Genomic DNA, 144,179 nt, shown 5'->3' with positions numbered 1-144,179 from the left:
TCAGAAACACTTCCCCGAGGCAGTTGCCAACCAATACCAGTGATGTTGGACTAAAACACGAAGATGAAACCTTGAATCCATGACCCAGACTGAGCTGTCAGCTTGATTTCTCCAGCTTCAAACAATCGGGATTGGTTGAGAGAAAATGATCTGTTAGTAAAACTTCTATTATAGTTGTTTTAAGAACATGTTATTATTGTAAAATAAGTTTCTTACTAAAAAATTATTTTTAAAAAGGAAGTGAATAAATAAAAACAAGCAAAATGCTTTTATTTTTCCAATGGGAGACCACTGACCCCTCCCATGTCCCTCCCATTAGTATGAACTGTGAAAGGGATGAAACCCATCTTCCCTGTCTATACTTCCCCAAGGTGTGGGCCAGTGCCTAGGTCTACTAGATGTCCAATAATTGTCTGAATGAAACGGCATTTCTCACCCATACTCTGGCTGTCTCTGACTGCAGATTTTGTGTTTGCTCTGCAGCAACTTTGAAGCACAATTCAGCATATTTTTACATTCTTAAGAAGACACTGCATTAGATTTTACTGAGAGGTTTTTAGGGAAAATTATTTACCTTACAGAAAAGTCAGCATTTCACCCTCCATTCCCCATCAAACAGACCCCATCCTGACGATTCAGGGACCCTCCAGGAGTCACATCATTAGTATAAACTCAGTTATGGAGGAAAGGACTTCTTATAAATAACAAAGATTCCTATCACCTCTATCACTAAGGAAATTCCAATAAATGTATAAGCTCTGTGCCAGAACCAAGGACAAATACTAAATTATTATTATTATTAGTAGTAGTAGTAGTTCTGTTATTGTTATATCACAGCCTTTCTCTGCCATCTCCCCCTCCAGCCACATTGCATCAGAGACTCTGATCAAGCTCTTTCTTTTATCAGAGATGCGAAGGTGTGTTCCTTCACACCACCCTGGTCTCTGCTCAAAGGTTAACTTCATAGGAGGCCATTCTGACCACCCATGCTCTCTAGCCCCTTCACTTCACTCTATTTGTCTTTGTAGCAATATCACTGCCTGACATTCTTTTAAAAATTATTTTCTAATTTTTATTTTTTGCTAATTCTCACCGAGGATATTTTTCTGTTCATTAAAAAAAAATTATTTTTATTGTTGAAAGTATTAAAATGCCCTATTGACCCCCTCCACTCTGCACCATACCCCCAGGCCTTCACTGTACTATTTTCTGTGCCCATGGTTTATGCCTATATGTATATAAGTTCTTTGGTTATTCTTTTTAAAAATATATGTATATTTTTATTGATTTCAGAGAAGAAGGGAAAGTGTGGGACAGAAACATCAATGATGAGAGAGAATCATCGATTGGCTGCCTCCAACAAACCCCACACTGGTGATCAATCCTGCAACCTGAGCATGTGCCCTGGACCGGAAACGAACCATCAAACCCGGGATCCTTCAGTCCTCAGGCCAATGCTCTATTCACTGAGGACTGTAGTTATTCTTTAGAGTAGGGGTGTCGAACTCAATCAGAGAAGGGGCCAAAATCTAAAATCCAGCCTAAATCGCGGGCCGAATGGTTTACTGAACAGTCATAAACTGACAATGTCATAAACTGACAGCGGAGTGCAGTGATGACAGCACAGTGCGGGCCACATTGCAAGGCCTGGCGGGCTGGATTTGGCCCGCGGGCCTTGTGTTTGACACATGTGCTTTAGAGAGATAGAAAAAGAGGAAGGGAGGAGAAGGGTGAGAGGGAGAGAAGAAGGAAATGAGAGAGACAGAAAAGGGGAGAGAGAAAAAGAGAGAGAGACATCCATGTGAGAGAGAATCATCGTTTGCCTCTGGCACATGCCCTGACCATTGTACTGCCTGACATTCTTATAGACACTTTTTCACTTTTTATTTCTCATCTCCATCCTCACAAAGAATATAAATTCCACAAAGGCAGGTTTTCACCACTGTGTACCCATAGCATCTAGATCAGCTCCTGAACATGGTAGGAGTTCAAGAAGCATTAGTTGAATGGAAGAGTAAATATTTTCCTAGCTCTGACAGACGATGCCCTTTGGGTCAAGTGACCTGCTTGATGCTACTAGGATTGAGGCAGAGTGCAACTTTCCAACTTTGCATTACACAGTTGTGGGGATAAGGGTGAGGAGCTCTTTCTCATTCCTTTCCTTTCTCCTTTGCCAGGGAAGGCAATATTGTAAAGATCTCTTTTTGCTTCATTCAAAAATGGGTCTTCCTTACTCCAGGTTAGCCAGTTGCTCAGAGCTCAGTTTGAAATTTCAACTACAGCATTCTCTTCCCTCAAGAGGAGTTCTCTCTGTGTGATCACTTGTACCTTAAATCAGGACCTAAAAAGAAGAGACACTTAATGCATGCTTGATGATATATAAATGGAGAAATACGTGGATGACACATGAATAGAAGACACTGTAAAACACATCACAGGCGGATCAATCCATTTACAGTATTTGCCGGAGCAGGTGACTCAGGATCCACTTTCTATCTTCATATTCTCCATCACTCAAGTTTTGTTATGAACACTTTCAAATATTCTGTCCTCTTTCTTCATAGAAAAATGGGTGACTTTTACTTGCCCAAGCTTGGAACCCAGCCCTTTAGGAGACAATTGAGAGATAACAGGTGGAAGTTCATTTTCTTAATCTCTTTCTGAAGTCTGGCCTCTCAAGGACACCCAGGTGGTGGAGTCATTGCCCAATTTGTCAACAGTTGCCAGCAAGGACGAACGTGCAGGCAGTCACAGTCTGAATGGTTGAGCTCCCTGACAAATTTCCTTCCTTGGGGCATAACAGACTTATTCACCCAGGTCACCTGCAAAAAAAAAGGAGGGTGACAAGATCCCCTTGCAATTTTGTTGCAATATTTAGTATTTAAATCATATAAACATATTTTTGACTAATTTTGTCAACTAAAAAAGTAACAGAAAAAATTCATCTATGTATATATATAGATAATCCTCCATCCCTTTCTGTCCCCCTCAGATATAATTGCTGCTATCATTTTCTTATATAAACTTCCAGAGACATATTATGCATATACAAACATATTTATGTAGACGTGTCCATCTTTTCTTATGCAAATGAGACCATCTTGCACACACATTGTTGCCTTTCTCCCTTGGACCTGATTTCACATCAGCACACAACCTGATCGCATTCCTTTTCACAATGCACTCCTTGGGCGGATGGCTATGCTATACCTTGTCGCTTCCCTTTCAGGTTGCTTCCAGATTTCACTACAACTGCAATCATTCATTATTTTGATGTAATGGCTAATCTTGGGCAAATGCTGTTTCTCACACATCTGAGTCTATTATAAGCTAAATATCTAGAAGTAGATTTTTGAGATTAAAGGGTTTGTTCACTGACCAATTTGTATTAGATATTGCCAAATTGCGGTAGCATTGATAATATCAATAAGAGAGTGTGAGAATGTCTGTTTCGAAACACCTTCTTTTGTATTCACTCTTAAGCAATGACAGTCTCATTTGGAGTCTGTTTTAGAGATGCCCAAGGCCCAGTTTTTGAGAGTGGGGGAATGATCACAGTGTAAAAATCAGAGCCACTATGTCCTAGTCCTGCCTGTCTAATGCCCTAAAAGACCGTGAACCAGTTTCTTCCCCTCTGTGGGACTCAAATTTCTCATCTGATGACAAATCCTTTGAACTAGAGAAGTACTGACTCCATGATTCAAAATCTGTGAATCCCATCTCTTATGTCAGTGGTCATTCACCACAGTGTATAAAAGCAACTCAATCACCAAGCTCTGATGAAGTCCCATTCAGAGCCAAGCTCCATGTATTAGGTAGGTGCCTGTGAGCTACAGAGGATAAAACCTGTGCCTTGACCTCTTTTTTAAAAAAATCCTCACCTGGGGACATGCTTTTTACTTATTTTAGAGAAAGTAAAAGAGAGAGAAACATTTATATGAAAGTGAAACATTAATTGATTACCTCCCACACTCACCCTGACCAGGAACCAAACCCACAATCTTTCAGTATACAGGACAATGCTCCAACCAACTGAACCACACAGGGCAAGCTTTGCCCTTAAAAAAAAATTATATATATATATATATATATATATATATATATATATATATATATATTATAGAGAGAGAGTTAGAAACATCGATGAGAGAGAGAGAGACATCTATCAGCTGCCTCCTGCACACTGGGGATGTGCCTGCAAACAAAGTACATGCCCTTGACTGGAATCGAACCTGAGACCCTTCAGACCGCAGGCCGACGCTCTATCCACTGAGCCAAACCAATTTTGGCAAGCTTTGATCTTTTTGAGATGAATAGTTAGCAAGCCTGAAAAAAGTAGTGAACCACAAATTACAGGATATATTCAATGTTGCATTGGGAGGCATGGTCCATAGGGGTTAAAATTGTTCAGAGGAGGGAGGCCTGACACTATGTACTTGGTGTCATCATAGGAGTCACAGAAAGGTGCCATTTACCCAAGATTTTAAGGGAAAGTAGAAATTTACCAGGCAGTGGTGCTAGAAGGGAAGCTGGGAGCATAATAGAACGGGGCTCTGGGACACAGGGAAACCCCCATGGCAAATGTGGCTGGGCCTTATCTCTTTTTTATTTTATTTCATTTTATATTTTTATTGATTTTTTACAGAGAGGAAGGGAGAGAGATAGAGAGCTAGAAATGTCGATGAGAGAGAAACATCGACCAGCTGCCTCTTGCATACCCCCTACCAGTGATGTGCCTGCAACGAAGGTACATGCCCTTGGCCGGAATCGAACCCGGGACCTTTCCATCCGTAGGCCGATGCTCTACACTGAGCCAAACCGGTTTCGGCTGGGCCTTATCTCTTTTTGCACGATTGCTGAGAAACAAAAGTGAACCCCTAATCCACACCACCAACATTCATTTTTAGTCTCAGATAATGGCCACTCTATCCTTTCAGTTTAACCTTCAACTCACCTTTGACTTCTCTTGTTCATGACCCATATCCAGGTCATCACCAAATCCTACTGACTCTACAAAAGAGATCCAAAATCCAAGTCCTTCTTCCTACTCTCACTGCAGGCTCTTTGTCACCATCATCTGTCAGCTGCATTACCAGGCATGCCTCTTACCTGGTCTTCTGCTTCCCTTGCATATTGATTTCAGCATGGGGGTAGAGCGATCCTGATAAAATGGAAGTCCCATCAGATCACTTCTCCAATGGACTCCTATTCCACCCAGTATGAAAGTCAGTCCTTATAATAACCTATTTGATCCTATAGAAGATGACCCTCCATTCCCCTCCTTCAGATCTCATATATTGTCATTCTCCCCCCTTCACTTACACCTTCTCTTCTCTCCAGTCTACCAGCTTCCTAGCTGCTCCAAGTACATTGCAGCCTCAGAACCGTTGCACTGGCCATTTCCTCTTCCCAGAAAACTCTTTCCTAAGAGCTGCAAGCTCATACTGATACTGTTGTAAGCAAAGGGAAGGCCAAATACCGGAGGCATGTCATTTGGGCAGCTTTGCCAGGAAGCTTCAGCTTTACACTCCCCAAGGAGCCTCACAGATCCCTGAGAATGGACCAGGGGGCAACGATAAATGCATGATCAATAAAGTTGGGGAGACTGGCAAACTTGTTTGCTTCAGTCAGTTCATCGGCCAGAATGGGCATGGCCACTGCGAGTGGATGATGATTTGATCTATTTAATCCCCTAAACAAAGTAGTGAGCTCTTTTGATTTTTGGGCTCTTGGTTGACTCCTGGCTTGCAGGAATCTCACACTCCTGCTTCCTGCATTCACCCACATGGCCCCCTGCCACAACGGACTAATGGACCGTAACTAGTCTGATGCTGAACTGGACCCAGCTGCAACACGGATGGAAACTCCGGACACTGGTCTTGATTTTAGCTCTTTTGAAAACCCAATTACACTATTTCCAAAACTGGATTAAAGAAAATGGGGGATAAAAACTCAGGGATGTAATTTCAGGCAAATAAAATCACTTGTTACCCCACATGACTCCCAGAAAATTCTTTTTCTTGAGATATCATAAGGTCTCCACCCCCAGTACTCAGTGGGGTAGGGATAGCTTACTTCCACCAATAACAATACCCTTCCTGCCGAAACTGGTTTGGCTCAGTGGATAGAGCGTCAGCCTGTGGACTGAAAGGTCCCAGGTTTGATTCTGGTCAAGGGCATATACTTGGGTTGCAGGCACATCCCCAGTAGGGGGTGTGCAGGAGGCAGCTGATCAATGATTCTCTCATTGATGTTTCTAACTCGCTATCGCTCTCCTTTCCTCTCTGTAAAAAATCAATAAAATATATTTAAAGCACACACACACACACACACACACACACACACACACAAAACCCCCACAATATCCTTCCTATCTTCTTAATGACCTAACCTAAAAATCCTATTATTGTTGCACTCTCTAAAATCTCAATCCCCTGTATCATGCTGTACTTTTTCCTTATAGTACTTATTTTACTATATAATTAAATTGTTATTTTCTTACATTTATTGTTCATTGCCTATATCCCCCCTTCCCACCCACTAGAATGTCAGCTTCATGAGATACAAAGGATAAACCCTGAGCCTTGACATTTTTTTTTTAATCTTCAGCCAATTTGTAGATAAACTCAACACATGTTTTTTGAATGAATGAAAAAACCATGGGATTTTCTGATGAGCTGCTATGAAAAGAAAATAGGCTCGATAGTTATCATCACAATAGGTATGTCCCCTCATCTTGTTTTGCCCTCTGTCAAGGAAACTAGAATGCTCTATTTGACTCTCAGCTGATGTCCACCAATCTGTTAAGGAGTATGAGAAGCAGAAAAGCAGAGTGGTTACACCAAGAGCTTTGCTCCTTGCCGCTGTCACTTACCGTTTGTGTATATCACTCTCCTGAGACCCAACTTACCTCTTTTGAAAATTACTGGAAAAAAACTACAAACTTCCCAGGAGAGAAGATTAAATGTGATAACAATGTGAAAAGCATTTTAGCAGGATGCTTCCCATTCTATAAGAGCTCAAGACACCCTAATTAATTATGGATATTATTTAACAGAAACATTGGGTCTTCCCCTAGAATCATATTAAGGGGGCCCTCAAGGTCAGATGGAACTCCTGGCTCCAAGGAAGCCAATGATAGAATTGGTGGGGTGGCCTGGCATTCACCCTGAAGGCCCTTGCTCAGACACGCTCCTCCACCATTTCCACACCAAACCAGCAATTGCCCCCAGGTTTTCATTTCCTCCCTTGCAGTTGTCTCCTTATGACAATCTTTGCCAGCAAAGGAGAAAAAGCCAGTTTGGATCTTAGGGAACAAAAAATAAATAAATAAATAAATAAAAAATCTGGGCTCAAGGCCAACCTTGTAATAATACATGCCCTCTTGTCTAGTGACTCCCTTACCCCCTTAGGAATTAAGGTACCTCCTTTTAAAGGGAGGGGCTTCAAAAGGAAGGAGATGGGTGAGATGAAGGCAGAAGTGGGAGTTAAGAGTTAGTGAAGGCTGATGATGGGTGAGGGTAGAGTTGGTGGTGGGAAGATCATCCTCTTGCATCCCACAGTGGGCTGGGCTCCCTGGAGCAGTTGAGAACCAGATACCTGGTGAGGACAGCAGCTGTGCTGATTGGCTAGAGCAAATGGGACAACATCAAGCTGGGGGTGGAAAGGGGCCCGGGGGTGGGAAGGGCAGGAAGGACTGGTCTTCCTTTCCTCTGGTGGTTTAGGCAAGTGTGTAAACCACCAAGCTCAGGCTGATACCAAGTGGGTGACCCAGACAGGTGAGGGAAAGGGAATTTAGTTTCCAGACTGAGGAATGATAAAGGTTTCCTGACCCTGTACCCTCTATCCCATTTTCACAACAGCTTTAAGAAGTAGGGGCTGTTTGTATTCCCATTTTATAGATGAGAAATGGAGGAACAGAGAGGTTAAGAACTGCCCACCCACCATAAGCAAGTAGTGGCAACGTCAAACTACCAACCCACAGCACATTGCCTCTAAAGGGACAGAACCACTAAGATTCCTGCAAGAATAGGGCTTCTTGCAGCCTGAACTAAGCAGAGAAGAGAGTGAGGCACACAGAGGCGGACTTGCCTCCCACTATCCCACGCTTTCCCTCCCTCTTCCTTCTAAGCTGCCTTCAGTCTTCACCCTGTGCTTGTGTATGCAAATTAACCACAATCTTTGCCAGATTAATTTGCATACTCGCTCTGATTGGCTGATGGGTGTATCGGAGTGATTGTCAATTTGGATGTTTCTCTTATATTAATGTAGATATTTTTAGAGGACTATAAGTTTTCATCAATAAAGCATTTTGAAATTGAAATATAATTGACATATAACATTAACTTCAGGTATACAACATGATTTCACACTTGTATGTATTGTGAAATGATTACAATAAGTCTAGTTAACATCCCTCACCACAGACAATTACAATTGTTCTCTAATGATGAGAACTTTTTAAGATCTACTCTCTTAAGCATCTTCTCATGCCCAGGAGTGAGAACAGAGGCTGCCCAATAACATGCTCATTTCCACTTCTTTGGCCAAAGAAAATCCAGTGGCCACATCCTAGTTCAAAGTTTGTTAATTCTACTTGTATCCCAAGGGGAGGAGTTGTCCACATTCATGCCACCTGCGAGGACTGGAAGCCTCCACAGGTAGGTGGTTCCTCTCTATCTCAGTGCCTCTAGTGTCTTGCACCATGCTTAGCACTGTTCCTCTGTGTTCCTTATTATATCCCTTAATAAATTGGCAAATGTAAGTAAGTTTTCCGTGAATTCTGTGAGATGTGCTAGCAAATGAATAAACCCCAAGAAAAAGGTCATGGGAACCTCTGATTTGTAGCATGGGCACCTGGTGTGTTAGAAGTAGAGAAAGTTACAAATCCCCAAGGCGGGCAAGTTCACTAGAGCTGCCATGATCCCTTGCGGAGGCTGGCCTGGCTCAGGTGGGAGGACTGGCAAGCATGTCTCTGCTCTAAATGACAGGGCAGGGCCAGTAGGAAGGGGGGAGGGTGTTTATTGCATAGAGGCATCTCTGCAGACTTGCCATATCTTTCCATCACTGCTATCCTAAGTCCAGACTGTACCTGGACTATTCCAGTATTGTTTCCATGGCTCCCCAGCTCCCCATCTTTTCAGGTTCTCCCATTGTAAATGCACTTGCATTCAATTGCCATAGCCATTAATCCTCTAAATATATCAGCTTATGTCCCCAAATATATTAGCACCACTTTGGTGGTATCTTGCGTTGACTTACCATACTTAAACTCTTCTGTTCTTCCCTCCTTGGAAACTTTGGAAACCTTAAAAGGGCTCCCACTGCCTAGAATCATATCTACATTCTTCATCCTGAGATTCCAAGTCACATGGGGTTCTAAGGGTGAAAAGAATTCAGGTGTGTGGAAAGCTTTTGCAGGACATTCACAAGGACAAAGTTATTAGTCACCTGTGGTAGTCATTACTCTTTCCAGTATTCTCCCACTCACATATGCACAGCCAGAGGGCATTTTTCTGCCCCCTTAAGCTTGGGTGCAGAGACTGGATTTGCATTTGCCAAGGAAATGGGAATGAGTGTTTCACTGGGTGGAGCCTTTAAAAATCTCTACCTGGTTTGTCATGCTCCTTCTTTTTTTTGTGAGTAAAGTGACAATGATACTTTGTCAGCCCATCCTTGAAGGAAAACCCCCTGGACTGATTTGAGAGAGGTGCATGCTAGAAGTGGCTGTCCCCATCACCACTTCCTACGACCAAGGAAGGAAGGAGACTGAGAGGCCAAATCACTTGCTCTTCAAGGATAGAACCAAGGTCTCCCCAGTTGCAGTGGGAGACCTTGTCACCAGTGTAGACCCAATTGACTCCTCTAGGAAGACATAGGCAGAGTGAAAAACACAGAATTTTTATTGTCAGACCTGGTTCAAATGCCAGCTATGCCATATACCAATGACTCCCAACTTCCCCATCAATAAAATGGCAACAACAACAGCCTATCTCATTTGCATTTGGGAAGGATGGAGAGCCTTGGGAGGCCGGCAAAAGGGACTCAACATAGGTCAGCTCACCTTGTCTCTTTTCCACAGATTGGCTCTCCTTTTAGCCCTTGGATTGACCACACCTGTCCTCACAACTAATTATAAATCCCTCTCTATCTCCTCCTCTTACCACTCTCAAAACCCAACTTTTACAACCAGCCTCCTCCTGCAGGCATTCCTGCTCACATTCTTTCCCCCAACCTTGGAATTCCATCAGCCCCTGACATTTAATTAGCCACCCATTTTTAACTGTTTCTCCAGCCCAGTGAAAATATATTCCATAGATATATTCGACACAGAGGGCATTGACCAGCCTCATGCCTCTTGCATGCTTCCCTGAGCTTGGCCCAGCCCTTGTTCTGACTGTCTCTTATTGGGTGAGTGGTTCTGGACACATCACTGGACCTAATTCAGCAAGTGGGGAATAAATGAGGGAGCTCAGAAGCTGTCCCATTCCTGAACACTGGGTGAATGAATTCAACTGCAATAGGAAGTTACCCACGAGAATGGTTGGGTCCCTGAGCAGCCCTGGCATTGCATCCAGTACCTGGCATTTTCTCTAGTTGTCAGGAACCTAGGACATGGGGTGTTTGCAGGGGAAGAACACCAACTTTGGAGGGATTCAGTAGCTCAATTGGCAACAGTAGGTTGAGAATTATTTATAAATAATAACCGAATATGTATGTGTAAAGGACTATACTAGGAATTCAGAGATAATCGCAGAGCTCACAGACTAGCTGACATGAGAGACATTCAGCGATCATTCTGTCAACCCTTCTCTTCTGGCACATTGTTGCATCATTATTTTCTGTGCATGTATGAGAAGTACCATCATTCTGCAGGTACATGTGACTCAGCTCCTTGCATGGATTGTCACCAGGTAATTCTATTGGGTCGGCAGCTAAGTAATTGCGGATTTTTTAAAGAAAATCAAAGACAATTTTTTCATGGAATTAAATAACTTTATTCTGTAATGTATTGCCCATTTTGATCAATGACCTTTTGCCATCTTTCAGGCAGCATCATAATCCCACGTTCAAAAAACTTCTGGTTTTTATTAGCAAAAAACTGAATCAGGTACAATTTGACATCATCATCATTATTGAAATTTTTACCATTCAAGGAGTTTTGTAAAGATCGAAACAAAAAGTAATCAGATGGTGCAAGGTCAGGACTATATGGTGGATGTGGCAAAACATCCCAACCAAGCTCCATTAATTTTTGGCGAGTGACCAAAGATGTGTGTGGCCTTGCATTGTCATGATGGAATACAACACCTTTTCGATTTGTCAATTCGGGCCGCTTTTCTTCAACTGCATTGTTTAATTTCGTTAGTTGTTCAATGTAGACATCAGAATTGATCGTTCAGTTGGGTGGTAAGAGTTCAAAGTAGACAATTCCTTTGTAATCCCACCAAACTGATAACAAAACCTTCTTTTGATGAATATCAGCTTTTGATGTTGTTTGAGTTGGTTCACCTGGCCTGCTCCACGATCTTTTCCGCTTGATATTGTTGTAAACAACCCATTTTTCATCGCCAGTTATCAGTCGTTTTAAAAATGGATCATTTTCATTATGTTTCTTTAGCAAATCGCAGCTGCTAATGCGTTGCGTTAACTGTGATTCTTTAATTTCGTGAGGAACCCATGTATCGAGTTTTAAAACATAGCCAAGTTGTTTTAAGTGATTTTCAATGCATGTATGTGATACATGAAGCTTCTCTGCAATCTCACGTGTTGTACTGTGACAGTCCGAATTGATTATTGCTTTGATTAGGGTGTCATCAACTTCAACTGGACAACCAGAGCGTTTTTCATCTTTGAGTGAAAAATCACCAGAACGAAATTTGGCAAACCAATTTTGACACTGCCGTTCTTTTAAAGCTTCGTCACCATAAACAGCACATAACTTTTTATGAGCTTGCGATGCGTTTTCCCTTTGCGGAAATAAAAAAGCAAAATATGACTAAAATGTTCCTTTTGATTTTCCATTTTTCAACGAACTCCAAACGAAAACTACAAAACAGATCAAAAAACTTTTTTTTACTGATTAACAGCTGAATAGCCAACTATCAAATAACAAAATGTGTTTTACATTTTACTACGTCTGCAAACCTAAAAATTCAACTGAAGCCATATATGTGTGAAACCCGCAATTACTTAGCTGCCGACCCAATATATGCATTATCTCAATTACTTTGGAACACGTTCTGAAGAAAGGGCATTATGCTTATTCACCAATGGCTTTGGTTTAAACCCCGATCCTGCCTCAGTTTCCTTCTCTGAAACACAGACGTCCCTACTTTGTAGAATTGCAGCATCAGTCAACTGAAGAGATGTATGCTCCCAAGAACAAGCCCAGTCCCTGGCAGGCTCTGAATATGAAGGCCTTTGGGGTGTTTTTCATAGAAGATGTCAGGTTTGCTTAAGGGGCTTTTTCTCTTTCAAATTGAGAAAATCTGTACAGAGGCTCTGGGAACAGGTAGTTACATTGCTACTCAGCCCTTGGCAAGGGGATCATTTGCTTCCTAGTTTGGTTAGCCTTATGCCTCAGGCAGCATTCAGAAGGGTGCATAGCCTCAAGCTGCCTCCCAACTTGTCTTCATTTGAAGCCTCTTAAAAAGTCAATATTGTCTTGAGAATCAAGGAGCCATTCTCATCAACTCTCCTGCTAGATTGAGGTTTATGAGACACCACTCTGGCTTTTCTCATGTAATTCCAAGAAGACATGAAATCACCCTGACACTCAGTGGAGGACATATCATGGGTCACCTTCTTACTTTATTGAAAATGCCAACTCCAAATTCGCATCCTATGGGAACCCCTTTCACGCCCTGCGTGATTTAGGGTTCCAGTTCAGGATTTGGGTTCTAGAGAAGGCTGCACACAAATGAAAAGACTTTAGAAAAGATTTAATTTAGGAAATGGGAGCCAGGAGGTAGTCCAATTCTAGTGGGAGAACTATTCCTCACTCTGGCTTTTCCATCCCTTTTCTTAAGATTAAAATTATAGGATATACCCATACCCCCTAGGCAGGAAACTAGAATAAAAGCCAATCAGTGAATTTAGGACTAACAGGTGGGGGCTGCTTGAATTACCAATATCTAGTAATCATCTCTGACCCAGTGTTTCCCAAACTTCTCTCATGATGAGAATCACCTGGTGGAATTGTTCAACTACAGATTCCTGAATCCCAACTAAGAAGTGCTAAACTAGAATTTTTGGGAACATATAGGTAAAATTGTATACTTAACTAGTGCTCTAAGACAATTTTACCTATATGTTCCCAAAAATTCTAGTTTAGCACTTCTTAGTTGGGATTCAGGAATCTGTATTTGACAAATCCACCAGGTGATTCTCATCATGAGAGAAGTTTGGGAAATGCTGCTAGAGCAATTAAGGTTGACCAGCCCTCTGAATTCCCTGTCCACAGCTCTTTATTATTAAAACAATGATCAGTTTCTGGAAACATCCCAATGGAATAGATCCCTGGATGGTCTTTTAAAAATTAGTTACTTCTTTCATTGATAAAGAAATGTTAGGTGGGGCAAGGGCTTGGGGCGGGGGGGAGGAGAGGGGCACAAGTGGGGGGATGGAGGACATCTGTAATACTGTTAACAATAAAAAATAAATTAAGAAAAAAGCGATGTTAATTTGAGAACATATGAAATTACCGTTTTATGGATCAAAAATGATACCATGTTGACAATTTTATATGGTTCACCCTACCACAAAGCATAGAGAACAAATATTAAAAGCACAAAGGGTACATAGGTCTCTCTCCTATTTCAGTCTCCTGTTTTCTCTCCCCAAAGGCAATTGCTACTGCCAATGATTTGAAAAACAATTTTATACAATTTGAGACATATTTTATGCATATATTAATGTATAAACATATGGAAGCATGCTATGCACACTTTTTTCTAAAATATATATTATTGATTTTGTACAGAGAGGAAGAGAGAGGGATAGAGAGTTAGAAACATCGATGAGAGAGAATCATCAATCAGCTGCCTCTTGCACATCCCCTACTGGGGATATGCCCGCAACCAAGGTATATGCCCTTGACCGGAATCGAACCCGGGACCTTTCAGTCCCCAAGCCGACGCTCTATCCATTGAGCCAAACCGGTTTCGGCTAAGCACACTTTTTAAAAACACATTTCTTTAACTGCATTTCTTAGAATCATTCCAACTAACCCCTTCATGTATTCAACCAGTCCTTATGTATATGCCTATTGTTTCCAGTGTTTTGAGGATACATAATGAGTATCCCCAGCACACATCTTTGTTATGTGCGAGTAGATGTACATAAATCTCTACAAAGGGAATGAATAGGCTGAAGGGCTTGAGATTGTAAATTCTGAGAAATATTGACGAGTTCCCCTCAAAATGGGTAGCACTAATTTACATTATCTTCAACAACGCATTCTTCTCGCTTTGTAGTTGACACTTTATATGTGTTAATCTCATGCCTTAACTCATGACTTGCAGACATTTGGGGGCTCTAAATAGCTCATATCAATGAACAAAGCTGAACAAAATGGTGATGCTCAGAATGCTTCCAGTGGCTGCTGGACCTCAGATCATGCCCCATCTCTCCTCCATTGCCATAGCGTGTGTTGGGTGGTGGTAAAAGTGCTGATGCAGACTCATTTCCCAGACTTCCTAGGTCTGTGGTCGGCAAACTCATTAGTCAACAGTACAACAATTGAAATTTCTTTCGAGAGCCAAATTTTTAAACTTAAACTTCTCTTAATGCCACTTCTTCAAAATAGACTCGCCCAGGCCATGGTATTTTGTGGAAGAGCCACACTCAAGGGGCCAAAGAGCAGCATGAGGCTCGTGAGCCGCAGTTTGCCAACCACTGCCCTAGGTCATTGGCTTCAGGTTAGGATTAGCCTGCAGAACAGTGGGAGAGAGGAAGCCAGGACATTCGGTGTCTGGTGGCATTTCTAGCCTCTATGACCCAGAACGTTCCTCCCTCCAATGTCCTGGCTCCAGCTGGGTGCCTGGCCCTGGGCTCAGTCACACACCTGTTTCCTTTGTCTTTTGAGCCCAGGGCTTCGAGTAGGAAGCCCCTGGCTTGGGGCTGCCTTCCTGGGCCCTTTTAGCTCTTCCAATATTATTGTAACTGGTTCCCTATCTACAATCACCACTATTGAACTTTGTGCATTTAATTCCCACCCCCACCCCCACCACCTGAACTGGTCTGGTACCCCTGAGGTTGATAAAAATGAGGAGACAGGGCCACATTCTTATACTGTTGGCAGGAATATAAGTTTTGTAACTTCTTTTGGCAGGCAGTTTGGCAATATGTGTCAAGAGCTTTAAAAACGTGCATGCTCTTGCCCTTTCTCTTAGAGGTGCAAGTTGAAATATTTATAAGTGAAATGATGTGTGTCTGAGATTTGTTTCAAAACAATCCAGGGGAGAGGATAATTGGGACCTTACTAGGTGAAGTGAGGTTGGCCACGAGTGGGTAGTTGTTTAAACTGAGTAAAGGATATTTAGACATTTACTACACTCATCTCTTTACTTAGGAATGTTTTTGAGTTTTAAAATAATAAAAAGCTTCTTTCAGAAGTACAGTGTTGGGCCTTGAAGTCTGCTCTCTAGGAATTTTCTCTAAAGAAAAAAATCCTAATGTTAGAAAAGATTTATCTTTAAGGAAGTTTCTTAACAGCATTGTTTATAAAAACACTTAACAACCATCTAATTTTCCAACAGTGGGATGATCCTACTTTAATTTATGTTGCTCTCTTTTCCACATCTGTGAGTCCCAGCTGTTGATTCATTTTTGGCCACACTGCTTAATAATAAAGATAAATAACCAGGCATTGACCTATAGGCTAAAATCCCTAAAGAGCTTCATCAACTGGGTTTTGGGCTTGATCCCAAGTAGGGGGTGTACAGAAGGCAGCCAATCAATGATTCTCTCTCAGCATTGATATTTCTGTCTCTCCTTCTCTCTCACCTCCTCTCTGAAATCAATAAAAATATATTTTTTAAAAAGAATATAAAAGGGATTGATGCACCCTGTTTACTTAATGGCTGGGCGCCTGCCTGAAGACCACAAATGCCTCTCTTCTCTCATCAAGGGAAGAAGATTGCGAGTTGTGTAGGCAGATGGGCTTGGAGACCTACAGACCCAGGTTTCCCAGGTACAGGCTGTGCCTCTTATAGGCTCTGTGACCCTGGCAAGTTGTTCAGCTTCTCTGAGCTTCAGTTTTCTTACCTAGAAAATGAGGATGATAATATCTATGAGAGAGAATTGTCGAGGGATTAAATAAGAAAATAGGCAAAGCCTCTGGCATGTAATAGGTGATCAATAATGGCTGTTCCTTCTTGCTTTTTGTATTAGGGGGGGGGGAAACCCTCACACTTTTAAAGTTTACATAATTTTTTGGCCTCTCTCCAAAGTCAGTCTTGCACTCTGGACTTCAGACTGTCATTTGTGTTGAAAAACTACTATGTGAGCCCTAGGTGTAGCTCTAGGTGCTCAAGATGTATTGACCAATATGTATCTTACAACAACCTTTAAAGATGGTTTCTTTATCCCCATTGTTAAGTGAGCTCATTGGAGCTCAAAATATTTAAGTAATTGCCCCAGGGATCTTGGTTGAGAAGCAGCAGAGAGAAACCTCTAACCCAGATCCTGCCGACTCCACTGTTGGAAACAAGGCTCATCCCAGTTCTGCCATCGGCCAGAGCCATGAGAGACTTAGAAGAACCATTAGCTTTATAGGCTGGAAGGGACCTAAGAAGGCTTTTCATTTGGTCTTGTCTGGTCTGTTTTCCAATGTTTATATCATCCAGACCAGAGCAGTGTTATTGTTTAATGACCCCTGGAAATGTTTTCCTATTTTGAAACTATGTAGAATTTATATGTGTGAGTGGCAGGGGGCCAAAGGGCTGACAATCTGTGTAGACTTTAAGGGAAATGCTCCTGTTGTGTGGCCAGGAGGACCACAAAGAGGACCTGTGATGTTGGGTCCATACTCTTGGGAATGGGGATAAGGTTTATAGGTCAGTTGTGTCCTAGAGAGAGTCTGTAATGTTTGATATGTCTGTGCTTAATAAATTATGTGTTGAGTGAGTAAATAAATAAATACATGTATACTCCATGGGGAAAGGTTAGTATAGTGCCTGGATATAGAAAGTGAGAGATAAGTGCCAAATTGATGATGATGTTGATGATGATAATCAAACGGACTCTGAGGCTGTCAACTCTGGATTGGCCACTGACAATGCTCAGTGTAGGTCCTGGTAAAATGACATTCTTCCACTCCACTAGCCATTCCTCCTTGCCACCAATCCTAAAGAAGCTCTAAAGAACAGTGCTTTTACAAACTCCAACTCCTCACTTTTTGTTCTTTGTGGAATTATGACAAGGCATTGGGGACAGTGTATTCTCTCTTTCCAGCTACTGCAGTAAAAAACTTTAAGATTCTTCACATTAACATGTAAATGATTAACAGCAGTATCATCCCTGAGCTCCACTAATTCCAGCCATGTGGTCTCTCTCACCCTCTAGGATTTTCTCCTATCTTTGCTTTTATACATGCTGTTATCATCCTACAGTGCCTCCATTCTGCCTTGTTTCCTACCTAAAGATACTCTCTCTAAATTCAAGCTCCAGTATCATCCCCTCTGTGAAGCTCAAGCTGAGTTCTTCCAGCAGTTTCTTCCTCTTCTCTCTGATTTTTTCCTTTTCATTCTTTCCATTTGAATCTTTATCAAAGGGCAATGTTCTTATGCAGACCTCTCTCTCTCAGGTTAGAAATGAGCTACTCAAGATTGGGGGTCCTGCATACGGTGGTTGGCAATGGGCAGCTCTGACTTTGCCAGTAGAGGGTGTTTATCTAGCATGTGGACTTGGCTTGGAGACTCCTTAGGTTCAAATCCTACCTACTATCTGTGAGATCCTGACAGGTGTCTCACCTCATGCCCAAGGTGTCCCACTTGAAATCAGTACAGTGAGCATCAAATACCACAGAGCAAGGCATGAACGTGTAAAGATAGGAGTTTGGAGTGGGTCACCTTATGGGATGACTTGGGATGGATGGGGAACAGGAAATTGTCCCTTAGATATTTTTTTTTCACTGACACATGGAGGCCTGCTTATGAGTTTATTGGAACTAGACGCAGACACACAAACAATGGTTGAACATTTTTGAAAAATGCACAGAGCTTTATTAATTTTGTTAATTAAGCAGAACTGCATTGCGCTAAAATCAACCCCTCTGGCTCATTCAGCTCAAAGAGTGGTTGTTACTGCTCAGATGCACACAGTTTTGTGGGCTATGAAACACTGCAGTCAACAACCTCTGAAAATCACACCTAAGGAAATGAATATAAAGCAAATTCCAACACTCAAAAACAAAAAGTTACAAATTCTGTTTAAAAAATTCCCTGTGTGCTTATAGAAATGTTCGTTTCACAAAGAACTTGGAGAGCTTTACAGTATCCTAGAGGCTTGGCCACGGACCTAATGGAGATCTGTTCTCCTTTGACCTCCTTAGCATGATTCACTCTGCACCATGGTGAAGAAGAATTTGCAGAAAGAGCTCCAGGACTCCCCACAGTATTCCAGGGCTGCCTTATTCTGGTTCACCGCATCTGGGTCCTCCAGACACTCGGGATTGATGGGGGACTCTGCTGGGCCAGCGAGCGTATTCTCTTTGATCTTGTTAGGCTTCACGAGGGAGGCCTCATTGGTCATGTTCTGCTCCCTGGGAGAGGGCTCCATTGTCTCCTGGCTGGGTTTCTTTCCAATTAGAGTAGAGGTCACCAACTTGAGATTGGATTCTGGGAACTTCTTTCTGCACACCCTGGTCTTCAGGATGCTCTTGGAGTCCCCACAGATGGCTTTCTGAGTGCGCAGACTCCGGCCAATTTGTTTCCAATAGGCACCCTTTTTGGTTGACTCTAGGCACGAGGTTGGATTGCCCGTAAAGGAACAGGAAAACTTGTTATCCTGTCGGGTGCAATCGACCTTCAGGACAATGCCCTCCTCTTTCTCAGTCACCACCCATCTGCAGTCGGCCTGGTCTTGGGTGACAAACTTGCCTTTGGCCAGGTGCTTGGGTGGCTGGCTTTTCTGCTCATTCCCGGGCTTGCCCAACATCTGTGTTTTATCTGTGGTGGCTTTGCCACCACCTCTATTCTTTACTTCCTTTTTGCCCCCCACCAAGAACACCTGAGTGGCCAGAAGGAGGAAGGACAGCAAGGTGAGGCTGTGGATCCTCATGTCTTCAGTTTGGTGGGAACCTGTTTGACAAAAGGCAGGTGAGTCAATGCTGGGAAGTCCCCCCGCTCCCCTGGCACATGCCTGCCTGCCTAGGAGTAAGTTCAAGAATCCTTCTGATTCTGGAATTACTCAACAAGCAGTCTGTCTATTCACATTTCTGCTTGACTGGAGTCTTGAATGTGAAAATTTCCTACCCTTCATTCCTTCCTTCACCACTCTCTGAGCCCCATTCATTCACTCATTTATGCCTTCATTTGCTCTTTCACTAATGCTTTTATTCACTCATTCAACAGGCATTTATGGAGCACATGTTGTATGCCACACACTAGCCTAGATGTGGAATATACCAAGGTAAATAAGAAAGTTTCACATATTAAAAATTTAGAGGCAGCTCTTTGGGGATTCTCAATAGTATTGACCAGGAGTCTGTCCAAATTGTGTCCCCGCTTGATCTTAGACAAGTCACCCTTCCACTCTGGGTCTCAGTTATTTTGTCTGGAAATCAATGTGTTGCATGAGATAACTGCCCACTCCTTCAGCTCCGATGTGCTGGGCTTCTATATCACAATTCTACATGGACTCAGATGACCACACTATGAGAAGGACATGGGAAGTGACATGCAAAGTGATGTTTGACCCAAGGTTAAACATGCATGAGACTTGTACACTCCGAGATGGGTGGGTTTGTGAGGAGGGGCAATTGGGATGAAATAAAAACCCAAGGAAAGGCATAAAGAAGGGGAGATCATTCAGCTTGCCTGAGCAAAGTGAACCTGGGTAAATAGGAGTGAATTTTCACCAGAGCATTTAAACTGCTGTAGCACAATGCTGGACATATAGAATGCCCTTAATCAATTCTTTTAAAAAATCATTGAATGAATAGAATGACCTTAAATGCTATGCCAACCTACATGGATTCTGTCAGGTAAGCAACAAAACTACCCTGGAAGGAGAAGAGAAATATTATTTCTGTGCACTTGACCAGTATCTGACTACCTTGTTGATCCACACAAGAGTGCACCCTGGCAAATAATAATAAATCTTTCCGGTTAACAGATGTGGCAGTTAAGACTCAAAACGACAAATAAATTGTTTAAGATCCAATGAAGGGTAAGTGACAAAGTGAGGACAGGCAGCCAGAACTTACTCTCTGGTCCTTTATACCACCCTCCTCACCTTCAACTTACTCTGCCTTTCAAAAATATTGGCAAGAAATAAAAGAGCAATCATGAACAGCTCAGTGTTCAGTTTGGCTTACTTCATGATGACAAGATGATTCATATTATCAGTGCTCCACTTTAAAAGAAAATACCAAATTTTATTTAAACAAACAACAAATAAAAAGGCTGGCTTAGGAAATGGCCCTGATCTCATTTCCAGCCTAGACATTCTGACCTGCTATTAAGATTGAGAAAGGGGAAGACAGTCATAGGCATGCGGGGTCCCAAAGAAAAGTGGGGCATGAGGTTAGGTATACCAGACGAAGACCCGCTCATTCCTCATGGCATTGAGACCCCTGCTGAAATCCAGACCCCAGGAACATGAGGTCCTTGGGGAAGCTGGAATTGGGGCAGGCAATCACACTCTTAAAGATCTAGGCTCTTACCTTGTTCTGAGTATGCAGGTGCAGTGCAATCCCGGGTGCCAGAGCAAGCTTGCAGGCTTACAGCTGTCTGGTCTGCAGTGCAAGGCAGGGGAGGCCCTTTTTATAGGAGTTTAGGCAGACAGGTTTTCACAGGGCACACACCTGTGCAGCTCTCTTTACACTCCTCCCAGCCACACCCCCTTGGCGGGAGCCAGAGCCTGCAGGGAAAGTGGTTGGTGGAAAGTGGGTGGAGGGTTACACACAGGGCATTAGACTACACACTCCAAGCCCTTCCTCTTTCCCCAGCCACCAGTTTGGGAGGACAGCTCAGCCTCGCAAAGACCCTCTTTGATGGGACTCCTTGATGCAGCAATATCTCTGGGGAAAGTTATAAACCACAAAAATAATCATAGCTGCCAAGCACTGTGCTAGGAGATATTTACTGAAATATCTCCATTCGTTCTTGTCACATCCATTCTATGATATGGGAAGCTGTGATTCACCCCATTTTACTGATGGAAAACTGAAGCATGGCGATATTCAGGATTTGTCCAAGGTCACACAGCCAGGAGAGTGAGGGGCCCAGAGTTAAATCTGGGACTCCCTGTATCCATTTTCCTACCTGCCATTCTCAGTAAATATTGGGTTTATGAGTGGATGATCTGGGAACACATCTGAGTCCCTGTTTTCTCTGAGGCACCTGAAGTGACTGTTGGGCAGAGGAATCCAGGGGCTCCGAATGGCTGGTAGAGAGCAAGTTCCTGATCTTGGGATTTCTGCTGAAAATATTCAACTTTGGGTCCACGCATGGGAAACTAATTCTGGCCAATCTTTTTTTTTTAATCTTTTTTTATTTTATTGACATTTTACAAAGAGGAAAGGAAAGAGATAGAGAGCTAGAAACGTCGATGAGAGAGAAACATCGACCAGCTGCCTCTTGCACACCCCCTACCGGGGATGTGCCCGCAACCAATGTACATGCCCTTGACCGGAATCTAACCTGGGACCTTTCAGTCTGCAGACCGACGCTCTACCACTGAGCCAAACCGGTTTCGGCTCATTCTGGCCACTCTTTGATAGGCAATCTCATACTGGAATTATTTTTTAAAAAAATATATCATTGATTTTTTACAGAGAGAAAGGGAGAGGGAGAGAGAGTTAGAGACATTGATGAGAGATAAACATCAATCAACTGTCTCCTGCACACCCCCTACTGGGGATGTGCCTTCAACCAAGGTACATGCTCTTGACCAGAATTGAACCTGGGTCACTTGTGTCTGCAGGCTTATGCTCTATCCACTGAGCCAAACCAGTTAGGACAAAGCTTTCACTTAACCCTTGTCACAGCTGTCACATAACCTTTCCTAACCTCTGTGTGTGCATCTACAGATTGAGGACAATCACAGTACCTCCCTTAAGTTTTCCTACTAAATTATTTATGGGCATAATGTAAATGAGGACAATTTGGTTCATAATGGGGACTCCATCTGTATTTTTTAAAAACAGACATATTTTGTTTTGATGTTAAACATGGAGAAGGAGACTCACTTCCCAACAGAAGATGTGAACCTCAGTATAATTTGCCACCTCCCTTTTCATATCTGGGCACAAGAAGTTGTAGTTCTCTTCTTAACTCAGCCATAAGAAGAACAATAGTACACAAAAGGTAATAAATGGCAACCGACCTGCCTTTGGGACTGAGACACTAAAGAGCAGAGGGGACTGAGGCAATCAGGGTAGGTCCGGGTGGTAAGATCAGCACTTAGCTCCAGTTGGCTGAGAACATGTGGCCTTGGGGTTGGTATTTTCAGAAGTCATATTTTTTTGAGATATATATATAAACTATGGAGAGTTCTTGAACTTTAAGAAATGCCCCAACATCCAGATGTGAGTATATGAAATTGAGCTGCCATCTAATTGAAATTTTTAAAAAGTGCTGGCCTGGCCCATAATAAAGACACCAAAAGTCCTAATTGTGGTTGGATTCCACTCAAGCTGTGGATGTTGACTGGTTTACTCAGTGCTGTCGGGTGCTTCTCCTTTTTTTGCATCCCGCACAGAAAGGGAGAAGGACAGGTTCCTGAGTGGAGGAGCTGGGGATTAAGAAATAAAAGAAATAAAGAGACAAGAGGCAGAAATAGATTCATAAGCTGGGTGCCAGGTGGATGCTGTCACTCTGATGGAGGGACAGTCAACCCCCACCACTGACAACACAGCACGTTTATTGATTTCCAGAGGGGGGTTTAAGGTCAGAGAAGTTTGGGCATGCCCAGGTCCTATTCATTCCCTCATTCCTGGGATTTAGCATATCAAGACCTGGTTAAGTCAAGGTCCTACCCTGTTTCCCTGAAAATAAGACAGTGTCTTATATTAATTTTTGCTCCCAAAATGCGCTAGGTCTTATTTTCAGGGGATGTCTTATTTTTCCATGAAGAAGAATATGGTACACATTTATTGTTAAATGAAAATAAAGGAAATTTATTACCTGATATGGTACAGTAGTACGGTAGTTGTCAACACAAACCAGACAAACTGTGAATCCTACAGTCTCAAGAATTTACTCATTTATTCAATGACAATCATGTCATCATCTTCTGGAACATTATCATAACAATTTAATTCCTGAATTTCCTGGTGAATTTCTTGTGACTCCATTTCTTTCAGAATCAGTGGACCAAATCTCTCATGTTTAGCCTAGGGGGGGGGCCTTATTTTCGGGGGATGCCTTATATTTCACTCAGAAGGAAAACTGTAAGTAGGTCTTATTTTCGGAGGATGTCTTATTTTTGGGGGAAATACGATATTAGTTCCTCATTCCAAGCACGGGGATAAAGATAAGAAATCTGTACTGATAACAGTCTCCAACTTTTTGGAAAGCTGTTTCCAGGGGATGGCCATGTCAGTCACCTCAGACTCAGCTGACATTAATTTAAAGGTCATCCATGTGCATTCCCAGGGGGCCCTCTACAACTCAGAGGTTCAAAGGTTCTTTTCATAATTGCCACCGGAGATGGCCATTTCCCCAAGCTCTAAGCCTCTTATAAAATCAGCTCTCTGAGAGATCCATCGCCATTATTCCGACCACCATCTTATAGAACACACCCTTCCCAATAGGCACTCACAGTGTGGTGTTTTAGGAAATCACTTGGACATAGACAAGATAAAGCAGCTTTGTTCCACGGGGAGATATAGATCAAGGTGGCCTCTGAAATAATGAGGAATTCATCTTCATCCTCAGGAAGCAGCCAGATTCTTTTTTTTTTTTTTCCTGGAGGAAGATTGTAAGTCAGAACACAAAGTATATTTAAAGGAAACTCATGGACTCCAGGATCTTTTCTGAGAATGTTTCTCTAAGCTTTGGCAGGGAACATGGGACTTCCCCCTCTGTCTTCCCATGGCTTCTTGTGATCCCATCCCAACTTCTGCCTTGATCTTTCTATTTCAAGCAAGAGGGGCACAGTATTAGGCCAAGCTATATAGACCTTTTCCTGTTGTCACAGCCTGTCATTCCGAACTCATTTACACGCACACATACACACACAACAACAACAACAATCTGGCCATACTTGGATACTCATCCACCACTTTCTGAATACTCAGTTCACTTGCCCATTTCCTGCCTTTGCTCCTTCTGTTCCCCATACTTGGAATGCTCTTCCAGTCTTTCTTTGTTAGGCTCACATTGGCTCATCCTTCAGGATCCAGCTCAAATAATGACTTCATATACAGACATTCTTTCTACTGGTGTCATTGGTCCCTGTTCTTGTCCATGCCTCCACCTTTTCATGGATGTTCATGGAGAGAAATAGACTGTCACTCCCAGTAAGTGCTTACAGCACACTGACATTGTGCCAATGTGTGTTCCCCATACTATTCCTCATCTGGGTACACTGAGAAAATTCTATATTTTTACTACAGAGCACTGGGGAAACTGGAGAGGGTTTGGAGCCCCAGCATGACTGTTCACAGCAGGCTCCCACAACCTCCCTGTACTCCCAGGATCCAGAGCATCTCTGACTCATGGAGAATGGATTAGGTGCCTCACTTTTTTCACAAGAATCCCTGGAGGAAAGTCAAGCCTGGATCCTTGTGATACAGATGTGGAGTTGAGGCTCAGGTCATCCAAGAACATGCCTGACACACAATTCAAAAGGAATTAAATTAAGGCCTTCTAATTTGTATTAAAAAGAAAGTAAGGGTCATTATAGGCTAAATTATAAACTCTTCTTTCTCCCTGCCTCTCTCTCCTTTCTCACCTTCTCATTCATTTTATATATATATTATTAGTTTTATAAAATATTTTCAAGATAGTTCCATTGTGTCCACATCTCACCCAGGATTCTCTGTGGATAACCTCTCACACTATAATATAATATTTATAAAACTATTGCAGCAATGTTGATAAGTATTACTCAAGTCCATATTTTATTTAGACTTTCTTACTTTTTATCTAATGTTTTTAAAAAAATCATTTCTAAACTTTATTTTTAAGAATGGTTCCTGGTTTCCAGTACAACTGAGCAGAAAGTACAGGAAGTAACCCCCCCCCGCCCATCCTCTGTTGCTCATTGACACTGCTTTCTTCATCGCCCACCAGAGTGGCACAGCTGTAGCAGGGGATGAATCTTCCTGACATACCACAATTATACAAAGTCCATGCCTCTTCTAACAGTTCACTCTCGGTGTTGTTCAATCTGTGGATTTTTACAAATGTACAATGACATATACCCATCATTATAATATCATAGAGAGTATTTTCACTGTCCTAAAAAAAAGCATGACTGGGATAGATCGTGTTGCTGGTCTGATTGCTGGATAGACCGTGTGGCCAGTGTTGTGGATTATCTACATAGCCGGACATGTGAGTATTATGGCAGCTGATTCTCAGAGGGGCTGCGACGGTGGCTGCCCACTTCTGTGTGTGCACCTCTGTGATGGGAAGCAGCAATCAGTGATTTGAACACACATCTCTCATAAGTGAGCGACAGGGTCCTCACCACCTATCCTGGCACTCAAATTCCGTGTGCAAGATACTCTGGGAACACATGTACCGGGGTCAGGGCCGGGTAGGAGCTGCAAGCTAAGGGTTGAAACTGAGCAAAGTTAACCACTCACCATGCAAGCGTTCCCCTGGAATTGTCAAGCCTTTACCAGATACCAGAGTTCCAAAAATAGTTACCTCAGACAGATTCTGCCAGTGCCATTCTTGTCCAAGTGGCAGACAGAGATGCTTCCTACTCTACCTCTTCCCTTTCCTTTTCTCTTGGAACCAAATGGAGACTCCCCTTCTGGACATCACACATGTAGGCTGACTAGGCTTTGCTTGAAGCCCACTGACCAGGAGTTCACTGCCTCACAAGGAAACCTGACCTGCTATTTATTGGAAGCCTATCATGGGTGAGTGACAGGGGCTCCACTTTGAGCCTATCAGTGCCAGGCATCGTGCTGATCATCACATCCACCCAATGAGGTGGGGCAATCCCCGCCCCATTTACAAGAGGGGATGAGGCTAAGGGAGCTCATGTTGCTTCTCAAGGGAGAGCCACATTGAACTGAGGTCCATTTTTCCTCTAACATGTGGTGGGGAACCAAAGGAAATCAAGATGGGAGCTTTGTGCACAAGTGTTAGCAATCTAGCTGGGAGACAGCAATGCAATAAATGCTCATTTAGGAGAACAGATACGTGGTGAAAATCACTGATTGGACCTAGGGCAGTGGTTCTCAACTATTCTAATACCGCGACCCTTTAATACAGTTCCTCATGTTGTGGTGACCCCCAACCATAAAATTTCATCACTACCTCATAACTATAATTTTGCTACTAGTATGAATTGTAATGTAAATATCTGTGTTTTCCAATGGTCTTAGGTGACCCTGCTATCAGTTCTCAACCTGTGGGTTGCCTAAGACCATCAGAAAACACAGATATTTACATTATGATTCATAACTGTAGCAAAATTACAGTTATGAAGTAACAACGAAAATAATTTTATGGTTAGGGGTTACCACAACATGAGGAACTGTATTAAAGGGTTGTGGCATTAGAAAGGTTGAGAACACTGACCTAGGGGGTGCTGTCAGCATTTCAGGAAAGGCAGAAAGGCCTGCAGGAGCCTCTACACAGGAGGAGAGGAGTGGAGATGGACATTTCAAACTGATGGTGGGCTTCAGGGCTGGTAATTTGCTCTGGACACACTCTCAGGACTGGATATGCCTTCTGCCTTCCCTGCAGCAGAGGTTAAATAAGCACAGGCTGCTTTGCCAGCAATCCATTGTTTGTGATGGGGCATAGCCGCGTTTCTTGGTCTGTAGACCAAGACCTGTCCTTTATGGTGAGTTGCAATAAAGGTTGGCCAACTTCAGTGTGTTTTGGACTCATCTGGAAAGCTTGTTAAAATACATATTCCTGCCCAGACGGTGTGGCTCAGTGGTTGAGCACCGACCATGAACCAGGAGATCATGGTTCTATTCCCGGTCAGGGCACATGCCTAGGTTATGGGCTCGATACCCAGTGTGGGGTGTGCAGGAAGCAGCTGATTAATAATTCTCATCATTGATTTTTTATTTCTCTTTCTCCCTTCCTCTCTGAAATCAATAAAAATATATTTTAAAAATACACATTCCTGGGCCTTATCTTCAGTGTGTCTGTGTTAGAGTCCAAGAATTAGTATTTCTAGAGCTCCCTACATGATCCTCAGGCCACACTTTGAACAGTGCTGATACACACTGAATTCCATCCTCAGAAAACACTGGGCACCTATATGGTGGTTTTAGATTAAAACGTTAGGAAATGGTCTGTGCCAAACCCAACCTAGCCTCTGCTGTCCATGTACTAGGAACTAGGAGCCATGGGAGGGGGGACTTGGAATCTCTACCTGCCTGGACACTTAAGGGCTGTGTGATATTGGATCACTCGCCTCTGTCAGCTTCAGGCACTTGTTTTATCAATAGGAATACAACTGCTGGCCTCATAAGGATGTGGTGAGGATTATATGAGGGGGCAGGTGAAAGGCATGGGGTCTTCATAAGAAGCAAATGTGAAGACAGAGGCAGAAATCGGAGTGCTAAGTCCACAAGCCAAGGAATGCCATGGACTGCCCTCGACCATCAGACTCTCGGAGACAGGCATGGATTCCCTCGAGCCCACTAGGGGAAACCAATTCTGATCGCATGTTGATCTCAGACTTCAGTTCTCCATAACCAAGAGAGAATGCATTCCTGGTGCTTTAAGTCACTCAGTTTGTGAACTTCGTGATAGCCACCCTACAAAAAAAATAATACAGTGCCCTAAATAACTATTTTTTCCCCCCAAGAAGATATTGAAATAAGATTTTTTCAATAAGGAGATTGGAGTCATATTTTGGAAACCATTCTTTTATTGTTTACACTCATATCTGCTATTGGCTGAACTTCCTTCAATTACAAGTCTAACTTCTTGTGCAATGAAATGTGATAAAATTCATGTCTGGTTTCGAAGACTAAACTGAAAAGGAATGAATGTGTTCCACATTTAAACTCGTAGGGAAGGCTCAGATGGTGAGAGCCCCACTTCGAAAGGTGGAAAGTAGGGGCACACGTTGCCCCCCCAGGCCCGCGAGGGCATATTCCAGACACTACCACCGAATCTGTAAACCCCTAAAGGGCGGCTGCTCTTCCAGTCCTTGGAGACGCTGTGCCGTTGATCTGTTCACCTGCTTTGCTCAGAGAGGCTGAGAGGCTGTACTGTGCAGACTGTAACACAAACAAACATCCCCAAAACACCGCATTATCTCTGACTAAGCAGTGACATCATAGATTAGAGACAACATGTAAACAGTCATGTGACCACTTGTTAAATCTACGAGGCAAAGGTGCTCCCTTTAAGAACCAAGTATCAAAGCAACCGTGTTATATCTTAATGCGTTTAACATACAATTGTCATTAATACAGCAAGTATTTCTTCAGCACCCATATGCCAGGCCTCATTTTCAAGAGCCATCAGCATTTATTTTTATCTGGACGAATCCAGTATTGTTATGTGATTTTAAGACATTAATTTAGCTTAAAAAGTCCATGGCATAATAATAAAGACACCCTCCCCCTCCCCACCCTACTCCCAGTCCTATCCTATGAACATGGTTTAAAAAAAAAGAAAAGGCTTACTTTTCATGGGCATATTTTCAGCACTACAAAATACAAAAAAATATATATATATATATATAATTATTTCTTTTCAATGACTATCATAGCTCAACAGCTGCACCCCCCGCCCCACATTTTTAGTCTATTATGATGTTGAAAGAGCCAGTTCAGGAGAAACACAGGTCGAAAAGAAGATGAGTGATGTGAAATAAAGTGTACAAGGTCGAGGAACTCAGAAAGAAGGGCAGACCACGGGGTCCAAATGCAAACTAGTGAAAACAGCTACAAAGTCAAGTGCCAAGTCTCCGAGACAGAACTGCGAACAAGAAATCAGAAAGCTGGTTAAGGAAGCTGAGGAGAGTAAGCAAGCAGGAAAACATAGTTAAATCAAGCCTGAGGAAGTTGGTACAAAGGAAATATCTGAACAGAGATGACCCAGTAATTTAATTTGAAAAAAGAAAAAAGAAAAGAAAAAGAAACAAGTTTTATCTCATCAGAGTTCGTCTTTAGCAAGCTCTGTGTGGGCAACAGGAGAGGAAGTGACCCGCCCCCCCCCATCCCGCCGCCTCTGTAAGTCGCCTGCTCCTACTTACTACTCTTCATAGATGTCCTCCGAGTCCATCCTTCGATAGTACTTGGCCAGCTTCACAGCAATAATTATAGCCGGAAGTAGCAGTATGGTAGCTTCTCCTATGCCAAACCATAACAAATTCTAGGGAAAAGAAGAAAACCGGGAGGATGACATGCATGACAATAGGAAATGGGAAACAACAGTTACTAGGCAAAAAAGAATTCTGTTTTGTAGTTTTTAGAAAAGAGTTCTAATTTCATTTATTGAAACCACGGGCAAACTTGATGGGAGCCAGCCACTGGGTAACAAGCTACAAATTATTGTAAGTGAGGGAGCCAGATTGGCTTCTAGGACATGCAAAATAGCTGTGAGCCAGCCCCCTGTGCTGCCAAGGATGCTGCATGGACAGCCACAGGCAGGGGCTCCAGGCCCCTGGATGAGTTGTTCTGATGGTACAGTGACTAGAACCTCCGGGCTTTGTCCTGCCTCTGAACCGTGGACAGTGGCATCCTCACCCTCTGGCATTACTGTGTGAAGAAGACGAAGCAATGCATAGTGTGTACTAGGTTCTCAACAAACAGTCCATGTTTATCTTTTTTAACTTTTATTGATTCTAGAGAGAAAGAGGAAGGGAGAGAGAAGAAGCGGGAAGAGAGGGAGAAACATTGATTTGTTGTTCCACCTACTCACCTACATTTTTTCATTTTTTAAAAAAATCTTTACCCAAAGATATTTTTCCATTGATTTTTAGAGAGAGTGAAAGAGAAATGGAAAGAGAGAGAAATATTGATGTGAGAGAAACACATTAATTGATTGTCTCCTGTACACACCTCTCCTCCCCGCAAAGGAGCCTGCAACTAAGGTACGTGCCTTTGACTGGTACATCCCCTTTAATTCATAGGTTGATGTTCTGTCCACTGAGCCAAACCAGCTAGGATTATCCACCTACATATTGGTTGGTTCTTGCATGTGCCCTGACCGAGGATTGAACCCACAACCGTGGTGTATCAGGACGATTCTCTAACTAACTGAGTTACTCCATCAGGGTAACAAATGGCCCATGGTTAATTGAGCCAATCTTTAAGGTACCTCGTAGGCTGGATTCCATCCTGTTTTGTCTAAAAAGCAATGTTAAAGTGCTTTTTAAAACAGTTGCCAATATCTTCAAGTCAGATTTCATAGAGAAATCTAGATTTATGTCTTTTTGTGAAAAGTCTGAAGTCAGATCTCATAACCTCGAGCCCTTCCTCCCACATAGCAGCATCGGCTGGGGCTGAGCACTGGTCCTTCTTTCCGGAGGGTGTCCGCCACAGTCTGCCATTCAACATTGTTTAAACTTGCTCAGCAACCAGAACCGAATCAGCTGCACCACTAGATGATGCTGTGTGTGCCCAGCCAGGGTCTTATGTGTGTCCTGCTTTGTGAATCTACAACCTGCCAGGTCCCGGGAGAGGTTCAAGTGTTAGTCCTGTGCCTTAGGCTAATCCTGTAGGCAACTCTAGAGCAGTCGTGTGTGTGTGTGTGTGTGTGTGTGTGTGTGTGTGTGTGTGTGTGTGTCCCAGTCCACCGGGAGGCAAAGGCAGCTTGGATTAAACAGCAACGGCCCAAAGCCACCGATGACTATTCCTTTCCAACTATTCTGGACAAATAGCTTTCTTCACAAGGGTCTCCTACTTTCTATGAATACAATTCTAGTAAGGAACGAAGAATTGCAGCTAAGTCTTTGACTTTTCTGGTGAATTAGGTACCAGAACACATTCATTTCCACTTTAGATTTTAGTTCTACATGTAACACACCTGAGCAGAAAACTATTTTATGTTACAGTGTGTAGCACAATCTTCGGGGGGGGGGGGGGAGAATCAAAAGGTAATGAGGTTGTCGCCTGTCCTTATTTTGAAAGAGGAAATTCTCACCATGGGCTCGGTAATGAACTTGCACAGAAAGACATCAACCACAGAATCTAAAGCAGTGGCCAGAGGTTTGCAGGCTGCGATGTTCCTTGTGACCTGAGGGGTAAAGAAACACAGGCAGACTCTGAGCCAGAGCCACGAATTCATGAGAGCCAGGCATGCTGTGTTCCTCCAGCCTGTTTTCACAAGAGCGATCTCTGTCTGCTGAGATTCGGAGCTGAGAGCTGGTTTCTATGGGTGAGTTCTAAGATGAATAAAAGTATGTGTTAGAAAGCAAGACCTTGATTCTCAGTTTCCAGTTTCCTCACTTGTCATTTGGAACAACAGGACCCATCCCGCTGGACCCCCGAGAGAATAAAAAGTACACCTAGCCAAAACCGGTTTGGCTCAGTAGATAGAGCATCGGCCTGTGGACTGATAGGTCCCAGGTTCGATTCCGGTCAAGGGCATGTACGTTGGTTGCGGGAACATCCCCGGTAAAGGGTGTATAAGAGGCAGCTGATTGATGTTTCCCTATAATTGATGTTTCTAACTCTCTATCCCTCTCTCTTCTTCTCTGTAAAAAAAATAAAATAAAATAAAATATATACTTTTTTTTTTTTTAAAGTACACCTATCCAGCAAAGTGCCTGAATTATTACCTGACCCCTTTGGGATCTGACAAAGAATGCGGGAATAAAAATGGAAAGCTGGTTAACTAATGAGTGCACATTTTAGAACCGGGGGCAGCAAACTTTTCCTATAAAGGGCCAGAGAGTAAATTAGATTTGCAGGTGAGACTGCCCGACTCTGCCATGGAAAAGGCAACCACAGATGATATCCAGACATGGGTGTGGCTGTGTGCCAATAAAGTTTTATTTACAAAAACAGCAGTACCTGCAGACCCTGTTCTAGAAGACAGAAAACAATGTACTCATTAATGAGGTGAAAGTAAAGAAGTTCAGAGAATCCCTGACAGTTGCTCCAATCCCATTGACTTAAAAGAGCTACATTCAGCCGAAACCGGTTTGGCTCAATGGACTGAAGGGACCCGGGTTTGATTCCGGTCAAGGGCATGTACCTTGGTTGCGGGCATATCCCCAGTAGGGGTTGTGCAAGAGGCAGCTGATCGATGACTTGCTCTCATCGATGTTTCTAACTCTCTATCTCTCTCCCTTCCTCTCTGTACAAAAATCAATAAAATATATTTAAAAAATAAAAAAATAAAAAAAGAGCTACATTCAATCATTTACTCAAAAAACTTTGGTGTATGGACAATAGAGTGTGTCTTATTTCTCTCCCATCATTGGTTGGCTCACCTATAGACCTTACAAGGCAACTCATGTTAATAACCTTTTGTCTCTTCAAGTTCAAACGATATTACACACTCTCTGTATAGGCTTCTGTTAGTTTTATAGAAAGCGGGGTTGGGGCTCATATTCTATATGTTTTTCTGCACCTGTGTGGCTCTCATCATTTTGTACAAATGTCCACTTAATATTCCCACAGTGAGGCTTGTGTATAACACAGCCATTCCTGTCTAGACTTGCTTTGGTTCCAGAGTGTATGCTTGGTATTCCAGGTATGAATGTGACCCAAATGTGGCCCCTTGGTCTAGTGGAGGATATGTGCAATGGCGATGGTGGTGATAACGATAATGCATTTCCTCCACCACCACTCACTCGATGCTGGCACTGAGGAGATCCTGGGGCCCTCATACCTGAGGTGTGGGAGGAGTTGTCAGCACACACATCAAGAAGCTGGCTCTTAAAGGACTAGTTGCATGGCCCATCAGCTGAAGGACAATGGGGACTAGAGGCAGCGATTGGCAAGAGGGATATGATATGAAGAAGGAATTGCATGGAGAAATGTTAATGTTTGCCTGGTCAGCATGGCTTAGTTGTTGAGTATCAATCAACCTATGAAAGATAGGTCATGGTTCAATTCCCAGTCAAGGCTCAATCCTCAGTGGAGGGCATGGAGAAGGCAGCTGATCAATGATTCTCCCTCATCATTGATGTTTCTATCTCTCCCTCTCTCTTCCTCTCTAAAATCAATAAAAATATATTTTATAAAAAGAAATATGGAAGTTTCAGGGAATCAAGCAGCTGAGTGTGGCTGGAATATGGGGTGGGGTAGAAAAGAAGATGGCCAGGAAGTTTGGGCTCACGTGGCGAAGGGCTAGGGATTGGATTTGAGAACCTCAGGGTTGCTCAGGGGTAGCCCAAATTTTCCCGAGTCACTAAACTTCTTCAAGGCCATTTGGTTGGCAGCACCCACCCAAGTTAGTCAGCGGCAAGCACCACTTTGCCCCCAATGGAATAATCCTCGAGGGGAGCCAGCCCAGCACTCAAGATGACAAAAGGTATTTTCCAAGACACCATATTCCACAAAAGTTGGGTTCTAGGAGAAATGTGCTACCTTAAAACCCCTGGAAACTTTGCTCTTCAACTCTTCCAATATGTTCCTGGAGATACAACCATTATGGACTGAATTGCATTCCCCAAATGGTCACATGTTGAACTCCTAACCCCAGTGCCTCAAAACTCTATTTAGAGATACGGTCTTTGAAGAGACAAGTCAGTTCAAATGAGATCATTAGGGTGGACCTTAATCCCACATGATGGGTGTCCTTACAAAAGAAGAAGAAATTTGGAAAGACACCCACAGAGGAAAGAGCAAGTAAAGACACAAAAAGAAGACTGTTACCTACAATTCAAGAAAAGGGGCATTAGAAAAAACTAACCCTACCAACACCTTGATCTTGGACTTCTGGTCTCCAGAATTGTGATATGATGAATCTGTGGTTTAAACCACACCTGGCTGACTACCCAACAATGTCATAGACTCAGTGCTGCCCAGGGTATGCACAAACCAAGCTCCAAATGGACTCTGACTTAGGGAGCTCATGGTTTACTTGGAGAGATACAGTCAAGTGTGGCAAGAATCCCTGTGAGGAAGGTGAACCCAGGAAGCTGGGAGAGTCAAGGAGTGGCATATTCTCCAACCTGGCGGGGGGCCTGAGGAGCCACCCAGTGTGGATGACACTTGTACTGAGTCTCATGGAGCCTCAGTTGTGGTCCCCGCATTCAAGGCCTTTTTCTTTATCTCCCATAAAATTATTGGAATTTGATTTTTTTCCCTTTTGATTTTAACCTAGAAAATTACTGTTCTAACACATGACCTCCTTATGTTCATAAAAGAGAAACTACTTACAGAGGTCTTGGCCCAGTACAGATAATGTTCAAAATATGAAATGATGATAGCCGAGAACATCTTACTTTCCTGGAAAAAAAATCAAAAAGTAGGAAAAGTGTTAGGATGAACTACTGAGTCAGATAGTTAATTTATTGGCATACTAATTTTTTTGTTTTTGTTTTTACATCTTCTTTGGCCCCAGCCAGTTTGTCTCAGTGATTAGAGTGTCAATCCTCGGCCAGTCAAGGGCATGTACCTGGGTTACAGACTCAATCCCTGGTCCTGTGTTTGCGGGAGGCAACAAATCAATGTGTCTCTATCACATCAATGTTTCTCTCTGTGTGTGTCTCCCCATCTCTTCAACTCTCTCTAAAAAAATCAATGCAAAAATATCCTTGGGTGAGGATTTAAAAAAAAAAAAGGAAGAAAAAAGAAAAGAGAGAAAAACTATTTTTTAAAAAGTCTTACTTGCATAACAATAGATGGAAGATAGTTTGTGATGAATTTCTGAGTAGAATCTAAAGAGTCAACAATCTTGGTCACTTTCACCTGGAAAACACAACAACCGACATGATATCAAGTGATAAAAGGGTTTCATCAGACAGTTTGAGTATCAATGTAAGTGCTATTAATTTAATCCCACACCACCACACCTTGTAAAGCAAAGAGACCATACAACCAGCTCAACGCTCTGCGGGCAGGGGGAAGGACAGTTATGTAGCAAGCATTTCCTTTGAGCCAGATACTGGGCTGGGTCCTTTATCTGAATCACATCACTGAATACTCACAAGGCCGAAAGGAAGGTATTGCTGTGCCCCCTTCACAGACCAGGGGACTGACTCTACCCAGTCAACAAGCTGGGAAGCCTAAGACCTGGAATTTGAACTTTCACTCCAAAGTCCACATGCTTTGCACAGTCACACAAAGAAGAACAAGACCACTGCCCACCCACCGGGCAGCTTGTTGCACATTAGGGTGCCCAGAGACCTCAGGGCACACAGCTTAGCCAGTGAGTCAAAGGCTGATCTCTGCCCCCACTCACCCCTCTTGAAGGGCAGTGCATCGCTGCATGGTGTCATCCTCAATTCTGAGGTGTGTTGGGGTGGCACATGAAGCCACCGGCCTGTCTCAGATTCCCTTGGCATGGGACATACACTTAGGAAATGGCAACCATGACTGAAGGTACAGGGATGGTCCAGAGCAGGGTAAACCTAATAGTCTTCAGAGAAACTAAGTCAGACCTTGGTACATCAACAAAGAGGCAGGCTCAGTGAGGCCCAGGGAGAAGCCCAAGGGCCATCTAAGAAGCTCACAGTGTACTGGAGCAGTGGGCCTGGCAGGTGAGACATGGCAAGTCAGACATGGCAAGAATTCCTATGAGGAAGGTGCATGTGCGGAACTCTGAGGAAAGCCCAGGGAAGGACGTGGAGTTTTCTGTGGTGGGGTTGACCTTCAAAACCTTCAGGGAAGCCCATTGCAATCAATAAGTATTCCTGAGCCGCCCGTTGACATTGTGGCTACAGCCGAATGCAACACAGCCCAGGAGCTCAGTTTCTGTTGCGGGAATGTTTCCTGCTCAGAGAGCCCCTGTGGTAAACTGTATTAGCTGGTAGTGATGACTGGCACCTTCCCAGGTACAGCTGCCTGGTGATGGCGGGCTTGTTCGTGGGGCATGCTTTGGCCAATGGATGTAGAGGAAGTGGCCGTGTGCAGGTTCTAAGAAAGGGCAACCTGTGTTCCCATTCATCCTCTAATTTCCTGTTCTGCACTTGGAGGACATGAGGTGACCCAGGCAGAAACTGCTCCTCCAGGCTGGTTTCTAAGGAGGGCAATATATGGAGAAGCCTACAGTCCACCCAACAACGGAAGTCTGTGGTCAGAAGGCACTGAGATCTGGGGGCTGTTGTTAGGCAGCATTATCTTGGTGAAAGTGACTGATGCATCTTCTACATCTGCATCCTACACATCAAAAGCACAGCTTGCCCATGAGCCTAATCACGTGCCAAGATGAGGTCTGTACTGATAGAAGCACTTACTGAAAAAAAAAAAATTATGGTAGGAAAACCCAGTTTGGCATTTAAAATAAGTGAATCATTGAGACTTTTTAAAAATGTAAAGCACCTGTAAAACCAACATCTCTAAAAGTCTGTATGTGCTTTATAATAAGACCCATGGCTGAAAAAGAAAACACATCCTTACCTTCAATCCATTGGTTTTCTGTTGAAGCTTCTGGAAGTTCATGTGTAGTTCTCTCTGGTAAATAAAGAGGCAATGGTTTCCAGCTTATGACACGAAGCAGCAAGATCACATACCTTGTGTCCTCTTCTCCCCACAACTTGGCCATCAAATCCAACTTTACTCTGAAACTGGTGTACAAACACCAACCTCCAGTAATCGTGTACACCGCATACACCTCGAGTGTTGAAAAACTGGGAAATCAGGATGCGTATTCCAGAGCCGCAAAGGGCAGCACATCGCATCACATATGAGACCGTTACTTAGCAGGGGTCTTCAAACTACGGCCCGCGGGCCACATGCGGCCCGCAGAGGAGTCTGATCCGGCCCACCAGGTTTTTTGGGCAGTGAGCGCAGCCGAGGTGTCACAGTAGGAATTAGTAGTTCATATAGTCTGGCCCTCCAGCTCTCTGAGGGACCGTGATCTGGCCCCCACTTTAAAAAGTTTGAGGACCCCTGCAAAAGTAAAGCTGCCCAATGAGAGAGGCTTAATGTGTATGGTTTAAAGCAGGGACTGGCAAATGTTACCAGTTTCAGGCCAGACAGTAAAGAGTTGAGGCTTTGTGGGCCATGCCCTGTCCCAACCACTCTACTCTGCTCTTGCAGCCAAGAGCAGCCACAGACCATCTGTGAGTAAGTTAGCACAGCTGAGTCCCAGTAAAGCTTTATTTGTAAAAGCGGGCAGCGGGCCAGCTTTCTCCCACAGACTGTGGTTTCCAGGGCCAGAGTTAGCTAACCTCTGGTTTATACTGTGGGTCATGCGTACAGAACAACTTGCCTATTTGTTGAAAGATTGCTCCAGCTCTGAAAAGACCATGGAGCCCTGAGTCTGATAGAAGGAAGGCATTTAAGGGACATGCAAAACCCAGCTTTTAATGTGAATAACTTTGGCTCAACCAGTGTTGCTCAGTGGTTGAGTATCGACCTATGAACCAGGAGGTCATGGTTCGATTCCTGATCAGGGCACATGCCTAGGTTGTGTACTTAGTCCCCAGTGTGGGGCATGCAGGAGGCAGCCAATCAATGATTCTCCTCATCATTGATGTTTCTATCTCTCACTCTCCATCTCCCTTCCTCTCAGAAATCCTAATATATAAAAATCCTGGCAGTCAGTCCTGCCGTCAGAGCTGCAAGCATGGTGCCCCAAAACTGACTGCTGAGGGGGCTGCGAATCAGAGCCAGAGAGAGACCTGAAGAGAGAAGCAGGGACTAATCCGTTGCCTCTGTGGCAGCTTTTGGTCAGGACTTGCCTCTCTCTCTCCCAGTCTGGCCAGCAGCCTTGCCTCCATTTCTCTCCAGGCCTCCACCGGGGCTGCTGATCAGTCCCACCTTTCTGATCAGGCCCTGTTAATAGGCCCAGAGATGCTGACTGGCATAGAAACTGACCAATCAGAACCAAATCTAGGGGAAGTGTGAGGAACCAATGGCTGCCTAAGAGGCGGAGCTTTTGACACTGAATGGCATGGAAACCAACCAATCAGAACCAAATTGGCTGGCAGAGGAAGGCAGTTAGAGGCAAGATCAGGCCTGCAGAGGAGAGTAGATGGGGGTAAGATCAGGCTGGCAGACAGAGGCAGATAGGGACAATCAGGCAGGCAGGCAGAGGCAGTTAGGGGTGATCAGGCAGGCAGGCAGGCAGGCAGGCAGAGGGATTAGGAGCTTAGGGGCAATTGGGCAGGCAGGCAGAGGCAGTTAGGGGAAATCAGGAAGGCAGGCGAGTGAGCCAGGGATCCTAGATTGCAAGAGGGATGTCTGTCTGCTGGCATTTGGATCCTCAATTAAAGAGGGTGCAGGCTGGGCTGAGGGGACCCTCCTCCCTACACAAATTTCGTGCACTGGGCCACTAATATATACATAAATGTGAACAAATTTGTGCTGGGCATAAACAAGTATGGCAGAAAATTGTGGAGAGCACAGCACAAATATTAAGAAAATTCAATAAGAAGACTTTGGGGATATGTTAATGAATTAAAAAGCTAGAAAAAAAAGAGAGAGAGATGATAAAAACTAGTTCTAGCAGCTTCTGAGGTTGAGGTTAAGTGAGCTACTACGTTTCTCCAAATAGCTCAACTTCTTGGCCCGAGGCCAACCAAATTTGACCCTTGTGATGTGCACACATGTCCTTAGGCCACAGGAAAGCTGGCCAGTGAATGGGCCGTCGTCAGTTTGCAGGGAGATGCCAGAGCTATTACCAGTTCCGGTTCCAAAGGCAGCACCTGGGTAAGGTGAATGGTTCTGAGCTCGTTTGCATTAAATTCCAGGGACGATTTTAATTCTCCAGGGGGCTACAGAGAGAAGAAATAAACACAGACCAACCATGTTTTTCCAGATGGCGGAGCCCTTGAATGCCCAGCCCTTGTGCCATGGTGATATCTGTGGGCCTGTGGGCTGACAGGAGGGGACTCGAGAGCTGTGAGCTTTAACCCACATTCATTAGCCATCCTGGGCACCCTGGGCTACATTCCCACTCTCCCACCTCCCAAAATAGAACTAGAAGTCACTTTGTAGTACCCATGTCCCCATTTTGCAATGAGAAAACCAAGGCTTGACTGAGCCCATAGACTTGATCTCACACTGCAGTAGGGTTTCCTGTGTGAAGGGTAACAGGTGAGGTTAGGGCACAGATGGGGAGATGTCTTGCCCAGGGTCCCACAGTTAAGAAAGTGGCTGAGTCAGGATGTCATCCTGGTCTTCTTCCAGACCCCAGATGCACGCACCCCTTCCCCCCCATGCTCTGCTGCTTCTTGAAAGGGACCATTTTGTCACCAGCTAGCAGAGCAGCCAATGTATAAGATGCTGATGGGGTCTTTTCCTTCCCTTCCCTCAGCCACTTCTTCTGCTTTTTTTGTTTTTTTTTTTTTTTTAAAATGTATTTTTATTGACTTCAGAGCGGAAGGGAGAGGGAGAAAAAAATAGAAACATCAATGAGAGAGAATCATTGATTGGCTGCCTCCTGTATACCCCTCACTGGGGATTGAGCCCAAAACACTAGCATGTGCCCCGACCAGGGATTGAACTGTGACCTCTTGGTTCATAGGTCAACACTCAACCCCTGAACCACGCTGGCTGGGCCCCTCAGCCATGTCTTATTGGTGATATGGAGGATCATACAGAATCTCCCCCCCCTCGCCCCATGTCCTCAGTTACTATCCCCTGCGTTGCATGGGACACGTATGTACATGGGTTTGGCAGAAGAGGGGGTGCTGAGGAAAGAACAGAGCCAGTGATAAAGCCATTATGGGCACCAGCACCAAGAACAGGGTTGAGGAAGAGCTGTGTGTACCCCAAGGCCACCCTGGCAGCCTTCCCACGCTCACAGACTTTCAGGCCACATGGCTGTGGCTGCTGATGGGAATGTGGAGAAGCACCTGTCAAGAAGGGATTGTCTGCTGGGCCAGTGTGCTCAGTGGTTGAGAGTTGACCTATGAACCAGGAGGTCATGGTTTGATTCCCAGTAAGGACACATGCCCAGGTTTCGGGCTTGATCCTAGTGTGGGACATGCAGGAAGCAGCCGATCAATGATTCTGAGTCTCTCATCGTTGATGTTTTTCTCTTTCCTTCCTCTCCCTTCCTTTCTGAAATAAATTTATATATATATATATATATATATATATATATATATATATATATATATACACACACACATACACACACACATTAAAGAAGGGGTTCCTTGTGGTGTGAGGAACCCCTTCAGTAACTCCCCTAACAGCCATGTTGGCAATGAACATCAACAGGGATTTCAGAATTTAACCGGGCCTTTGGGACTCACCAACTTGTTGGTTTGTGCTGTTAAATCAGTTGCATATGTTAAGAGCCCCACTTTGGTTACCGATTTAGCTGTCTGGGAAAAAAAAAAAATTAAAAAGAACTGTGTCATGACTATGGGATTTTTAAATCTTAATAATGTCTAACAGGCAACAGGTGGGACATGGTCCATAAAGTCGGGCAGACACTCGTGCATAGCATCCGCATTCGTCTTTAGACACATGCCACCATATGGAGAACTGAAGTATGATTGGCACGTGCTGTCATGCAGATGAACCTCAAAAACGATGGGCTCCATGAAGGGGCCAGTGAAGGCCATTAAACACAAAGGTCACGTCCTGCATTACCCCATTCATATCAAATACCCAGGACAGGTAGGTGCACATAAACGGAGCGCAGGTTGGTGGCAACCAAGGGCGGGGAGGGGCGGATGAGGAGAAGCTGCTGAAGGAACACAGGGATCTGTTGTGGGCGATGGAAGTGTCCTTGTGCTGGAGGAGGTAGGGGCTTGTGTCCCAGTGAGATTATCCTGAACACTAGCGAAATGCTCACTTAAAAATAGAATTGCTTTTCTATTATGTGAGTTTTGTCTTAATAAAAAAGTGAATCAAGACAGACTAAAAAAGACTTGTGTTCTGATTTCCCCCCAAAGACCGATTTCGGAAACATGGGTCATACCTCAGCCAAGTAATTGTCATAATTGATTTGCTCCACTCCTGAGTCACTGAAATCCAGAAGGTTTTTTCTTCCTTCTTTGCTTAGCAAGACAACGTCAAGGTTCAGCTTTATCTTTTTAAATTCAGCATTCAGGTATCTGATGTGCTGTGCGATAAGAAGTCATAAGTAAGTCCATCCTTCTCCAAAAAAGTCACAGAGGAGGAATAAAATGACACCAGACAGCCCTGGCCGGTGTGGCTCAGTTATTTGGGCGTCATCCCGTTAGCACCCAAAGGTTTCTGGTTTGATTCCCCATCAGAGCACATGCCCAGGTTTTGGGCCCCACCCCCCATGGGGGGGCATGCAGGAGGCAGTGATTGTTATTTCTCTCCTTCTCCCTTCCTCTTTCTCAATTTTTTTTTTTTTAATTACATGGACCCTACCAGCATGGTTCAGTGGTTGAGTGTTGACCTATAGACCAGGAAATCACAGTTTGATTCCCGGTCAGGGCACATGCCCCGGTTGCAGCTCGATCCCCAGCAGGGGGTGTGCAGGAGGCAGCAATCAATGATTCTCTCTCATCATTGATGTGATATTAATAAGAATACATTTAAAAAAATAATTACACAGGACCAAAAAAAAAAAAAATACAGACACTTGACTGGCATTTCTTCTTGACTCTTTCCTTCCCTCCCGCCCCCTTCCTGCTTCTTTCCTTATACCCCATGCAGAGTGCTATGTGAGGGAGGTGGGGTGCAAAGCAAAATAATATCACCTTTAGTTTCAAGCACCTCAAAGGGCAGAGGCAGTATCATAATAAAGGCACAGGACCTGCACCAGGACACCAGGGGTAGGGGACAGCTTTCCAGGAGAGAAGGCTGGGGAGGGTAAAACAGAAGAGGTGGCTTCTGAGCGAGTCTTAACAAAAGAGATGCTGAAAGAGGGTGGGCAAGCTGCGTCTGGGTCAGGAGGCACAGGCACTGGCCTCAGGCGGTCGGGGAACATGCATTTATGGGAACAGGGATGGTGGCCTGGGTTTGTCCTAAGAGCCAGCCAGTAGTGCGTGTGGTGCCCGAGGATCCTGGGCCCTCCCCACCCACTGCTGCTCACGCTGGCACACAGAGAGAACAGCTGATGGCAGGCATGATGGAAAAAAATGTGTGGAGGGCATTTATTTTGGGCTTGGTTACAAAATTACATTTTTATTTATGTATACAGGCAAGGTATATTTAGGGAAGATAATCAATACATGGTGTGCATACTGTATCCCCCTTTTTAAAATTTATGTTTTGTAAGTCTTCACCCAAGGATATTTAGAGAGAGAAGAAGGAAGAAAAGGAGAGAGAGGGAGAGAGAGACACACACCTATTGGTTGAGACACACACACACACACACACACACACACACACACACACACATACACGGGCTGACATTCGAACCGCTGAGAAACACCCACCAGGGTTACTAGAATTCTGCTTTCAAATAAACTCCTCACATAGAAAAACTGTCAGGCCATCAAGACAACATGGAGCTACTGGGGGTCTTTTGTGACTTCTCAGTGGACAGGCTGTAGGATTTGGGGAACAATATCGGCTTAGGTACCCCTTGTATCTGCTTCCGATTTGGAGGTCCAGAGGAGAGAAGGCCCCTTAGATTCTCTCACAGCTGAGAAGGCCAGAGGCCCTGGAAGTGTAGGGGAGTGGGAATAGCACCCTGGGCCTGGACAGCTGAAACTCTCTCGCTCCCTCTGCTGGTCAGAAAGGGCCATTTCATCTTGTCCCCCTTCCGTCCCTGCTGTCCCAGGCCCAGGGCCAGCAGAGCTCAGGCAGAAAATGGTGGCCAGTCTTACAGAGTCAATCTCCCTGCGAAGCAAGAGGGGCTTGCTCTTCTCGGAACACTGACCCTCAGGGAGACAGAATCTTTCCCTCGGAGGCCTCGTTAAGGGACAATCAACTGGAGGTACTCATGCCCCAAGAAAGATGCAGATTGGGTGAGGGGGTGGGGGGGATGCGATTTGGAATTAGACAGAGGGTAGGGTTGCACAACCTTCTGAACACATACGAAGTATCCCTCTAAAGTGGTTGATTTTCTATGAATTTCACCCCCGTTTGAAACGGCTCATGGTCGCTCTGCTTATCCCCACAGGGACAGCAAAGACAACCGGATTGGGGAAATGTCCTGGCTGGTTCTGAGTGTGTACCTCCTCGATGTTAAGATGCTCACTGACATTGTAGATGTGCTCCAGCTGCAGGGCGGTGTAGAAGCCCTCGTTGTCTTTGCAGTCCCTGTGGGGATAAGCAGAGCGACCATGAGCCAGAGAGGTAGCTGTGGCTCCCTCTGTCCACTGCCAGTGGGGAAGAGAGAGGGTAACAGTCTCTGTTGAATCTGTGAACAAAGTGGCCACTGGGGGTCCACGCAGCAGGCCATCGCCAGCGGCGGCCTGAACCCCCGTGGCACCCACCTTTCCTGACTTCATTCCCCACTTTACAAAATGTCCCATTTGGAAACAGATTCAGTAGGATCAGTAAATATGTTCTCTGTCTCCTCTGTGTTCTCTCCAAATCTGTGTGTAATAACACATTTATATATGGGGAATAAATAAGTCTCATTTAAAAACACCCAGCTGGTATGGCTCAGTGGTTGAGTGCCAACCTATAAACCAGGAGGTCAGGGTTTGATTCCCGGTCAGGGAAGGTGCCCGGGTTAGGGGCTCGATCCCCAGTGAGGGGCATGCAAGAGGCAGCTTACCAATGATTCTCATCATTGATGTTTCTCTCTCTCCCACTCCCTTCCTCTCTGAAATCAATAAAAACATTAAAAAATTTAATTTAATTTAACAAAAAACAAAACACTTGCTATAAGTAGGTGTTATAAGGCATATCTTTATTAAACGGTTCTGGCAAACCTCTGTCAGGCCATCTCTCTCTGTATCCCCAGGAATGAGCTTTACCCACTGCACACCTGGTTGGAGGCATATTCTAATGGCAGGATGGAGACACCCAGGGGGCTACCGACATCTCAGGATCCTTTGGTGGAAACCTGACTTGGCCTCACCTCTCTGTGCTTCCTTAAAATGGAAACCACCTCCCCTGAGCCTCATCTGATACATATTTCTTCCACCCACACAGCCACTTCCTGAAGGCATGTCCTCCCTGTGCTGCAGCCAGAGTCTTCTAGCTCTGAGAGGTGCTGGAGAAGCAACACTCTACATCCCTAAGAGGTGTGGTAGTCCTCCCCAGGGAACCCCTTGGAGCAGGGAGCTTGATGTACTAACAGAAGGAAGACTAGAGTTCTGCAGGAGCCAGAATCACAAAGAACATGGTCTTGACCTCTCCGCATAGGGATGGTTTAATCGTGCACAGAAACACCAATGGGTTGATAATGTCTGCCTAGAACATGCTGTTGAGAAAACTCCTGAGAGGTCTCTGGGCTGAGTAGAAGACCACAGTTGATTAGCAATGTCTGCCAGAGGGGCAAAGTGTGTCACTCATCTGCTGTCTCTGCTAGAGGAGCTGAGAGACAGTGAAATGCCATTCCTGTTGGACGGCGAGGAATTGCACTGTTCAAGGTCACAGAGGCAGCCAGGACTGGAGCCCAGGCAGCCCCCACTGCACAGCCTGGCTCTTGAGCTGCATCACCATTCACATGTCTGTAGTTTGGACCCACCCGCTGACTTTGTGTTACATGGCATTTATTTGGGGCAGGGTGGTCCTTGAACAAGAGTTTTCACAGGGTCCTGCTATGCATTCTCAAGTCACCTTCACCAGTGTGTCCTAGTGATCCCTAGACAGGGGGACCTTAAAGCACCATTCCAAGGTCTAGAAGGTTCTAAGGGAAGGATCATCTTCTTGGTCTTATTTCTATTATTTCTTTGGTAAGACTAGAGAACAGCTTAATTCTGAAACTGGCCAAGTCTGATCATTAAGATAACATTTTCATTCTGGAAAGAAAACAAGATTTGCAAAAAACAAAAAACAAAACCAAAACAAAACAACAATAACAACACATAATGCAATTACTTATACCTGTAAACTTGTTCAAAACTGAGACTAATATCCGGTTTGTTAAGTACCATGCCTGAGAGATAGTATTTCCAATTCTCATTTATTAAATATGGTGTGTCCACGATCTAGAACAAATTTTAAAACTTTTTAAAAAGGCAGTTTTATACTAACATATATACTTATAATAAAAACAATATTAAGTTAAGTGTATTTTAGGGATTTTCAGGTCATGATGCTCCTCATTGATGTCCAATTTAAAACTAGAAAACAACAGCGTGGTTGGAATAAATCAAACCACCAATGGGTAGCATCAACAGAAAGTATTGAAATTACTTTGGGGAACACTACTTTTTAGTAAAATGAACACATTAGAAATGACAAGAAGAACAGACCATTTTATTCAGAGTAGTAGATAACAGAAGCCACAAAGTGGTTGACCCAACTCTTCACTATTTCTCTCTAGACAAAATGAATTAACACTCACACATCTCTGACTTCACCTCACATATATTTAACCTGGGCTAATTTATGCACGGCTGTTTATGTGTTTGAGGAGTGGAAATGGTTGAGAAACATTCCCTACTTCTTAAGAATTATTTTTGACGATTTAACACAATATGGGAGATAATAAAGTTTGGGTTGATGTGTTGTTACTATTTTTTTTTTTTAATCCCGAGTTCATGTGAGGATAATATGACAAATCAATGCTCTCAATTTAGTTTTTCTCAACCAACCAAATTATTAAAATACCATGACACCAAGTCATTCGTTTAATAGCCATTCACCCGATTTTATGACAGATCCTGATTTGGAAAATATATACTGTAAAACAGGGAATCATAAATGTGTTTAAAAAACAAAATCAGAATCTGGAGAAAAACATGGAGAGCCAAACTTAGAGGGCAAACATGAAAACCCAAACGTCCTTCTAATAAATGAAGCTAAATGTGAAATGGCCCTCTAGCCTGTGTCAGAAGTTGGGTTTGAGGGAGAAAATGAGGCTTGAAAGCCACTTCTAACTGCCTCGTCATATTTCTGCCAAGAACAAACTATCTTGCCAGGAGGCATAGAATTTATCATCCCCTTCACTTCAAATATATGTTCTCAAACCATCTATGCGGGCAATTGTCATCTGGGAAATTCTTTAAATGTCAGAAACTTCCTGGGTTATGGAGGCACCCAGGGATTTATCTTCTGATGTTTCCGGCCGCATTTGGGAGCTACTGCTGAGCAAAATTTTCTTCTCCCCATCTATTAACATCCCCATTGATACACATGCCTTAATTTCTGGTACTGATTTCACTTACAAAATAATAATAATAATAATAATAATAATAATAATAATAATAATAAAAATAACAGCATAATGTTTTTGCTCTAATAAATAGGAGGAATCTCAACTTTTTGAATAAAAACCAAACTGCTCATGTTTTTTGCATTGCTCTTGAGGAAAACCAAAGTTTTGGCTCAAGCTCTGCCTTAATGATCACACAAACTGCATTTACCTGGAATAACTCCATGTTTTGGTAAGGTTCACAGACCAATTCTTTCACATTTGCACCAATGACAAAAGTAAGAGTCACAAAGAGCATGAATATCCAAGAAACAAGGAAACTAACTCCAACCCCACTGCGAAGAAATAGAAATAAAGTTAAGAATTCTGTAAGGAATTATTCAATATTCAATATTACCTATCAGTAACTACTGACTCTATACTTGGTGTAGAAGAGGAACCTACATCTTCAGCTGTTTGCAGGTCAAACGAGTCAGCTTACCCAGGAGTGAAGACAGAAAGTGGTCAGCACCATGGTCTTTCAGTCCTGGGCACCTATGTACTTAGGGAACCCTTAAGGCTTACTCCTGGTCCACTTGCAGCCAGTACCATGGTTCAGACATGGGCTCTGAGTTACTTGAGTGAACCAAGACTTTCTGCAGAGGACACTATGAGTGGGGAGGTTCTGAGGCAGGAAATGTGCCCTTGGGAGTCTGAATGGGGCTAACATGGCTCTGCATCCAGAGCACAGAGTGCGGCGAATGGCAACTTGAGAGACAGGTAGGGGTGTACTGGAAAGGGGCTGCTAGACCCAGGGAAGGGAAGATACTGAGGGGCTTTATGTTCAAGAGAAACACAATGCAACTTCTCTCTGAAAAAGAATACTCTTGGCAGAGCATGACGTTTCCGGAGTTTCAAAGGGAACAAGCTAGATGACCATATAGATCAGTATCTGATAGCAGGTCAATCTTTAACAAATATCTGGTGAACATATGAATGGATGGATGGATGGATGGATGGATGGAATAAATGGATGGATGGATGGATGGATGGATGGATGGATGGAATAAATGGATGGATGGATGGATAAATGGATGGAATAAATGGATGGATGGATGGATGGATGGATGGATGGAAGGAATAAATGGATGGATGGATTGATTGATGGATGGGTGGATGGATGGAATAAATGGACGGATGAATGGGTGGATGGATGGAATAAATGGATGGATGAATGGGTGGATGGATGGATGGATGGATGGATGGCTAAATAGATGGGTGGATGGATGAATATGAATATAGGGGGGGAAATGGAAATAAAGAAAGCAAACTTAGATATAATTTTTGTAATAGCTGCTTTAAAAAGGAGCCCATCATAAACAGTTTGTTTCAGCTTATCTATGAACGTGCAACTATTTTAGAATTTTTTTTGACTTTTTCACTCTTGATGAAATTTCCCAAATCAATAAAAGTATAATCAACCAATACACTGATGGAACACAGTGCTCAGTCCAGAGGGCCACCATGGTCACCTACTCTCCTCCGAGTTTCCACCCCTCCAGCGGCAAGGAAGAGCAAACACTCACACCATGAGGAAGATGCCTCCAGTGTTTGAGACGCAGCCTCGTGTGATTGGGGTGGCCTTCGGGTGATAGCCAACAATGCCACACAACAAGCCCAGGAAATAAAAAATTATGATGAGAACCAGGAAAAAGCAGACAATCAAGCAACTCAGCCACCTGGAGAAACAAACACAATGCTATTATACATGAAAGAGGTGACATCATCATAACACAAAAGCTGCCATACCGGGGCAGAAACAACTGAGTATAATACTTGGCAATGACATATCAGAAGCCCTTGCTAATTCCTCAGAAGGTGATGAGAAATGATGCCTTCCCACCGCTAGTTTTCCAACCCAACCAATAAGAAACCTTAATTTTTATCTTGGCTTTGAAGCGTTCTCGCTCCATGGTCATAGGATTATTTTCTTCCTTTGCTTCACTTCTGTGGAGCTCATAAGCAGGGTTTGCTCAACTTCTCCTGGGCTACGGGTAACAATGAGCCTGAAGACTTTTATGTTCTTTCAAGATTCCTAAGCCTGGATGTGCTTATTAGAATAACGAGGAGGTATAAACAGATCAAGATTAGTCAACAGACAAAGAAATATTGAGCTCTTTTCCCAGGTATTTCTCTAAAATATTTTGTGACTGTATGAATGTTTAGTAGGCATTATGCTCTCCACAGAACCAGAAATTCTCCCCACAGTAAGTATATTTTAGAATTTTACAAGCATCCTAAATCAAATGCCTGCAGAATGCAAATATTAATTTTGTAATGGTCCTATGTGACATTTGAGGATAATGGATCCTCAATAAGCTTTCCTGGCAGTCCTAGAGTGTACACTAAGCTTTTCCGGCAGCTGAGGGTAAAAATACTTTTCAGCCTTTAAAACACTAAAAAAGAATTTAGTTGTGAGACAAAAGCCTGCTACTAAAGCTTTTCATCCAATTAAAAGCAATCTTGGTAATTATAATAATAGCCACCTGCGTCCCTTCTATGGCATTTGTTCCAGATCCTAGGGGACACATAATTCAACAAGCCATGGAATGTGGCCTCAGAAATCCTTTCCCATTAATGCACGCTTCATTGGCTTAGTTAAATTTCTTTTAAAAATAAGCTGATGGTCTCCTGGCAGAGGGAGCTGATAGGTGGGCAGATAACTGCACCCTTCTTTCCATTTGTGAAACTTTAATGAGATTGTAAGTTCACTGAGAAAGGGTCTGTCTTATGTTTTCCCTGATACCCACTGGGGTGGCCTGGCACCACGGTAGGAAAATGGCCTGTGGATTTTAAGGTAATAATGAAGAGATAGTCAGAGGGGGTTAAAAATGCACCTCTGACATGTTGTTGCTGCCTTGAATCACTGCATTCCCCTGAGCCTCAGTTTTCTACAAAGCAAGGCTATAAATAGAACACAACCCAGGGGACCTTTGTGCATATTATACAAGAAGTCACGCGTCCGGTGCTTGGTGGGCATGCTGTAACCGTTCCCTAATGGCTAGTGAGTATTGTTATGATTTATCTTATGCTCTTGCATAACAAAAAAAACAAATAGGAATGAATGTCTTTGGAGTGACCTTGGGTTTGGGCAGTGAGAACACTTCCAGTGGTGGGTCATGGGACTGAGCCTTTCAGAGGGGGAAGTGTTTTCAACAGCTCACCTGATCCTCTGAATTCCTCAAGTTGCCAAGTCCTTCCCTCCTGGTCCTTGGTCTGATAGATATTCTGTCCGCATCTCCCACGGCCAAACCCTAGGGCTAGCATTTTCTAATGGGGCAAACAGCTGCTTATCTGAGCTCTTTGAACAACTGACTGGGTTCAGGGATGCACTTTCTGCAAGCATTGACCTCTCCATATTTATTTTATGAACCAACAATGGAAAGAATATTACCCAAAATGTCCTGTCTTTCTTAATTAAAGTTTTAAAATCCTGGTACATGCCTCAGATAATTATAACTACGATTCCAGAAGTCTCTAATGACATCAAAAGTGCAGCTTATTAAAAATGTGGTTCAAACCGAAACCGGTTTGGCTCAGTGGTAGAGCGTCGGTCTGTGGACTGAAAGGTCCCGGGTTCGATTCTGGGCAAGGGCATGTACCTTGGTTGCGGGCACATCCCCGGTAGGGAGTGTGCAAGAGGCAGCTGGTCGATGTTTCTCTCTCATAGACGTTTCTAACTCTCTATCTCTCTCTCTTCCTCTCTGTAGAAAAAAATCAATAAAATATATATTTTTTAAAAAATGTGGCTCAAAAACTTCAAGTCTTCAAGTTAAATAAAATATGGAATGCATCCTGAATTTGCAGGTCATTTATATATTGATATGCTCATGTTCTTAATGTAGTTTCAATTATATTTTATTTTTTATTTTCACAATAAATTTACTTATAAGGTTTTATGATCTGTGATTTTTTTCTTTTTTTAAATCCTCACTCAAAAATATTTTTCCTTTTTTTTTTTTTTTTTTTTTGAGAGAGAGAGACAGTAGAAGGGAAGGAGGAAGGGGAGAGAGAGAGAAAGAGAAACATCGATGTGAGAGAGACACATCAATTGGTTGTCTCCTGCAAACTCCCTGACCAGGGCCAGGGATCAAGCCTGGAATCAAGGTATGTGCCCTTGACTGGGAATCAAACCCAACATCCTTTAGTTCGAGGGCTGGTGCTCTAACCACTGAGAAAAACTGAGCAAGGCTGTGATTTTTTTCAATTACAGTTTACCTTCAATATTACTCTGTATCAAGGGGACCAAGATGGCGGCATAGGTAAACACCTGAACTTGCTGCCTCACACAACCACATCAAAACTACAACTAAAAGACAAAACTGATATCATCTAGAACCATGGGAAGGCTGGCTGAGTGAAAGTTATACAACTAGAAGGAAAGTGAAAAGCTCACTGAGACTGGGAGGAATTGCAGAGGTGCAGAGGTATAGGCTCACGTGCGGAAACGTGATGGCAACTGGGTACTCTGTTGTATTTTTCAATCTGGAGGGAGATACAAGCTCCAGATTCTCTGAACTCCAGTTCCGGGTGAGACTCTGAGGACCCAGACTCATACGGGGAGAAACTGGACTGTCTGGCATTGGGCCGGAACATGAGGGCAGCTTTCTCTCAAGGTGCTTGCAGTGATCATTGTTCCTGCATGGTGCCACGGGACACCGAGACCCAAGGAATTCTTTGGGGCAGGGATGATGGGTAGCTATTGCTGTTTGCTCTGCCCTGGTGATTCCCTGATACCTCACCCCACCCAATTTACACCACTCCCCAAGCTGTGTGCAGAAGCTTTTGCATATGAATAGCCTGGCCTTTTACAATCTAAAACCTAACAAACTGAAGCTGGGTCAGAGAGCCCCAGAGCTTCCAAAAGAAGGCCCAAGGCTTAACAGCAACTTGAATTGCTTTATAGCTGGGTCTCATCTGGGCACCTCCAAACTCCAAACAAAGAGGAGGAATCTGTAGATCTCTCTGTAGCTCCTGCTGGGTGCCCTTAGGCAGTGGCTAACTTTGCACCTCCTTGGAGATCCAAGAGCCAGTGTACCCAGTGGTCAGAGTGAGACCATCCATATTACAACTCTTCATATGCATAAGAGTTTCACACTCAGGGGGCAGACTCAGTGAGCACCAAAGCCCCACTGAAGCAAGTCCTGCCCCGTAAGGATGTCTCCAGCAGAGAAGTTCTTCCACTGTAGACACAACTGGTCCTCTCAGCCAATTGGCCTGGAGGTCAATTTCTCCCAATGATATTAACAACAATCAAGGCTCAACTACAACAAGACTGTGCACACAGCCCACAAAGGGTTGCACCAAGAGTATCCACCTCAGGTAACTGGGAAACTGGGAGGCTGAGCCACTGGGCCATATAAGACACTTAGCATACAAAGCCACTCTATCAACATAGGAAAGCAGCCAAAATGCAGAGACAAAGAAACAGAACACAAATGAAATAAATGGAGGAAAGCAAACTACTGGATATAGAGTTCAAAACCTTGGTTATAAGAATTACTCAAGAATCTTCTACAAACCTGAGAAATTTAGTGAGACCCTCAAGGATATGAAAAAAGGACTACTTAGAAATTAAGCATACACTGACTGAAATATAGAATAATATACAGAGATACAACAGCAGACTAGAGAAATGTAAGAATCAAGTCAAATACGAAGAAGCAAAAAACACTCAACTGGAAAAGCAAAAAGCAAAAAGAATCCAAAAATATGAAGATAGTGTAAGGAGCTTCTGGGACAACTTCAAGTGTCCAACTTCAGAATTATGGGGGTGCTAGAAGAAGAGAGAGCAAGATACTGAAAACGTATTTGAAGAAATAATGACAGAAAACTTCCCCTACCTGGTGAAAGAAATAGATTTACAAGTCCAGGAAGCACAGAGAACCCCAAACAAAAGGAATCCAAAGAGAATCACACCAACGCATATCATAATTAAAATGCCAAGAGCAAAAGACAAAGAGAGAATGTTAAAAGCAGCAAGAGAAAAACAGTTACCTACAAGGGAGTACCCATAAGACTGTTAGCTGATTTCTCAACAGAAACTATGCAAGACCAGAAGGGAGTGGCAAGAAATATTCAAAGTGATGAATAGCAAGGAACTACAACCAAGATTATCCAGCAAAGCTATTATTTAGAATTGAAGGTCAGAAAAAAAGCTTCATAGATAAGAAAAAGCTAAAGGAAACAGCAAGACACCCATGAAAAACACCATGGTGTCAATACAAGCCAGATGAAAATCATTTGGGCAAAAAATGAAAAAGCATCCTAGGTTAAATTTATAGAAAATATTCCTTTATTAACTTTTGGTCGAGAATATGTTTGTATATTTTCAAAAAACAACTCCAAGACCATGTGAATTCTGGCAACAGAGAGGAATTGACAGGACTACTCCAGCCATGAAGACAGAAGAGAAGCAGTCCAGAGATGGAAGATGCTGACAACACCTTGCCATAATAGCAGTAAGCAGCTGTGTGTCACTGCAGGTTGTCCAGGACCAAACCAGAGAGGCTCGGACCTGCATTACCACCATTTGTCCACCATTCAGGACTGAAATATCATTGCTGACATATACATATAAGGAACTTTTTTTGACATTGAAATTGGTTCTCAAAAGAACTGTTGGCCCAGAAAGAAACTCACTACAGACTGATTCATTTGCCTTTCAGCATAACCATTATTGCTTGTCTCATTTTCGATTCTTATAAGTATATTTCCAGTAGGACATGATCTCACTCATCTGGGGGAAATGGTGAACACCATAGACTGATGAACAAGAACAGACCCAGAGATAAGGAGCAGTGGATCAGACTGTTGGACCTCAAAGGGAGGGTGGGGATAAAAGGGAGAGATCAACCAAAGGACTTTTGTGCATAAATATGAGCCTAACCAGTGGTCAAGGACAATAGGGGAGGTGAGGACATGAGTAGGGAGGGGTGGGAATTGGAATGGGGGTTGAGGACAAATATATGATACCTTAATCAATAAAGAAATTTTAAAAAAAGAGAAAGGAAAAGAAGAAGAAGAAAAAAAAAGCCAAAGGAGTTCATCACCGCCAAACTAGTACTATATGAAATGCTTAAAGGTATTCCTTCAGAAGAGGAAAAAGAAAAAGGTAAAGATAAAAATTATGAACAAGGAAGTGACAACAAATACATATCTATCAACAAGTAAATCTAAAAATCAAGTCAATAAAAAATCTGACAAACAGCCGAAACCGGTTTGGCTCAGTGGTAGAGCGTTGGTCTGCGGACTGAAGGGTCCCAGATTTGATTCCGGTCGGGGGCATGTACATTGGTTGTGGGCACATCCCCAGTAAGGGGTGTGCAGGAGGCAGCTGGTCGATGTTTCTCTCTCATCAATGTTTCTAGCTCTCTATCTTTCTCCTTTCTTCTCTGTAAAAAATCAATAAAATATATATATTTTTTAAAAATCTGACAAACAATAAATTGGTGAATAGAACAGAATCAGGAGCATAGAAAGGGAGTGAACTGACAATTCTCAGGGGGAAAAGGTTTGGGGGATTATAGCAGAGACTGGACAAAAATTGTATAATTATGGATGAGAACAGTGAATAATTATACAATTGTATAATTATTGTATAATTATGGGTGGGTAAGGGCAGGGGGTGGAGTGGGAACGGGGTAGAGGGGAGCTATGGGGAAAAAAGAAGAACAACTGTAATAATCTGAACAATAAAGATTTATTTAATAAAAAAGAGTTTAGTTCCAGTGGCTAAGTAATTTGACAGAGGTATGTAGAAATGGCTCTCTCAAAGACCATTAGTAGGAATTTGTCAGGAGACAATTAAAGGGGAACTGTTCATGCCACTTCACCCAGTATTTCTACCCTTAGAAATGTATTCTATAGAAATAGTCCTACAAATTCATCACAAAAAAGATGCATATGCAAATATTCATTGCAGCAAGCCCAACAGCCATTAAAATGGATAAATCAGAACAACATGCAAATATGTGGGACAAATGCCCAAAATATATTCAGTTAAAGGAAGCAAGCAAAATATGTATATACTAGAGGCCCAGTGCATGAATTTGTGCATGGGTGGGATCCCTCTGGGTGTCCTGCAGGGATCAGTTCAATGCTGCTTGTAGCTCCTACCTGCTGCTCCCGCTCATCCAAGCCCCACTGTGCCTACTGCAGGCTCATGCCCAATCAGGCCCCAATTGGGAGAGGCTTGTGCTGCCAGAGCAGTACTCTACAGCCATGAGCCCTACATCTGGTTCCCTGCCAAGGGGAGTGGCCTGCAGGATCGAGCTGAAATCAACTCTCCAACATCCCCCCAAGGGTCCCGGATTGTGAGAGAGTGTAGGCCAGGCTGAGGGACCCCACTGGTGCATGATTGGGCAGGATAAGGACCACGAGAGGGCTCCAGGGCATGTCTGGCCCATCTCATTCAGTCCAATCAGCCAGACCCCAGCATCAAGCTAACATATCAGTCGGAGCATCTGCCCCTGGTGGTCAGTGCATGTCATGTGGCTGGTCGACCAGTTGACTGTCTGGTGGTCAATGCATGTCATTGCGAGCAGTTGAGCAACCTTAGCATATCATTAGCATATTATGCTTTGATTGGCTGTTTGGTTGTTCTGCTGTTTGGTCTATTTGCATATTACTCTTTTATTATATAAGATTACCCTTTTATTATATAGGATGTAATATACTAATATCATTAGCATATATGTAGGAAAAAATGATAGAGGAATATACATAAAAAAATCTCAACAGGGTGAAATTAAGGGGAACTTTTCCTATGTAGTTCACTGTGTATTTCTATAATAAATTTTGATTAATCTTATATCTGGAATTAAAAAAATAAAATTAAGGTATATAAAATATATTATTCTGTTTCTGTTTCAGATGTATAACATAGTGGTTAGACAATCATATACTTTACAGAGTGGTCCCCCCATTGAAGGGATTAAGAAGTACAAATTGGCAGCTACAGTTTAGTCACGGAGATATAAATTACAGATAGGGAATATAGTCAATCATATTGTAATAACTATGTAAGGGACCAGAGGGTCCTTGAAATATCATATAATTTCCATTTTAGTGTATGCCCCAATGAAGTGAACAATTCAACTTTTTGAGTGAGCATCAACTAGGATGAATACATTGGGTTATGGTCTTTTTGTACAACTTGCTCTCATATGATTATCCTGGTTATAAGATCAAGTTTTACCTCGTAGCAAGCTTCACGCTCCTAGTTTACCAGCTCAACGGAGGCACTCACCTGTATGACTCATATTTTTCCACCCTAGGTATCTCGCGGTAGATGATACTTTCAAGGTTATCGATGTGATTCAAGAGAACGGACAGCTTTTCCTGAATGGGAATCTTTTGTTTTATCGTTATGATATTTAAACCAATGTCATTCAAGGTCCTTCTGAGAGCTGGAAACAAAAACACCTCAGTCATGCATTCCTAGAGGAAACAGAAGCTCTGTTTGGGCACCAAAATGGAAACACTTGAACCACTTTCACTTTTTCCCATGTTACGTATGCACCTGAAGTATGAAAAGTTCTGTACGAAGCGGGAATGTAGCCAAGACCGTCAAAAAGCAATTACTTAGCAAAACAGGCCAGGAGCACAGACTTTGATGATAGGGTGCTGAAATCAAGCCAGAGTTTTCTTCCTACTTATTCTATTTTACCCATTTAATTTCTTTTCTTGTTTAACTTATATGTTTTTAAGGGTCAGATGATTAAAATGTACTGCGTGCCTACCCCAGGTCAGGCACATTTATCAATGTTAACTCACTTGTTCACTGAGGTAGATCTAATACCAGTGACCCTGGGGGCTCACAGAGGTTACATACTTGCCCCTATGTCTCTTTTCCAGAAAGCACTGGAAATGGAGTTTGTCTAACTCAACAGCTTCTGTGACTTCAGGAAAATAACTTCATAACCTAACAATTCCTTCAACTACTCACCGGCATTAGAAACACACCAATTCTCTGGGGCTGAGGTGCTGAACAAGGGACTCCAGGAGGTATTTTTGTTAAATTTTTGTGTGGCTCATGTGAGACTTGTCAAAGCCCATCTGTTTTGCTACGTGCAAAAAGCAAGACTATCCCCGGTGGTCAAACAGCCCTCGTTCACCTCCATCCTCATCTTTCAGAGAGAGGAGGCTAAGTTCTAGCTTTCTGGGAAGTGTCCCTAAGGACAGGTCCAGGATAAAGGCCACCTGGGATGCAGGGGGTGCCCTGACCCCGCATGCGCACAAGATGTGCTGAGAACAGACACGCCACTTGACATCCTGATCCTGCCATCTCCGCAGCAGCCGAGACAAGGTGCACAGTTCTCTCTCCAGGCTGCCTGGGTCTCCTGGTGAATTCTGGGTAGATGGAAGCATGGTCCAAAATGGAACTACATCAAAGTGGTGGGAACCTTTTCCAAAGTGTGCTGCTCACAGCTGTCACTGCACATGGCTCAATGCCAACGGCTTGCATTCGAAAGGCCCTGGGATCCTCGGCGAGGTGACTCTGTGGGCCTCCTTCTTACCCCTGGGATTTCTGGGAGTCTGACAGGTGAGATCTGTGGACTCCCCCTCCCCTATGGATGGTTCCTTAAACTAAGAAGTGGGCCCCAGTCTGCCTCCCAAGCTGTCCTGCCCTGTCACACAGCACAGCTCCCCAGCCTGTGAGCTCCAGTGCCCTCACTTAGCAAATACCTCCTTTAGGCCTCAGAAGTTGCTTCCTTCAGGAATCCTCCTGTCTGCCTTGCTCCACCCCACGGACCTTAATGTGTCTAAGAGTGTGATACACGGCACCTGGACACATGCCCGGCCGAAGAGACAGCCTTAGTCAACCTCCCATCTCAGAGCCCAGCAGAACCTGGCACACAGTAGGTGCTTAAAAGGTGTGTGCAGGACAGGTCCAAATGGTCAAACCAGGGGAGCTGAGAGTTTCTATTTGTTTTGGAAATAGCAACAAGAAAAGGAGCAGTTACTACTCCAGCTGACCGAGTGGCGCTCGCCAGGACCTGGGAAAACTCTGGCTTTTGTTTAGGCGACGATGGTGTGTGCAATGGGCCTCTCTCATGCACTCCACGCACCGCGCTTTGCCAGACTTACAGGGGAGGCCGCACGGATTGGCAGAAGAGGTCCAGGAAGGGGAGGCAAGGAAAGGAAACAGAGATCGGTAAGTACGTGGCCATCAGAAGTATGGCACTTGTCAGCCTTCGGATGCTGGCATAGCAAAGTGTGACTTTGTCTTTAATATTCGAGTATTTTTAGGCAGAATCTTAGACTGAACAAAAGAAAACACACAGGGCATCCAAAGCACCGTGTAGTGGGGGCAAAAAAAAAATTTTTTTTTAAACCACAAGTCTAAATGGGTTGAAAGAATATTATTAGAAGAAAAAAAAAAATCAAGTACCTCTAACACAATATTTCAAACCACTTGGTCAACAGATAAAAAGAAGCACCAAGAAAATGATTTGTTTAGAAAAGAAGATGGTTGGCCCGCCCAATGTGGCTCAGTGGTTGAACAACGACCCTTGAGCCAGGAGGTCACAGTTCCATTCCAGGTCAGGGCTCATGCCCGGGTTGTGGGCTCGATCCCCAGTAGGGAGTGTGCAGGAGGCAGCCGATCAATGATTCTCTCTCATCGTTGATGTTTCTACTCTCTATTCCTCTCCCTTTCTCTCTCTGAAATCAATAAAAAAATACATTTAAAAATAAAAGAGAAGATAGTCTCACACGGCTTCAGAGATGTCTCCTCTTAGCAAATAACCCAGGTTTATGCCTACCCTAACCTCTATACAACGTGATTCAATCATTCACAACCAGTAGAATTTGCTCAACCTTAGTCTGTCTCTCTAAACTGTGAGCAACCTTCAGAACCTATAGTACCATTACGTCAGCATCAAAAGACAGAAAAACATCTTCAAAGACAAAATAAATCCTTATACATAGTATTCCAAAAAATATATAAATTTTAAGTTCCTTTAGGAAATATAATAATCTACAGTTTTCCCCCAGTGATAACAATCAGAATGTGACTCCAAGCTTTGACTGCTGGTGGCTCTGACAGCTTACCCTGAGGGCTTATCACTGCAGTGCGGCCCTCAGCCAGGCAGCTTCCCGCCAGCAGGGGGCGATGTCAATCTGTGCTCATAGGATTATTATTTTTTTTAAATCAATGTCAATTGTGAATGTGGCACCATCAAAAACCTCTGATATTCCTTTAGTTTTCTAAGTCTTACAGAGAGGGAAAGAGAACAATGGAATTCTCAGATTTCTTTGTGCAAATCACCCATTGCTTAACAAGGAGAGATACAAAATTATTTCAGTCTGTGACTCACCTACTCTTATGTCCTTGGTTTGGTTTTGCACTCTCTCAGGTATATTATTAATGGAGGTATAGCCCTAAAAAAAAAAAAAAAAAAAAAAAAAAAGTTCAAAATAAATTGATGTGCATAGTAAGTAGAACAGGAGGGACCCGGGACTCATTTAGCATAGAGCAGAAAAGCAAAACACAGATGTAACATTTCCCTTAAGGTGGAAATCATCATTAAGTGGCCATTAAAAGTCTCAAAAAATTCCCTGTAGAGGGGACTTGCTTCTAACTTGAAGATCATACTAAAAGTTTCTAACTTTTCACCTTTGACTCATGTTAAAAGTTTATATGTATCTTCACTATATCTCTCAAGTGGGGATAATTCTGCCCTTCGCATCCATATGCTGAGGTTAGGAAACTCTGATCCATACAATGGACCATGTGCAGGTGCAGATTCATAGATAACCCATATCTATGCATTTCTACAATAGCATCTTCTTTTCCAATTGCATGAAATTGGGGCTCTAGGCTCACAGAAAACAATAATTCCCTAAAGCCCAGCTTCTGGAGAATACACATTGTAGTGAGGAAAACAACAAAAAAACAAAACAAAACAAAACAAAGATAGCCTTGCCCAGCCAGGTCACTTGGAGGCTAAATCCATGGCAGGAAAAAGTCCTTATTTCCCAAGTCACTCAAGGAAATATCCAGCCTCTTCCCTGGCAGGGGCTTGACTTGTGTTTCTGTGTATTAGCTGCTGTGTGTCGCCACCTGGCTGGGAACACTGCAGCGATTGTAACCTGTCCTGAATGCAAGGTCTGCATCCCCCTACAATGAAAATGCCAAAATCCCATCCCCGGAGTGATAGCATTAGGAGGTGGACCTCTGGGGGTGATGAAGTCAGGAGAGTGAAACCCCATGCATGAGGTTGGGGCCCTTATATAAGAGGGCGCTCCCTGCCAGGTGAGGAGAAGGACCAGGTGACAAGGACCCAGTGAGAATTGACTGCCTGCCACCTGGACAGGGGTCTCTCACCGGATCCCGGACATGCTGGCATCCTGATGGCAGAATTCCCACCACTGAAACTGGGAGAAATACTTCAGTGTCTGCCGTGAACAGCCTCCCAGCCTATGCTACTCTTTGATGGCAGTGCAGGTCCACATTGTAAACTTGGCAAGGTTTATGGTGTTCCCAGGTTCCACTGCAGCCCATCAGCAATAATGGCATAAAACAACATCCCAACTGCCTCCTCAGGGGTGACCAAGCTGCCCTGCTCACCCTTCTTGGCAATCCCGCTCCAAACCTCCCTGCTTTTCTGCTGTTACTTGTGTACGCATTAGTCTACTCTTTAAAGTAGGCTACCATGTTTCCCGGATAACATACCATTTTGACCAGGCTGGATAGATTTGTCTGGAGAACAACATTAATGCGATCAATTTCTGGTCTCATCAACTGGAGCTGAAATATGTAAAACAAAACATAAGGCAAGGTGGTGACCCTCCAAATCTCTTGTCATCTTCTATCCACGTTCCAGGGCTTCTATATTGTAGGGTATGACCTATATTTCTTGGGAACACCGAATACTGGGTGGGGAAAACACATTTTGCTTAGGATAGCTTGTAGAGAGCACTAGTTTTGGATGGGGCAGGTCTCCTGCCTCAGGAGAAATTGAACATGGACTGAATAGGTGTGACCTCAATTTCAGGTAGTAAATATTGTTGAATAAACAACCTTTTCAAAAACACATTTGAAAGTAATACAGTCCGTGGTTCTCTTGGTGCATGGCTGGGATGTATTTTTCATTTTATATCATGCATGGACTTAAAGGGTCCTGTGACTTACCAATACCGAGACAAATGTCCCATGCCTCCCGACACCGTATACCGGGGACACGGTTTCGCTTTTGTGCTATCTTGACAAGTGCACAAACTTTAAATTGAATCACGAGGGACCATCAGACAAACATAAATTGAAGGTCATTCTATGTAATAACTGCCTGTAGTCTTAAAAAATGTCAATGTAGTCCTAGCTGGTTTGGCTCAGTGGATAGAGCATTGTCCTTCGGACTGAAGGATCCCGGGTTCACTTCCAGTCAAGGGCACATGCCTGATTGCAGGCTGATCCCCAGTAGGGGGTGTGCAGGAGGCAGCCAATCAATGATTCTCTCTCATCACTGATGTTTCTGTCTCTCTCTCTCTCTCTCTCTCTCTCTCTCTCTCTCTCTCTCTCTCTCTCCTTCTCCCTTCCTCTCTGAAATCAATATAAATATATATTTTTTAAAATGTCCATGTCATGAGAAAAAGATAGACTCAGACACTGTCTCAGATTGAAGAAACTAAAGAAACTTGAAAACCAAAACCACATGTGATCCTAGACTGAACTGAATGAGAAGAAAAAAAAAAAAAGGCATTTTGAGAAAAATTGGCAAAATCTGAATATATACTGTGGGTTAGATGTTAGGAGTAGGTCAATTATATATGGCCTCACGCTGATAACGGTATTATTTACTATGTAAGGTCAGGAAATATTTAGGGGTAAAAGGGGATAATGCCTGCAACTTTCCTGCAAAAGACTGAGAAAAGAACAAAATGCCTATCATTTTATGCATACATATGACAATATACCTAGACAGATGATAGATACATCTATACTACTAATAAAAGGGTAATATGCTAATTAGACCAGGAGACCAGACATCTTCCTACCATCCGACTTCCTTCCGGACAAAGCCATAGTGGTGGGGGCCGAGGCAGAAGTAGTTAGTGGTGATCAGGCCAGCAGGGGAGTGCAGTTGGGGGCCATGAGGCTGGCAGGGGAAGGCAGTTGGGGGCCATGAGGCTGGCATGGGAGCGGTTAGGCAGCAATCCAGCTGTTAGGCAGGCAAGTGGTTAGGAGCCAGTGGTCCCGGATTGTGAGAGGGGTACAGGTTTAGGTCCCATCTCTGTGGGGGCAGTCAGACATCCCCTGAGGGGTCTCAGATTGGAGAGGGTGGAGGCTGTAAGGTATCCTCACAACTCCAGTTCATGAATTTCATGCACTGGGACTCTAGTAAGTAGATAAGTGGATAAAATAATATGATCAAGCAAATGGAAGCAAATATGGTGGATCTGGGTAAAGGGTATAGACAGGGTTCCTGGATGCAAAATTTCTGCATGTTTGAAAATTTGCCAGAATATGTCCACCAATTGGATCTGAAATATCATGGCTGACATGTACACTAAGGAACTGTTTGACATTGAAATTGGGACTCAAAGGAACTGTAGGCCCAGAAAGGAACCCACTACGGACTGATTCATTTGCCTCTCAGCATAACCATTATGGCTTGTCTCATTTTTGGTTCTTATAAAAGTATTTCTTTATCACATGATCTCACGCATCTAGGGGAAATAAGGAACAACATAAACTGATAAACAAAAACAGACCCAGAGACAGAGAAGCAGTGATCAGACTGTCAAACCTCAGAGGGAAGGTAGGGGAGAATGGGGGTAAGGGGAAGAAATCAACCAAAGGACTTGTGTGCATTCATATAAGCCTAACAGTGGTAATGGACAATAGGGGAATGGGGGCATACGTGGGGAGAGGTTTGGGATGGGAATGGGGGAATGAGGAAAATTTTGTGATACCATAATCAACAAAGAAATTAGACAAAATAAATAAATAATTTAAAAGAATTACCAGAATAAAACATTACCCAAAAAGGACTCAATTTAAGTGCCAGTGCAGATCGTGAGCTCTAAAAGACTGTTTGATGATGATGAAAGTGACTGTAGTAGCTACAAAGACACAGATGCTGGATGTGAAGTAAAACTGATGCATGAAATAGGAAAATGTGAAAAATGCAGCTAAATTAAAATACTGATTTATGCCAATGTGGTGTGTATTGATGTCACTATCTCCATAAAGAAAAGACCATGAGCAGATATTATTATTTTATCTGTATCCCAGAACTTTATAAATTCAAGATGCTCCAAATATTTTACCTAATCTTTTCTTTGGAAATAAGAGAAATTACTTTATATTTAGGCACATCATCCCAAAATACAGTTTAGCTTTTAAAGGTTTTTAAAAAAATGCATTCTGGACAAGTGCTGGTGAGGATGTGGAGAAAAAGGAACCCTCATGCACTGCTGGTGGGAATGCAGACTTGATGCAGCCACTATGGAAGAAAATATGGAGTTTCCTCAAAAAATTAAAAATTGAATTCCCATTTGACCCAGTGATCCCACTTCTAGGAATATATCCTAAGAAACTAGAAACACCAATCAGAAACAATATATGCACTCCTATGTTCATAGCAGCACAATTTACAACAGCTAAGATTTGGAAACAGCCTAAGTGTCCATCAGCAGATGAGTGGATTAAAAGGCTGTGGTACATCTACACAATGGAATAGTAGAGGTAAAAAAGGAATTCTTACCATTTGCAACAGCATGGATGGAACTGAAGAACATTATGCTAAGCAAAATAAGCCAGTCAGAGAAAGATATTTATCACATGATCTCACTCATTGGTGGGATATAATGAACAACATAAACTGGTGAACAAAAATAGAGCCAGGGTCAAAGAAGCCCAAGAGGGAAGGCCAGGGGTGAGAGATCAACCAAAGGACTTGTATGCATACTGATGAGCATAACCAATGGACACAGACAGTAGGAGAGTGAGGGCATGTGCTGGAGTGTAGGAGCAGCTAGGGAGAGGTCAATGGGGGGAAATGAGACTTATGTAATACTTTAAACAATAAGTAATTTTTTAAAATGCATTCTGCTTCCTTTACTTTCTTTCTTTTCTTTTCTTTTCTTTCTTTTTTTTTTTTTTTTAAGTTGAGTCCATTTTGCTGTTTTGTCCAATTGGATAACTCTCAAGAAGAGGCTTCCTACTACTTCTCCCCCCACTGCGGCCATTCCAGTGGTGATCAGGTGCTGGGAAGGCGGACAGAGCCCAGGCACTGTGCACCGGGGCTAGCACCCACGCGGAGTCCTGCCCAGCTGCCCAGATACTCTGCCCCACACGCGACGATGTCACCCCCTCACCAGGTCCAGGTTGATGTTGCTATCCAGCTGGCCCAGAGTCATTCTGATGGAATTGCACTTGGCACTCACGGAGGATAGGTTGCAAATGGGGTCCTTGAGGGACCGTTCCATGTTGCTTTTCACCTGATGCAGGTTTTTGTAGATCCCTTCCATCCCATTCTTCAACTCCCATAAGACTTGCTCCACGAGCAAAAGGAGTACACTGGTTTCTTGGATCTCTGTGGGAACACAGTCTGCTTCAGGGCAGAGGCACCCACAGGCTGCTGCCCATCTACAGCTGCCCATCTACACTTCCCATTTACAGATCTCAGGAGTGCTCCCAGGATCCCATGTCCCCCCTCTCCCCACCCCTGGGGGAACCTGCCACTGCTGGCTCCTCTGCCAGCCCCTGCAACCAGCTCAGCCTTCCTGCTTGGGGAACTCGATGGGGACATCTGGGTGTGGCAGTAACCCCCGGACAGGACATGGCAACCTTAGGAAAAGGTGTTGCTGCCCCAGCATCACCAGGCCTTGAAGAGGCCAGCCCAGCTCCAGCCGACCTGGCTCAGTGGTTAAGTATTGACCTTTGAACCAGGAGGTCATGGTTCAATTCCCGGTCAGGGCATATGCCTGGGTTGCAGGCTCGATCCCCAGTGTGGGACATGCAGGAGGCAGTCGATCGATGATTCTCTCTCATCATTGATGTTTCTATGTTCACTCCATCACTTCTGCCTGTCACAGCACTCACCGTTTGCCATGGCCTTGATGTCATCAAGAACGAGGAGCGCATGAGGTCTTAGCTGTTCCTGAATGTTGCCTCCTAGCAATGTCTTAATATCTAAATGTAAAACAGGCATAAGGGAATGTGAGGGGTGCCCCGTGTCCTTCCTGCCCGGGTCCCACTCCTGCTCTAAGGTTGTGCCTAGAGAATCGCCTTTGGTCTCTCCCACCGTGAAATTCCACTCTTATTCTAGACCTGGGTTGGGTGTTGAGTCTTTTCAAAGCCCTGCACCTACTGTGACCCCGTGAGAAACGAATGGGCAGAGACTCAGCATTTCGCGACCCTAGGACCATGGCCTTCATCATCTTGAGCTGCGAGTGCTGGTGGCCCTGAGACCAGGGTCCCTCAACCATGGCACCACTGCCACGAGGGGCTGCCTAATTCTTTGCTGAGGGGGCTGCTTGTCCTGTGCATGGTGGGATTTGTAGTGGCATCTTTGGAATCTACCAACAGAGGCCAGTACCCCTGCCAACCCCCCTCACCCAGCTGGACAACCAGAAATGTCCCTGGATGTTGCCAAACATGGCCAGGGGGCACACAGGCTGAGAACTGCTGCACAAGGCTTCATGGGAGCTGACTGGGGGCACACAGGGAGGAGCAGTCCCCTTCCCCCCACTCCCCTACGGCTTCCAAAGCCCCCTGGCTTCTCTGGGGCCTATTTGTGTCTTCAACAAAGAACCTGACAGAGACCACTCCTCCTGCTCATGGGCCATGGGGGACAGCCCCTGTGACTATAAGGAAATCAAAGCATTCTCACCATGAAGGCTAGGTTTCCATCCTGAGCAACACACTGCACACTGGCACTAACTCTAGGCAAGGACTTTCCTGTTTTCCCTCTTTTTGCACAGAAATGGTAGAAATAGCATCGTTCACCTGCGTCTGCGTTTTAGGGGAGATGGCCGTCACAACCTCCAGCCAAAACAAGCCCACACGAAAAACTCGAGGCAACTGGCAAAGCCACTTACTGTCCAGATCTGAGAAGGCCCTTTTCTTTGTAGTGGCGAACTGGTCAAGCACATAGTTCAATTGCTAAAAATAAATAAATAAATAAATAAATAAATAAATAAATAAATAAATAGAATACAGACGGTGTGTTCTAGAATTGTACATTTGAAATCTCTATACTTTTATTAAACCAGGCCGCCCCAATAAATTCAGTAAAAAGAAATAAAACAACATGAAACTGTCTCATCTGAAGTCCAAAGCCACACTAAAAAAGAGACCTAACATACAAAAAGTATCCCCAATCTGGCGGGTGTGGCTCAGTGGTTGTGCATCAACCTATGAACCAGGTCACAGGGGCTTGTAGGAGGCACCCAATCAATGATTCTCTCTCATTATGGATGTTCCTATCTCTCTCTCTCCCTCTCCTTTCCTCTCTGAAATGAACAAAAATATTTTTAAAAATATCTTGAACCAGAACATTTTAAAATATATATATATTTTATTGATTTTTTTTTTTTATAGAGAGGAAGAGAGAAGGATAGAGAGTTAGAAATATCATTGATCAACTGCCTCTTGTACACCCCGCAACCAAGGTACATGCCTTGAACGGAATGAAACCTGGGACCTTTCAGTCTGCAAGCCAAACCGGTTTCAGCTTGAACCAGAACATTTTAAAAAAGGAAGTAGGTTCTTGGAGATGTTTACATTTTCTGACACCCCAATTTCTTAACAACACCCCACAGTGTGTTGGCTTAAGAAACAAGATTCCTGTCGAAACCGGTTTGACTCAGTGGTAGAGCGTCGGTCTGTGGACTGAAGGGTCCCAGGTTCGATTCCGGTCAAGGGCATGTACATTGGTTGCGGGCACATCCCCGGAAGGGGATGTGCAGGAGGCAGCTGGTCGATGTTTCTCTCTCGTCAATGTTTCTGGCTCTCTATCCCTCTCTCCTCTTCTCTGTGAAAAATCAATAAAATATATTTAAAAAACAAACAAACAAAAAAACATGATTCCTTATTTCTCAGGATGCTGGGCAGTGGCTCTGTGGTTGGCTGGGGGGAGTCGGCGTGGCTGGGACACGGGGGCCACTCCCTTCCCGTGGCCTCTCTTTCCCAAGGGTCCAACCTGGGTGTTTTCACTGTGGTCCGGGCAGTGAGAGAACAGGGCTGGAGGCTCAGGGCCGTGGGAAGCTTATGCCTGACACTAGCACAAGGTCACCTCTGTCTGTCTGCCGAGTTCTTTTGGTCAAAGCAAGTCACGGAGGCAGCCGGGTTCAATGGGTATGAACAGTCTCGCCTCTGGAAGGGAGGGATGGCAGAGAATCTGGGGCCACCACACACCTGCCATACCAAGGCCCCTGTATCCAGGCCTGGGCCTGAGCTGCCTATGGGGGCTGCTTGCTCTGCCGTCTAGGTGTCCTGTGGCCTCCCTGCCCCCTCCCCCCATGCTGCTGTGTTCAGTAACTGCCGCTGACCTCCTCAGTGAAAATGTGGCTGCTTTTAACTTTCCATTCCTCTGGCTGCCGGAGTAAGGGTAAGTAAGTATCTCGTTTCTCAGGGCCAGGCGTGCTTCCTCTACAAAATGACTACATGCATTGTCTGCTCTGTTTTTTTAAGCCTTCTTTAAAGCTCTTCGTGTATTTTTAAAAATATATATATTTTATTGATTTTTTACAGAGAGGAAGGGAGAGAGAGAGAGTTAGAAACATCGATCAGCTGCCTCTTGCACACCTCCTACTGGGGATGTGCCCGCAACCAAGGTACATGCCCTTGACCGGAATCAAACCCGGGACCCTTCAGTCCGCAGGCCGATGCTCTATCCACTGAGCCAAACCGGTTTCGGCTCTTCATGTATTCTGAACTAGACACACTTCCCCAAAAGTCCTAACAATTCACTAGCCTCTCACGTTTCTGAAAGCAACCCCAACGCACACCAGCCACGACTGCTACGCATCGAATGTTGCCAACATTTTAGGAAAAAAGGGTTCCCTCTGGAGTCTTGAGAGTGACAGGTGAAAATGTTATGAAATTTTATTCACAGATTGTGGAAACGAAACACTTCCCTCTGTGTAATGCTGACAAGCGACGGGTAAAATTAGCCTCTCTCATCTCCATATGTAAAAGTGCCTTTTAGTTCCAGCCACATATTTAAAAACTGGTACACTAACGGGTGTGCTTTGCAGGCTGCGCTGCAGGCGAAGAACGCGTGCTGTGTGCGGACACCGTGGGTTCCTCAGGCTCCTGGGCCAAACCCAATGTGCACACGCTTCTCTCCAGCGGGGACCCTGAGCTCAGCGCCGGGTTTGGGGCTGATGCCTGCTCGGACATCTAGTACATCAATGCTCTGAATAGGCAAGTCATCAATGTGTTACTGACACATAGAAAAAAGGTGCTGCGGAAACCGGTTTGGTTCAGTGGATAGAGCGTCAGCCTGCGGACTGAAAGGTCCCAGGTTGGGTTCCGATCAAGGGCATGTGCCTTGGTTGCAGGCTCATCCCCAGTAGGAGGTGTGCAAGAGGCAGCTCTCATCAATATTTCTAACTCTCTATCCCTTTCTCTTCCTCTTGATAAAAAAATCAATAAAATTAAAAAAAGAAATAAAGAAAAATGGTGTCTTCAGGCATCATGTTCCCGGTCCCCAAAGACAATGTGTGTGTGTGTGTGTGTGTGTGTGTGTGTGTGTGTGTGTGTGCAGGTGCACATGTGGGCCCACTACCTAATCTATGTAGATATTAGTAAGTGGATGTTTATAAAGAACAAAGCTTTCATGACAAAGGTAACTTTGTCCAAAACAGTGGAGAGTTAACTACACTGTTAACTGCCAAAAAGTGAAGGGTAATGGCACCCAAAGATTTTTTCCTATAAAAAAAAAAACAACTCATGAGACCCTTAGAATGGATAAGCACTTTTATGAGGTGTACCACTGGTATATTTTATGATACCTTAATAAAATGACTTCAATTTTGAAATCATGCTTTTGACCTGTTTTAGACATCACATGCTGGGCATTTATTTCTTCCTCTACAACAGTGTTTCCCAAACTTTTGACATATGTGCACCCCTTCTATAATTTTCGTAACGCTGAGTACCCCTCGTCCTCATGAGGACGTAGAATTAGGCGCAGCTAAGCACGGTGCAGTGCATATCCCCACCAAACTCCGGTGCAACGCGTACCCCCACCAGACTCTTCCCGTACCCCCGGGGGTACGTGTACCACACTTTGGGAAATACTGCTCTACAGCATTGAGAGATGGCACCTGTCTATTTGACTCGTGGGCTTCCAGAAGGCCTGAGTGAGATTCCCCATGGACACAGGAACTCCGAAAGACCCCAAACACCCAACGTCTGGGGATACACAGATGGGGGGGAGGAGGGAGTAGGCTCTTACCGGTTCAGTCTGGTTCAGGAAAGTCCTCAGGTCTCTGAAATTGCTGTCGGCCAGGCTATAGGTCTTTTTGGTGTGAGTCGTGAGGTAGTTGTTTGCCACGAAACCACAGATGACGCCGATGCTGTGGGGAAAGCACAGGAGAAGGAGGAGCATTTCCGGCGCCTGCAGCGGGTGGCCAGGTGCAGGTAGCACACTGACGGGGAGCGGCAGGGCCCCACAGGGACAGGGCCCTCCTTCCCAGGCAACCCCGCCCTCCACTGCTGTAGTCTCGGGCCCTGATCTCCTGATCCACCCACCACCACCACCACCATCCCCATCCCCATCACATGGGTGGCAGACAGGACCCCATCTGCTCAGGGAAGACACAGAGCCAGGTCAGATGCATGTTCGGGTCAGTAGTGAATCAAATAAATGGAACAATGTTCATGATAAACTGTGAGGGAAACAGTAACTGACCAAGGGTACAAGGCATCAGCGTGTACAATAGTTGTGTTCCATACGGATGTGATTGCAGGTACACACCCTCCCGTGCAGCTCACACACACACACATACACACACACACACACACACACCTCTGCTCCCCCAAAGAAGACTATCAGGCAAAATACCAAAATGGTAAGACTGCTTTGGGCTTTCTATCAGTTGTGGTTTCTCTAATTGTCTCTGTTAGTTTGTTTTTTGAAAAATATATTTTATTGATTTTTTACAGAGAGGAAGGGAGAGGGACAGAGAGTCAGAAACATATTGATGAGAGAGAATCATCAATCAGTTGCCTCCTGCACATCTTCTACTGGGGATGTGCCTGCAACCCAGGTACATGCCCTTGACCGGAATCGAACCCAGGACCTTTCAATCCGCAGTTTTTGTATTGTCTAGGTCAGTGGTCGGCAAACTCATTAGTCACCAGAGCCAAATAAATATCAACAGCACAATGATTGAAATTTCTTTGGAGAGCCAAATTTTTTAAACTTAAACTTCTTCTAACACCACTTCCTCAAAATAGACTCGCCCAGGCCGTGCTATTTTGTGGAAGAGCCACACTCAAGAGGCCAAAGAGCCGCAGTTTGCCGAGCACGGGTCTAGGCTGAAAAGAAGCTTGAGTCACTTTAGCCATTCAATGCTGTACAAAAGCTGTGAACAATGACCATGCCACAACACACCATTTTACAGAAAGCACAGAGCCATGCAGAGTGATGCTGCTTAAAGCCATGGTTCTATTTGGGGAGAGGTAGATAATGATGTAACTGGTGTGTTCACTTCATAGAAACTCACGAATATGCGTTTATGTCAGGAACACTGTTCATCATGGAAAATATACTTCAATAAAGACTTTCAAAAACACTATCCAAAAAGGCTCCTCAACATGAAAATACAACACATTTTTCAAGCCAAAAAATGGCCTACATTCAATCATTCTCGGGGCTTTTAATGTTGACTAGTTACTAACAATCTCCTGACTTAAATTAACTTGACCAGTTTGTTTTTATGTCAAAGCCTTAGTGAGAACATGGAAATGTGACATTTAAAAATGGCTAATTGCCGAGGCTTTGCTGAACTTAACCACTAGGTGACAGTAAAGAATTACATAACAATATACCAATCTACCTACAGAAGTCAGTAACAAAACTGTTAAATTTGCAACCATTCAAAATAGAAGGTAAGGACAGAACAAAGTCTTGATAGAACAGAGTTTTGCAAATAACAAGCAAACTCTGAGAAGAAAATTCTGATGCAGAATATCAATATCCTGGGTCTGCACCAAAAGCAATGTCTCCGGCTTTATGCATTCATATATTTACAGGTAGGGTGGCCAGGTATCTATTTTTGCATCAAAAGTTCTGTGTTCCCAGGGGACCTCTCAGTCTTGGGGAAATGGAGACAGTCATTCACCCAATTTACAGTCATCATTCATTCCAAGGGGCATCTGTTCATCACCAGTCTCACTTAAAACATTTCCTGATAGCAGTATCACACAGGAGCATGAGGTTTTCCAAACTAACCCAAAAAAGCCTACAACGCACAATATTGAACAATATTTCTCAGGTTTACCGAGTCCCAGTAGAATGTGTACAAGAGTAGAAACAAGACTTTGCCACTATTATCATTAACTCTTACTGTGTGAACTAGAGAAACCACTCTCCTTCTGTGAGCTTCAGTTGGTATCACAAAATTGAAAATTAGGTAATTGCTTGTCAAGAGAGAGAGGTTTTGATGTCTACAAATTTTAAGTGTGGGATCGTGCTGATGGTAATCTTTAAACACACACACACACACACACACACACACACACACACACACACTAGAGGCCCGGTGCATGAAAATTCATGCACTGGGGGTGCGGGCAGGGGGCCCTCAGCCCAGCCTGTGCCCTCTCGGGGGATTGGGCCTAAGCTGGCAGTCAGATATCCTTCTCACAATCTGGAAGCCCTCAGGGGATGCCCACCTGCTGGCTTAAGTCTGCTCCCTGCCATTAGTTGGACATCTTTAGTGTTGCTGTAGAGGCGGGCGGGACTCCGCCAGCACTGCTGCACTGACCAGCCATGAGTAGGCTTCTGGCTGAGTGGCACTCCTCATATGGAAGCACACTGACCACCGGGGGAAGCTCCTGCATTGAGCATCTTCTCCCTAGTGGTCAGTGTGCATCATAGCAACTAGTCATTCTGGTTGTTCTGCTGTTAGGATCAATTTGCATATTACCCTTTTATTTTATAGGATATAGGATATATATGTATATATATATTTATTCTAGAGGCCCAATACATGAAATTCGTGAAAGGGGCTAGGTCCTCACAGCTGCAGCGGCTTGCTTCCGTAGCTTTGTCCGGAAGGTCATTCGAAAGGATGTCTGGAAGGTCGTTCGGCTGTCCAGGCTAATTAGCATATTACACTTTTATTATTATAGCTCTATTTATTCAGTGCCATTTGGAATGCCCACCTTATCATCCATTTCTGTCAATCTCAAGTCTGCACTGGTATTTATGAGACCTACTTAATACCAAAGCAATAACAGTTAAGTGGTGCGCTCATGCCAAATAAAGTCAAATGACCCAAAACAATGACTTTGGAGCTGCGTGGACGGAAGGGGAGAACAAGTTGAGTCATAACACTGCATTTGGAGCTTTACTTATCAGGCCAAATCCCAAACATCCATGATAAGTCAGGGTCATCACCTACATACACCCGCCCACGACATGATCTCCTGCCGGGGCCCGGGCTGTCTCTCCCCAGCATGTCCAAATCATGTGCCATCCATCATGCTCCAGACCCATCGTGCCATATAACAAGTCAAAGAGGACTTGAGGAACAATAGCAAGTCCAAGTCCTCTTCTTGGTTTTCACTGTCCCCTCCCACCCATGGAACCTGGAACTCCCAGAGGGCTCTTCTGAAATTCTGATGGTGTTTCTCACTTCATACTCCAGTTTGTCTTTATTTATACCTGTGCTTAATCTCTCTAAAAGGAGATGAAAACTGCTTTGTCAATTTTACATACCATGCGGGTCTCTGACCTGGGATGGGTGCTCAGTGAAGGTGGTTTTAGAGACTGGACTTTGTTTCATTTTGGTCCATTTAGAAGACTGGCCATAGGTCTGGAGTGTCCAAGTCAGAAACTGTCTTTGATCCTTTATTGAATAAACGCCTTTACTTACAAGGTCATCAGTCGGTAAAACGAGTTGCAGTATGACACTGCATTTCAGTGCAGCATGCAGTATTTCAAAAGACCCACATTTCTGCTGACCGATTATGGATCCAATTAAAATGAAAGCATTGGTCATTTTTTTGTAAACCTGTATTAAACAGAACTCTGGAATAGAATTCAGCAAATTTCAAGGCTGATTTTTAGACCCATGCCACGTTGTAAATTTTACATTTAAATTAAGCATGGAAAATTCAGATGCCTACCTGGGCAGGCAGGAAGCAGGAAGGCAAGGATTGTGGCAGAGACCTTGGGGAGCTAAGAGTGGGAAGTGGGGATGGGGCAGCTGCCCCGCGGCCCTATCATGTGCCCCCAACTTGGCAGATCTTCCCCAAAATGTAGAAATCTGCATTATTATGTAAAAATCTCCCATTTTAAATATTAGCAACCATTCAAAGAAAAAAGAAACTTTACATACCAGGAAAAAACAACTGGTTTCCATTTGTAATCTCTAATTTGAAACTTCTATCTAAACACAAAGCTATCAAAGCATGCACTTTTTTATGCAGTACAATAAAATCTCTTGAAATATTTAACAGAAGATAGACAAGCTACTTTTTGTGGCAAATTAGCATTATATCTTCTGAATTTTGTAATGGACAGGCCAATGTTGTCACATATACACTTTTAAAGAGTAAGGCCACACCTTTGAAACTCTTGGTAATTTTTTTTCTACCAATTTCTACTGGCTTAATGAAATTAGCCAATGAAAGCCAAGTCAATGTTTTCAGTCTGTAACTGATCTCTTATGTTTTAAAGATAATTATTAAATTTAAAATGTAAATAACTAGCCTTCTCGTTCACGTTAAGAAAAATCTTGAGGCTTTCAGACATGCTAGTTCAATTTCTTTTCTGGAATGGAACCTCGTGGCCTCCAAGCCGGGAACTGACAGTCACATCCTTATGAAAAATGAACTGTGAAAAACAGCCATCTTCCTGAGAGTGACTGGGATTCCATTTTCACCACGGTCATTGGCAAGAGCTGGTTTGTCACACTCAGAAACTTAGGCAGGTACTGGAGAAATACAGTCCTCGGTGCTTCTTTTGGTGGCCTATAACCTTTCTTGAAATTCTGAAAAATGCAGGGATGACAAGAACCAGGGAAAGAAAGAAGGGGAAACTTGGCTTTGTCTGCAGCGAGGCACATCTGCTTAAACAGTTTGCAGCAAGAGGTGGAAATTCCATCTCTGGCCGATGGTCACACAGACTTACGTAAACACATGTCCGCGGGTATGGCATTCTAGCCTGCCTTTGTAAAAACTCACACACAGGGAGAAGCTCACTACATATATCCCATAGTACTAGGGGTTCCTGCTCCTTGACACCTATCCCTTTCTCAATTAAAAAGGAAAAAAATACCTATTTTTTTTTTTTTTTAATAAGAAAAGGGTGGATGATTGCCGAAACCAGTGTGGCTCAATGGATAGAGCGTCGGCCTGAGGACTGAAAGGTCTCAGGTTCGATTCCGGACAAAGGCATGTACTTTGGTTGTGGGCACATTCCCAGTAGGGGGTGTGCAGGAGGCAGCTGATCAATGTTTCTCTCTCACCGATGTTTCTAACCCTCTATCCCTCTCTCTTCCTCTCTGTAAAAAATCAATTATATATACATATATATATATATATATATATATATATATATATATATTTTTTTTTTTTTTTCCAAGGGTGGATGAAAAATTACAGCACTCAAGACTAGTGTACAAACCAACTCCATTTTTAATTGTAACACTTCCTATAGAGACACAAAATGGAATTGAACCTGATAAAAGGCAAGTGAATGACCATACTGGGGTTTCTGAATTTAAAAAAAAAAAAATCTCATATAAAGATTAATTATCAGCAGTACCCATCTCTGCTGAGTTCATGTTCTTTTCTGCCTCCGACTTTTGTTTACACGCCTTCCCCTCTTATCTCATCGTCTGCTGTTGGGGTGTATTTCCCTCTCCTTCCTACCTAATCAAAATGCAGAAATTGTCCTGTTCCCCTGGTCTCCAGCTTCTGGGATAACTTTGATTACTTATAAATAACACATAGCCATTATTCAACTCATGTTATGAAGAGACTTGCAAACTAAAAGGGGTTTTAAAAGTTAAGACATCAAGATAGCTTTTTTAGATGTAAACATTAAAGGCAAAGAAGATTAAACTTCTAGTCTGTACTTTATTAAACAAAACTATCTCAAATACTGCTTTTCTATTTATAATTCATCTACAAGTTCAATGCGTTCTGTGAAATAAAAGTTTTTAAAATGTCACTTAGCCTCAAGTAATTGGGGCTTCCTGGAATCTCGTTTCTCAAACTTAATTCATCCCAGAAGGCGGTTCAAGAAGCCATTTGTTTGAACTCCGAATCATTTCTTCACCCGATTAGGAATAATGTAAATGTAATTAATCCGTTCCAGATCCCCAAATGATTCCCTGTTTTAACCTTTTTTATATACAGTGCATGACTAATGTACTGTGTAAGCTACAAATGTACACTTCTTTTTTGAAATGTACTGAACCACCCCCTACTAGCAGTAACTGAATTTTTCATACATCACTGTCTCAGAAATACTACTGCGCTATTACCTGCTAACTGCTGTTTTTTTATCCAATCAGCAACAGTTATTCTACCGTGTTTCCCCAAAAATAAGACATCCTCCGAAAATAAGACCTAGCGCATGGAAAGATAAGACATCCCCTGAAAATAAGAACTAGCGCAACTTTGGGAGAAAAAAATTAATATAAGACACTGTCTTATTTTCGGGGAAACAGGGTACCTATTCAACTGCCTGGGATTGTTGTTTTGTGAGCACCTTCACACCCTTAGCAACATTAGCACTCTTTATATTTTAAAATTATACCAATCATGGATTAGCAAAAACTAACAAAAACCTTCTCTCCTTTGTTTGTTTTCAAACAAATATGAAAGCGTTGCCAGGTTGGAAGCTGAAGTTTTGGTTGGCAACCAAGGCATGTTTTTGGTGAACAACTAGGTTGAGAACCAAATTGTTCGAGATGGGGGATATTCGAGAACGGATGTTTGACTGTATTTGATTTCTGTGGCTGGCAGGCTGGTTGGATGAATGAGGAAGTGTGAATGACACAGAGCACTTTTCTCAGCTGAGGAATCTGATTGAAACTCTTAACAAACGTCACCACCCTAAAATAAAAACAGAATACTTCAGATCTGCTGGTCAGTTTGAAAACTTTCAGCAGTACAAACCACAGAAGAAACATCCTAAATTGCGACGTTGTGCTCCAGACTTCAAGAGAGGGTAGCAGCTTACTTGCAAATTTAAGAAAGTAGATATATTGTTAGAAAGTTAATCCCATTTTCCAACTGCAAAATTCAGGGAGCAGGCCCATCCTTTAAGATCTCCTTGGACATCCCAATCAACAGGCAAATCCTCGCTCTGCTTCTTGCAGGCTGCCTGCCTTCTCTTAAATAGCTATTTAAGAGAAGGGAGGTGACTCAGTGGTTGAGCATGGACCTAAGAACCAGGAGGTCACAATTCGATTCCCAGTCAGGGCACATGCTTGGTTTGCGGGCTCAATTCCCAGTAGGAAGTGTGCAGGAGGCAGCTAATGATTCTCTCTCATCATTAATGTTTCTCTCTCTCTCTCTCTCTCTCTCTCTCTCTCTCTCTCTCTCTCTCCCTTCTCTCTCTCTTTCTCTCTCTCTCTCTCCTCTCTCTCTCTCTTTCTCTCCTCTCTTCTTCTCTGAAATCAATAAAAACTTTGTTTTAAGAGGTAAAAAAGGGGAGGGCACCTTTCTAGGAGGTACCGTATTTTTCGGACCATAAGACGCACTTTTTCCCCCCCCAGAAGTGGGGGGAAAAAGTCCCTGCGTCTTATGGTCCAAATATAGCCTACACATATACTGTAAAAAAAAAGTTTTTTTACTTGCCCGGCTCTGTGTGGTCTCTGTGTGCTTCCCTGGCTCTAAAATGGTTCTAAATGCTGCTGTTTACTTTACAGGGTTGATTACATGTGTTTATGACTGTGATGTTGGGTTTTAATGCACATAAAATATTTTAGGACACTATTTGTTTCAGAATCTTTTTTTCTTCATTTCCCTTCTCTAAAAACTGGTGCGTCTTATGGTCCAAAAAATACGGTAAATGCTTCCTGCAGTCTAAGGTTCATCAGAATGTCTTCAAAGTGAAGACACACGGAAGGGCTGGCTGAGCACGTAGGTTAGGACAGCCTGATGACAAGGCCAAACTTCTGGTCACAGTGCCATCTTTCTAAGCCATCCTGCACCAACGTTTTGTTCTCTCTCTTCTGTTTTTGGAAGGTTTTGTTGTTTCATTTTAAACTTATAGGCTTAACAGGTAAAACACGAGACAGTCCTCCTCCCCCCAAAACGCAGGCGGCTGCTGCCCGAGATTCTACTCGCCTCATAAGCAGACAGAGGACCAGGAGGGAGAGGGCGTAGTACTTCCTCATGAAGGCCTCGTTCCGCTTCTGGCGCTGGTGCATTTCTCCGCCGCACTTGTGGTTGCAGCGGCACAGGCCGAAGCACAGCCCGACCAGCGGCATGAGGATGGCAAAGAGCAGTCCCAGGAGGGTGCAGAGAAGAATCCCGAGCTCATAATGGATGACCTGCAAGTCAAGCAAAAGAATCAGCAGGTGCCGCAACCCAGAGCCAGGGGAACATCCCCGTGAACACGGTTCATTTTCTCTAACCTGTCTGACACCCTGAGCACACATCCCCACTGTGAAGCTCCTCTTGAAACAGAGGAAGCAGAGATTTGAGTGACGGGAACACCAGGTCAGCCGTTACTATCCTCTTCCAACTCCCGAGAAAATGTCCAAATGCAGGGTCAAGTTGCAAATGGCTTTATTTCAACCCCAGACATATTGTTTTTAAATGGTGTTACCACTGTTGGCAGAAGTGCTTGCATAATGAAGACAGATAGGGTGTTTTTCGACCAGAAAAAAAAAATAGGACCAGTGGACGTTATCAAGGATTCAAAGCCATTTGGATTGAATCAATTAATGTCAAGTTTATGGTCAGTTACAAAAGAATCTGGACTACGCTGAAATTTAGAAAACAGGCTCAGACTCTCTGAGCCAGATGTGGCCACTCGGTCTCCTCACCCACACACTGGGAATAACCTACCTTGTCTGGTCATTGTGACCACCGTGGTTAATGTAGGAATAGCAATAAGGCATGGGTGGACACCTACTAAGTGACTCTCACGCAGAGCCGGTGAGACTGGGCATGGCTGCCTGGGTCTCAGACATTTACTAGGTGCCTGGATGCTTAGCAACTGGCACAACTTGTAGATACAAGCACGTGACCAAACTATGTTTTCATAATTGCTCCTGACTTTATTCTAGAAGAAATAACAATGTGTGCAACTACATGACGAAACTTCATCTCATTCCAGCTTGCATGCAGTTATGTTTCCACAAAACAAGACATGTTTAAGAAAGGCAGAAAACGACAGGTTGGCAGTTTGCAACTCAGGGGCCCGCTAGCCACTTAGCAATAGAGTCTAGAGCCGAGCTGAGCCAAGGGAAACAAAGCGTAAGTGTTGGTCCCAGGAGCCAATGCAATGTTTTTAGAGAGAATGCTGAGCTTGGAGTCAGAAGAGGGGCCTTCAGTCCCGGCAGGGGCTTCTGGTTCCCTCAACTGGAAAGCGATACAGGAGCACCGACTTCATAAGCACAGTGTGAGGGACACACAGTGAAATGGTTCGATGGGAAAACAACTAGCCAACTGCCCACCCTGCAGCAAATACTCAATTCCTATTGGTTAACTCTGGGGCCAAATGCTTAAGAGTATTAAGTCAGGGGCACAGGGCACTTGAATATTATCTATTTAGACATTACGGTGAGGATGCTAAGAGGAAAAAAGTGGCGGAATTTTGCCACATCCATCAGTACATGGTCTTGCTTAAACTAAGGCCAATGGACAGGGAGAGTCTGCGTTGGCTCCCTTGAGGATTTACATAATTGGCCAATGGAGAAAGCAGCCCTGAGCACCCTGAACTCTTATACATTTTGCTATGTTTCTCAACAAATATTCTAAATTATTTACTTTTTTTTCCCCCCCAAGGAATTTAGAATCCTTTCTGAGTCTTAAGAAACAGTGAACCCAAACCCAGGAGAGAAAGTGTATTGAGATGTTTTAAATATCCTCTCCTTAGCTCCAAGAAATAGCTTTCCTCTGTGAGGTCAGTCAGCATAGGGACAGATGTCATTTCATGGGCCTCCATGACATTCTGAAACACCAGGATCTCAAGGTGCTCTGCCTTGAAGGGAAGATGGGGATTTGCCAAGATGGGTCATCTTTCTCCCCTGAACTACTACAACTGAGGGACGAGGAAAGACGATGGCGGAGACCACAGTGAAACCACAGATCTAAAGACCATCACGATGGACATGACAGGGAAGGACAGAAAGTTCTGGAGAAAGCATTACGTTGATCCAGCTGACTGGTTTTAGACAGAGCAATAGGGACAAGCAGATGAGGACTTTACCTGCAGAGTCAACACCACGCTTTCTGGCTGTGGAGGCCACAGCAGAGGAGTTGGTGGGAGGCGAGGCAGCGTGCACCAAGAAAACAGAAACAGTGGCATGAGAGGTCAGCTGCAGAGGAAGTCAGTGAGAGACAGACCAACACAAGGTGGACAGAGAAACCGCGAGTGCTTGTGAGAGGCAGAGGGCTTTGGGTAGAATCAAGTTCTGGAGCTTGGATTTGAATCACCTTTGGTTTTCTGCGAAGGTTTTGCATCGGTACGCTGATCAAGTATGAACATGGGACTGGGAAGGAAAGGTGCAAATGCTTAACTTACTCCCCATGTGGCCTTCATGAAATAGGAAGCGGTAGCTGCCTAGAATCCTGGAGCCAAAGGCAACACCTCCAGAAGCGTCCTTTCTAAAATGAAACCCGATGGTGTCATTGCCTCGCCTAATAGCATTCCGTGGGTCTCACCGTGTTTAATTCAGACTTCTTAATGTGGCCCAACAGAATTCCCCCTGGCTTCATGGCCCAGTTCGTCCTGACCCCTGCAGTCTCCGGAAAGCACCTGCTCTCTCCCCTTCCTCACTCTGGCCTCCCTCATATGGCCTCCTTGTCCAGGACATTGTTTCCATTACCCTCTACCTCCCACCCGCCATGAAACTCAGCATCCTTAGTTGTATGTTCCTCCTCGTCTTGAGAGACTGGGACTGCGGCCCATCCCTCCTCCATTCTGCCTTGGAGCCTGTACTTGGCCTTTCACAGCACGCATCCCTCTTGGGGAGTCTGGCTGTACGCTCTGGGCCTTGGAGAACAATGAGGGTCACACCTGCCATCCTCTCCCCAGCGCCCAGCCCGGGACCTGCCATACAGTAGTTGCCTATTCAGAATCAGCTAAATGATGAGCTGAGGGACTAGGAGCCGCTGCCTAAGACCAACGATTTCTAAACAGTGGCCCAGAGACAGTGACTGGTCAGCCGTGAGGAAAGACCAACACTCAAGGAAGTCGAAAAATAAAGGTAATGAGTTTCCCATAAGGCAAAATTCGCTCAGTTTATGACTATTCTTTTTCTTTTTTCTTTTTTATTTCTTCTTTTTTTTTTTTTTTTTTTTTTTGGTGGGTGGGGGAGAGGAGAAATGTGTATAAAGGGAAACAGAAGTTATTATGGTTGACTTAATAAATGTCCTTACATGGCAAAATGAAATTAGGTGGCTCTGGGTCATTCCCCAGATTACTTTTTTTGAAACTGCCAGGTCCAAGAAGTCCAAGTATAGGAACTATGGTTTTAGATGGCAGCTTTCCACAGATGGGAGAGAAGAATGTGATATTATTAACTTCAAAATGGGATATCCAAAATGTTGGCGTGGGCAGTTCAGATACCTTTGCCTCCAGGGTCACATGGGGCATGCTGAGTGACCATAGCCCCGCTTCCTGGGTAGGGGGCCCCCTAGGCTTGATTCCTCCCAAACTCACTATCACGGGCACCCCACAGTGCACGTTAACCACTGCCTTCAGGCTCCTCCCCCTGAAGAGGGTGTGAGGGGATTCCAGAAAGAGCAGGAACCTTTAAAACGGGCCTGTTCATGGCTGTGAATAGGAAACCAGCTCTTGGCTCCCACACTGGCTGCAGACAGGGCAGCACAGCCTATGTTTCACTCCCTCCCTCTCGCCCCCTACATCAGTGTGTCTGTCATGTCTGATGGGGTGGGTACCAGCCAAGCCCTCCAGGGAGCTGGGTGCCTTTCCACCTTCTCCCTGCCCGTGCTGGCTGTCATGCATGTATAAGGGTATTATTGTGGCGATGCCGTGGTTTGCAGATCAGCTCTGCCACCTCGTGTCTGTTTCCTATTTTATATGGTCACTGCAAAGGCAACCTGAGAAGCAGTGAGGAGCAACCCGTTTTCTGCATCATTCTGTTCTAAGTACTATTTAGTGCATGGTCAGTGGGTTAGTTCATGTGCAGCGCTTAGACCAGAGCCTGCCAGTACAATGCTCAATCAGTAACAGTAAGAAGCAGTCACCAATGCACATCAGCATCGCTCTCATGCCCGAGCTCCAGTGAGCCTCAGGTGATGATCCAGTCAAGGGCTTTCTTGCACCGCCGTCTATCCATTCTTGCACTGCCTTCTGGGACCCCTAGAACAGTGGTCGGCAAACTGCGGCTCGAGAGCCACATGCGGCTCTTTGGCCCCTTGAGTGTGGCTCTTCCACAAAATACCATGGCCTGGGTGAGTCTATTTTAAAGAAGTGGCATTAGAAGAAGTTTAAGTTTAAAAAATTTAGCTCTCAAAAGGAATTTCAATCGTTGTCCTGTTGATATTTGGCTCTGTTGACTAATGAGTTTGCCGACAACGGCCCTAGAAGACGCTTTCCTTATTTGGAAAGGAGAGCATGCTCTTATAGGCAGCGCATCATCATGCTCTTAAGTTGCTCCTAAAAAGGACACAGGTTTGAACAGAACAGGTCTCTCATACCCAGATTTTTTTCAATAAATATGCAAAGCATTATAATATTTTTTTTTCTTCCTTATGACTTTTTAATAACACTTTTTCCAGCTTTTTTTATTGTAAGAACACAGTAGCAATACATATAACATACAGAATATGAGTTACTCAATTGCTTGTTATCGGCAAGGCCAACAGTGGACGATGGGGAATAGAATGAAGATACAAATAGTTGAACTGTGAAATGATTGAACTCAAGTAGGTTGAGGAAGCGATGCTATTTTTATAAGTAGGCTGGGAACTTAAACATTTGAACTTTCAAGCCTGTGCCAATGTCTAGATATACAGTAGAACCTCGTTTTTCAAACTTAATTTGTTCCAGAAGGCTGTTTGAGAAGCGATTTGTTCAAAAATAGAATCATTTTTCCCCCCATTAGAAATAATGTAAACTGAATTAATCTGTTCCAGACCCTCAAATGATTTTGTTTCAACCTTTCTTATACATGTCTAATGTACTATCTACCGTATTTTTCGGACCATAAGACGCACTTTTTTCCCCCCAGAAGTGGAAAAAGTCCCTGCGTCTTATGGTCCAAATATAGCCTACACATATACTGTAAAAAAAAAGTTGTTTTACTTGCCCGGCTCTGTGTGGTCTCTGTGTGCTTGCCCGGCTCTAAAATGGTTCTAAATGCTGCTGTTTACTTTACAGGGTTGATTACATGTGTTTATGACTGTGATGTTGGGTTTTAATGCACATAAAATATTTTAGGACACTGTTTGTTTCAGAATCTTTTTTTCTTCATTTCCCTTCTCTAAAAACTGGTGCGTCTTATGGTCCGGTACGTCTTATGGTCCGAAAAATACGGTAACTTATAAACACTTCTTTTCTTAAATTTATGGAACCACCCTACTAACCTTAAAGAAATTTTTCACTTATCACTGCCTGTGAAATGCTATCACCAGTTAACTGCTTTTCCTTTATCCAAATCAACAACTGTTTTTCTATCTATTCAATCACCTTTGGTTGCTTTTCCGTGAGCACTTTCACACCCTTAGCCACATTAGCACTCTTGGTGGCCTCCTTATGTTTTAAAATTGTGCTAATGGCCAGCAACAAAAGCATTCTCTCTTTGCTTGTGGGCAAGAAGTTTTTGGTCATGCTGAGTTATTAGCATGAAAGGGTTGTCAGGTTGAAAACTGAAGTGTTAGTCCACAACCAAGACTTTTTTTTCCTGTGAACAACTTGGTTGAGAACCCAACTGTTCGAGATGGGAGACATTCAAGAAAGGAGGTTAGACTGTACATCAAATCTCTAGTTACCCCCTGAAGGGCTAAGGTGAGAATGTCTACATATCCAGACCACCTGACATCCAGCATCCAGACCATCAGGTCATGGAGATCGGTAACCACAGACTAACCTGGAGGCCAGGGACATGGTTAGTCATCTCAAGAACGTGACTACTATAACAACTCTGTCCATGGCTCTCTCCTTTGGAACACTTCTGGGTTTTGCTAGCTGTGTTCAGTCTGCAGACTCTAAGGCCCATGAATACATCTTTGACATTTATTTCTAGCAAAACTCCAGGCTCGTGTGCGCGCTCGCTCTCTCTCTCTCTCTCTCTCTCTCTCTCTCTCTCTCTCTCTCTCTCTCTTTTGTTTTTTTGTTTTGTTTTGTTTTGTTTTGTTTTTTTTAGTTTGTTCAGCAGCTATTGGCAATTAAGGATTTAGGGAATCAAAAGCTATATCCGAATTTTGACTACATGGGGGTTGGTGCCCCAATTGCCACATTGCTCAAGGGACTTCTCCTCCCTTAGCTAAGGAAGTAGCATAGTACTGCCTTTAAGGAAATGTTAGTTTTTAAATAACATACAATTTGAAAGGTGAAGGTTTCTTTCAATGCTCCTTTTGTCATTTTTTTTGCTGTAGTTCAAAGGAGATTGATAAGGTGCTCCAATATTCCACAGAAATTCTTTATCAAAAAAGGTTTCTCAATTCACAGATTACATAACCAGTTGCTTAAAGTTTTACTTTTTAAGTCAGTCAAAATTTGTTCACACTAATTTTCATAACAAATATATCAATAAAAATTACCTTCCCATAATCCATTGACAGTTCAAACTTCTCTTGTACTAGTTTTCTTATAATATCTGGCGGAGGGGGAGGGGGGAAGGGAAAGACACAGAACAGTAGCAAGATTAATTTTTCAATAAAAGTATAAAATGTATATTTAGAGAATAAAAATCTACATATATTTACAAATTATTATACCTCTCTATATTACTGTAGTCTTAGAATTTTATTCCTATTTTGTAATACAGGTAAATAATTGAGCTGATGGGGCTCTTAACTATAGCAAAAACTAAAGGGCAAATACTACTTGGCTTACTACTTTGCCAGTGGCAGAATAGAAGGCTGCTATTTTTAAGAGTTTTCAGCTTCTTGCCGGACCGGTTTGGCTCAGCGGATAGAGCATCCGTCTGCGGACTGAAAGGTCCCGGGTTCAATTCCAGTCAAGGGCATGTACCTTGGTTGCAGGCACATCCCCAGTAGGGGGTGTGCAAGAGGCAGCTGATTGATGATTCTCTCTCATCAATGTTCCTAACTCTCTATCCTTCTCTCTTCCTCTCTGTGAAAAATCAATAAAATATATTTTTTTTAAAAAAAGAGTTTTCAGCTTCTTACAATACACCTTAATATTTATCAGCAAAACCACAAATACTTTATTAAAAGTCACTGATAAAATGTTACAGATTCTTCATTGTTTGGAACCACAAATGCAATTTCTTTTTTAATAATTTCACATAAATAGTATTTTACAAATGAAAGGATACTTATCAGAAACCTAACCCAAGAGTTCCAAATCACATGAGATGTCCTTCCCATCTCATCTCCAAACACTGTGTGGGACCCCGGAAATTTCAGCTATGCAAAACTGGACTTTTCCATGTGTGTTCATTCTGGGCATTTTCAAATTCTCACATAGGTTAAGAGCCACTTCTTCTAGTTCTCCAATCTGGTAATAATATGCACGTGACTCCTGCTGGTGTGACTCAGTGGTTAGAGTGCCAGCCTGTACACAGAAGGGTCACAGGTTTGATTCCAGGTCAAGGAAATGTACCTTAGTTGCAGGTTCCATCCCTACCCCTCTTATGCCCCCACCCCCGCCAACTGGGCAAGTGCAAGCATCAATTGATGTGTCTTCTCTCCTCTTTCTCTCTCTCCCCCTTGTACCCTACTTTTCACTCTTTCTGAAAATCAATGGGAAATATATCTCACTAAGTCAAACAAATTTGGAACTATCTGGTTATTTGGATAATTTGACCTAGTTTACCTTTTATCAAGAAAAATGTTTAAGGAGCCAACTCATTGCATAAAACTGTTTTAATCTGATTGAGTCAGCCCAGTAGGTGTGATCAGTTCTGATAGCTGAGAGGCTAGTTGAAAAAGAAAAGGCAGGGAATCATGCCTTAGATGTTTTATTTTAACTTAAGGCATAACAATCAATACGCATACCTGTTAGCCCATCATTTGAAGAGAAGCCGGGGTCCTTTTTTGAGTATGAGCTCTCTGGCTAGAATGGAGGTGAATTAAAATGGCATCTATGGTAAAAGAAAGCTCACTTCTTTAAAGGCCGACTTGGGCCAACCACCCCATCTCCAATTCACAAGCTGAAGGTTGATGAAAATGGTGCCATCCGCTGACAAAGTCACACCACCTACACACAGCATCGGTATTTCAGAGAAAGCTCTGGGTGATCATGGAGCTTCCCTCAAGGTACAATGGGACCTGGCTTATCTGATTCTTCAGTGATAGGAATGGGGAGAGGGATAGGCTTTTCTCTAACTAAACACTCCTCCTTACCCTAATCTCCAAACATTGGGATCATTGTGTAAAGAAACAGAACCAGTAAGAGACAGAAATGGAGACAAGTATAGAGCTACAGATAAGCTGGAGCTAGAGACACATACAGAAAGCTTTATTTTAAGGAGCTGTGGGGGATGAAACCTTTAGGGCAGGCTGGCTGGCAACTCAGGCAGGAGTTGATGCTACAGTCTTGAGGCTGAATTTCCTCTTCTCCCAGAAATCTCAGTTTCTTCTCTTAAGGCCTTCAGCTGATTGGATGATGCCCACTCAGTATAAAAAGCTACATCCTTCACTTAAAGTCAACTAATCAGAGGTGTCAACCACATCTACAAAATACTTCCACAGCAACACCTGGATTTGAGTTTCATTAACTCGTTGGGAACTACAGTCTGGCCAGGTGATCTCACCAGCGCTCCACCAAGGCTGGCATTGTTCCCCGCAGAACAGGGATGCCCAGTGTGCTGGAGCAGAGCGCACCTGAGCACCCAAGCCAGTACCTATGGCCAGGCAGACTCACCACCATCAAGGTCCACTCCTGACCATCCAACCCCTCGCCAATCAGAGGGCCACATTTGGGGGCCAATTGGTGCAACAGCAGGACCTTACACAGTCTCTGAGGACAACTAATCTTGAGTGGTGGCCCTTAATCACCCCCCAAAACTGGCTTATGCTATGCTTGCTGAGTTAAAAGGGAAGCAATTGATGGCTTTGGGACAGATTTCCAGCGGGGAAATGGCAGAACTACACTAACTTGCCACTTGTAAGGTTTGGTGGCTCTTCCAGCAGCCCCATTTCGTGAAGAGTGCTCTCTGTCCTAGCCTTGGGATGAACACCCTCTGCCTGCTCCTCAGCTCACTTTCTCCTGTGGCTAATGCGGTGAGGCTGAGCGTGAAGAAGTGATTCCGGGGACCCAATATGATGCGACTGCCTTGGGTCCTAGAGTCCACCGAACCCTTGGGCAGCCTCTTTCCTGCAGGCCTGGCTGGCGAGCCTGTCTGAATCTATGCTAGAGGGACACGCACTTTGCACCTGCTCCCCACGCAGGCACCATCCTGCACTCTCAGTTTCACGGAGCCCTTCATCCTGCAGTTCGAACTCTCTGTCAACATGACTGAACTCTGTGGTTTGGTTTTCAATAAAGGGAGATGGATGCTTCAGACCTTTAGAAGCCACACCAAGTTTGTTAGCCCTTGTCAAAAGTATCCCCATGCCTCCAAGTGTCTCATCAAGTATTCCTCCATTTGAGATGCAACCAGGCACCTTGTCGTGCTTTATTCCTCGGTGACAGCTGTCAACACGTGGCTGTGCGAGCCCCGTCCCTAGAGGACTGATGCATGTGCATGGGCTTGTCCCAGAATTAACCACAGCGCTGACTCTCTCTTAGAGAAAAATACTTGGGGGGGGGGGGGGGAACCAACAAAAAACAAACAAACAAACAAACAAAAAACAAAAACGCTGCTAGGGAAGCTATTCTAGTGAAAACATCTGGGACCAATTTAGTCCTCATAGCTTTCTCAGACACATGTCCACACCAATATACCAATGCACCAACCGTGAGCTGGGATTTCATTTTACTTTTACAGCAGGCAACCAAACCTGTTGCTGGCAAGACTTCCCTTCAGAGTCTTTCAATGGGAACAGGTGCTCCCTTAGCCGCACAGGTAAGGCGACTTCTGGGGTCTCCTGGGGCTTGGAATTCTTGACACTGCGCGCCCCATGAGGGCTCAGGGCCCAAGAACGCTTTTAGGGTTGGGAACAGGCAGGGCAGCCTTGCCACCAGTGACAAATCCAGGGAGGGGCAGGGAACACGGCCAAAACATCCACGGATTCCCGTGGTGTTTGGTTTCCTCCCCTAAGTCATTCTTGGAAAGTGTTACTGTTTCTATGGAAAATTCGCCTGGAGGATCTGAAAAGAATGTGGCTTGAATCACATTAATGCTTGGTCTGTCCCAGGTCCACGTGATCTCACACACACTCCTGTGAGAATGGGGATAGGCTGAATTCCATTCTCAGCTGCTGACTGTCAGCTACTGACTGTCACCACCCCAACAGGGAACAGAAGTGGGGACTAGGAACAGAGTGAAGGGGAACCTCTTCTTCTGGGTATTCTTTGAGCTTACTTTTAGTTTTTAAAAGAATAAAGTTTTGTAAACAAAGAACTTTTACTGACATACTTCTCTATGCCCCCCGCCCCCACCCAATAAAAGAACAAAAAGAAGACATAGTTCTAACACTATCAAGTTACAAATTCCACTGCCTATAAGTATTCATCAGATTTTATATCATGTGTAGGATATGTGACCTGGAGCCATGTTTAGACTATTTCAGTTTTTAGTATTTGTTGTTTAAAAAGAAAGAAAAGAAAAAAAAAGAAAAAACTGGGGGAAAAAGACCGAAATCTGCAAAAATTTAGATGCTACCCAATAAGTAATCATCAGAAAAGAAATAATGAAGTATTCAATATCTGGAAGAAACTCAGTTTTTCCCCAAGAAGTGTTTGGTTCAGACAAAATATACCCCTCTAGTGTTTTGTTAATGCCCCAGACCAGCTTCCAGTGGCCCTGTGTCCATCCCTCCCACTTGGCCAGCTGAGCTCTGCTCTCTCCCAGTCTCTCCTGTTTGTCTCCAAATCGCTTTCTGCTGGTTGTACTGGTTGATGCAATTATACAATTTACATAAGGATTATAAAAACAGATAAAGCATGACTACCCAAAGCAAAAGTTGTTGTTTATATAAATTCCACTTTTAATGTTTTTAAAACTCAGTAAAGAGGCGGTGTTTTTAAAAGCTAAAAAGAGTTGCTGGAATTGCCCAGCCTGTATGGCTCAGTGGTTGAGCATCGACCTATGAACCAGAGATCACAGTTCGATTCCCGGTCAGGGCACATGCCTGGGTTGCGGGCTCGATCCCCAATGTGGGGTGTGCAGGAGGCAGTTGATCAATAATTCTCTCTCATCACTGGTGTTTCTATCTCTCTCTCCCTCTCCCTTCCTTTCTGAAATCAATAAAAATATTAAAAAAAAAAAAAAAAAAACTTGTTGGACTCAACTCTTTGTTTGGGAGGAGAGGTAATGGGGAAGAGGGGGGAAAACTCGAAAAGCTCAGGAAGAAAACAAGGAAAAACTAGGGGGGTGGGAGGAATCAGCCTGAGTTCACAGCACAAAGCCCTGCTACATGAATAAGATGCAAACCGGAAACCATGAAAGTTGTGTTGCTGGGGAAATCCTACCCGGAGACTTACACTAACCAACACTGAATTAGGAGGTTAAGATTCTGCAAAACAACGTTGCTCCCACCAGCAAGGAGAACTGTCCAGATAACAAGAGACATTGTCGCTTTTCCTGGGCCACCCAGGAGCTGAGGCTGTGAAGCAGCTAATTCCAGAGAGTGCCAAGCAGGAAAGAAGAAATCACCAAAAATGTTCACAAGCTCTTAAAGGCCAACTGTGGGCTGACATGTCCACGTGGAAGGTTCTGGAAGGCCCAGAAACAACGATTTTGCATTTGCTTGCAAGCCTCCACTGGGTGCTCATAAGAGACGCTGGGGCATGGCAGATGCCTGGGAAAAGTCCCTGCGTGGTCAGGATATGAAGGGGGTCCTGAGCTGCAATTGAGAAAAGGCATGAAGCCTGCGTCTGGGTAATTCTTGCTGGTGGGAGGAATGTTGTTTTGCAAAATTTTACTTTCTAACTTTCCCCCTGGATATTCTCAGTTGAAGCAAAAGCCCCAAAGCCACTGAAGCAATGAATCTATGTGCCCCATAGACAAGGCAAAACTCTATTGCTTCTAAGGTGGGGGTACATGCAAAAGCCGTCTGTGGGGAGAAGTTGGAAACCCTCCTGCCTGTAGTACACAGGGAAAGACCCACAGCTGCTGGGGAAGCAAAACCCCTCTGTGCCTGGGGAGGGAAAACAGAGGCCGGAGTGCCACCACTGTGATCAGGGCAGAAAACTCTCTCCTCCCCAAGACAACACAGACTCCAGACAAGAGTTTGGCCTCATGCATACCTCCTTTGGTGCCCTTACCACCACCTACCAATCAAATTGGTATACCTGGCTATTTCCCTTCATAGGACTATTAACATTCCCATTCCTCCTCCTCGTTTTTGGCCCATATATTTTGTGTCATTTTTCATCTTTGCTTCAGGACCACTTTTGAGTCTTCACCAACCAGTCCCTTGGGGAAATCATGATCCTGTAACCCCTTGCTCCAACCATAAGGAATCTATACAGTATTCCGGTCCACTAAAATCAAAGCCCATTCCCCTATGATCTCGACGTCCCCCCTCAGCAGGAAGTAACGACGACTTCCGTCCCTATTCCATAAAATAAAAATACTGGAATGTTAGGTTTGATCAAATAATGGAATCAATACCCCTCCCCTGGGAACTGACTTTTAGGCCATTTCCCAACCTACATTCCCTTTCGCTTAGGTCACATTTCACTTGCTAAGGCCACATTCCACTTGATAAAATCATTATCTTCCCCCTCTGGACCCTCGCAGAGAGTTCCCCACTGGGAAACCCCACCTAGAGTCCTTTAAAACCTCTGGCTCCCACCCCTGGGTGCTGGCACCATTTTGGGACTCAGCCCATCTTGTCTCCAGATGACCTAACAAATTTGTAATCCCTTACCACTTTGGGCCTCGTGATAAAACTTGCATGTCCTAAACAAGACATTCCTCCTTTGGTGACTCTACCACCACCGACCAAAGCCCCCACTTTATTCTTCTAAGTTAAAACTTGAGGTCCTCAGCTGACTTCCCTCTTAGCTATACCTTTACAAGTTATCACTTACATGTGACATTTAATGACCTCTGGCTTACTTATACATTGTCTGACTCTTTATTCTGTGTAAACACATTTGTTTCCTCATCTGGAGAGGGTCCATTCTTAAGGCAGAAAATGTTCTCTCTCATAATCTCTAACCCAGCGCTATGAATCTGTGGTAAGTGTGAGTAAAACTTGCATGTCCTAAACAAGACAATTAAATGAGATCCCAGAAGATACCATAAAGCCAGAATATTTTCCTTAGGGGGAAAAAAATCTAGAGATACAAACATGGTAGTATTCTTAAGAAGTTTCACTTTTGACCCTGGCCAGGTAGCTCGGTTGGCTATAGTGTCATCCTAATACACCAAATTTGGGGGTTCAGTCCTGGTCAGGCATATACAAGAATCTACTACGAAATGTATAGATAGGTGGAACAACAAATCAGTGGGTGTTCTCTCTCTCTCTCTCTCTCTCTCTCTCTCTCTCTCTCTCTCTCTCTCTCTCTCTCAAAATCAATCAATATTGTTTAAAAAGATTAAAAATAAGAAAAGGAGCTTCATCTTTTTTGTTTTAAGAACTTCTGCACCTCAGCTTCTTTATTAAGCCCCGAAGGGGATGGAGTTGAGACATCAGACCTCTTATAAACAAACAAACAAAAAAATTCCAAAATCACCCTAATTGTTGACCTAGAAAACCCCAGCCTTTCCAGTGGTACATTAAGCATCAGACAAAATCTGATTTTCTTATAGTTCTAAGTCCTTAATTCAGTCTGATTTTTAAGTGGGCAACCACTTATTTTTTTAAGTCTCATTTATTATAATTTAAAAAAATTATTAGATAATCTGCATACACAGACCAGTGGGTAAGAATCTTCTGTTTTTCTTATAGGCCATATCTTTATTTTTAGATTCTCTTTAAGAATATAATGTGATTTTAACTAAATTAAAAAAAAACAACAAAAAACTGTTGGCCTGGGGGGAAAAATCTAAAAAGCAGTAGAGCAAAATGTAAACATAGGTTACCTTTGAGAGGAGAATGGACCCTTTTTTACTTGTTTCTGTGCACTTTACATTAACACATACTACTTATAAAATGGAAATAAATACTTATTTCCATTTTTAATTTTTTGAGGAAACTCCATACTGTTTTCCATAATGAGTGCACTAGTCTGTATTCCTACCAGCATTGTACTAGGGTTCTCTTTTCTCCACATCCTATGCCAGCATTTGTCAATTGTTGAAGAATCATATCTTTTCATTAATAACTCTAGCCAGGGAAAAGAATTCTAAAAGCAAGACTAGCCCTAAAGAGGAACTGGAAATAAAAATAGAGAGCAATGAGTCAGTTTCCATGTGATTCCATCCATTCCCTTGGTGGAGAATGAGGTCACTCACTGGCTGGTGGAGGGTTCAGGGTAGAATTTGAGAAGAGAAAGAATGCAAGTAAGAAGTTGAAACAACCCAGCCAGTGTGGCTCAATGATTGAGCATTGACTTATATGAACAAGGAGGGCACGGTTCCATTCCCAGTCAGGGCACATGCCCAGGTTGCAGGCTCCATCCTCTGTAGGGGGCGTGCAGGAGGCAGCCAATCAGTGATTCTCACCATTGATGTTTCCATCTCCATCTCCCTTCTTTTCTGAAATCAATTTAAAAAATATATTTACAAAAGAATAAAGTATTAAAAAAAAAAGAAGTGGAAATGGAGATTGATTGTGAAACAGGTAAAAAGTGTCAGGAGTGTAAGTGTTCTGGATCTGTGGATACACATCTAAAGCGAGTCTGTGGGCACCACAGCCATCTTTTCTAGGCAAGTTCAGTTGCTCTGAGAAAGAAATGAGAAAATGGGGCAAGGAGTTTGGGATTTTGCCAGAAGAAAATCAGTGAGAAAGGAGGGCAAGGCGATGTTTATAACAGACTGGGGGTGCCGACAGAGTGAAGATGAGGGGGTGCTCTGAGTGCAATCAGGAACGCTGAGTGGTAGAAGAACAGTCTAGGAGGCAGCTATATTTTTTCGGGGAAGGCCACCATGTGAGGAGGAAACCTGTGCATAGACTTGGAGATAGGAAGGAGCCAGCTGCCAACTGAGAGGATGCAGACCATAAAGAAGGAAGGCACAACACGTGCAAAGGCACTGGGGTCAGGAAGGAGCTTGGAGAGATTCTAGGAGCTAAGAGGCCTTGTGACTGCAGTGCAGTGAGCACGTGGAGTGTGCCCGAGTGTATCCATCAATTCACACAACAATAGTGCACTGTTTGAAGCTCTAGGGATATGGCATTGAGGAGGACAACAAAATAGCCCCACCTCTCAAGATGGTTAGAGTCCAATAAGCAAGACAAATAAATATTCTATCTAATAAAAGAGTAATATATAAATTGACCATCTCTCCAACACACAAGATGGCTGTCCCCAGGTGAATACAAGATGGCTGCCACAAGATAGCCTGCAGGGGAGGGTAATTGGGAGGGATCAAGCCAGCAGGGGAGGGCAGTTAGGGGTGACCAGGCTGGCAGAGGAGGGAAGTTGGGGGCAATTGGGCCTCCAGGAAAGAGCAGTTGCGGGGGAACCCAAGCTCGCAGGAGAGGCCAGTTAGGAGTGACCAGGTCTGCAGAGGAGGGCAGTTAGGGGCAAGCAGGCTGGCAGGGGAGTGGTTAGGGGGTGGTCAGGTTGGCAGGCAGAAGTGGTTAGGGGCAATCAGGAATGCATGCAGGTGAGCAATTGGGAGCTAGCAGTCCTGGATTGTGCCTAAACGGGCAGTCGGACATCCCTCAAGGGGTCCCAGATAGGAGAGGGTGCAGGCTGGGCTGAGGGACACACCCCACCATGCATGAATTTTGTGCACCGGGCCTCTAGTTTACTATCATGCCAGGATATGTGCTACAAAGAAAAATAAAGCAAGGTAAGGGAGTGGGGACAGGGGTCCTGAATTAGTGCCGCCAGAGATGCTCTCTCTGAGATGACACTTGAGCAAAGGAGTCAAATGACATGAAAAACCATGCAGAAGGTCCAAGCAAAGGGAACAGTCAGATGTTAAGGGTCTGAGGCAGGACATCGTGTGACATGTTCCAGGAAGAGCAGGGAGGCCAGCTGGTGTCACTATTGAGTCAGGAGGCCACTGCAATGGCCCAGGTGATGGGCAGCCCAGGGAGGACAGTACTGACTGAGAGAAGCGGGCAGATTTGATACTAGTGGACGACTCCTGGGAGAACATCTGGATTTACCTGCGAACAAAGTGGTCTTCAAGAAGACTGGTCTGCTCCCTGCTATTGCAATGCAATACTGGGAGACATTCGTTTTGGAAGTTGCTATTAACTTCAATTTCATGGTAGATGTTCCTTTCCACTAAGCTTTACTTCTATTGCACAAATTAATTCTACAGAAATGCAATTCCCTGCAACGCAGGCATCCCGGACATCCATTCATTTTGCGCACACACACACACACACACACACACACACACACACCAGACTTGGCTGCATTAAGCACTGCATGTCATGATCTATCTTCTTCTTGGAAGCCTGCTGTCCAAATCTCATTAGGCTGAGTTTCTGGGTCAGCCAGTTGCCAAGAGGGTATTAAAACCCATACAACCTCCTCCTCCCCGGGATTCAAGGCAATTTACTTCCGATCAGGTTCGGAGAAGAGCCTTCGTCTCAATTAATAAACATGTCCTATTGAATCCGTGATGCTGTCCATTTAAAATATCTTAAAATGATAATCTAAGAACTTACAGATTCCCACCGGAGGCCATAACTGGTAAAGAAATGCCACACGCCAAGAAACAGTTGTTTCACTGTTTTGGCTCCGAGTGTTGACTAAGAGGCTTGCTCCCCACAGTTACTGAACAGAAGCCTGTGTCTGCAGCTGCTCTCTGTGACCAGCTGCCCCTCCTGGCCTTGCAAGGCTACGCAGACTTCTTTCCCCTGACTGCTGCCCTGGGAGTCCTCTCCCTCCCCCTCCTCTCGTTCTAAATTCGTTCTTTTTTCCAAGCCCACTCAATACAAATTGGACTTCTAGGATGTTTAAATGTTTTAATGTAATTTTATTGATTTCAGAGAGGAAGGGAGAGGGAGAGGGAGAGAGAAACATCAATGATGAGAGAGAATCATCCATCGGCTGCCTCCTGCACACTCCACAGTGGGGATCGAGCCCTGGACAGGCTGGAACCGTGACCTCCTGGTTCATAGGTCAATGCTCAACCACTGAGCCACACCAGCTGGGCTCAAATTCCTATTCTACCTGTGCTAACAGGGATATGGTTAAAATTAAGATAACAAGGATTAGAAGAAAGACAAAAGAAAAGTAAGCCCAGGGACAGAAGATGGAACTCCTGTGCTCCACACAGGGACTACCTGGTCCCTAGCTCCACCCCCACAGTGTTGGCTTTTGCAGCAAAAGAACACAGGAAGCAAGAGGCCATTCTGTGCCCGCTGCGTAGAGGGGAAGCCACTGTTCTAAAATTTTCCAGAAGCCATTTAGAATGAATTGCTCAGGCCCATGGTCCAGGAAAAAGGTTAAGACCAGAAACAAGGGTTTTTCCACGTGCTCTCACCAAAAGGAAACTCTGAGACACAATCAACAACTCAACAACATTCTAAAATGGTAGCTGAAGGAACATTGTGTAATTTCAGAAGGCAAGGGTGAAGGGTGAGAAGGAGGATTCCTTGGGAATCACCCCGGGTGTGCAGCTCCCAGCTCAGGAGAGAGCCAGAGGGTGCATGCAGACAGGAGACTGGCAAGTGTTAAACAAACAAACTAGAACAGCTCACACTTATCTGTGGCATTCAATCTTTCCCTAGAGGTAACATTTACTCAGCTGACAGAAGTCCACGTGGGTAAAACAAAAGAGAAAGTATAAACTATTAGAAAACACCACATTTCAAAATCTACAGGATACAGCCAAACTGTTCTCAGGAGAAATGTCATACACTTACACGCATTTATTAGGAAAAGAAGATAAAAATGAGTACTGCAAATATTGGGGGTAATGCTTTGTAAAGTATATGATTGTCTAGTCATTATACTGTACACCTGACCAATAGAAAACAAAAATAGAAACCGCCTGCTATTTCTGAGATAAATACTGTCTGTCACCAAAAATGATGCCTTATTACATTCTGGGACTTACATTCACAAAAGCCCTGGGAAGAGAAGTCCATCAATAAATTATAAGCCAAACTATTAATGATAACAAATTGAGGGAGATGTAATCAAATATTTAAGAGTTACAAAAGAAAATGAAGTAGACTTCCAGGTGTAGAAGGGAAGAATTGCTAAAGATAGATTGAACAAAAAGAACATAATTTTTTTTAAAAAAGGACATTAGCAGCCAGTAAAGGCCAGCCCTTAATTCTATTACTCACTCCTGTTCCCGTGGGGAAGACTGATTTATAAAACAAGCATCTTGGACATGGTCTAAGACCCATGAGCAAAATCTGGACTAAACCTTTCCATCAAACGTTTCCAATTTTTCTACTTGATTCTCTTCCTGGACTTCTAGGAAATAGAAGAATTCACAAAGCATTTTCCACGAGGTGCACTGTCCAATCCCACTACTAGAAAACACCACATTTCAAAATCATTATATTGTACACCTGACTATTATGCAATAGCCTAGTGCAGTGGTTGGCAAACTGCGGCTCGCAAGCCACATGCAGCTCTTTGGCCCTTGAGTGTGGCTCTCCCACAAAATACCACAGCCTGGACGAGTCTATTTTGAAGAATTGGCATTAGGAGAAGTTTAAGTTTTAAAAATTTGGCTCTCAAAAGAGATTCCAATTGTCGTATTGTTGATATTTGGCTCTGTTGACTAATGAGTTTGCCGACCACAGGCCTAGTGTAAGAAGCACACATGACATGAGAATGATGCTGAAATCAGACAGATCTGAATTCAAATCCCTGCTCTGCCCACGCACAAGCTGGGTGGCCCTGGCTGAGGGAGGCCCCCTCTCTGAGCCTCTGTTTCCACGTAGATGATATAGAGAAGATGCCCACCTCACAAAACACTGGGCAAAATTCAGTGAGCTATCTCCGCATTGTTATTGTAGGACTAAACTGGTTCAATCCGTATGGAGTGCAACGAGGCTATAGTTGTTAAAAATGGAAATTCACAAAATTATAAACTGACCTGGCCATGCTATTTCTAGGAATTTATCCTATATACAGACTTCAGTGTGACATTACTGAAGTTCCTTATAACAGCGCTTGTGACAGCAAAATGGGGAACACTGGTTAACAAGTAATGAACTACAACACAGCAATAAAAAAATAAAAGACCGAGGAAGCTCTCTAAGTACTAATATAAAATAAGGAACAATGTGTATGGTTTTTTTTTAATATTTTATTGATTTTTTACAGAAAGGAAGGGAAATGGATAGAGAGTCAGAAACATCAATGAGAGAGAAACATTGGCCAGCTGCCTCCTGCACAGCCCCTCCTGGGGATGTGCCCACAACCAAGGTACATGTCCTTGACCAGAATCGAACCTGGGACCCTTCAGTCCGCAGGCTGACGCTCTGTCCACTGAGCCAAATCAGTTTCAGCACATTTTATACTTTTAAATTCTGAGTGATGCAAGTATGTTACGTACTCAAGGAATTAAGTATTTTAAATTTGGTGAGCTACTTTTACAAATCAAAGTGGAAAATGCCAAGAGATGCAAATCAAAACAACAATGCGGTACCATCTCACACCTGTCAGAATGGCCAACATCAACAAATCAACAAACGACAAGTGTTGGCAAGGTTGTGGAGAAAAAGGCACCCTCATGCACTGCTGGTGAGAATACAGACTGGTGCAACCACTGTAGAGAACAGTATGGACTTTCCTCAAAAAACTGAAAATGGAACTCCCATTTGGCCCAGTAATACCACTCTTAGGATTATATCCCAAGAAACTAGAAACACCAATCAGAAAGGATATATGCACCCCTATGTTCATAGCACCACAATCTACAATAACTAGGATTTGGAAACAGCCTAGGAGCCCCTCAGCAGATGATTGGATCAAAAAACTATGGTACATCTACACAATGGAATACTATGCTGCCATAAAAAAGAAGAAATTCTCATCATTTGCAGCAACCTGGATGGAATTGGAGAACATCATGCTGAGTGAAATAAGCCAGTCAATGAAAGAGAAACACCACATAACCTTACTCATTTATGGATAATAAAGAACATTATAAACTGATGAACCAAAAGATAGATATAGAGACAGTAAAGCAAAAAGCAGACTGTCAAATTACAGCAGGGAGGGTAGAAAGATCTGGGGGAGATAAGAGATCTACCGAAGGACTTGTATACATGCATATAAGTACAACCAATGGACACAAAACTCTAGGGAGGGAGGGTTTTTCGGGGGGGGGGGGAATGATAAGATATGTACACAGATAATAATTTAATTTAAAAAAAAAGTGGAAAATGCCAAAAATTCAACTGAAAAGTAAGCCAAGACAAGAACAGGAAGTTTCTTTGATTAAAAAAAAAAGATAAGAAATTCAAATGGAGGAAGGGTATGACTCACTTGTGATTAAAGATACACAAATTAAAACATGACATTTTCTTCCTGTAACATGTCAACACTAAAAATCTTAATCACCAGCATTGGAAAAAGTGTGGGAAAACCATTATTTTCATGTTTTAATACTGGGACTACAAATTGGTACACAAATCAGACAGCAATTTAGTAAATCAATCAAAAACTCTGCAGGCACACACCACTTGCCACAATAATGCCTTTTCTGGGGTCCCTCCTATTGATTGAACTTGCCCAACCTTGCAAAGCTATGCATTCAAGAGTGGTCTTCTTAATAGTGTTTGAAAAACAGAAAAACAAAACTGGAAACCCAAAAACCCACCAATATACCAGGGAAGTGCATTGTCTTATCAATGGAGCAATGCTTAGCAGTAACAAAGATGTGGGAAAAGAACTAAAATGCCATTGCTAGGGAATGGGATAAACACAATGGGGCTTACTCATACAAAGGAATTAAAACGAATGGGTGAGAAACCCTGAGTTTCAACATGGATAGAAACCAAACACATTAACAGTGAGTTAAAACAAAACAAAACAAAACCAGTGCTCTCTGGATACATAGTGAGCCCATGAAGACATGTATGAGAGAACCCGAGCTTCTGTGGACCAGGGAAGGAGGGATGGAGGGAAGGAGGGAGGGAAACCAGGAGCAGGAACGTGGGAATGGGGATTCTAATTTCGTCACTAAGGTTTTCTTTCTTTCTTTATTTGTTTCTTTGTTTCTTCCTTTTTAAATTTTATTTTATTGCTTCAAGTATTATAAAGAGTAAAGCAATCTCACTACACGTTCATTGTGGTAGAATAAACACACTATGGGTGGTTTATGTACTTTTTTCCTCTGTATTTCTTTGCATTGTGTGAAACTAAAAAGAAATAAAATGGATGTCAGGAATAATCTATCAGATATGGTAGGTTTTAAAAGTAAGGGGCAGCCAAAACCAGTTTGGCTAAGTGGTAGAGCATTGATCTGCGGACTGAAAGGTCACAGGTTCGATTCCGGCCAAGGGCATGTACCTTGGTTGCGGGCACATCCCCGGTAGGGGGTGTGCAAGAGGCAGCTGGTCCATGTTTCTCTCTCATCGACGTTTCTAGCTCTCTATCCCTCTCTCCTCCTCTCTGTAAAAAATCAATAAAATATATTTTAAAAAATAATAAAATAAATAAATAAATAAAAGTAAGGGGCAGAAGCCCATGTCAAATAATTCCTTTGGGGGGGGAGGGGGGACGCGCGCGCGCGCGCGTGTGTGTGTGTGTGTGTGTGTGTGTGTGTGTGTGTAAATAACTTATGGTGCCCTGACTGGTTTGGCTTCGGCCAAAGAACTGAAAAGTCCCAGGTTCAATTACAGTCAAGGGCATGTATCTTGGTTGGGGTACATCCCGGGTAGCAGGTGTGCAGGAGGCAGCTGATCGATGTTTCCAACTCTCTATCCCTCTCCCTTTCTCTCTGTAAAAAAATTAATAAAATGTATTTATTAAAAAAAATGTCTGATCTCTTCATCACATGACACCATTAAGAGAGAGAAAAGGCAAGCCAATGGTGGAAGAAGATTTTTGAAATACATGTATCCAGCACAAGAGGGGATCATTTGGAATATTATGCTAGAAGTTTAATAAACTCCTTCAAATCAGTTTAATGAAAGAAGCAGACAACCCAGTAGAGCAAATAGACAAGAGAGTTGGACTGGCACTTCCCTCAAGAGCATATTCCAGTTCTGGCCAGGGAGCTCAGCTGGCTATAGCAGTGACCCCTATATGCCAAGACTGCAGATTTGATCTCCAGTCAGGGCACATAGAAGAGGCAACCAATGTAAAGATAAAAATTATGAACAACAAATACATATCTATCAACAAATGAATCTAAAAATCAAGTGAATTAAAAATCTGATGAGCAGAATAAACTGGTGAATATAATAGAATCAGGAACATAGAAAGGGAGTGGACTGACAATTCTCAGGGAGAAAGGGGTGTCTGTGTGGTGGGTACAGAAAAAGACTGGACAAAAATCGTACACCTATGGATGAGGACTGTGGGGAGGAGGCACGGACAGAGGGGTGGGGTGGAACCGGGTAGAGGGGAGCCATGGGGAGTGGGGAGGAGGAACAATTGTAATAATCTGAACAATAAAGATTTATTAAATTTAAAAAAAAATGTCTGGTGTTCATTCCCCAGAACCTAGAACAGAGTCTAGCACTTGAAAAGCACACGCTTTCTATTCATGAGTGAACAAATGGCTATATGAATACCTTGTTAGCAATCATTACCTTTCCATGTTATTTGCCTTTTATGTACATGTATTGCTTTCATACTTTAAAAATATTAAAAACTTAGTTATCTTTATAACTATTGAGATGATTTGAATTTAATTCAATACTTAGTCCTTCTCAGTTCAGGCATGCCCAGGAGCCCTGGTCCCCTTTCCTGCGAGCCCACCAGATGGTTCTCACCTCACAGCTGTTCCTGCCCCTTAGCTCCTCACAGATACTTTATTACTGAGGAGTCCAGGAATCTCGTTGGCTAAAATAGTATAAGCTTGAGTTTTGCCATGAAAGTACAAAAAAATCAATAATCTTGGAGATATAGTCTCAAGTCTTGGAAACATAAGTAGCTATCACAAAATCCATATACTTTTAATTCTACAGGAGTAATGGAGCCGCCCAAGGCAACGCCCCAGATGTATAAAGTGAAGGGTGTAACACGAAGCATTCGGATTTGAAGAAAGCAGAGATGCTCTGACAGCTGACAAGAGGGAAATTAAAAGTAATTGAAAACCTGACAGTAAGGGAAGTTTTAGAAGAAAATGTAAAAGCAGAGCAACACGCTCTGGAAAGGCTCACAGCCCTGAGGGTGTTACTGTTTTGATAGCTCAGGGGTATCATCGTGACACCAGTATTTCAGGAAAGCACACACAGCGAATACTCAACCTTTGTTGAGTGAATAGAGAGAGAAATTTGGTGGAGTGGCAGAATTTTTATAGAGAGTAAAAAATACTACAACTAAAGCCAGCAACTATGAGGATCTCGGATGTGCCAGGCATGGCTGGTACGAGTAATTTGATAGATAAGCTGAGATTGCAAACTATGGAAAGGCAGTGTGAAGCATGCAGAAGTAAAAGTGAATAAATGAAACTGAAATGGTACAGACAAAACAATAAGATTAGGGGGACCAGACTTCCAGAGTTATGTGTCACATGAGCCAAGTTTTCAGAAATAACAGTTTGCCAGGAAGAGAGTGAAGGACAAGAGGAACGGAACAAGGAGTCTCGTCTTGAGCAAACTTAAGTCCTCACATCAGACAGGGACTGCAGTGAACAAAAACCAGGAATTGTCCGTGCAAACCCCTGAAATCTCTAGTGTCAAGCACTTTTCCTTTTGCGTATTGATGAAGGGGAAGGCTACATAATACAATTGTAGAAAGGTGGAAAAAATCATTTATATTATTTCTTTCTCATTTTTTTTACTCTTCACCACACACAGTTGAATCCATCAGTTCAATGAATGGATGACGTGACTCAGTCATATAAATGTACAGCAGAGACTCTACTTTCCAGCTGATCAGGCTACTGGCCATCAGTTCCTTCCCTAGAAGACATGGCGGCACGCAGTCCCTAATCAGATGTGCCCTTTGCTGTCTAGTGTTCATTGTACACTTACTGGATGGATTCGCTTGCTGGATCTGCCCTAACGGAGAACCACAAATGGAGTGGTTTAACCAACAGAAATTTATTGTCTCATAATTCTGGGGGCACGAAGGCCAAGATCGGCATGTTGACAAAGCCATGCTCCCACTGATGGCCCCAGAGAAGGAAGGTCTGGGTCTCTCCTAGCTTTTTGTAGTTCCTTGGCTTGTGGCAGCATAACTCCATTGTTGCCATGGCATTCTCCAAATTCCCTCTTTTATGAGGACACTAGTCATATCAGGTTAGGGGCCCACCCTACTTCAGTATGACCTCATCATTTGCAACAATCCTATCTCCAAATATGGTTGCGTTCAAAGGTACTGGGGGGTTAAGATTTCAATATGGGAATTTCAGTGATGGGAAGGGGAACAATTCAACCCATAACTCTGGGTTTGTTCCCAGGCTTCTTCCTGCCTCTTTAAATATAATAAGTAATATTACACCAACTGAAGAAATAAGACCATAAAAAGAATGAGCATTGAAAATGAAGTCAAATGGCCTATTAAGACTTAATAAAAGCTAGTCAATTGGATGAAATTACATGTGGGTAAACGGTAAAAGCCCAAAGAGAAAGCTACAGGCTACAGAGCTAGGACACTGAGCTCCAAGTGTTTTGTTGAATTTCAAAGAAAGCAAAACAAAGAAGCCAAAATTAGAGAGGATGCATTTTGGGTGGGTGCTGTTTATGTCAGAAACACTAATGGTAAAACTTCAAACAATTAACTCATAATAAAAATAATTTTAAGCCCTTGGCCCTACATCAAAAGATTGGTGAAAGAATGCCTTAGGGTCCTTACTAAAAACCTGCTTATTTTTGGTCAACATCCTTATGGGAACTGACTTGGAGAGATGCCCACAATATAATGCTAAGTGAAAGACTCAAGTTATAGAATATGCAAACTATCCCACTTTTTCTGAAGAGTTTCAATATACTTGAAAGCATGTTTGCAAATGATCTTCAAAGGATTAGACCTGTTACGAATGAATGAATGAATGAATGAATGAATGAATAATTAATTAATATAGAGTGGTCATTAATGCATTATGTTGCATTATAAAGAGACAACCAGAACATATGTCTCTTGATGCAAATGTGCAATACCATCCATAAGTTGTTTTGACTCTAAATGAACGTGGGTCTGATCTTTCTAAGTACTAATTTACAGGAAATGCAGAGGACAGAGGAACATGTTAAGAACATAACAATCAGCAAAGTTCAGTCTATAGGAAAAGTAACTAGGTTCTTCAATAAATAAATCTCAAGGGGAAAAAAACATGAAGGAGCATCCTATAAATTCAAAAGAGTCATAGGAGACACATCAACCAATTGCAATGTATGGGCATTATTTGGATCCTGACTCAAATAAACTGTTTAAAAATGGCACTTATCAACACTTCCTGAATATTGGACTATATTGAAGAACTACTGTTAACTTTCTATAGTAGAACAGTATTGTGTCTTTATTTTTAGAGACACATACTGAAATATTTACAGATGAATGATAGAAAGACTAGGATTTGCTTCAAAATGAAGGGGGGGAGGGGGAGGAGGAGGAGTGGGTAGGAGTAGAACTGGAGCAAGGTTGGTCTTGAATTGAAAGTTGCTGAAGCTTGGGTGATGGCTAACTGAGGACTCAATCAAACTCTTCTCAAAATTTTTTAAGAAATGTCTAAAGGATTTGATTAGTATATATGGTCCCCAAAAGACACATACAAAATCTTCATAGCAGCACTTTGCATAATGGCTCTTCTCAGGGAGTAAATGTTTGTCTCTCCCAAAGCCACATGTTGAAGTCCTAATCACCTGTGATGGCATTTGGAGGTGAGTGGAAGAGAAGTCCTAAAATTTGCCTTCTTTGATTGCTCCATCGTGATTAATCCTCCTCTGGACAGCCATGGGCACTGTTCAGACCTGACAGTGAGCTCGGCCAGCCTGTCCTACATCACAGCCCATGGCCAAGGTGACAATCTCCTCACTCCATGTCAGCCTTTCAAGAACAGAGAAACCCAGCCAACACCATCTCTGCTGAACAGCACCAGGCTAAGCACTCGGTGGGAGCTCACTTTGTGTTTACACGATTGAAATACAAGCATTAGGAATTAGACAGTCAGGTTTGAGTCTGGTTTCATTGTTTTTCAGAAACATGACCTTGGGCCCATACCTTAGCACCTCTGAGCTCTTGGCGAAGACTAAAGAGCCATGTAATAGGTGGGCTGAATCGCGACTCCCAAAATGATGTGTCTAAGTCCTGAGCCTGGGAACCTGGGAATGTGACCTGATTTGGAAAAGGGTCTTTGCAGATGCAATTAAATGAAGGATCTTAATATCATTCTGGATGTAGGGGAGACCCTAAACCCAATGACTGCTGTCCCTATAAGAGAAAGACGGGGGAAATGGGGGAGGGGGATATATGAGCCAGAGACACAGACCGTGGCCCTGTGAAGACAGGCAGAAACCAGAACTCCTGGAGCCACCAGAGGCTGGGAGAAGAAGGAAGGGTTCTCCCCGGGAGCCCTCAAAGGGAGCATGGCCCTGCCAATAACCTTGACCCTGGACTCTGGCCCTTGGAACTGTGATCATTTGTTTGTGGTCACCCAGTCTGTGATCATTTGTTATGGCAGCCCTAAGAAGACAATACAGGGAAGGTCAAATACAAGACCAGTGCTCTAACCACTGAGCCATGGAGCCTGGTATCAAAGAAATACTTATTCTTAAGTCCATGTGATCACCAAGACCTGAAGTTAACTTAAAGGCTTTTAAATAAATATGTATGTATTCATTCATATTCTTTTTAACAAACACTAATATAGCACTTTGTATATATCAGATGCTGTTATAATTTTTTCTATAAAAAATATTTATTTAGCCCTAAGCAGTTTGGCTCAGTGGATAGAGCACTGGCCTGTGGACTCATGGGTCCCAGGTTCAATTCCAGTCAAGGGCATGTGCCTTGGTTGCAGGAACATCCCCAGTAGGGGGTGTGCAGGAGGCAGCTGATCAATGTTTCTCTCTCATTAATGTTTCTAACTCTATCCTTCTCCCTTCCTCTCTATAAAAAAACAATAAAATATATTTTTAAAAATATTTATTTAAATATTATGACCAAAAATTACTATTATTATTATTTTTATTATTTCCAGTTTAGAGAGAGAAAATTAAGAGTTTAAGTAACTTGCCCAAGGTCACAGGGCTAGCAAACATCAGAGCCAGGATCCAAACCCAGGCAGCTCTTCCCAGGGCCAGGATGTTAGGCTCACTTCCCAATCTAGCCCCCAGCCAAGCTGAGGGTGCCAGGCCTGCGTAGGGCCACCTCTCCTGGTTCTGTCCATCCTTTATGGTTCTGACCCAGAGCTGCCCTGTGCACACCACACTTTCCAGCTACTCCTCCAGGTGCAGATTTTAGGACTTCTCTCCACTCAACCCCAGAGGACAAGCAACACTTAATACCAGGTGGACTTCACCCAGCCGCTGCTGGGTAGCTGCTCTATTTGCCTTTGCACTCATCTCTCATCTCCTGCAGGTACTTGAAGTCCTCCTGAATGGACACAGCTGGAGACCACAAAAACAGGAAGCTTTTCTCTGGTGTCTTTTTCGGGACTGGCCCACGTTTCCCAGAAGGGCACAGCTGCCGCCCTGTTTACTAAGGAAAAGCCAGGAGCACACTTCAGCAGGGCCTTGCAGACAAGCCTAAGGGAACATAGCTGATAGGACCCGTTTTTTAGTTTGGCTGAAGCAGCTGTGCTGTGAAGCGGAAGGTGTGTAAGGAGGACCAGAGGAGTCTCCGTTACAGTCTGCAGACACATCTGTCCCCTCCCAAGCAACACCACCCCTCACTCACTGGGCTAGTAGCAGACTGAGAAACCTGTCTCCAGGACTAGCTGCCTCTCCTATACTCCCTGGCTTACCTTGGGGATCGTTTATTTTCCTTTTATTTGATCATCATGCTTGTAAACTGAGCGTGGGTCACTGTGAAAAAGGAGTAATTTTTTTGCACGTTAAAAGGGTGCATTGCAGAAGATCACCTGCATGGGTGATGAATGACCAATGCCCTTTCCAGTTGGATGCGTCTGTGATGAGTTTGGCAGAAATTGTGGTCCAGATCAGAGCCATTGTGAGGGAAAAGCAAAGAAAATGTCCCTGGCCAATGGGTCTCTGGCCCACTCAGGAATGGGACATTTGAGACTGTCCCTCATTTAAAAGAATGTCCCTGGGGACAGGTAAATGCCATCCCTAAGCCAGGCCTCCAGGGAGGCACATGGAGCAGAGCTGGGGGACCAGCTGTGTGGGCCTCACAGGACCTCAGTCACACCTTGGTGAACTTATATGGCTGGACTGGTTGCCAGTACGAGTCACATGATCTAGCAGACAGTACTGGCTTTGTCTGAATTAAGAACACACGGATGGCCGAAATCGGTTTGGCTCAGTGGATAGAGCATCAGCCTGCGGACTCGAGGGTGCCAGGTTTGATTCCTGTCAAGGGCATGTACCTTGGTTGGGAGCACATCCCCAGTAGGAAGAGTGCAGAAGGCAGTTGATCGATGTTTCTAACTCTCTATCCCTCTCCCTTCCTCTCTGTAAAAAATTAATAAAATATTAAAAAAAAAAAAAAAGAACACACAGGTGTTGGATAGAATACATCCTGATTCTACGTGGATATTGGCATAGACACACCTACTGGGCTGTGGGCTGGGGCCATTCTTTCCTGGGAACCACCTCCTTCTGTGATGCCATGTGGAGTTGGGACCTTGGCCACAGGCACTCAGTGGGCCCGGGGCTGGTGGTTGGCTCAGAAAGGACTGGAAGTGGGATGGGACTGCAAGAGAAAAAAAATGCCCAGCCACTCTCCAGGAAGCCGGCCTGAAACTTATGTTGGCAATCTGGTTCTCCACCTCAGCCTGCAGGAATGGGGGACCCTAGAGGAGGGAGAAGGGGAGGAGGGAGAAGTGGCTGCATGCAGAGAGGAGCCAGGTGGGCGGTGGAGAGTCCAGAGAGCGTGAAGTCCAGTCCCTGGGAGCTGACCCCTTTTTAATGAGGGCAGGAATGACATAGCTGCAGTCCTAATGACAAACTCTTTTTTTTTTTTTTTTTATTGCCTTAGCTCAGTGTTTCCCAAAGTATGCTACCATACCCCCAGGGGTACGGGAAGAGTTTGGTGGGGGTACGCGTTGCACCGGAGTTTGGTGGGGATATGCATTGCACCGTGCTTAGCTGCGTCTAATTCTACGTTCTCATGAGTATGAGGGGTACTCAGCGTTACGAAAATTATAGAAGGGGTGCACATATGTCAAAAGTTTGGGAAACACTGCCTTAGTTAATGGATTTCAGTTACCTGCAGCAGAGAGAGCTCCCACATAGCCTAGCATCCTGGCGGCGTCTCAAATTCAACAGAAACCAAGCTTCCCTTTCCCCTCTTCCACTCTAACGTGTTTCCCTGAAAAAAAGACATCCTCCGAAAATAAGACCTAGCGCATGGAAAAATAAGACATCTCCTGAAAATAAGACCTACCGCAACTTTGGGAGAAAAAATTAATATAAGACACTGTCTTATTTTCGGGGAAACAGGGTACTTACCCAGCTCTCCTCTCACTCCCACAATATACCAGAAGCAAATCAGATTAGCCTAAACGCTGTTAGAAGCAGGCCAACCATCCTATAATCTAAATTAAAAGTATACCAAACCAAGGCAGAGAATAATTTTAGAGAATTGCTATAAAAATAAAAGCAGATGAGACTTTTTTCCCCCTGCTTGTTTCATCACAATGGCTGATCTGGGCCCACAGTGGCTGATCTGGTCATGATTCTGCCAAACTCATCACAGACACATCCAACTGGAAAGGTCATTGGCCATCACCCATGCATGTGATCTTCTGCAAGGCACACTTTTAACGTGCAAAAAATTACTCTCTTTTCACAGTGACCCATGCTCCATTTACAAAGCACTATGATCAAATAAAAGGGAAACAGATTACCCAGAAGGTAAGTCAGGGAATATAGGAGAGAAAGCTAGTTTTGGAGACAGGCTTCTAAGTCTACCACTAGCTAGTTGCACGCCTTGGACATGTAATCTCATCCTGACTTAGTTTTCCAACCTGTAAAGGGGGTATAAGAGATAGACAGAAGACTACCATCATCTGCCTCTCAAAGTTGTTGGGAGATTCAAATAAGCTAACACTTGGCAAAGCGGGTCCTTCAGCAGATACAGGGATAGCAGGAGCTGTTAGATGCAGCAGTTCCCGGGGAGGAGCCAAGACCACTCAGTAAACTGGCACTGCATCCGGGCTCTGGCTTCTTCACCCAGCTCTGCCACCACAGGGCTCCCAGGAGACACAGTCACCTGACTTCAAAGGGAATGGGTCTCTTCTTAGGAGGCACCTCCCTGGGGACTGTTCCCGAGGAGCAGCAGCAGGACGTTGAAGGATCCCTCCTGGAGACACCTTCCTTTTCCCCGTCCTGATGCTAAGCTTGGCGTCAAATAGATCTAACATTAAGCCAATAACAATTTAGACTGCCAAACCCTAGTAACAGACTTTTTCCACAGACTATTTTAATTTTCATAATCTTGTATGGAAACACAAACCCCAAAGACTTTGAGGATAGCGAGGAGGGTAAGCAGTGGTAAGAAGGCCAAGTAGACACATATACAAAGAATAATAGCACTCTATGCCCTGAGCATCCCAACAGACACCATCCCTCCTTTCCTCACAAACTCTTAGAATTGAAACACACTTTCTTGGGTACAAAGGTTTGGTCAGGCCTTTCCTTGCCTGAACAATGTCAAAATTGCTTTTTTGTTGTTGTTTTTTGTTGTTGTTAATCCTCACTCAAGGGTATTTTTCCATGGATTTTAGAGAGAATGGAAGAGAGAGGGAAAGACAGAGAGAAACATAGATGTGAGAGAAACTCATCCATTGGTTGCCTCTTGCATGTACCCTGACTAAGGCCAGATTTGGGGAGGAGCCTGCAACCAAGAATACCTGCCCTTGACCTGAATCAAACCTGGGACCCTTCAGTCCACAGGCCTATGTTCTCTCCACTAAGCCAAACTGGCTAGGGCCAAACTTGCATTCTATGGTGGGCCGAGAAGAGTTAAATGTTTAAGCCATGAGGAAATTATTAACTCCTCAGTTGATGACAGAGAATTTGCATTTGTACCCTAATGTTTACCTTTGGTATGTACCTAAGAATAACTCATTGATCCAGCCAAAAAGAAAAGAAATAGAAAGAGTCTATAGTCTACATCAGTCGTCTTGTCATTAATGAACAACGTTGAATGTGTGCACCCCACTGTGTGGGGACCAACCCCACCTTTCCCACAGTGGTCACTTACCCTTTGGGAAAGCGTTGGGCTGCACCACCTGGATGAAGTTGTTCACCATCCTAAAGAGACCGTTAAAGGAATCAGGTGGGAAAAAGTCTTTGGTCTCATATTCCTGCATGGGCAATTGAAACGTCAGATTATCATCAAAATGGCCTACGGGGAACAAGGAATCCTCTGAAATGGTACTCTGGCAGAGTCCCAGCAGCAGCAGGACGCCGAGTGTCAGGGTCATGGCTAGCCAGATGCTCCACGCATGAGGTAGAAGTGGGGGCCTCTCGCCTCAGAGGTTCTGGAAGCCGTGGATAAGCCAGGAGTGTGCGTTTCTGTGTAGAAGAGGCGCGAGGAGGGGAGGACTGGCCTGGATGGCATGCGCGATCTCCAGTGGGGTCGGTCACTCAAGGCAGCATCCCTGGTGGAGGGAGAAGAGGCGTCAGTCACTAACACAGTGGCAGGCCTGCACCAGGAGCTGCCCAGGAGGAAGCTGTGAGGCTTTAGAGCAAGCCCTCAGCCTAATCTGAATGGGGGCGGGGCTCAGAGGATGCCTCAGAGCCATGGGACTGGGAAAGTTCCCTGCAGGTCCCTCCTCCCGCAAGATCTGAGCACTGACTACCTTCCAGACACTGTTGTCCTTGCTTCAGAGGTAGGATCTGGCTTAAGGCATTATACCATTTTACAGATAAGGAAACTGACTGAGGATTTCCTTGGTGACTTGCGTGAGGTCACAGCTAAGTCCAAGGGGCTAGAACAGTGGTCGGCTAAGTGGCTCGAGAGCCATAAGCAGCTCTTTGGCTTCTTGAATGTGGGCTCTTCCACAAAATACCACGGCCTAGAAGAAATTTAAGTTTAAAAAATGTGGCTCTCAAAAGAAATTTCAATTGTCGTGATGTTGATATTTGGCTCTGTTGACTAATGAGTTTGCTGACCACTGAGCTAGACTCCTGACCTTCTACTCCCTACAGAGCTTTCCCTCCCAGGCTCCCGTCAGAGGCTGAGGCCCCAGCAACAGACTGGACGCTTTCTTTTTTCTCCTGGTCTCTGGAGATAAATCTTACTCTGCCTTTTATTCTACTTATTGCTCACTGATCTTGGTTCAAACATCCTTCCTCTATCCACCTACAACCCAAACTAGAAGAGCAGGGTCTCAAAGGCGTGGGCCAAACTCTTCAAGGCTGGGTGACTACAGAACTTATCTGTCTCAAAGGCTCACCAGGTGGTCTTGATGGAGATCTTTGCCCCCACATCACCACCTGATCAACTAGGGGTCCAGGCGATGAGAGGCAGGGCAGAAGGGGACATCTGCCCAACCCTGGGAGAGGGAGAAAGATACAGGGATCCTAAAAGCTGCTACCAAACCAGTGTCTACTGAGAATGCTTCCTGTGGCCCCTGTTCTCCTTGTTTCTGTCCCCAGAACTTACCACAAAGCAGGGCACACAGTAGGAGCTCTGGGAGTGCTGCTGAATATGAAATAGATAAGCCAGAACAGCGGACTTGCTTGTATCATTGCATGAGGCTAGTGAGCTAAAACAGAACCCACCAGCTGAACTGGGATGCTCTGATTGCCTCCTCAGTTCTGGCATCAGGAAGCCCGGATTTTATTTATATGGAAGCTGCATGATTAGAGCAAGGATGATGGGCCAGGTACAGAAACTCACCAGGGCAGAGAGCCTGGCCAGGGGAAAAAGTGGGAAAACAAGAAAGAACCTTGTCCTCAGGGTAACCTATCCTCCCCTAGCATATCTCTAGTCCTGCGGTTTAGACCTCCTGACCTTCTCCTCCCTACAGATATGCTCAGGACAAAGTACCCAGTACACACTCTCCTCTAGTCTCCCCTAGGAAAGCACGCCAGCACCATTCCCTTCCTCCTTCTTCCCTTTAAGGGACCCCCACATGACTTGCCACCAGGGGAGCAACAGGCAGCAGCAGCATGTCCTTGTCCTGAACCTGTCTGTGAGCCAAACTCTCCTGCTGCTGCTTCTATGCCTTGTCTCACTGTCCAAAGTATGTTTTTGCTGCCATCATGGACCCAATACCCTTTGGTTCAGGCCAGTGTAGCACTTCCCTTTAGATATTTCCATCCCCTACCTCCTTTTCTTTAAATAAATTCAATGGTTCTTTATCCACCATCTGAGATGGCTCTTCAGCCTGCCCACACATCACTGACTTTAACATTTCAGTTGACACACACAGGTGCTCTTGAAACACTCACTGTGAGAGCACCCATCAAGAAGGTGACATACTGTACAAGGGAGCAGAGGATCCATTACCTACATCCCACCAAGTCAGAGGAGGAGGTAGGATTTCATGAGCTACTTGAATGAAGATGTGAATTCCTATAGAACCCCCTTAGATGTTGCCTAAGTCCTGTCCCACTCCAACTACTCTGCAAAGAGCCACCAATAAAATGACCCCAGATTCTGCCTTTATCAACACAATGCTGCCACATCCTCAGTGGCCCTGGTACCAGCTTCATCAACCCCAAGCTTCCACGTCTGCTCCCCATCCCACCCACAGATACACCAGGACCTGACAATTGCTTCCCAAAGGCGATCTCCCTGCCAGGCATGGCTGCTGCAAACCCCTGTCCTCAGGTTCTGCACTGTCCCAGCCTGCACTGCTTCCAACAGGAACCCGGGCTCTGCTTGGCCCTCAAACCCTTTCCAGAGAGAATGAAGAAGAAAACAGCGTGGCAGCTTTGCAAGTCCCTTTCGTCTGGGAATCTCTGGGCTGCACGGGGCAGGAGAAAGTATGAAACAAGGGATTTGTGTGGTTATTCAGAAGTGAAAGGGCTACTCTAAGCAGGCAGGCAGCTGTTTACACACACACACACACACACACACACACACACACCACACACACTACATACACACATACCATGTACACATAAACCACACACTGACACATTACCTGTACACATAGAACACACCAATACCCATAAATACAGGGTGGGCAAGAGTAGGTTTCCAGTTGTGAATACATAAAACAGAGTTTATTCTTATATTATTATTTATTAACTAGAGGCCTGGTGCATGAAGTTGTGCATGGGTGGGGTCCCTCCTGGCCAATCGGGGCTGGTCAGGGGGAGGGACCACTGGAGGTTGGCTAGCCACAGGAGGTTAGCTGTGGGAGTGTACTGACCAGCAGGGGGAAGCTGTGCATTGAGCATCTGCCCCCAGGTGGTCAGTGCATGTCATAGCTACCGGTTGATGGTCCAGTCTTAATGCTTGCTTAGAGGCCCGGTGCAAGAAATTTGTGCACTTGGTGGTGGGAGCGGAGTTCCTCAGCCCAGCCTGTGCCCTCTTGTAGTCCAGGGGCCTATGGGGGATGTCCAACTGATGGCTTAGGTTTAAGCCGTCAGTCAGACATCCTTAGCGCTGCTACAGAGGTAGAGAGGCTTCTGGTTTCCACCACCGCTGCTGCACTCACCAGCCCTGAGCCCAGCTGGCTGAGCAGCGCTCCCCCTATGGGAGTGCACTGTCCACCAGGGGGCAGCTCCTGCATTGAGCATCTTCCCCCTGGTGGTCAGTGTACATCATAGCGACGGGTCATACTGCCACTCTGGTGATTTGTATATTAGCCTTTTATTATATTGGATTATTGTATTATTTTCCATATAACCAACTTTAAACCTACTTTTGCCTTACCACACACAGAATAACACTCACCACATACATGTACACACACTAACACACACCATATACATAGGCACCACATATTGACACCCTACATACACAGATCTCACACATACCAACACACCATACACACAGCACACACTAACACACAACACACACACGCATGTGGACACATACCACACAATACACACACTGCGCACCCCTCCCACCCCCCCCACAAGGGCATCTTGTTTTCTGCTGAAGGACAGGCAGGGAGCAGAGCAGCTGGGAGGATTAAGGGCTCAGCTGCTGAGAAAGGCTGGCTTCCCGGTAATGCCACCGAGCCCCTGCCAGGGCGGGGGGCCTGTGGGAGAACCAGGAATGAGCAGACTCGCAGGCCCCGTCCACAGAACACAGGAAAGGGAGGTCCCGAAGGAGAAGCTGCCTCTCGCTGCTGGGAGGCAGGCGTGTCGGTGGGTGTCTTTACTCCTTGATCCAAAGTGGAGGTTCCTCTTAAAGTTCAGAATACATTTGAAAAAAATAAAATAAAAAAACCTCACTACGCTTGAAACACTAGACAACCGATAAAAGCCAAGTCCAATAGGAAACGTTTCCATCCCCGTTTTCATCAGCTGTGCCAAGAGGCCCGGGTGCGTGCCGATCCAACCACATGCAGCCTGAGAGTGGCCCCCGGAACAGCCCGCCGAAAACCTGGGAAAACCTTCACGGCCAACAGCTGCATCCGCATAAAGGGGGGCGTTTATTCCAAACGCAGATGATCGGAACTTATTTCTAGAGACGTTGATCTGCATAGTTAACAAGCTCCCCTGGTGAACGATTCCTAAAACATCTCAGGTCTGAAAGCCAGCACTGTCTGAAAGCCAGCTGCCTGGCCCATTCCTGCCTCTGTCCCAAACACAACCTCAGGACGACAGAACAAAAAGGCAAAAGCTGCCACCCGCCCGGCTCATAGTGCATGGGACTGACCGGCTGCTGTGTGGGGGGTCTGACTTCCTTATCTCTGTGCCCATCATGGACTCAGGCACACAGTAGGTGCTCAATAAGGACTGCTGAAATCAAATGGACTCACAGCATGATCGTTTTACCTGTTCTGAAATCATGCCAAGCGCTTGCTTAGGAGCAGTTCTGTGGCCTTTTGATGGGAGGCACTGGGTTGCTTGTGGCTACTTCCTGCAACCCAGGCGGCCACGGGGTCCTCACTGGTGTCACCGATGGGAGAGCTGGTGTGCCCTCCTGGGGGCCATCCTTCCTGCTGGGATCCTCACCTTCACAGGCTTTGGACTCTGCTCTCTGGGGTGCTATCTCCCGGCCTCGGCACCAGGCTGACCAATACACAGGATGAGATTCCTAGTTTTCACTCCAAATGCACTGAGTGCACACTGGGGAAGGCGCGCAGGAGTGTGAATGTGGCACAAACACCTCCCATGATTATGAGCCTGGCGTCCAGAGTTGGGCACTACCGCAAACCCTGGTTTAAAAGCAAGCACGGCCCCAGCTGGTTTGGCTCAGTGGATAGAGCGTCGGCCTGTGGACCAAAGGGTCCCAAGTTCGATTCTGGTCAAGGGCACATACCTTGGTTGCAGGCTCCTCCCCCGCCTGGGACCTGGTCAGAGCTCATGCAGGAGGCAACACATCGATGTGTTTCTCTCACATCGATGTTTCTGTCTTTCCCTCTCTCTTCCGTTCTCCCTAAAAATCAGTGGAAAAGCATCCTCAGGCGAGGATTAACTAGAAAACAAAACAAAATAAAAGTAAACATGGTGACCATCCAGCTTCATTTTTTTCTTTTGCGGGAACATTTGCTGGGGTGTCTGTTAAAAGGATCTCTGTATAGAGATGTTTGCCATCTGGGGTTTGGGGGTGAGAATAGGTGTGGTGGGAGCTGCCCAACTTCTGAGCCCACCTTTGCGAGCCTCTCATTGCAAGGCCAGCTGGGGCCCCCCAAACTGTGCACTGCCCCACCCCCAGGTCAGTCTGGCTCAGCCAATCAGATCCTTACTCCTGGGGCTGCACATGGAGCAGCGCATGGAGGCAGAGACTGTTTCTACCCCATTCTGCAGAGCCAGCAGCCACCTTCAGAGCCTTCTTGGTGAGAGCCACGGCCATATGCCAACCGGGAGCTCTTCCCATCACTTCTCAGAGCCACCCAATTCAGTTATCCAGAGTTGGCTTCTATCATTATATATATGATATCATTATATATCTGGCTTCTATCATTATATATATATGATATCATTATATATCTGATATCAATACAAATTGATATCAGATATATAATGTATTTGTATTGATATCAGAGAGGAAGGGGGAGGGAGACAGAGATAGGAACACCAACAATGAGAGAGAATCACTGATGGGCTGCCTCCTGCACACCCCCACTGGGGATCAAGCCCACAACCCGGGCATGTGCTCTGACCGGGAATTGAACCGTGATCTCCTGGTTGATGGGTGGATGCTCAACCACTGAGCCACGCTGGCTGAGCGGCTTCTATCATTTGTAACAAAGCAAATCTCCGAGGGAGCAAAACCTATCTTCATCATTATTTTAAACGGTTAACAAAACAGTGTTTGGTTTAAAGTTTTATTATTTAACCTGCCCTCTGATGCACTTCGCGAGACTCACAAAACAGCCCAGCATGGAATCATAGGGAAGCTCGTAAAAATCATTATGAGCCGCATTAAGGAAACAAAACAAAATTAAAAGGCACCGCTGAGGAGACAGTGGGGCTGGATGCTGGAGTCTGACTTATTAGCTCTGAGATGGTTGCTTCCCCTCTGGCAGTTCCCTCCCTTCCTCAGTGAAACAGGATTGCCAGTGGTGGAGTGTTACAGACAAGGCAGGCTGGGCACCTGGCTCCCAGCTGGCACTCAGTGGTGGGTCGGTACCGCTCCTGCCAGCTTCAAGACTCTCCCCTAACAAGACAGGGCAGCTCCAAGGATATTGATGGTGAAAATTCCCAAGTATGTAAGAAAAGAAAAATAAATATTAAGTTGTCCATATTCCAGTCTTGTGGCCACACACACACACACAAACCCCAAAATGCAATTTCACATAGTTCAACCTCATGCACGAGCACAGTTGCGTGAGTCCCCAGGGGTCTGCTGCAGCCCAGGGAGGGGGTAGGTTTAAGGACCCAGATCGCACACCTTATCCTCACAAGGGCATGCACGGTCCACAGGAGCCCGGACAACCTTATAGGAGTGGGGCGGGGAGGGCAGGGACCATCCCGGGCTGCAGGAGCAACCAGTTTCTGCAGGAAGCCCGGCCCGCGCTCCGCTCCAACGCAGCCTGGCCGGCCCCCTGCGACCCTCTCTTTCCTCCCTCCCCACTTCCCTCCCCCCAAAGAATGGGCTGAAGGACACAAAAGCCTGGACTGCAGGGCGGGCTGGGAAAGCTGCTGCAGGAGCCCGCCGCCTCCTGAGCTAGGGGGCTGCCCGAGTAACTTGGCGGCCCCGAGCGCGCGGCCCCGCAGCCCGGGTGGGCACAGACCGGGTCCCCGAGGAGCAAGGGGCCCGGAGCGGTGCACCCCCACCAGGGCATGGGCTCCCCAGCCCCTCAGAAACTGACCTCCGCCTGACTCTCCGACTCCCCCTCTCCTCTCGGCGGCGCGTCCTCGGGCCACGCGTCCCTTTGTTGTCCCAGCCGCGCCGCGCCGCGCCGCCGGGGGCACCCCAGCACCCAGTTCTCACCCCAACAGCAGGGGGGCCCTGCGCGGGGGGCAACCCCGGGGGAGGGTGCAGGGGGAGGCTGCAAGTCCCGGGTTAGTGAGGCAGGGGACGGATCCCACTGCACCCCAGAGCTCCCCCTGCTGTGGTCGCTTGCACAGAGCCTTCCAGGGGGCAAACCAGAGAAAGGGGACCCCTTCCCGTCCCCCACCCCCCCCCGAGAAGGATCAGTGCCCGGTGTTTCCCTCCCCTCTCCCCGCCCCAGCACCCTCTCGTCACAGAACAGCGCCCAAGCCCCTGAGGAGCCTCCCGGGGCCTGCTGCCCCCCACCTCCACCCCCACCCCCCGAGATCCACTCTGTGGCCTTGGGGTCCGGGTCCTGGTTCTGTTCGCGCGCCCGCCGCCTGCGCGCCCGGACCAGGGACCAGGGCCGCAGCTGCAGGCGTGGAGAAAGACCCGCCAGGCAGCCCGCAAAGTTTGCGCCTCCACGCCTGGCGGGGCGCCGGGACCCCTCGCCCGCCTGGCAGCCCACTGGCTCCCTGGCTGCTTTGGGGGTTCCCAGCCCCTGCCCGGGCGTCGGGCGTCGGGGCGCGGGGTCTTGGGGAGCTGGGAGGCGAGGGGCGCAGGAAGAGCTGCTCCGTTCCCCATTCTCCACCCTGGTTTTCCAGAAAGGGATGCAAGCACCCTTCCATCCACCCCCCCAGATCCCACAGACGGTCCCCAGGCTCCAGGCTCAGGGTAAGGACTCGGCCACTCACCGCGCCCCTGTTCGCTCTGCTTTAGCTGCACCGCCCGCGCCCTCCCTCTCCGCCCGCTCTCCGCCGGCTCAGGATGATTTATGGGGGACCACCCGGAGGCCACCGGAGCGGCTAGGAGGAGGAGCAGGACAGGAAAGAGTCTGCCCCGGGGTGGGGAGGTGGGGGGGGGGGGGGGTGAATGGGGGGGGGGGTTACTAGCGAGGACCGGGGTCTGGGGGACCTGTTGCCGCCGCCCTGCTCCCATTAGTCCGCCTTCAAGTCCAAGTTTCCTTCAAGGACCTCACCTGCCCGGGACAGCGTACGGCCAGGTGCCTGGAGGGGATCCTGAGGGTTTAAAGATCATAAGCCCGGGTTCCAGGCGCTCCCAGTGGGCCAGCCGGCGCGAGGCCCGGGACGTGGGCTGCACCGGCTTCCCGCCCTGCGCCCAGCACCCATGTCTCTCCTCAGCACCCACACCTCCTCCTCCAGGCAGAGCCCTCGACTGGGTTAGGGGTACCTCAGCCTTCTCCACACTCCGCCTCTATCTGGCTCCAACTCTGCCCAGACTCCTTCAGCCGCTGCAGACTTTTAACAAATGATTTACCAAAACAAAACAATAGTGTGTACCAATCACAATGCCAGTGGCCAGAGCCATAAAACGGCAGACAGCTTCATTCTGCCCTGTAGGCATACAGGACACACTCCGCCTTAATCAATCACTGTGTGCTGGTCTCCCTGGCTGTGAGCTGCCCCCCATCCCCACTGCCCTCACTGCTGCCCAGGGCACCTTCCAAGGTGCCAAGAGGTTCCCACCAACCACGGAGCCCCTCCGCTCACCCCCCACTCCTTCTCTTGAAGTGAGAATTCTGTCTGATGGGAAATACGAGAAGCATGAAGGAAAGGCTTCCAAGATGTGGCTGGTTCACTGTAGGCATTCAATGTTTTGTAACGCCGACAGATAGATGGATGGACAGACAGACCACTGAATGACGGACAGGAACATTAACTCAGGGCTCTTTTACTTTCCCCAGAATTTGCCAAACAATGCTGGTGCCTGGCCGGTGTGCCCAAGTGGTTAGAGAGTTGGGCAGCATATAGAAGGGGGTAGGCTGATATCCAGCCCAGGGAGCCAGGGAGGGGAGACAGGGCGAGTGGGGGCTCCAATCCATGTGTCACTTTCATCTCTCTCTCTCTCTCTCTTTCCCCCCTTCCTTCCTTCCTCCCTTCTACTCTCTCTAAAAATCCATGGAAAAAATATCCTTGAGTGAGGATGTAAATGCGCGCCACACACACACACACACACACACACACACACCAGGTGCTGACAACTTGGATCTAAAGTTTAAACTCATCCTGAAAGTGCATCTTGCCAGGACAACAACTACCAGTTCAGGAAACTTCTGAAAGTCACACCACAGGCATGGCAGGGTATGTGGTAACAGAGGCTTCTCAGAGGCCCCAGTGTCCTGCTCAGAGGCAGCCTCTTGGGGTGGCACCCAGAGGTGAATTCTCCCTCCCGAGAGCAGCCAGCTCTGACCTGCCTCAAGCTTTTGTCCTGACCCTCCACCACTGTGACTTTGCTTCATCTCACTGTTTCCTTGTCTGAAAATTGAAGAGGATAAGAATGAACCAGGCTCTTTTTTATTTCTACTCGTAACAATAACCATACCCACAATAGCAGTACTAGCGATGAGCGCTAAGACTTAATGGGTTTGCTATGAAGGAGGCACTGTGCTAAGTGCTTTCAGTGCATTATTTTATGTGAGCTTAGCAACAGCGCCAGCACACTCTCTCTCTCCATCTCAAAGAGAAGGCTAACATCATCTTAGTCATTTGTCCAAAGTCCCACAGATGGTAAGTGAAGCACTAATTTCAAACCCACATCTGGCGTCCAGAGCCCTAACACATGAGACACCCAAAGATAGGTGAAACCTTCAAGGTTTGCCCCGTAGACAGAACACTCCAGCTGTTTTTATCCATTTTCATTAACCCCTAGGCCATGGTAGGTAGGGTTCAATCAGTGAATGAATAAGTAATAAACACAGGGCACAATATTAAGGTCTGGTCTGAGCGGTCTTGGGCAGACAGCGACCAGGCCCCATGATCTGTTTGGTTCCACTTTGGCTTGGGGCCCTAATCCGACAGCCCTGATTTTTAGTGCATCTGAATTTCTATGCGATGGGTTCTGTGCAAGGATAAAAGGGGGTGATGTTATGTCCATATATACACGCAGTCATTAGATGTAAATATTAAGTCTCCCCCTCTGAAACTGCTCCTCATTTTTCCTGCCCAAATGAAACCTAAGCATGAGGCACCATGGCATCCCAGCAAGAGGAGGAGATTCACTCTAGCTCAGGGGTCCTCAAACTTTTTAAAGTGGGGGCCAGATCACGGTCCCTCAGAGAGCTGGAGGGCCGGACTATATGAACTACTAATTCCTACTGTAACACCTCGGCTGCGCTCACTGCCCAAAAAACCTGGCGGGCCGGATCAGACTCCTCTGCAGGCCGCATGTGGCCCGCGGGCCATAGTTTGAAGACCCCTCCATCACTAACTGCCAAGGTTACAGACTCTAGGCCTTCACATTCCTCTCTGGGCCAGGAGCCGGGCTCAATGGCCACCTGGGGCTGGAGGCTTCCCTTAGGGCAGTGCAGACAGAGAATGTCCTTGTCATCATGGACCAGTCTGCGCGGAAGGGCTGGGTCAAGTAGTGAACCAGAGTAAAGGGAAATTACACTACCACAGGGATAAAAAGATGGAGTTTCAAGGAAGTTAATCAGAGTTCTGTGATACTGGAAATGAGGTGTTGATTGAGATGAATTATTGTCAGGTTACCCAACGCTTGGCCATTAACAATCTGAACGAAGTCTTTGACAAGATGTTTCTTATGAAGGACTTTGGATATTTTTATCTGAGTTACCAAGACTAAAACAAAATAGGTTAGAAGTATATTAATTACTCTAAGGCAGAGGTCGGCAAATTCATTAGTCAACAAAGCCAAATATCAACAGTACAACGTTTTAAATTTCTTTTGAGAGCCAAATTTTTTAAACTTAAACTTCTTCTAACGCCACTTCTTCAAAATAGACTCGCCCAGGCCGTGGCATTCTGTGGAAGAGCCACACTCAAGGGGCCAAAGAGCCGCATGTGGCTCACGAGCCACAGTTTGCCGACCACAGCTCTAAGGGAATGACAGCATGAGACTCAGTCTGCCTCCCTTGATTCTGCATTGATTAATATTTTTTTAAAATATATTTTCATTGATTTTAGAGAGGAAGGAGAGAGAAAAACAGTGCTGTATTAATATGACAATTCCTACCACAAACAACTATATTTAAAAAAATGACCAACAAAAATAGCAGTTTATGACCTTTTAGAAAAACAGGATTGGGGGACTTCCAGTTAAGATGGCAGTAGGTAAATGTGCTATCCTCATCCTCCCACAACCAGAGCAAAATTATGAGTAAACTACAGAACAACCATCATTCAGAACCATCTGAAATCTAGCTGAATGAAACTCCTACAGCTACAGATTTAAAGAAGCCACGTGGAGACTGGTAGGAGGTGCAGAGACTCAGAAGGACTGGGCCCATACCCACACGTGATGGATACAAATTGGGAAGGATATCCTGGCTGTGGGGTCCCTCCTGAGGAGTGAGAGTCCCAGCCCGGGTTCCATTGCCAGGAAGAAAAGTCCCCACAACTGCTGCCTCTAAGAACCAGCGGGAATTGAGGCTGAGGGAGAAGGAGGGCTGCAAGAGTCCCAGGCATTCCTCTTAAAGGGCTACACTAAGACTTACTCAGACTCGTATCTTCTGACCTGCAATGCTGGGGCAGCAGTTTGAAGGGCACCACAGGGATATATGGGGAGGAAATGAATTGTCTAGCATCAGGATGAGACCCTATACCACTCAACTTGCAGGCCCATTCAAACTATTTTCAGTGGCTTTTCCATACAAATAGCTTGTCTTGGCTCATGCTTCAGCCTTTTTCCTAAAACCTTTCAAACAAGCAGCAACTGGACTTGGGATGGCTCATACCACTCCCTACGTGGCCCTAGGCCTGGCACTAGTGAAAGCCAGCCTTGGTTCACAGCTTGGCCTCTCCTGGGAACCTCCATGCCCAGCACAAGTAGTAGCCATCTGCAGATTGCTTTGTAGCTCATGTATCAGATGGGTATGAAATATATTGGGTATGAGATATATTGGTGTCAGATGGGTATAAGATATATTAGGACAATCACTAAGTTACATGATGTCTAATTACTGGGGTGTACACCTGAAACTAATATGAGATTGTATATAAACTGTAATAGAAAAAATATATTTTTAAAAGGTTGCCAGTTTTTAAAAAAATATATATATTTTATTGATGTACAGAGAGGAAGGGAGAAAGATACAGAGTTAGAAACATCGATGAGAGAGAGAGTCATTGATCAACTGCCTCTTGCACACCCCCTACCTGGGATATGCCCACAACCAAGGTACATGCCCTTGACCGGAATTGAACCCAGGACTCTTCAGTCCCCAAGCCGACGTTCTATCCATTGAGCCAAACCGGTTTCGGCAGAAAAAATATTTTTTTTAAAAGAATGCAGAACAAAAAGCATGTGCACATGTAATTTTGATGGCTATTATCACACTTTTAAGGGATCCTCTACTTTATACTTCTATCTGCAATATATTAGAATTCCTGCTTTCCTACATCCTCATCCACATATTATGTCATCAGACTCTTTGATCTTTGACAATATGAGAAGTAAAATACTAAATCTAATTTGCATTTCTCTTAGAGCAAGATTGAACATTTTTCTATAGATAAAACAGCAATAAGATTTTACCTTTTTCTTAAAAAAAATTAAATATGGAAATGCCATTTGACTCAGTGATCCCATTGCTAAGAATATAGCCTAAGAAACCAATTAGAAAGAATATATGCACCCCTATGTTTATGGCAGTACAATTTTAAATCACTCAGATCTGGAAACAGTCCAGTGTCCATCAAGTAGATAAATGGATACAAAAGCTGTGGTACATTTATATCATGGAATACTATGCAAAAGTAAATAAATAAATAAATAAATAAATAAATAAATAAATAAAATTCTTACCCTTTGAGAGAGAATGGAAGGATCTGGAGAGTATTATGCTGAGTGAAATAAGCCCGTCAAAGAAAGACAAGTATCACATTATTGCACTCATATGTGGAATCTAATGAACAAAATAACCTGATGAACAAAATGATCCAGACACATAGAAGCATGGAACAGACTGTCAAATCTCAGAGGGAAGGCAGGGATAGGTTAGTAGGTGGGAAGAGATCAACCAAAGAACTTGTATGCATATATGCATAATTCATGGATACATACAGTGTGATAAAGATGGGGGTGGGAGGGAGGGAGGACGGAGGCCAGAAGGGGATTAATGGGGGGGAAAGGGATATATGTAATATCTTCAATAATAAAGATTTTAACTTTTCTGTGAATTTTTCTCAACTGTTACTTTATATATAAAAGATTTTCAAAATGAATGTTCTCCAGCAGAGATCATTTCATTGCATTTCTATCACTGGGTCAAAGATGACCCCAAGCATAACATTTTGTTGCCCTATAGGATAATGGCAAGCTTTGCAACTGTTAGCAAAACATCCTGCCTAGCCGGTGTGGCTCAGTTGGTTGGGCATCATCCCACAGACCAAGAGGTCACTGGTTCAATTCCCGATCAGAGGACATGCCCAAGTTTTGGGCTCAATCCCAAGTAGGGGGTGGGCAGGAGACAGTTGATTGATGTTTCTCTCTCCTTCATTCCTTTCTCTAAAATCAATTTTTAAAAAATCATGTCAGCATTCTTGATTGCCTATATAAATGTCTGTTCTTCAAAGGTTCCTTTGAACCAATCATAACATCTTACTGGTTCATCATTAACTAATGAATTGAGTAAAATCTTTGATATGTGTTCACTATATATTTGCATGGGAATCATGTCTTCAGTTTCTTGAAAATTTTAATGTAGAAGACTTAGTGGAGCTTATGATCTCTAGGAAGGCAAACAGCAAATTTTAAACATTATTATTTTTTTAAAATTAAAATGCAAGGAAGTGCTGGAGGTAGGAAATGCATAGTTACCGCTAAGCCTGCCCTGCACTGGGACTGAGATTCTGCAAGCCTCATCCCAAGGTTCCTGTTAACTTTTCTTCCAATCTCCTCCCCACTCAGAACACTCTGGGACTAGAGGTTCTAAAGAACTTCCGGGGACAAAGGGAGATAATCCAAAAGTTAGGTTACAATCACCCTTTGGCTGCTGAGAACACACAGTGGTTTGTTGTTTTTAATTAACAGTCTTAAGAGTGGTAAAAATCAAGCATAGTGGCTGGGATGTAGGCTCAAATGTTTACAAGATGTGGTTCTCACCTCCATCTTGAGGATTTATGAGGAATGACCTTACCCAGGAAGGATGGGGTAGGCTAGGGGGAGAGAAGGAAAGCAGGGAGGATAGGGACATGAATGAAAGATTGGTAGGTGGAGTATTTGTGCGTGAATTGTGCTTGAAGATGGAGAAAACAGAGAGGCTGACTAATCGCTTTCTTCGCATTATCTGGTAAATACCAATCAAAAGAAGATTTCCAAAAATGGCTTTCATTATGGGAGGAAAGAAAATTACAAACAAGATGAGACAATTGTTCCAGACCAGGGAATTTTAGCCTTAGCACTCTTTTAAAAATATATATTTTATTGATTTTTTTACAGAGAGGAAGGGAGAGGGAGAGAGAGTTAGAAACATTGATGAGAGAGAAACATCGATCAGCTGCCTCCTGCACACCCCCCCACCCACCCTGAGGATGTGCCCACAACCAAGGTACATGCCCTTGACCAGAATTAAACCTGGGACCCTTCAGTCTGCAGGCCGACACTCTATCCACTGAGCCAAACCGGTCTCGGCTCGATTTTATTTTTTAAGTCACAGGAGACATTATTGAGTTTGGGTGCATGTTATCAGATACTAGAGGCCTGATGCATGAAATTTGTGCAAGGGGCTTTGTCGGGAAGGTCATATGGAAGGTTGTTTGTCTGTCCGGTCTAATTAGCATATTATACTTTTATTATTATAGATATTAAAGAGGCAGCTCTGGGATCAGTTTCGGCAAGACTGAGGACTGTGGTCAAGATCTGAAGCATTTTATTTTAAAAAAAATTTTTTTTAAAATAAAATGCTTCAGATCTTGACCACAGTCCTCAGTCTTGCCGAAACTGATCCCAGAGCTGCCTCTTTAATATCTATAATAATAAAAGTATAATATGCTAATTAGACCGGACAGACAAAATAAATAAATAAATAAATAAATAAATAAATAAATAAATAAATAAAAAAAAAAAGATCTGAAGCATACAGGTGCATCTAAGCCAACTGACCTCCTCATGCTGTCTACCTGTCCCCACATTGGTGCCACGTCACCCCAATGACAGCTTTCCTGGAAGAATTGCACAATGACTCATCTCAGGAAAGGAGCTCCCTCCCTGTGTTCCTCCAGGGGGCCATTCACAAGCCTCCTGTGCTGGGGCTTGTTCTGAGCCGAGCCTAGCACCTGGCTATGCTTGAGCACAGAAGCACTGAGAAAACAGAACAGAGGGCCTGGCAGTTATATTTCCCATGGCCTCGTGAGAAAGTGCCTGGCACATAATAGGGCTCCCATAAATCTTTAGAGAAAACAGAGGAATGAAATGAAACTGTAAGTTTAGAAGGAGACAAATAAATGTGCTAAGAGCAGGAGAGTCTGAAAGGGGAAGTGTACCCAGGGCAGTGTGGTGTGCTTGCTGCTGCCATCCCTTGACTGTCTACGGTCTGTCAAGCTATGAGCTGAGTGCTTGCCACACATTCTCTTATTAAATCGAACCCTCCTGACCCAGGCTGAGCTTTATCAGTCTCATAATAAGACTAAGAGTTACCACTCGTCAAGGCCACCATCACTCTACATATTTCGTTTACCATTGAAGATGATCCCCTCTGGTCAAAAGGACTCAAACCCTGAGATGTCTCATGGAGGCCGCTGGGGAAGAGGCTCCATGCCTCCTTCTCCATAATCCCCAAGGCCCCAGCTCCCTGCTCCCCGCGGTAAAATGTGAGGCAGACACAGAGACAGTACGTGGCTCAGCCCCTGATGGCAACCTCAGCAAGGCTCCATGCCCCTTCCTCTAATATACATCCCTGAAATGTTTAGATTCCCACAAGCTGTGAGTTCTGCAAGGGTGGGGTCTTTATCTGCTTTGTTCATTACAGTACCCCCCCACCCCCGGCATAGCGTGGGCACTCAGTCAGTGCACACTGAGGGATTAATGTGGGATAAGCACCCTCCCCTCTGTTCAAATCCTGCTTTGCTACTTGTTGGCTGAGTCACTTTAGACCCGTCACTTTGTCTCTCTGGATCTGTTTCCTCACGAGAAATGGGCCTCACTGTGCCGATAGCTGCCTCCAGGGGTTTTAGAAGGAAAGTGAGGTATAAAATTAATGCACAAAAGAAAACGAAATGTGATCGTGTACAGAGGTCTCTTGATACCGAGTAGGCGCTAATTTCCTCTTCCTTCTTTCTTCTCTCTCTTTCTCCCACCCTTTCATCTACAAATATTTACTGAGTACCTCTTCCTGTGCCAGCTGTCACCTCAAGTGTTCAGGTCACAGCAGGGACCACGACAGGAAGGCAGAGCTTACCGGCTGGTTTGGGAGATAGACAGAAAAACTTGGAAGCAAGTCAACTGAGCTGATGGCTCCTGGTGGTGCTGAGAACTACACACCGAGCAAAGGGGGTGACTGGGGAGGTGAGAGGCGGTGTTTCTGAGGTCGGGTCCCCATGTTCATGGACATCTCTTTTGCTCTGGGCCTGTGGACCAATGCTAAGTGCCAACTGGGGTCAAGAGCTGGGTGTTTTAGAACGGACTTTGCCTTCTACCACATACATGGTCTTAGGGAGCTAACTCAGACCTCCAGGCCTCAGTTTCCTGACTGAAGAGAGGGGTCTCTGAGAGTCTTCTGTCCATCTCATGGGCTGGGATTTGTTTTGCTCCCCTGAGGTCAGCTTTGTGTGAGTAAGTCTGTGATTCACAGGGAGCTTAATGTTTTACTCTAGGAAACAACCGTTAAGTTACTTGTTAACAGACACACCGCCGTGCCGTTGGGCAGCTCTGGGAGTCAGTCCTTGCTGAGTCTCACACGAAGGCCAGGAAACTGGTGCTGTCACTCTTTGTTAATGTCTGGCTGTCATTAAGAGGCTCTTGAGAGCTTAGGGTAAGCTCCCCACCTCCCTGCCTCCTGAGTTAGCTCCGGTTCTGCACCAGCCCTCTGGATGCCCCGTGGAGCAGCCCACTCCACGCATGGTGTGGACTGTGGCATCTCAGAGGCCTTTGCAATAATCATGCATCCAGGAGGTATTGCTCTGCAGCAGCAGGTTCCAGAACCCTTTTGTTGTTGTTGTTTTTTTTTTAATGACAAATGTGTCCCTGCAGGGTCAGCTCCCTGAAGGTGTAGCCAGCGTGGGAAGAAGAATGTGGGCTTTGTGGCCAAACAGACTTCCGCACAAAGCCCACGTCTACAGCGTATTGTGTGGTTTGGGGACGTTGTCTGATCTCTCAGACTTTCAGTCTTGTCACCGACACAATGGGAATAGCAGCACTTGCTTTACAGTTACTGTGAGGATACTATGAGTGGACACCATCAGTGGTCATGAATATTCCCTCCTGACCCTCTTCTCTGAGGGTGCTCCTCCATGCTACTCTCGGGGTCTCGACCCCACCTGCTTTCTCCTGTCTCCATCCCAGCTCTTCACTCTCCGCCTCTACCCCATTCTCCCTCCATCACAGGTGGGTCGAGACTAAGGGGTTCAGGGCTAAGGGAGTCTCTCTTTCGCCTTGGTGACACCCTCTGTTAGAGGGATATAACCACGAATAAGTTACTTTCCTCAAAGTGAACTTGTCAAAGTGTCTCCTCTCCATCTTCTCCTGTGGCTTCCTCCCGCCACTGTGATCACAAATGACAAATAAACCTCCACGGGGCTTAAGCTACTGCTGTTTTAGGCTTTATGTCACCCAGAGCCAAATTTCCCCATAGCAATAAAATGCCAATACATCACATTCAATAGAAGATGGGCCCTAGCTGGTTTGGCTCAGTGAATAGAGTGTCGGCCTGTGTACTGAAGGACCCTGGGTTCAATTCCAGTCAAGGACACATGCCCAGGTTGCTGGCTTGATCCCCAGTATGGGGCATGCAAGAGGCAGCTGATCAATGAATCTCTATCATCAGTAATTTTTCCATCTCTCTCTACCTCTCCCTTCCTCTCTGAAAACAATAAAAATATACATTAAACATTTTAAAAATAAAACTAAATTAAAAAAGTAGAAGATGGTGAGGGACATCTTTATTTGCCCTTCATTTCTGCCTTTGCTAGTAGGTGTGTTTGGACTCACACTCTCCCTCCCCGACCCCACAAACACAGACTCTTCATTCAGGAAAGGTCCAGCTACAGTTGGTGCCCACTTGATAAAGAATGTGAGAACACAGAATAAATTCCCAACCACTTCCTCCCTGTCATTCACTTATTCATTCTTTCATTTAACCAACACTTTCTGCCAGGCATGTGCAGGCTCTCATCTACTCCTCACCAGCACCACAATGATAGAGGCATCATGCTCATTTTCCAGATGAGGAAACTGAGGTTCTGCAAGGTAAGGGAATGACAACATGAGACTCAGTCTGCTTCCCTTGATTCTGCATTGATTAGTATTTTTAAAAATATATTTTCATTGATTTTAGAGAGGAAGGGAGAGAGAAAAAAACATCAATGATGAGATAGAATCATCAATCAGCTGCCTCCTGCATGCTGCACACTGAGAATTGAGCCAGCAATCCGGGCATGTGCCCCGACTGGGAATTAAGCCTGACCTTCTGGTTCATAGGTTGATGTTGAACAACTTAGCCAAGCCAGCCAGGCTCATTGATTATTTTTTTAAATCATCCAACATGTATGTATGTATGTATGTATGTATGTATGTATTTTTAATGCATATTGGTTTATGAATTTTATTTTTTAATGTTTTATTGATTTTTTTTTTCAGAGAGGAAGGGAGAAGGAAGGGATAGAGAGCTAGAAACATCAATGAGAGAGAAACATCAATCAGTAGCCTCCTGCACACTCCATACCAGGGATGTGCCTGCAATCAAGGTACATGCTCTTGAACAGAATCAAATCTGGGACCCTTCAGCCTATAAGGGTGATGCTCTATCCACTGAAGCAAACTGGTTAGAGCCATCAAACATGTTTTTATTTCACTAGTGGGATAAGTATTCCATAGATTTACTCCAACAAGGCAGTAAGAAATCATCTGAAAAGTGCCCTGTTCACAGATCAGGGTGATAAGAGAGTGGGGCTGGTTCATCAGTTAACCCCTATCAATTGACTGCCTACTGTGTGCCATGCACTGTTCACTAAGGTGATATTTCTGGGGCACATGTTGCTCTGCAGTGTGAGCATCACAGTTTCTGTGCAGAACCTACATTGCCTTGGCACACTCTAGGGGTTGAGAAGGAAAAATGCCAGCCAGGGGCACAGAGAGCTGGATCCGGCCTCATCTCTACCACCCAGCTCTGTGCCTCCAGGTAAGTTGGTTAACCTCCCTGGGCTTCTGTCTCTCCTTTGGGGGCTGAGAGCTTCCCTGCCTTTGTCCATCCCCCTGTGGGTGCTCCTTCATTTGGATCTGGTCACTGCTCTTCAGGGCGGTACTATTTTGAGTTGTCTTGGACACTGCACTCTTGGTGGAAAGTCAGGAACCTTCCATTAGGACCCCAAAATAATTCACATAAATAAACATCAGGCTTCAGTTGCAGAGTTTCTTTTTATAAAAGAAAGGAGACATTCGAGAAGCAACTGGTAGAGTTGAAATAGTCATTGCAATCACATCTTGAGCTCCTGCCTGTCCTTCTCTTTGGGGATCCTCCTCTGAGAAGAAGTCCTACTGAAACATGTTTCCAACACTTAGTTGGTGGTAAGAATTGGGGCTCTTGATTAGACTAACAACCAGAAAGAGGATCCCAAGTCGATCTTCTGGAGTCGTCATTCTGTAGGCTGGAGCAAGGTCAGGAATAAGTAATCCTCAGAAGCCCCACAGCCTGGAAGGTTCTTGCGGTCAGATGAATTTGGGGAGTCCCTACGGGGTATGTAACTCAGCTAAGGCCTTCAGGGTTTACCTGCCTCTTTTTATAACTGGAAAAACTGATGCCCAAGGAAACGAAATAGCTCTTTCATGCACCGTCATTATCTGGGGCTGAACCCACACTGGAGTTCAAGTCCTGAGGCAATCAGAAGTTTGACAACTGTTCTTCCCACGTATCAGCTGCAGGATCTTGATGCAAGGGTTCTGTTCAACTCAACAAGGTAGTTTTATCGAGTGTCCACAGTGTATGCCAGATCACCTCTAAGTCTTCATCTGTCAACGAGGGGCCTTGCATGGCCCCTGCTCTTTCTCTTGTCTGACTTGGACTAATTCTCTACCTGGAGGCCAAAGGGACCCTCTCACAATGAAACAAGAGCCATTTGCTGCTGTCACTTCTTTGCTTAAAAGCCCAGAATGGTCCTCATCTCAACCCCCACTCAGAACAGCATCCAAAGTGCCCAGCATGGCCGATAACAATTTGCCACCCCGTGCTGAGCTGAATACACGTCCCCTTGGCTGTGACAGCCAGGCTGTGCCCTTGGCCAACATGGCACAGCTCTGAGGCCTCACCTGACTACACCCCTCGCTGCCCCTGAGGTAGCTGTAATCTTCATCCCACTCTTTCTTGTCTGCTCCCCACTAGGAGGTGAGCTGCATGGGACGGGGGCTTGGTGTTTGTGTGCTGCTGTCTCCACAGGGTCTGGCACAGTGTCACTGCCCACACCATGTGTTGGGTTGGGACAATACCTATTTTACACGTGTGTTGAGAAGATTGAATAATAGCATTACTGTATGTGCAGTATTACGTGCAATGAGTTGGAAGTTTTCTTTCTACCCCAACCCCTCTTCTTCCAGTCTCTCAATTAGAAGTCCTTCCCAGGACACTATTCACCCCCGGACCCCAAATGCCCCACAAGGCCCTCAGCCTTGCCTCCTAGCACCCACTCTGTCCCCAACTAGCCTTCCTGTTCTGAGCTGCCACCAAGCTGGGTTGGCTGTATCCCCCGAGGAGGAGATGGGGTGTGCCACAGTCCCCATACATTGTGGCTGAGGAGATCAGCAAACTGAGGATCTAGTCACTGTCCTACAGTCTCTGGATTCTGTGTGGTCAGGGCCTGGGTGTGTCCTTCATGCCCAGGTGGCACCGAATGGATACCAGGGCATGTAATGAATCGGGACCAGTTTTTAGGGACAGAAAAACAAGCCCCTTCCCTTAAGCCTTCACTGATGGCTCCTTTTCTCCCGACCCCAACATAAACACAGTCACATGCTGCTTAATGACAAGCATACGCTCTGAGAAATGCGTCATTAGCTGATTTTATCATTGTGTGAACATCACAGAGGGAACTTACACAAACCGGCTGCACACCTAGGCCACATGGTAGAGACTTTGCTCCTGGGCCACAGGACTTTATGGGAGGCTACTGCATGGAATACTGTAGGTAACAGTAACCCACCGGTAAGTATTCATTCATCTACACATAGAAAAGCTACAGTAACGATGCGCTATAAAACATAAGAACGGTGCACCTGTGTGGAGCACTTGCCATGAATGGAGCTCGCAGGATGGGAAGGTGCTCCGGGTGAGTCAGGGAGTGAGCAGTGAGTGAGTGTGAAGGCCTAGGACACACTGGACACTATCATGGACTTTACAAACTCTGTCCCACAAGCCCCCTCTGCTTCCTCGGACAGGATCAGAACTAGAACATGGAAGCCATACTACTACTTCATGAACAGGGATGAGGGCTGGATGGACTGGAAAAATCCAGGAGAAACCAGCTGGGTGAGGCATGAATCACCATCACAATATCCATCAGGAGGGGGTAAAAGGTGGCTTGGGGGTCAATAGGAATCAGAAATCAAGGTGGAAAGGTCTTGAAGGGACGTAGGGTTTGTCATGGCAACGTGGTATTGGCTACTGCATGTCGGAGCAGTGTCAAGTTAAGGAGCTTTGTGGAATTCATTAAGAAAAAGGAAGAGGCTGCTTAACATGGAATGAGTATAAAACTGAGGACCGTATTTTGACTTTGGAGATGGGCTTTTGTTTCTATTGGCCTTGTCTGGCACAAAGAGCTCTGGCACTGAATTGAGGAAGAAGTAGACATCATTACAACCTGAGAACATTCCCAAGTACAGGGGCAGACTGGCTCCATGTGACCGCAGAAAGCTTTCACTAACATGGCCCTTAATACTCATTAAGGGGGCCCCTGTGGACCTGTATCCTTGCACAGAACCTTGGGTCCTCAGATAGAACTTACAGCCGTGTGCTCTGAGGACCCTGAGCAGGATCAGGGGGGTGGGGGATTCTGGGGGACTCTGGATGTGGAGCGCTGGGGCCACTCTCCTCTGTGCAGAAACAAGCCAACAGCTGACTGGCTGGGACATAATCTGTGCGCTCAAAACTGAGGTGCTGTGAGAGGGGATCTAACTCCAAGCCCCACAGATATTGTTCCTGTCAGAGAAAAAAATCTTTCGGAACCACACATCCTCTCTCTCTCTTTTTAAATCCTCACACCAGGATATTGTTTTCATTAATTTTAGAAAGAAGATGGGAGAAGGAGAGAAAGAAGGAGAAAGAGCGGGAGAAAGGAAAAAGAAGGGGGGGGGAGAGAGAGAGAGAAAGAGAGAGAGAGAGAGAGGGAGAGAGAGAGAGAGAGAGAGAGAGAGAGAGAGAGACATCTATGTGAGAGAAACATCTAATGATTGCCTTCCAGATGTGCCTGAAGGGAGATTAATCTCAAACCCACACGATCATTCAGTGCATAGAACAATGCTATAGCCAACTGAGCTACACTGGCCAGGGCTCCTTCCATTTCTTACAGGAAATTCAGCTCCTTCATGATCTTATGGGACCATTGTTGTATATGTGATCTGCCACTGACCAAAAAACATCGTTCTGCAGTGTGGGCTGTAGGCCAAGCATGCATGCGGCCCGCCAGCCCCGAGCTTGACATGCTTGCTGTAGGCTGTTTTATCTGAGTGTCCCCAGCAGAGTGGACGCAGGATTGCGCAGAAAGCCTGCTGACCTCCCTCTGCCTGCCGTCTGCCTGTGAGATTCGCAAAGGAAGCAGGTTGCAGGGGGAGGTGCAGGCAGTATTCTGGGAAGGCTCTGTCCTCCTTGCCTCTTGCTCAGAATTTCCAGGGCCTGGCGAAAGCCTCCCTGAGTAGGCAGAGGTGTAAGCTGCCGAAAATCTGTAAAAACCCCCTGGCTCTGAGACCTTGAACCTGGGGCACTGGGGTGGTTAAGGGTTGAGACATGATGCTGAACTTGTATGCAGAGAGGTGGAGGTCTCTGTGAAATTTTGGACAGAGGATTTGTTGCCTCCCCTGCCCCACCCCACCCCTGCTCCTCAGATTCTCAGAACTGACCTGAGTCAACTACCTACTTATGTAAACATCAGGCGTGGAGATGAGAAATAACTCACCTAGGATCACAGTGATCTCAGATCTCAGCTTGGACGGAGCTCAGCCGCCTGCCCCTCCCTTGAACTCCATTTTTCAGGTCACTGGGAACTGTTTAGATTAGAGAAAAACCAGGAGCATAAAACTAAGAGCAAACTCAGAAACAATAGGCAGCAAGCTTAGAAGAAGCACAACAAAGCCAAAGGAAACACACCATTATGTTAGACACGATCGTCTCTGGGGGCAATGAAGCGAAAGTCTTTTACTTTTCTATTCTTTTTAAAATTTCCTGCAGTTCCAGATTATTAAAAAAAAAAAAAAAAAAAAAAAAAAAAAAAAAAAAAAGTAAAAAGCATTTGATACTTTATCTTGCAAGAAGAAAACTTTCTTTGAAGGAAAAAAAAAATCACTGTAGTGGGGAGAAACTGAGATGATAGCATAGGTAAGCACCTAAACTGCTGCCTTGAGCAACAATTTCAAAACTACAACTAAAAGACAGGACAGACATCATCCAGAACCACAGGAAAGCTGGCTGAGTGGAAATTCTACAACTAGAAGGAAAGAGGAAAGCACACGGAGAATCAGAGGAGCTGCAAAGGGCTGAGGAACTGAGATACATGCTCAGAGAAGGATTGCTGAGTGCCTGGCTGGCTTTCTCTAGTGGGAAGGGGAAGGAAGCTCCCGACTGCACTGAACCCCAGTTCCGGGCGAGCCCCTGGGGACCCAAGCTCTTACAGGGGGAATCTGGACTGTCAGGCAGAAACTCAGGGGAGGCATGAAAGGCAGAGGTCTGGAGGCGCATGCACAAGTGCAGGGCTGATGAGAAGTCAAGACTGTCTGCTCAGCCCTGAGACTCCACTCCATCCAAGCTGAGCACAGAAGCTTTTGCAATTTTGCAAGTCTGGTCCTATAAGGCTGTCTCCAGCACAGAAGTTCTCCCAGCATAGACACAGCTGATACAGCCAATTGACCTGGAGGTCAATTCCTCCCAATGACACCAACAACAATCAAGACTTAACTACAAGGCTGTACACACAGTTCACAAAGGGGTGCACCAAGAGTGTCCACCTCAGGTAACTGGGGAGGCTGACCCACTGGGCCATATAGAACACCTAGCATACAGAGCTACCCTACCAACTCAGGGAAGCAGCGAAAATTCGGAGACAAAGAAACAGATCACAAACAAAAGAAATGAAGAAAAACAAACTACTGGATATAGAGTTCAAAACCACCGTTATAAGGTTTTTCAAGAATTTTCTAGAAAAGACAGACAAATTTAGCGAGACCCTTGAGGATATGAAAAAGGACCAACAAGAAATTAAACACACTGACTGAAATAAAATATATATATATATATATATATATATATATATATATATATATATATATATATACAGAGACCCAACAGCAGACTAGAGGAATGCAAAAATCAAGTCAAAGATTTGAAATACAAAGAAGCAAAAACCACTCAACCAAAAAAGCAAAAAGCAAAAAGAATTAAAAAAGTTGAAGACAGCTGAAACCGGTTTGGCTCAGTGGTAGAGCCTAGGTCTGCAGACTGAAAGGTCCCAGGTTCGATTCCGGTCAAGGGCATGTACATTGGTTGCGGCACATCCCCGGTAGGGGGTGTGCAAAAGGCAGCTGGTTGATGTTTCTCTCTCATCGATGTTTCTAGCTCTCTATTCCTCTCTCCTCCTCTCTGTAAAAAATCAATAAAATATATTTAAAAAAAAAAAAAAAGTTGAAGACAGTGTAAGAAGCCTCTAGGACAACTTCAAGACTATCAACATCAGAATTATGGGGATGCCAGAAGAAGAGAAAGAGCAAGATACTAAAAACCTATTTGAAGAAGTAATGACTGAAAACTTGCCCCACCTGATGAAAAAAATAGACTTACAAGTCCAGGAAGCCCAGAGAACCCCAAAGAAGGAATCCAAAGAGGACCACACCAAGACACATCATAATTAAACTGCCAAGAGCAAAAGACAAAGAGAAAATCTTACAAGCAGCAAGAGAAAAACAGTTAATTACCTATCAGGGAGCACCCATACGATTATCAGCTGATTTCTCAACAGAAACTATGCAGGCCAGATGGGAGTGGCAAGAAATATTCAAAATGATGAATAGCAAGAACCTACAACCAAGATTACTCTACCCAGCAAAGTTATCATTCAGAATGGAAGGTCAGATAAAGAGCTTCACAGATAAGGAAAAGCTAAAGGAGTTTATCACCACCAAACCAGTATTATATGAAATGCTGAAAGATATTCTTTAAAAAGAGAAAAAAGAAGAAAAAGTAAAGATAAAAATTATGAACAACAAATACATGTCTATCAATAAGTGAACCTAAAAATCAAGTGAATTAAAAATCTGAGAAACAGAATAAACTGGTGAATATAATAGAATTAGTGGCATAGAAAGGGAGTGGACAGATAATTCTCAGGGTAAAAGGGGTATGGGGGTGTATGGGAAGAGAATGGACAAAAATCATACACCTATGGATGAGGACAGTGTGGGGGAGGTAAGGGCAGAGGGTGGGGTGGGAACCGGGTGGAGGAGAGCTATGGGGGGGGGGGAGGAGAAACAATTGTATTAATCTGAACAATAAATGTTTATTAAATTAAAAAAATTAAATGTACTGAAGGAAAAAATATAATTGTAATTATATATAAAGGTATCTCTATCCAACCTATATACTGTATATTGTGTGTGTGTGTGTGTGTGTGTTAAGTTTTTCCATTGTTTAGGTTTGTAGATAATGCATTTTGCTAACTAACTTTTCTGGAATAAAACATGAAAGTTCAAGAATGCATTAGTTTGTCATTTAAGGAGTCCATGTAGATGCTTTAAAGAACAATTTTCATGTTCTGGTAAGTGCCTTAAATGGCAGTGTGTTACGTATTTGGGAGGATGCTTTTTATGGATAGTTGTGTTTTGTTTTTTTATTTCATTTAAACTGTTGTAAAGTTATTTTTCTTCAGGAACTGAACTAAATTTCTCCCAAGATACAAACCCAGGGCAATGGGTTTTTAGCTCCATTGGAGCTAAATTCTTAGCTCCAATGGAGGTTTTAAAAAGATAAATTTTAAACAGCAGCTTTAGCTGACAAGCTACTAAACTCGGTAATTTTAAGATTTCATAGAATAAATTCAGTTGGCATACAAAGACTTGCAATCAGCTGCTATTGTTGCTATAAATCCTTCTCTTGCCCTTTTATGTCCTGTGTAAGCCACACTAGTCTGTTTGGCCTCCCAAAAGCATGTTAACCCGGTATCACCGATTTATACCATCTCATTGTTGTGATTCATTGCGGGCAGCTGTCTATGGCATTCAGAGACTCCCTAGACAAAAAGATGACAAAGTTTTTCTCATCCGTATAGAGAAAAGACACACTATTTTAATGTACCCTTTGGAATATTTAAATCAGGTTTATAAAACTAGGCCTGTTTATATCCAGCTGTGTCGTCATCTAGAATTCTCCACCCTGGGAGCAGGGCTGTGGGTTTCCAGGGAAAGAAATATTCATTTTCCTGTATGGAGGCAGGTCTCCCTTTGCCCTAACATCTCTGGCTCACCAAGGCCTTACTGTCCTTTTTATTATTGTTATTTTTTAAAATATATTTTTATTTATTTCAGTGGGAAAGGGGAAGGGAAGAGATAGAAACATCAATGATGAGAGAGAATCATTATCAGCTGCCTCCTGCATGCCCCCTACAGGGAATCGAGCCCAAAACTCAGGCATGTGCCCTTGACCGGAATTGAACCCAGGACCCTTCAGTCTGCAGGCTGATGCTCTATCCACTGAGCCAAACCAGCTTGGGTCCTACCTGTTCTTTGTGTTCCCCAGCCTACACCTGAGCACAGGCCCCCTCCTTCAATCCGGGCTGGACTGTTTAACAAGATTTTCCAGGCAGCTTTGGAAGCACCAAAGGGTCTTAAACAGAATAACTGACAACTGCCACCTACATTGCTGTTTTCAGAACCTTCAAGGCCACCCGAGACTGCCCTCTGCCTGGCTCTGTTTCTTTCTGGGCAGTGGCCACTGCCCCATTAGACCTGGCACCCCTCCTTCCTACACCCAGGGTCCAGGTCCCCACAAAGGGGCCCAAAGAGGAGGTGGAAACTTCTTACCAGTTTAGGGCCCGCCTTCCAAACTACTTCCTGTCCCAGAATCTTCCTCTTCTTGCCTGATTGACATTGGGAATACCCACTCTTGTGGGAGACTCTGCCCAGCATCCTGGTCGTTGGAGTTCCGTCAGAGCACTGTCCTCTCAGTGTTCTTCAGAGGTCACAGATCCTGCTGTGGAGGGTTCCTCACGGCCCCACCTGCTGTACCTGGACTAGGTCTGTCCCTGGCCCTGAAACTCATCCCTGCTCACCAGGCAACACCAGGGCTGGAGGCCTGGCAAGGCTGCTTCCTGTCCCGGATGCTGCCCGCCTACTGAGCGCTGCCAGGGCAGAAGCTGGTCTTCAGCTCAAGGGGCACGGTGGGCTTACTGGAGATGTCCTGGAAACCTACTAGTCTCAAGACGGGGCAGGGCTCCTTTACACATCACGCCTTTGGCTAAGGAACTATAGATATTAAAGCAAATGGCACAGAGCAGTCAGCCAAATTCAGAAGGGACACAAAAGAAGCAGAGCCAGGAAGACAGAGACCAGGAGAGGACATGCTATATGGCAGAGGATAGACAGAGAAGGTATCGAAACCTGAGAGAGATGATTCAAGGGAGGAAACTGAGGCTCGGGGCCCTCGTTCCCACTAAGAGGCAGAGATCTTAGCTGCCAGGCCTTTTCCCGCTGCACCAAACTGCCTCTCCCAGGGCAGTGGGGGGTCAGGGGCTCTGGGATTTCCCCACACCCGGAACAGGCTGCATCCAGGAGCTGTAAGCAGAGAAGAATGTGTAATTATGACCACCTACTGCCCTTCTGCGGTTAGGTAGTAACCATGCCAATTAACCCCCCGGGTCCACACACGGGCAGAATTCCTCCTGTCCTTCTCTCACCTGTCCCTGCCTTCAAGAGGAAGAAAGGCCCAGGAGCACATTTTCTTATTTACATCGCAAAGGCAGCAAAAGGCGGGTGCTCAGTGGTTATCGCATCAGCCCAAGGACTGAAGGGTCGCTGGTTCGATTCCAGTCAAGGGTACATAAATATCTTGGTTGCAGGTTCCATCCCCCACCCTGGGTCTGGGGTGCCTGCAGGAGGCAACCACTCAATGTGTCTCTCTCACATGGATGTTTCTCTTTGTCTCTCCCCCTCCCTTCCACTCACTCTAAAAATCAATGAAAAGGGCATCCTCCGATGAGGGTGAACAACAAAAAACACCAAGTCAACAAAGACTTGTTGGGAGGTGCTGGCTCTTTAAGCCCAGGGAGCTAACCCTGGGAAAATTAATGAGTCAGCCGCAGCAAATTTGTTTCAGTGAAAATGCTTGGGTTTCCATGGCTGCCTCCTTCCCCATTCTGGTGTCATTACAAACATCTTGGCTCTGGGTTGACTGACCCCTCCAAGGGGCCTGGTGGCTTCATCTGTCCACCCATCTAGCCTCCCTCTGCCTCAGAGGCAGACGTGGTGAGGCGAGGTGGGGTGGGGGGCTCTCTTATTTCCTCCTTTTACAGCCAAGAAAACCCAAGCTCCAGGAAGCCAAGGACCAGAGTCATTCCGCTGGTTAGTGACAGAGCTGAGATTCACATATGGCCCTCTGTGTCTCTACAGAGTTAGAAGAATGGTGAGGAATGCTGTTTGCAGGAAGGAAGAAGGGAAGAAGGACAACCTGGCCAGCCCTTCCCTTCTAGACTGGAGCTGGCCTCTGATGCCTCTTTCTCAGCAACTGGGTTTCCCAAAAGTTGTTGAAATCAGGAACGAGGACAGGTCCCTGAACCGAGATCCCTATGCCACGATGGAGGGCCAGCGTGACCAGGATACCTGCCACGTTTTGGGAAACAGGCTTCTTCCAGGGACAGTGGAGTGGGGAGACAATGCCAGGCCATGAGGCTGCTGGGAGCTTCCTCGTTTCCCTCCTGTTAATCCCACGAGATCCTCTCTCCAGCTTATGCTCAGGGAGACCCAGGGGTAGGAATCAAAGGATGGAGGGTGCTTACAGGGTAGAATAATTCACCTCGAGGGACCACATCACATCACAGTGATCAAGTCCAGAAAAGGCACAGCATTCACATGTGGGTAGCGCCCCTCACTCTGCTTGGCCCTGAATGATTCTGGTTGGCACTGTGGAGCAGAGTCCTGGGGCCCACAGTGGGATCTGGCCCCTCTGAGGTCAGGCGAACCCCAAGAGGAGGAGCTCCCAAGTGAAGCTCCTGCTTGAAAAGGAGAAGAGAGGGTTCATTCCAGCAGATGGAGCCACTGAATAGGAATAAGATAGGGGTTCGACCCTCGTTTCCTTTTATTTTAATTAAAGTAACTTTACATAACATAAATTTAACCTAAAATTAACCATCCTAAAATGAGCAATTCACTAGCATTTAGTACATCTATAGCGTTGCACAGCTACCACCTCTGTCTGCCTCCAGAATACCCTCATGACCCCAAAACAAAGCCCCGTTCCCCCTGCAACCACCAGTCTGCATCTGTCTCCGTGGATCTTGAGTGCCTTTATGTGCCAGGTCATTGTCACTGCTGTATTTTACAGAGAAGGAAACCGAGGCACTGAGAGGTGAGGCGTGTCCAAGGTCACACAGACCGGGGCAGGGCTGCTTGTCTTTCCCCATCCCGCCATGATCTGGGATTTAGAATCGCGTGACCAGGGCCCCTCACCTCCAAGCTGCTGATTCTGCCTCCCGGTTGCCCAGGGCTGCTGTTAGCTTCCTCCTGGCTCGCTGCTCGATCATCTCCTCGCTGGAGCTGCAGCAGCTCATGAAGTGCTTCCAAAACCAGAGCAGGGGGAGCCCTCAGTGGAAGCAGGCTCGTGGGTCCCTGGATTTTTGCTGCCAGAGCCGCTCAGGTCCTGCCCAGAGACCATACAGGGCCTTGCCAGGATGCCCTGTCTGCTGCCAGTCTAGTGCCAGACATCTGGTCTACCCTTCCATATGCCATCTCAATTCCAAAACAAGGGGAAATACCTCAGGCCTGAGATTGCAAGGGAGGCCTCTTCGGCTGACTTCTCACTGTCCAATGGCACCGCCTGCTCAACATGATCAGTCTTTGATCCTGTTACCAAAACAATTCAATGGGCCTATAGAGCCTTCCCTGAGATGCCACAGGAGGGCTACAAGGCTGCAGCCTGGTCCCAGGATGCTAATTAAAACCACAACCTGACCCACACAGCATCATGAATAACTCAACCTGGAGGGACCCAGGGACCAGGTTTCACACTGCTGCTCAGATCCCTCTGGGGTGCATTGTTCTTGGTATTCTCAGTCTTTCTGGAGATCTCCCAGAGATGAGCTGCTTCCCGGCAGGAGCTGCTCCCTCATCGCTGGGAAACCAGAGGCCCACATGGTGCCTTGGCCCTGACAACCCCTGGCACATGGGGATGCCCACGGACCAGGCCACATATGGGGGCTGCTGCCAGGTTGGCCTACAGAGGAGGCTGAATAGCTTGTCAAATGGAAGCAGAATGCCCTCCCCTCAATAAAGTTTCCAAATGTCCTCCAGTTGGGGGCTAGGGAGGTGGCCTTCTGGTTTCTGAATGATCCTTTCTCCTAAATCTGGAAATTACAGGTGCCTTGGAACTGGTCCCTTGAGAATGTCAGGCACCCATTAGGTGATGAGACAACTAAGCACCTGTTGCACTATCATGATGTGCTGCACTGATAAGGGAACAGTGTTGGTGCTGGGGTATGGCCTTGACAATGGGGAAAGGCTTGGAATGTCCACACTAAATAGACCTGTGGGGCCTCTGGCCACCCAACCTCTTTTCTTGGCCCTTCCGAGCTAACAAAAACTCATTGATACACCTCAAAAAATCTCTATCATTTATGACTCATGGATGAAGTTTCTAAGACATGAAGAAGGTTCCCAGTACTTGGAGTTCACTTTGATTGAGGGATCAGAGTAATGAAGCAACACGACTGCTCCACACTCAGACTGCACTCCTATTTTACATTTGGCAGACCCTCCTGGTTGTATTCTGTAGCTGTCTCTACCTGCCTCTCTTGATGGCAAAGCTCTGACCAGGCCTCTCCCACATGCTCAGAGAGCTGGCACCTTTGCTGGAACCTTGATGAAGGTGGCTTAGTCTAAGCTACTTATGGTCACTTTATTCCCATGACCATGATTGTGTAGACATGGGCATGGGATGCAACCCTAGCTTCTGAGGCAAAAGGAGAGGTCCTTTGGGGACTTACCAGAAAGGATTTCCTCCTTGATTAAAAGAATATGTGAGGAGAAATTGTCCCTCTTGTTCCTGGTCGTGATTCCATGCAGATATGCTGTAGGTTCAGCTATAGGCTGAGGCCGCCATCTTGCAACCATGAGATAAACCTGAGGACAAAGCCAGTAAACAAGAAGCAGTGTAGAAAGCACCCAGGCCCTTGATAAGATTAAACAACCTGCTCCCAGCTACCTTTGTAATGTTTGTTATAAGAGATAAGAAATCCTTTATTACTTCAATCATTGATTTCCAGATTTCAGTGTGCATAAGTATCACTCAGGGAGCTTGTTATAACAAAAGATTTAAACTCAGAAGGGCTGGAGTGAAGCCCATGAATCTGCAGTCCTAACAAACTTCCAGATAATGCTGACATTGGTCCATGAACCACAAGTTTGAGCAGCCATGGCTGAAATTAACTTATGTTTCATGCTTTATATTCTTTTTTAAAAAAATAAGTGTATATTTTATTTTATTTTATTTTATTTGAGATGGAGGGAGAGGGAAAGAGAGAGAGAGAAACATCGAGAGAGAGACACATCTTTGGCTGCCTCCTGCACACCCCCTACTGGGGATTGAGCCCACAATCAGAACATGTGCCCTGACTGGGAATGTAACTGGCAACCTCTTGGTGTATGGGATGATGCTCAACTAACTTAGCCATGGTGGGCAAGCCATGTGCTCTATTTCCTGTTTCATTGAGTGCTTTTGTATGGTACATGACATTGAATGGTTTTACTTTATCCTTACAAAGCTCTGGCGCAATATTAGTTCATTTGATCCTCACAACAGGCCAAGGAGGTAGCTTATTTTACAAAAGAGGAAACTGAGAAAATTACACCTGTCAGAACCCTTTTGTTTGCAAGTGACAGAAACCTGGCTCCAAAGGAGTTTAAGCACAAAGGGAGGTTATTGCCTTAAGTATCCAGAAAGAACAGGGGCCAGCCTAGGCACAAGCTGAATCCAGCAGCTCAAATTATGTCCCAGGGCTGTGTTCATTTTATTCTCCTTGACTTTCTTCAAGTAGCAGAGACTTGACTACCAGCTCTCAAGGCTCCCATCGCATCACATTGGATTGGGAACCTCCAGGAGAGTGTTTCTCTCACCCAGTGTCCACATATGAAATTCCTGAGCCACGTACAAGGAACTCAGGATGGAAATAGTGAGGACAGTCAGGAAGTGATCACAATAGGCAGGCATGAGTCCATCTGACTCTTGTTAGTATGGAAGGTATGGAAGCTGTAAAAAGCAACTAGATGTGTTTAAATACTTTTGTAAGGTTTTCATTTAAATATATCTAAACATTAGAAAAAGAAAAACTTTATCATAATTTTTTGCAGGGCTTGATCCCGAACATGTGGTTCCTGTGGTTGTAGCTTTTATTCGAACCTAAAGTTTGTAAATGTTAATCATTACCTCCTCCACTAGCCATAGGGGCCCTCACAGCAGGAAAAACATTTCATCCATTCATTTCCTCAACAAATGTTTGTTGGCCCTGCTGTGTGTCTGGCTGGGGAATGTCACCGAAAGCTCAGTCAGTTCTAGTTTAGTTAAGAGATAGCATCTAATCCTGGCTGGTTTGGCTCAGTGGATAGAGAATTGGCCTGTGCACTGAAGGGTCCCAGGTTCGATTCAGGTAAAGGGCATATGCCTGGTTTGCAGGCTCAATTCCCAGTAGGGGGCATGCAGAAAGCAGCCAATTAATGATTCTCTCATCATTGATGTTTTAATCTCTCTCTCCCTCTCTCTTCCTCTCTGAAATATATATATATATATTTAAAGAGAGAGAGAGAGAGAGCATCTAGTTAGGATACAGGTGGCTCCTGGCAGAAAGAACCACTTTATCAGACTCTCCTAAAACTTCATTCTATAATTGTAATATTCGGCATTGCCTTGGCTTTGATCAAGGACTGATTTTACCATCTGCTAATTTAGAATCTGCATATTGAATACACTTCCAGAATGCACACACACTTGAATAAACACACACACACACACACACACACACACACACACACACACACCTTGTTATCCCAATGTCTCACCAGGCTATAGTTATGATTATATTGACAATAATCCTGATGGCTTGCAAGTAGTTCCAGGCCTTCCCCATCCCAAAATATGTATTAACTGGGTCAGAATGAATCTCAAATACCAGCTTTCAAACTATTTTAGATCCCTGGTGCTTCAATCTGGACCTTATGTCTTGATTCTGACTTGTATCACCAGTATCCCTCCTTCTCTTTTTAACTCTTTTGCAGGGTCCCTGAGCAGTCTGGGTGGCTGTGTAAATTCATCCATCTCTTGTTCATGGAAAGACAGAAAAGTCACAATTAGAGCTTGCCTCAGTGTCTGGGACTCACTTCACATCTGTATTATTTAGGCCTTAGGATTAGCTTTCTGATATGGGACTAGATGTACACTGACAGTAGCTTAACCAAGACAGATGTTATGTCTTTCCCATGGAATGGAGTCTGGAGGTGGACTTCTCTGGTACAATAATGGCTCCATGGCCATCGAGGCCTAGGCTCTCTCTTTCTCTGCTTTTCCTATCCTGATGTGCCCAATCCAAGAAGGCTGTTGGAGCTCCAAAGCATGCCACCTGAATTGGAGACCAGAGGGAAGGACCATGGAAGAAGCAAAAGGGTACACTTCCTGTTTTGCATTGAGCCTTCCTGAAAGTTCGCACAAGACTTTTGATTGTATGACTGTGATAGAGATGCTATTTGTTCACTAACTCCTGAGGAACAGAACATCCCATCGTCAGCTGGGGTCATTACTGTGGAATAAAGACTGTCTCTTACAGTTCAGATAGCTGGTCAATGGAAGGGAGAGAGGATGTCATGTTCAACCTCTAAGGGAGAATGCCCTTCCTCCTCTTTCTCCCTCCTGATATCTGGAAGGGAGAAGTACTTACTAGAGCTCAGAAGACATTTCAGACTATGGGATGGAAGCCATGCACTGAGGAAGTGAAACAACAAGATGGAAGGAGCCGAGGTCCTTGACTATCATGGAATGACTATACCAGACCTGGTTTGCATTCACATGGACTGTATTATTACAGACATAACTGTCTATCTTGATTATTATTTTGAACATTATTATAGCAGTTGAATTAATATCATAATGATACACAGATGGCCACCTGCTCCTGGGCAGAGATTCTAAACTGGAGATTTGAAGATTATATATGGAGAGAGTCAATGTCCTCATTGAAATTCCCAACAGAAGCTCTAAAGAGCTTTTGCTGATTTGGTACATTTCCATCCCAGCACCTGTCCAGAGATTCTGATATATCCCTCACTGTAGTGGAATGACTGGAATAATTGTAGGAATGATGGCACCTACTGACACATATTGGATATGATAGCAATACAAAGGCAGGAACATCAAGAC

The 144,179-nt window shown here is 44.7% G+C and overlaps 2 protein-coding genes across 2 annotated transcripts; both read right to left on the bottom strand.

Annotated features, from left to right (window-relative positions):
* Positions 1-18,209: 18,209 nt before the first annotated feature.
* Positions 18,210-24,433, bottom strand: LOC311610106 (fibroblast growth factor-binding protein 1-like). Its single transcript, XM_084861020.1, has 3 exons — positions 23,992-24,433; positions 20,891-21,087; positions 18,210-19,304 (listed from the first exon to the last, which is right to left on the bottom strand). The coding sequence occupies exon 3, from the start codon at positions 19,282-19,284 to the stop codon at positions 18,553-18,555; it is 732 nt and encodes a 243-aa protein (XP_084717146.1). The 5' UTR covers positions 19,285-19,304; positions 20,891-21,087; positions 23,992-24,433; the 3' UTR covers positions 18,210-18,552.
* A 3,790-nt stretch (positions 24,434-28,223) lies between these two features.
* PROM1 (prominin 1) lies at positions 28,224-117,395 on the bottom strand. Its single transcript, XM_084896826.1, has 25 exons — positions 117,168-117,395; positions 108,839-109,238; positions 83,758-83,813; positions 77,146-77,351; positions 69,065-69,185; positions 65,700-65,763; positions 64,702-64,791; positions 63,975-64,192; positions 60,328-60,402; positions 58,970-59,033; positions 55,897-56,056; positions 48,173-48,325; positions 46,819-46,942; positions 45,335-45,438; positions 43,510-43,594; positions 41,331-41,474; positions 40,657-40,728; positions 39,076-39,168; positions 36,848-36,901; positions 35,117-35,197; positions 34,667-34,735; positions 31,476-31,568; positions 29,584-29,702; positions 29,012-29,034; positions 28,224-28,600 (listed from the first exon to the last, which is right to left on the bottom strand). The coding sequence occupies exons 2-25, from the start codon at positions 109,059-109,061 to the stop codon at positions 28,557-28,559; spliced, it is 2,535 nt and encodes an 844-aa protein (XP_084752952.1). The 5' UTR covers positions 109,062-109,238; positions 117,168-117,395; the 3' UTR covers positions 28,224-28,556.
* Between the last annotated feature and the right edge of the window lie 26,784 nt (positions 117,396-144,179).

The sequence above is a fragment of the Pipistrellus hanaki genome (assembly GCF_964339955.1).
Source record: "Pipistrellus hanaki genome assembly, chromosome: 1".
Classification (NCBI taxonomy): Eukaryota; Metazoa; Chordata; class Mammalia; order Chiroptera; family Vespertilionidae; genus Pipistrellus; species Pipistrellus hanaki.
Note: the sequence above shows the minus strand (reverse complement) of the source record. Positions and strands in the feature narration are given on the sequence as shown.

Bases quoted from the DNA above. Each gene is read 5' to 3' on its own strand.
- PROM1 (XM_084896826.1), bottom strand. From the start codon at position 109,061: ATGACCCTGACACTCGGCGTCCTGCTGCTGCTGGGACTCTGCCAGAGT. The intron at 46,943-48,172 runs GTGAGTGTTTGC...ATTTCTTCGCAG, and splicing joins GGAGGCATCTTCCTCATGGT to TGGGGTTGGAGTTAGTTTCC. The intron at 29,035-29,583 runs GTAAGTAGGAGC...TGTATTTTGTAG, and splicing joins GAGGACATCTATGAAGAGTA to TGCTGAAAATATGCCCATGA.
- LOC311610106 (XM_084861020.1), bottom strand. From the start codon at position 19,284: ATGAGGATCCACAGCCTCACCTTGCTGTCCTTCCTCCTTCTGGCCACT.